At 36.7% G+C, this 118340-nt stretch overlaps 2 protein-coding genes across 3 annotated transcripts; one reads left to right on the top strand and one right to left on the bottom strand.

The window, feature by feature from the left end:
* Positions 1–11561: 11561 nt before the first annotated feature.
* On the top strand, positions 11562–28307 carry mRpL13 (mitochondrial ribosomal protein L13). Its single transcript, XM_081754694.1, has 4 exons — positions 11562–11833; positions 15185–15308; positions 20974–21128; positions 27927–28307. Exons 1-4 carry the CDS (start codon positions 11810–11812, stop codon positions 28161–28163), a joined length of 540 nt encoding a protein of 179 aa, XP_081610820.1. The 5' UTR covers positions 11562–11809; the 3' UTR covers positions 28164–28307.
* Positions 28308–32830: 4523 nt separating this feature from the next.
* Positions 32831–89684, bottom strand: LOC145683339 (leukotriene A-4 hydrolase). Of its 2 annotated transcripts, none has more exons than XM_081754689.1 (13): positions 89512–89684; positions 83790–83905; positions 82502–82641; positions 77685–77796; positions 71067–71135; positions 63441–63671; positions 60486–60626; positions 47866–48072; positions 46194–46338; positions 44158–44329; positions 37945–38178; positions 34642–34746; positions 32831–33131 (listed from the first exon to the last, which is right to left on the bottom strand). In XM_081754689.1, the coding sequence occupies exons 1-13, from the start codon at positions 89561–89563 to the stop codon at positions 33011–33013; spliced, it is 1845 nt and encodes a 614-aa protein (XP_081610815.1). In that variant the 5' UTR covers positions 89564–89684; the 3' UTR covers positions 32831–33010. The 2 variants fall into 2 exon arrangements, with proteins under 2 accessions (XP_081610815.1, XP_081610811.1); XM_081754685.1 differs by lacking the exon at positions 77685–77796 and adding an exon at positions 77523–77634.
* Positions 89685–118340: the final 28656 nt, after the last annotated feature.

Raw genomic sequence — 118340 nt, 5'->3', positions numbered from 1 at the left:
ATTTCTCATCATCAGTCTCGTTTAGCCTAGCCGGCGTAACGTGGGACGTAAAACTGAAAGATTTCATTTTATTTTTACATGAACAATTTATTCATTATTCTCTTTTGTTTTATCATCTGAGTAACGACGCGTGTTCTGTTATGAGTAGTAGTGTCTCTGAAGTTGTAGGCGGTTGAATGCCGTGAAACGGTGTCTGAATTAAACAGTTACTAGGATGGGTATATAAATATCTTTTCCATGCTTCTTTTTTTTTCATTCATGCATATTGTAATGTTTTGGTAGAGTCAAATGATAGACCGGGTGTGTTTTCCCCTTCACCAAGTTTTATTACAAAATATAATATAATAAATACAAGTGTCTCTAATTCAACGTCTCTTCCTCAGTGACCAAGTGAAGAAATACTAAATGTTTTGCCGGGTGCTCTTCCACTCATGGCAGTTTCCAGAATACTTTGGCAGGTTGTAGGTTAGAATCGGATTATAAGTTTAAAATGGGATCCCTAGTCCAGTGCGACATAGGGTAAGGAAGAGGTGCTCCTAGTCCACAGCGACATAGGAAGGTAAGGTTAGGCGATCAGTTGGTCTTCTGATCCTGGGTCCCTCGGTGGTCCTCCTTTTATTTGTCCTCGGGTCCTTCCGTGAGGTCCGTCTGCTTTCGGTGTTCCTCGGTGTCTTCCGTGTCTACTTGTCTGCTAAGTTGTTTATAATCATTAGCATGTGTTGAGCTGACACGTGCGCCTGTTGTGATGTGGGATCCTTGCAATATATCCTAGTGAAATAGTGTCCGCAGATATTTTGGAGTGACTACTGCGAAAACTATAATGGTCCATTACTCAAACCAGGAGTCCATGACGAAACAGTCAGCACGCAAAGCATCAGCAGAGGATCCACCGACGCAACGGGCTAGTCATCAATTTAGCACCTTCAACTATAAACACAGAAGCAGCACCAGCTCCTGCTTCATATTGCAGAACGAGAAACGAATTGCATAATGGTAAAAGTTTGATGCCTACTCGTCTCTGTTTGGAAACAAGTCGTATACCTATATATAACGGTATTGGGTCTTCTTAAAAGAGTTTTATTAGGTTTATGGTCCAGGTGATAGAGGGCTGAACATAACGAAACTGTAACCACTGGTTGGCTGCAGGAACATCTTTTTTCTATATTATAAAACTGAAAGTAAGTATGTTTGTGATTCTTAATCTTTTGAACCGACCGACCGATCTCGATCAAATTTTTAACGTAAATGCGGTTCTGGCCTGGGAGTGTTTCTAGCTATTCACTTTGACGGTAGAACTTAGGGGAGGGGGATATAGGAAAAAAAAAAAAAAAAATAAAACATAACTCTTGAACCATCCAACCGATCTTGATCAAATTTTCAACATAGATGAGGTTCGGGACTAGGATGATTTTTATCATTTCACCTTGACGGAGCAACGTAGGGGAGGGGGAGGAAGGGAAGATATACAAAAATCAATAAATATAAAAATAAAAGTGACTGTGTTCGTGAATTCTTGAACCACTCGACCGATCTCGATCAAATTTTCGACATAGATGAGGTTCGGGTCTGGGATGGTATTTATTTATTTTATTTATTTATTCACTTTGACTATAGAACTTAGGGGAGGGGGAGGAAGGAATTGAAAAATAAGTAAAACTTAATAACTCTTTAACCAAATGATCAATCTCGATCAAATTTTTAACGCAGATGAGGTTCGGGCCCGAGATGTTTTCTATCATATCACTTTGACGATGTAACTTAAAGGGGGGGAGAAAGACATTTACAAATGATCGAAAATTACCGATATTAGTGTTAAATCTATAGTTTTTGAGGTCGTTGAGATGAATAGTGATACTTTCGATGTCTTTTAAATCCAAATTCATTCCCACAAATTGTGGGAGGGGAGAGGGATATATAAAAATTATCAATATCAAGGAGCGCTTAATAGTAAAAAGTGACTGACTAACGAAACATATTACTATTTTTTCTTAATTTAACCCAGCGAAGCGAGGAATTGATGCTAGTACAAACTAATAGCTGGAGCTAGTACCTTATACCTGCACAATGCTGAATATAAATATCAGAAAACGAATTGTAAAGGAATACTTAGAACAAGAGAATAATGATAATAATAACGGAAGCGTTGAAATATAGAAACATTGAAATGTATTATTAGAAATAAGAAACAGTTTAAAATACAGTACACCACACAATCACTAAATATAACAACATTAATGCATTCGGAATATGTTGATAATTTCATACTTTAACTGCACATCAACATTTTTATTATTTATTTATTATTATTTAACGTATAGCATGTTAATTATCAAGTTTGCGTCTCGGGCGCGCGACTCAAGTTCTGTCACTTTTACGGACGCAAAATAACAACATAATTCCAAGTGATACAATTCTTCTGCTATTTCTCAGCTGTGATAATTATAAATTGGAATATATCCTAGATATGATAGTTGAAGATGGCCGTAATTACACATCATGATTAGGTATAGGTATGCAGTGCAACATGTTTACTTTCGTACTGTTGCCACGTGAATATATCGGATTGTCGTAGTTCCAAACTGCAAACAAATTATATTTTAAACATTAAATGATCAGTATGTTTCCTGTAGCACAACTATTACATAATGGGCATGAAAACTAATTTTGTAAGCTGAAAGCCATCACCCAGTCCTTTTGTTCTGTTGAACCAGCACATTGTTCGTTTCCTGCGAACTTCACAAAACGTAACTTAAGGAGGAAAGAGTGAGGTACCGTGTCATTAAGAAACAAAAGTCCCTCTTCATTCCCTGTTCTAGAAATATTGATTATTTGGAATACGATTCATTGCAAGCTTCCGTATATCCAGATTTTTTTTTTTTTTTTTTTTTAATTACAATTTTATAGAAAAATCCACTTCTAATCACTGTTCATTTTGAACCACTCGGGGAAGTCCCGAAATTCGCTCTGACGAGAATAGGGAAGATAGAAGTTATTTTTAGAAATGATCTAATTATGTTACTATTGTAATTATGTGCAGTCACACGAGAGATATTCAGAATATGTATTGATGCCCTGTCTATGACACCTCCAGAGTGTCATAATTGCAGGAAACTACAAAAAAAAAAAAAAAAAAAAAAAAAAAAAAAAAAAAAAAAAAAAAAAAAAAACGTGGCGGGATCCAGATACAGACAGTCGTCATACTGGACGAAGGAACATCCATCTCATTGCTGGTTGTGACATACTGTGACGTCGTTACCAAAGATTGTTGTCACTGCCGGTAATGTTTCTCGTTTGGGTTTATGGTTTGTACAGATTCAGTTATGAATGCAAGTTGTTGATACGCAAGGTTGATAGGAATGTGAAAGTGAATGCAAGATCCTTCCAAGAATTCATAGGCGCCATGCCAGCCAGTTTAGGATCAATATGGATAAGGCTGCAAATCATACCGCTAGAACATCTGCGCGTTTTTTGACAAAAAATAGAATGGGAATAAAGAGTTTCATTCCGTTTCAAGATATTCGTATGAAAAGCCCTGTTTCCGGTCCAATGGTATTTTACAGCTTTAAAGAATCGAGAATACGCCTCCATCGGCGTCCGCGGACCCTCCCTGATCTCTGGAAAGTTTGCAGGAAGGAATGAAACAAATTCATTTCCCCGTGCTTCTCCGGAGTTCGCTCCAATGGAAACTTCAATACAGTGGAGTCTCGTTAATTCGAACTTGGATAATTCGAACAGAAGTTCATTCCCCTTGAAAACTATTGAAACAATAGTAAAAAATCGTGGATAAATCGAACTTTTGAACCTATGTTTTGGATAAATCGAAGTAAATACAGTTGAAAATTTTTAACATTGGACATATGTAAACAGGGAAATACAGTTTTAACGTGTTTTCAGTTATTCAGATGCAGCCATAGGGAAGAGTTATACAAAAGATAAATAAAAAAAATCTATGTAATGATAAAGATGAAGGTAAGTTGAGGAAGAAGTAAAGATAAAGAACGTGTGCCAATCTCATTTTGTTTCACAATTGGTTGAAAATTTAAGATGAATTATTGATAAAGTCAACCAAATGTTATTAGTATTGTATTCCACGCAATACATGAAATTCAAGATTTATTGACCGTACAAAAACAATCAAATTTAAGCAAATGAGGTTTACGACTTCTTAAAAGTGAGAACAGAATATTCAAATTGTTACTGGTGTTTAATTGTTTGGGTTATTCAATGTATGTTGTATTGTTGTACGTTAATATACTTTCCATTGTACACGTAGTATTAATTATGTGGAGTCAATATCGTTTGTTAGTTTGCGGTATTCGATCACGCAAATAATAAGCTGCCTTAAAGGTAAAGTCGACACCATATGAATGTTTTTGATGCACAGTACTTTGGTTTGTTTGTTGTTATATATGTGAAAATGAATGTTGTTGGATAATTCAAAGTTTTTTCGTGTCCCCTTGGATTTCGAATTAAAAAGAGTCCACTGTATAAGGCGATAGTCCATAGTGCTAGGGGTCCGATAGAACATCGATGGTAGCGGCGAGGTTTTTCGTAAAGTAATTACTTTTCAAAATCGATTTCATATAAATAAAACATAAAAACAGACTGGACAATAGAGTAGACGGCGGCAGTAGCGCGGGGCCCGATCGGGAGTAATAGGTCCAATCGGCTTAACGTCGGCCCTCATACCATTTGCTTAACTATATTTAGTGTATAGTGTTTCTTCAATACGGTAACAGTGATTCAAATTTCGCGTTGTGCATTTATCTATCATCTGCATTGTCTTCTGCAGACTCATCACCGAAAGATCTTAAGGCATATTGAGTATTTCGTTACTATCCACAAATTTAGGGAGAACTAAAAGATGCATTACACTAGTCACAGGAAAATGTTGCTTACACCAAGCTACGCAAAAATGAAAAAGTCAAAATGATTATCGCATACGAAATCGGCAGTGGTGTAACTAACGGGTCCGCAGGGCCCGCAATGCGGGGAGGCCCAGAACAAAAGGTGGCCCAATTAAATTTCGAAGATTATGGCGAGCTATACACTACGAGATAAATCCTAGGAAATATCTTAGGATTTATCTTTGGAAAAATGTTATGACATATCTCGTAGGAAATCCTACAGTTTTGTACCATACACTTGAGGAGTTTTCCTGTTTAACCGAATGACGTTTTTCAATATTATGAAAAAGTTCTATTTAAAAAAAAAAGTACAAGATTGATGAATTCCTATGCTAACTACACACTGCACATCCTACTAATATTAATACCAGGCACTATATTGTTAAATTGGATACCTCTAAAAAAGCATAAAAATCACAAAGATGCTGATGCACTTTTGGCGCACCACATTTTTGAAGATTTATAAGTAAAATTTAGCCTGGCATGAAAAGACATACAGATGATTCATGATACTGCCTTCATTACATTGATGACCGGATCGTCTTCCAGGGGAAAACTGCTCGAGATGTGTAGAGCAGAGTGACGACATGCCGGCGGTGGCTCCATCATGATTTGAGGAGCCTTCACATGGTCACTCTTGGATCCAGTATTGCGTGTGGAGGGCACCGTGCTATCTGCAGGTCAGGATAATCACGTACACCCATTCATGTCGACCATATTTCCAGTTGGGAATGGGATCTTTCCGTAGGACAACGCTCCTCGTTATAAGGGCTTTGTTGTGCAGTAGTTTGAGAGCACTGGGATGAATTTCAATTGCTCCATTGGCCATCAAACTCGCCAGATAACCCAATTGAACGCCTTTAGACGTTATTGAATGAAAGATCCGAGCTCATCTATCTCCTGCTCGGAATTTACAGTAACTAAGTTACTTGTGTGTACAGATGTGATGTGCCATGCCTCCAGCCACTCACCAAAATCTCATTGTTTCCATGCCAAACTGCATTATTGCTGTCCTGCAAGCCAAAGGTGGACAAACCAGATAAGGTTGTCATATTGCACTGGCTGGTTACTGTATATTCGTAGCATAATACTGCAGTACTGCATTTTCTCAATCATGAGCATTGAAAGCCAAGAAAATTAACATGTTAATATTGACAAAGTAGACAACAGATTTTAAATCCAAACGATTCACCGCTTTTGAAACATTGTGAACAGCATCATGAAGTTTTGGTGAGCTATCATCTATTAGTAGTAAATATTTTGTGTTAATTTAGTAAAGTAGTGACCGCCTAGATGCAATTTCCAAAGTCAGTATGTTCTTTATGAATTTTACATGCCTTCGTGAAGACAGTGGCGCCCGGTGGATTGTGGTTTCGGGTGTTGCAGTACGAACAATAAGAGACAGAAGATATAAAGTTGAATCATTGACTAATCAGCATAATTTTAGATGCAAATGCTATGTGACATGTTAAGTTAAATAAAATTCTGTTTTTAAAAAAATTAAAAAATGCTGAACATTTTATCCTATTAATCACCTTAATCAATTAGTAAGTTCATTCTCCTCTGTTTGATTGGAGCAAATCTGTCTAATACATGCTGGTTGAACTCTAGTATTCTTATTGTCAGGTCTTTTTCGATGGAAAGCATAACCAATGGTGATAACCTTTCTTGGGACATTTAATTTTTTGAAAGTGTCGATTCTTCCTTATGTGAAAAAAAAAAAAAAAAACTTTTCGTCTTTTGCTGACGCCATAGGTACCAGTTAATATTAAATTCAGAAGCTTTGTAGATTCACTAAACATTTTTTCTAGATTATTGCGAACGATTCATTCTAGCAAACTCAGTCCCTGACAGTGATCCGTTTTCCTCTTCAGCGTTGACTGAAGAGAGTTCGTAGCAGAGATTAGTGTTATAAAAAAATCTACATTGAACACAGTTTATCCAGGAAAATTTAAAATAAATTGAGGAAATGTATCTGGTGCAAACAACACTACTGTCATCCTGTAAATTTAAACTGGATTTTTTTGAAAATCTCCTGAATTGACCTTTGCTTGTTTTGTCTAAGCCTTAATTGCAAATTTTTCCTCAGTTGAAAGCTGGTCAATGTTTTTCGTAAGTTATTTACAGAAGTCATGGTATACAATTCATTCAGAATTTGTAGGTTATTTACAGAATTAAAACACACCCAATAAAAATAAACCTAATAATTAAAAACAAAACAGCTGATACAAAAGAGGTTCTGGTATATGAATTCCGAATGTCACGTAATCATACATCAACACACACACATGTGCGTAAAAGAAAAAAAAACTACATTCCAAATCATCCGTCTTGGTTGTTACGCAATGCACGATGAATACAATATACTTCCACATGAGGCGAAACAATGCTTACCAACGTGATATCTTCTGGAAAGGAAACCTCGAAACCCGCCAGATGAAGGATCAGCATTAGGGTGGGCCGAAAAATTTTTTTTCAGATATTCAGGATTGAGTAGTTATCAAAAGTTGTGCACTGGTACGAAATGAAGCCATGTCAAATATGATGATTTTCAAACAATATTTAACCTGGCCCCCGTGGCCCTAAAGTGTCTAATTTTTTGTTCAAATAAAATGACTTTAGGTAATAAGAACATTTTACCAGACAATACTATTAATACATAAAACATGAAATACATGCTTTTAATATACGCAAATAACTATTGAGACCTTAACTAACTTTCATAACTACCATATTAACACACGAAAAACCTTCGTATTGAGCCCAGCTCAGAACTCTCAAACTTTAAGAGTTATCACTTTTTCGCATCTGGATGCAAAATGTACAACACTGGCACAACATTGCTGAATTCAAATAAATTAGAAACGATATTGCCGCGATCCTCTCTTACTGTATTATCTTGCCTTCGAATTAAGGATATGATTTTGAATTACAACTCAAAATGCAAAACGATCATTAACCCCATTAAGAAATAAGATACCTCCATTAAGAGCCAAACTAAAGAAATTTAAGAACGGTGCTCAGAAGTTATTTGATAATTTCTCTTGCAAATGCTGCGATAGATTAACCTGTAAGTGTGATAAATCAAATTAAAACCGACGTGGGAGCTCATATTAGATCAGAGAAATCAGAGACAAATGATGAGTTGCAATGTAGATAAAGCAGGAACCCATAGGCTCAAAAGAAAGCATGACACACAGATCGATTATGATGCTGCGGTACCAAATACAAGAGGGTTACAATCGTTAGCCTCAATCCCGCACTTGGAACATACATTAAGTGCTTCCACCCTGAATTTAGACGATGAAGAGTTCGCATGGATCTATCGTTTAGAGAATAAAATCTAAAATAAACCTAAATAAACAATAGTGATCCCTAAACAAATGAGTACCGCAAAATATTTAACAGGTGTCTCGAATAGGTCGGCTGCTAAAATTGTATCCTCTGTTTTAGAAGATATTAATTTACTGAACAAAACTAACCAAGACAAGGTAGTAGATAAAAACGAAATCCGTAGGAAACTAGCAAGAAAAAAAAAAAGAGAAAGAGAAAAAAAGAAACCGTCTACAGTGTAAAGCTACTAATTTTAAGGCTCTATTTTGAAGGCCGAAAATACCAAACTATAGTTCTAATTGACAATTGCAGTAGGCAAAGCACCGAAGAATATGCGGATTATATAGATTTGACCGATTGGTTAGAAGTAATAGTAACGAAACCTCCAATTTTGGTTAACGTATCAAAGAAGAACTAACCGAAATGATTGTGGAAAAGAGAAGGTTTCACAGTTTGTCACGTTCCCCTTCCATACACAGGCTTTGGAGAGGTGTGTAAAGGTAGTAACAGAATCTTCTTCACAAGTATGCGGTAGTGTTGCACGAGACGGTTATATTTGCGTAAAACTGGAAGCACGAAAGTATGTACCAAGCTTCGAACATAAATCTCAATATTTTGTTCCAAGATTCAACTAAGGAGCTTTAAGTAAGAGGAGGGTGGGTGGGAGGAACTCGCTGTGTAGCCACTTTCACGTGGTGAGTTCTGGGCTGGTTTGGTGTTTGTTGGTCAATTTTTCAATCTTACCTTATGTGTGTGTGTCTGTACTATTATATCTACTAAACACCAATCAGACGAAGAGCTGCACATCAGATCAGAACATCTCAAATCCTGGGGTCAAATTAAAGTATTAGGAATCTTAACCAATTTTCTATACATACTTAAAATAATGGTATATATATATTTTTTAAAAACAAAATAATACTTTTTGGACCCGCAGGGCCTGGTGAAATATTTTTATCTGCCTCTGTTTTGGTGAAGAAACATAGCATTATACAACTTTTGCATGGTACTCGAACTTAATTTTCTGAAAACAAATATTTCAATAATATTTTCACTACTCACAACCATATTTTTTCAGCATTAACGTTCTTTTGGGGCTCTCGGGGCCCGGTTAAATACCTTTTTTCCCGACTCTGTTTTGGCAAGGAAACATGACATTATAAATTTTGCACGGTACTCAAACTTAACTTTCTAAAAAATATATCTCAATAATATGTTTACTATTTACAACTATGTTTTTTTAAAAAAATAAACGTTCTTTAGGGCTCCCGGGGCCCGGTTAAATTACTTTTATTCCGGCTTTGTTTCTGTGAAGAAACATAACATTATACAACTTTTGCACGGTAGTGAAACTTAACTTTCTAATTTTAATAATATTTTCAGTGGTCGCTACTTCTTTTCTCAAAATTAGCGTTCTTTCGGACCCCCGGGGCCCGGTTAAATATCTTTTTATCTGGCTCTATTTTGGTGAGGAAACATAATATAACATTTTACAACTTTTGCACGGTACTCAATCTTAATTTTCTAAAATAAATTTTTTTCGGCCGTTTTCGGCCCACCCTAATCAGCATGTAACAGAAGTCAAAAATCAAAGAATATCAAAACAAACAGCACTGCCAGTTCTACACCCAGAAATGTTAACTGGGAAGGGTCCAAAGTATTTGAGGGAGGTCCAATACGTCTACATAATATGGAACCTGTCTTATACTGCACCCGAAAAGGCGATAAGTAATCCTTACTTACTGTCACCTATATTTTTAGAAAAAAAAATGATAGAACGATTATATTTATAAGAAAGGAAAGAGTACATGATGAGGCGTAAAATAAAATATTTAGCCTACATCAATCATTTCTCTGTTAAACAAGTATAGTTTGTTAGGAAAGTCTACAAATGTTAATCAAGTTTCGAAATTTTTGGGAGGTCCGGACCCGTTGGACCCTCCTCGTGGCTACGCCCCTGAGCATTCCTAACTAGTCCCAAATTCAAAGTGGCGTTCCCCATCATACAGTTTTATGTGGAAATTATCAAGAGTATAAAATATACTTATTTTATAAAAGAAATATGTTTATACTAAAATACTATCCACAGACGGGAGGGGGGAAGGATTCTACATACTAACTTATTAATATTTGATTCACAAATTACTGTAGAAGAAGCCTTCATTATAAGCTATGAATTAACTTGTAAATGCGGGTCTACTTTCATTTGTTTTCTCCTCTACTAGATATTTTCTTTCTTATTTTGTAATTCTGCAATCACTTTTTTTTTTAATTGTCATTATATTGATTTGCTTAAGTATGGTCCCGTAATTTAAAAATATGAATGCATAAAAACAAATTCCATTAGTTAATTGCTAGAAAAGAAAATTCAGAAATCTTATTTAGCGCGAAAAACCTTCTCGTTTACTGGAAACCGTGCTGTGTTGCAGATGCACTGCAACGACCAATCCATTTAACTTCTGAGATAGGGGAAAGGAGACATAACATTTGGTCCAATTGCCGCGCTGAAGGAATCTGGTCGTTGTATGCTCGCTGCAACACAATATAAATCAGAGAATCTCTGACGTATTATTTTTCGCTTTTTAAAACGGATTAACGGAACGGACAGTTAGAGAAGTAAAAAAATATGTTATTTAAAGTGTATATATGCGAGTATTAAAAAGTATTTTTTCTGTTCTTTATTACTGTTGATAATAATATTTTTTCTTGAAATACTTTGGTCGTTGCGCAACGCTGCAACACTAACATTAGCCGCCACTGCGTGAAGATAGAAAGTGAGGGCCATTTTGACATTTTTGCAGGGAGGTCCATGCATTCTTAGTTACGCTACTGGAAGTCGGAAATTTTGTGTGTTGAAGTAAATCCTTAAGCAATGTGTTCGTGAAAGGGAATGAGAGCCTTCCTCCCACATTATACCGACATTTATTTTCTATATTTTGTATTATTTAATTTGTTATTTTACTAATTATACTGATTATCGCACGCTAATTCGCACCATTTGCATTGCGTTGATACAAAGCGTAACGGAATGCGCTAGTAGGTAAAGAATGAATTAAAAGTTCTCATATGTATTAAACAATTAACAAAATATGATTGTATATACTGTGAATCAAGCTTACCAACTATACAAAAATTTGCCATGATATACGATAATTTTAGAACGCACTCTATGTTGAAGTTTTTGAGGTCATTAAATCATTATCATTATAAAACACACATACATACTGAGATTTTTAACAGTCATTCGTACTAAAAAAAATAACAATTTGAGAATTGGCAAATGACAAACCTGCATCTTATTTAAATTTAATTACGAATTTACGATAAAGAGACTGTGAAAATCTTGTTCGGAGTAGTGTTAATATAGATAAAATAAAATGGCGAGAACAGTGACGTCGATTTGGAATTCGAAACTGAAGATTACTAGATAAGTTTATTATATATTATTGCCATTATTAATTGTATTATGCTTGTTTCTAGAATTATCACGTGGATACCAAATACTTTCTTTGTAATGTACGTTGATTTTAGTCAAAAGTACTGTAATTGGCAACTCTGTTGGGAATAAAATGTCGGCTGCTAAGAGAGTACAGGTTTGTATGAGTGGTATTTTTGACTTTATTGGAATATTCATTACCTTTGTGATTTGAAGTTAGTTTAAAATTACGAAAAAAATGTAATTTTAAAATTAAAAATGGATTGATTTGCAGACATTGGATTTGAGTGAATAAATTTTGAGGGTAGTTTATCTTTGCACCACTAAAAACAAGGAACGATGTACACCACCACCTTTGTATCAGAAGAGTTCTCCGCAGAATTATCATAACCGTCAAATCAAATTATAACTTCATAGATACAGATTACGAAAAGAATCACCAACTGAAAATTACCACAAATTTAAGCAAAAATCCAGGAGAGCCCCTCCAGTTTTATGAACAAAATGCAGGCATTAGTCGAGCAGTCGGTTCTACCAAATTTTGACACATTTGTTACATTTTCAGGTTAGGTTTGAGCTTTGTCTTTCTTTTAGCAGAGCATGCACTAAATGAGGAGCGCAAGGTTCTAGAACACAGATCCCCCCTTCCCATATAGCTGTAATATAGAAAGAAAACAACGTGCCTTGCGGGACTCTAACCCGCCTTCACTCGCTCACGCTCGCTCGGCAATATTATGTGAATTAAATATTAAACTTTAGTACAGAAAGGAACCAACCTAGTTACTAATCTATTTGGAAGAGGACCTGCGTTGTAGAACCTTCCCAATGAGGACCTCCATTACTACTTGCAGTGCGTCTGTAGGAAGCAGGCGTGTCAGCGACGGGGAAATGAGCATAGTGGAACAGCACACTTACATATACAGTATTTTCTCTGCCACTCAAAATTCATTTCTATATGCTCTGTACTGACAGTAAGTACTTATATTCACATTGTCATTCCTTCAGGAAAAATGGGGAAGATTCTAGATTACTGGTCTCCCTATATTTTTCATAAATAGAAGTATTTGCTTACCTGATACATGGTCCTTCCTTATGCTTGCGATGATGTTTCTTTAGTTGCTTTGAACACTATTTATTATGAATTATATTAACCGTTCTGACAAGTCATAATTTCATGATGTTCTTCCATCATATTTGTTTATAGAACAATAGCTTTTTTAATATTTTATTATTGTTGGGGATTAGCGGGGCTTGGCTCCCTGTACTTTTGAAGAATATTTTAACCTCCTCTTTGGAGAATATATTACGTTTTTAAAAGAAGAATGTTAGTTTTTTGGGGTTAGAAAATTTTGCGCCATACGTGTGTAATGTTTATTGTTGTCGGGGGGATTAGGGGGAGCTTGCCCCCTTATGCATTGAAGAAGTATTTGACTTTTTGTAAAATAATAATGCTTTAGCTTATTATTTTTTTTTTTTAAATAGTTAAAGGTTGTCCTGCTATACTTTTATAGAAAATTGTGTTGTTGTGGAGGAGGGGGAGGGGTAGGGAGATGCGAGTAAGTGGTGGCCCGGAAGATCCGAATTTTCTGGTCTTCTAATAATACAGTTTTTCGGCTCTTCTGGATCATCTATATCACTGATCCGCATCCAGAGAAGGAAGACCAGTAATCTAGAACCTACCCGGAAAACTGTTTCACATCGAATTTTATCTGTAAATTTTCTGTTTGGTATCACCGTCTGCTCCAGTGAACCCGAAATGCATTTATCATAACATAGAACCCTCCTAAAAAGTTTTAAGGTAGGAATTGCATTAATAGATGCAGATTCACTTTAAGAAGATTGGATGTAACTACGGTGTTTGCACATATAGACCTAAGAAAAAACTGCAGTGTTTAAAACGCATTAATTTAAAAACCCATACCAGTTTGGGGTTACGTGCTGTATCGCCGGACCAATTTTAGGAAATTTACCTAATCAATTGGAGAATTTATTTTGGATTGGGAGGAAGAGTCTGTGTAAGTCAGGTGAGGGGAATAGTTCAAATTAAGAAATTGTATTTCTTGTTGATTGTTTTTGATGTAAGCAGCACTGTATGTGGAGGCGGAAAGGACTTGTTTGGCGGAGAGGAGGTTTTTGATGATGTAAGCAGCAGTGTATGTGGAGGCGGAGGGGACTATTTGGCGAAGAGGTACACTTGTTTTGATTTAGTCACGGGAATGGCACTTATTTTTCTACACGATTTTCTGCTGGAAAAGGTTACACGGTTTTGTTTGAAATATCTAATCTAACCTAACCAAATTACTACTTAAAAAAAATTGTGAATAGCATTTAATATTTCCCCCAGATCCACACATGGCCACTTAGCACAAGTTGGTTAGTGTCTTCTGCACAATAGTTCTTATCGCGTACATAACCTGAAAACCTACAGTGAATCTGCATAGAAAGATGCAAGTCTACACGCTCGTCCACTGCTTCCGAGCCGGTTCTTGAGCTAGAGTCACTATCAAATGCTTTGGGGGAAAAACTAAATAATACACCTTTTTCGATTTCGTGGGAAAGTTTACACGCCTCTGTTTTGAAGATCTAACCAAATATAATCTAATTTGTATATTTTGGAACATTTTTCGATTTTTCGTGTGTTCTGGTAATATAGCACTAATCCCTCAATTTGTGCTACGTAATCACGAATGCTAGCCGAGCAGAAGCGTAGTAGGGAGCAGACATGTTAGTGATGGTGTGTATACGCATAAACGAAGCTAGTGGAAGGACATTTTATATGGCATAAGTACACGTGCCTTGCCAACCCGACTCCGTTTCGGAGGAAGTGGTTCTTCGGAACATTTAAGAAACTGATCCGAGAAATCAGTTTTCTTTTGGAATCGGAATCATTGGACGAATCAAAAATGAATGAATTGCCTAAAAGAAAAATTTGCCAAGGCATCAATCTCCATCGTTTGATCACCGTTCCGCTCTCTAGGACGCCTAGTCTGAGAGTCCGTTTTGCTAGGACTCTTTACCTCTGCAAACACCTCACCACTCCCTAGAACACCTGGTCTCTGAGAGGTATCTACAACTCACCTTGGTCACAAGAGTCTTGGTTATTGCCCTAATACGCTTGGTCATTGGGTTCCAATAGACTCGCCGAGAAACTACCGAACATCAAAGAGGAAGTTATATTATACCCGTAACATTATCCGTATATGAGAAGGAACTTTTATAATGAAAAGATGAGCTTCATCTCCATCTTCTAGCTCTACCCTAAAAGACAAAATTTTATCATATAACTTTATATAGAGTGAAGGATTCAAGGAGCACCCAGACTTACTGCAACGTTGTACTTTCATGAAAGAAATAAGATATTAGGTTAAATTAGAAATTTATGATCATCCTTTCAGTTCTTATGCTTTTATCATCACCAGGCTGTTTTTAATAATATTTATGTGTATATACTGATATGAGTTATAGTTTGGCGACCATAAAGTAATCCATGTTTTTATTTATTTTCCAGCAATGGGCGGCGTTTGCACGAGTATGGTACTTGTATGACGCAACGTGGCAAAATCCTTTTGACTCCGCTGTCAAAATAGCTAAATATCTCAGTGGTAGGCACAAGCCAATATATCATCCTTTGAGTAAGTAATTTATTTTGAAAGTTAAGCGTGTTCCTACCAATTGATCGCTACCATATACAATAGAATCAATCACTGCACTACCTTATATAAAATACATTGGCAATGGATATTCGTAACTTTACCCAACTAATGTAATGAAAATAACTAACCTTCCGTTTTCACAATTTTTGAATTCTTCCTACTATTTCAATTGTTCATGCAACTTTTTTTAGGGGATCGGGGTAACTTTTTTCAGGGGATCGGGGTAAGAACTAGTTACAGAGATCTACGGATTGCAATATTCTTTCTACGAAAAAGGGTACGATTTAAACAATAACAATTATATACCTTTCAATTTTTTCATTTCTTCTTGAATGCTTCAGTGTTAGGCACAGACTATCACATTATTTTGTAACTAATATACTTGTAAAATTGTGGCCCTGCGTAGCGTAGTCCCGAACGCTCTCCTTCAGTGCGAGCGGTCCTGGGTTCGATTTGAAACTTTTTTTTTTATAGCGACTAAACATGTTTTTAAGAGACCCATATCTTTTGTTTTGTCGAAAAAAATTTTCCTGCCAAGTAATGGGCCATCAAAGACGGGGAGTACAATTTATCAATTGTACAATGTACAAGACATGGAAAATGATCAACTTCGGAGCCCCACCATTCAGCTATGGAGACAGGTAGAGTTATAATTCTTGTGTGGTAAGTACATAGGGATATAAATAAACTATACTTTATTATAGTTTGGTTTGCACATGCGTATCTTTTTGCACATAAATTAACAAATGAACGTTAGTTTATATGAAAAGTCGAAGTTTGTGAATTTTTTCGAGCACTTCCGGTTTGAGTTTTAAAATTCTATTTTCACGGTTGATAAGACCTAGTTACCCGCTTCCCGAAAATAAAAATGGTATCGCTTCTGTGTGCAACCGTTTCGTCGCAAAAATTTCGAGAAATTGTCAAATTTTCAAAAAATCGCCATTTTCTCGAAAATACCATTCTTTAAAATTCTGAAATTTTGTCAGATGGTTCAACTTTACATGAATAATAAACACACCAAATACCGTTCTCGACCAATGCTTCATGAATTAACTACAGCCTTTAGAAGTTAGCGAAGTTTCGTTAACTCTGATGTCACAGTTGGCAACACTGGAAACAATCAAAGTGGAACAAAAATTTGATGATGATTGTGATTCGCATTCATTAAATAACGAACAAAAGTTGTTTCCTGACTGTTTTTTATTATTTTGATCAAAAATGTTCTATGAAATAGTAAAATGAGCCTCTCCCTACTCATCCGTTTTCTTAAACCGCAGTAATCTGAGGTGGAACTTACGATTACGAAACACACAAAACACACATTTTAAGTTTACTTACTTAAAATGGTCTTCGGAAACAAAATTTCACTTTTTTTTTTTTTTTTTTTTTTTGTGTGTGTGTGTGTGTGTGTGTATTCTTCGGTAACAGCATGTAACCGTGCAGATGCTCCAATAGGTGTTGGTGCACTCACAACTCGTACGTAGCACATTGCCGATAGTCACAAAACACTTATTTTCAGTTCTCTTGTGCTCTTTTGGGAAACCTGTACTCTGGTGATGGTCCATGTGGAAGCATAAACAGCACTTCACGTAATTCGTGATTTATTCATAATATTTCTGCTGCCCACCACTGGTTATCATATATGCATGTAACAAAAGTTCCTTTTTGCAGACTTCTTAAATCTACTCTTTGAATTGCAGAAGCTCGATTTGGGGGGAAGCATGAAGTAGTTCATGGTGACCCATTACTGCCATAAAAACTTCGCCATTTTCCGAAAGCCAAAGGTGACTTCGTTGAATACCAGTTACCGGTCTCGCACATTTTTTCATTATTTTATATTTTTTTCCCGGAAATTGTCGAATTTAGTTCCAGGCAACAAGACGAGATTAATACCCGGAGTTTGTACTTACACTATACTCACGAATTCTACAGTTTTAATAATGTGTGTTTGTTTTTGCCTAAGATTATGCCGCGTTGCCACATTCTTTACAATCTCCCGAATATCGTCGCAGAGACTCTTGCATGGCCAGTTTCACTGAAAACCACTGCTTTATTGGACCTGTCTGCATCTCGAACATCTGAAAGTGATTTTTAAAGTGGGATTCAGCACTATCAGAAATCACGGACACGGTTTGGGAAATTGTAGACACTTATTTTCGCGTATTCGAACCTTTTTCTATAACTTATATTTTCGCTTTTTTTCGCGTATTTTTAGTATATCGTCTATGACTATGAGTAGAGCCGAATCATGTGTACATACCACAAGAATTATAACTCTACCTGTCTCCATAGCTGAATGGTGGCGCTTCGAAGTTGACCATTTTCTATGTCTTCTACAATTCATAAATTGTACTCCCCGTCTTTGATGGTCCAGTACTTGGCGGGAAAATTTTTTTTTCGACAAAACAAAAAAATATGGATCTCTTAAAAACATGTCTAGTTGCTATAAAATAAGTTTCAACAATATCTAAGATGATGATGGTACATGCTCAGCCTGAATTGAAATGGAAGGCACCAGAAAGCTTTTTCAGGCCAGCAATCCTGAATGAGGTTTTCCTCTTTCACACCAGGCAAATGCTGTATGGTATCTAAATTATAGGTCCTAGGCCGCTTTCCTTCTTTCTCCAGTCCTTTCTTCTTTCCCTTAGCCCGGATCGTGTGCTCGCCGACTTCCCTCATACGTAACGGGCTATATGACTATAGATACCGAAAGCTCAGATCAACCTAAATCTTAAATACTTGTTAAATTAAATATTGTTATTTTTACTGCTTGTCAATTTAAAGTTTTCAGTGTTGGGAAAATCGTTCAAGTTAGCTATCTGGCATCATCTACAAAGTTGTATGTAGCTCTTTTAGTGATAAAGCCTTGTTAGCAGATAAACACAAAATAAGTACGGTACAGTAAATATTTGACCTAAGTCTAAAACTCAGATCGAGAGAGTATTTTTTTTTTTTCTTTTTCTTGAGCGAGAGTAGTGTTTTCACAAAACTTATGTTAGAAACCTTCACCTTAAACAATATTTAATTACCCTACTTTAACGCGTGTAGCTGTAATAAATAATTTTGAAGCAGGTGCATTTTATTATAATTTTACGTAACGTTTGATATTTCACCTCTAATTTTTGTTCTCAGAATTCTCAAACCGTATTTCCCAACTCTTTCTATAATACTTGTTGTATTGATGGATGCAACGCTTGATCGAAATTTAGTAAAACACTACTACACTACACTACATGAAAGTTGCTTTGTATTTTGCCATATATTTGGTCTAGGAATTAATTCGTGCGGGTGGACAAGAGATGGCGCAACGAACGGAGCGTCCCACAGTTCCGTGTATCCACACATGTGTTGCAAACCCCTGTCATCGCGTATCGTTCGTAGTATAGGGCAGTGGATTAAAGCGTCAACAACACCAGTTTGTAGTTAAGTGAACATGGCGCAATTTGTGCCTGATAAAGTGTTTTTGCGGGGTGTCCTGCTGCATTACTTTAACATGCAGAAAAGTGCGACTGAAAGTCATCGTATTTTGGTGGAAGTGTATGGTGACCATGCTCTAGCTGAGCGAATGTGTCAGAAGTGGTTTGCACGGTTTAGAAGTGGTGATTTCGGCTTGGCAGACCAAGAGCGAGCTGGACAGCCAAAAAAATTTCAAGACGAAGAATTGACAGCATTGCTCGAGCAGGATTCGTGTCAAACGCAGGAACAACTTGCAGCAGCATTAGGCGTTGATCAAACAACAGTCTCCAAACGCTTGAAAGCCATGGGAATGATTCAAAAGATGTCACATTGGGTTCCACATGAATTGAAAGACAGAGACGTTGAAAGACGAAAAACCATTTGCGAATTGCTGCTTCAACGACAGAGCAGAAAGGGGTTTCTGCATCGAATTATTACGGGTGATGAGAAGTGGATCCATTACGAGAACCCTAAACGAAAAAAGGCCTGGGTGAAACCAGGTGAACCAGGTCCATCACAACCAAAACGAGATATTCACTGTGCAAAGGTTATGCTGTGCATATGGTGGGATATGAAAGGTGTGGTGTACTATGAGCTGCTGCAACCGGGTGAAACTATGAATGGAGAACGTTATCGACGACAATTAATGCGTTTGAAGCAAGCTCTGGCCAGAACACGACCAGAATGGGAGAACAGACATGATAAACTTATTGTTCAACATGATAACGCTCGCCCACATGTCGCAAAACCGGTCAAAACCTATTTAGAAAATGTCGGATGGGAAGTTTTACCCCACCCGCCGTATTCACCAGACGTTGCTCCTTCGGACTACTACTTGTTCGATTGCATGAACAACGATTTGATTGGACAGCGGTTTACTTCTTCAGAAGATATGGAAACATGGGTCTCTGACTGGATCGCTTCCAAGGATGAGGACTTCTTTCGCCACGGAATCCGTACATTGCCTGACAGATGGGCGAAAGTGGTGGCTAGCGATGGACAATATTTTTCTTAAGGTATTTATGTATTTTGTGTTTGTACTACAGCTTCAATGTGTGCGTACCAACCGCACGAATTAATTCCTAGACCAAATATAACGCGCAGTTAAGTTTTTGGCTCACTTGAAACAGCGAATTTATAGTTCCTGCCTAAATTGTGTCACTGTTCATGCTAGGGTAATAGAAAGTTGTCGACACCTATACACAATTTCTTACTCAGTTGTTGTTGCATTGCTTTTCATTCGATTATACGATCGATATATTAAGTTCAATGAATCCGATTATCATGTCCCTGGATATTATTGTTTTGCATACAGGTGTTGTTATAAGTAAAAAACAGTAAACACATTTACCAGTATTACAGAGAAAAGAAATTAGTACATGATTTAATGTTAGAATGCTCACCTCTGGTTTGCCAGATGCGTGGTTCGATCTCAGCTCGACAGAAGTGGGTTTTGGTGGACAAACACTGTGTGCGTAGATTTTCTCGGGTTCTTCTTTTTCCTCACATTTCCTTTATTACCATCATCATCGTCTGCCTTAGTCTCAGTATATAATCTTGGAATGTTAAACTTTAAAAAAACCTATCCACGTAAAATGTGTATCATCTTTATATTTTCTTTAAAAATGTTAGCAAAAACTTTGCATTACATAGGACAAAATACAATATATTTTAATATAGTGAAAGTGAAATGAAATCTTTCAGTTTAACGTCCCATGATTAGGCCCATTAAGCTAAGGAAGACAATGATTAAGGCAAATGAATAAGGATGGAAGAATTGGTGGAATGAGAATGTGGAAGGAAACGGGAGTTCCCTGAAAAAAAGAAGTATCGGACACATATATTAAGATAGTAAGGAAACACATTGACTTAGCAATAGAGAGAGTTATCCTCTCATCAGATAATCCCTAGTTCTAAGCCAGGTTATGTGGCCTTGTGGTGAGAGCATCCTGAGTTTAAAGTTTTTTTTTTTTTTTTTTTTTTTTTCGTTTTCCCTTACTGCTACCATTGCATCGCCATTAACATCTGCAGCCTACTACAGGGCAAGATATTAAATGAATGATTTCCTTTCATTTTTTTAAATGATTTTAATTTATGTTATTTCTGTTAGCTTTTTTGTATTACTAAAGTTTGTTTACAGATGGATTATAGTACATAAAACTTCACATAACGTTGATTTTGTTTTCAGACGAGTGCGGAGACCATGTAGTTGTGATTAACAGCCGGGATATTGCATTACCTGGGGATGAGTGGAAGAAACGGGTGTATTTCCATCACACGGGCTACCCTGGTGGAGCTTCTTGGACTCTGGCATGGGAGTTACACCAGAAGGATCCAACTTTGGTACTTTTCTTTTCTTTCTTTTTTTTTTCTTCACTTCTCTTTAGCTTCTGAATATATGACTTCTCTTTATAGGTACACTCATGTCCAAAATTATTGTCGCATGTCTATAAATGTGTTGTTCTAGGAATATAATTTGATAACGAATTCGCCCGGTATTTCTTATAATGTTAGTATGTGTATAATCGGCAAAGACATATGTGTGGAAAATTTCATGTCAAAAGAGTAAGAACAATAAAATGAAAATAAAACTTTCTTGTCCATTTAGCAACATTTTATTTTACTTATTATAATTTTCGTATTCATAATTCTTTTCCTATGAAATTTGCTACAAATATACATTTCCCGATTATACACATAGTATCAATATTAAAAATGCCCTGCAAAATCATTATCAAATTGTATTCTTACAAGAAGACAGCTATAGATATGCGACAATAATTTTGGACATGAGTGTACCTTTCCATACCTCATATCTCAAAAATGAAAATAAAATTGACTCTTTAAGAAGTGTTCTTGCTTTTTTTTTTTTTTTTTTTTTTGGTAAGAAATTATCTGGGTATTGATTAAATGCGCAAACCCAAAAATAATACTGAAATTTTTGTTAAGTACAAAATGTACTCAATAAACTCGTACAGTAAAATGCCGCTGTAGGGAACACTAGTATAACGAAACGCTTAGAATTTCGAAATTATTTTTACACTTCTTCCCATTTCTCCCTTTAATGTGTGATAAAATATTTCATTTTAACGAATCTCGAACCTTCAGTATAATGAATGAGAATTTCTTCCTTTTCCTATATTTTTTTCAAAATGGAATTGAAATCCATCCTGTTTTATAATACAGATATTTTTTTTTTTTTTGTATTGCATTATCTTTATATTCAAATAATATGCTTATGTTAGCGTAATACATACATGTACGGAATCGTTCAAGCAAGGTGGCGATTTGAAAATATGTCCTCCCGCGTGGATTAATAATTAAAAATAAGTACGGCAGCGGGAGAGGACTTCCTGATGAAAACCCTCTCAGAGAGAATTAAAATTTATTTAATACAATACAATATTCTTTTGGGATAGAAAGTTAGTACTTAATTTTAATTTAGTAATATATACATCCTATAGCGTTTATTAGCAAAGCAATGAATATTGCGATTGCATATCGGGTATCTTACCATTTCGTTCATTCACATCAAATCTTGCGTTCATTCTTATATTTCGTCGCTGCGCCTCGAAGAGCCGCTATGTGTTAAAACCACAACGTTTTAGGAGAAGCAAAAAACATTCCGAACTCTTAAAATTTTGCCAAATACACGGAAACACTTGAAAAATACAATAAAATTGGTTCTGCGTATATTATGCACTGGACATTGTTGTAGCTTGCCTCAACAGTATTATAGTACTATTTTTGTATTTACGTAGCACCTTTTGCGCCTTTATTAACACATAGAGGATTTGTATACACTAATCAATGGGTACGTGATGAGAATCAGAAGCTTTTTTAATTTCAGTCTATGATTTTTCATTGTTGTGGCGAAACAATTGAATGTTAACTTATGACATTATAAGGGACGCAGCCTGACAGCTTTCTGGTTTATTTGCACGACATAACTCATTTTCAACAAAAATGTCACATAGCGGTTCTTCGAGGCGCAGCGACGATTTGTAAAGCAGCGCGTATATTAGTGTGCCTGTTAAGTTTATAACGGCAATGTAGGTAAAAAAAGAAGCAACAGCAATTATTAAAATAAAAGAAAAATAATAATAATAAACCTTCTAGAATTGGAGAAAGTGAGAAATGAAGTAGAACAAAAGTAATTTCGGAGGTTCCCAAACTTTCGTTATTAGTGACATTTTATTGTAAATGTGTATAAAGAGATGTTTGTTATTGCTTAATTCATTGTCTATGCCTACGACGTTCTATTTAGTGTTAAAATGTGTTCTTTCTTTGACAGTGAGAAAAGTATTGATATACATATAAATTATTTCACTAAGCAGTACTTTCAAAGTACTAAATAATTGTGCAGAGAAAGTGTAGTAACTTATAAGGTTTCCATTCTTGTATAAAACATAAATATATAAATAATAAGAAAATTACAGAACTATACCTTAGCGTATTAGGGTCTTATTTATGTGTCAATCATTTCAATGTTTTACCATCTTCTGACATCTTGATCCGAGCCACAGTACCTTCAAGTTTCTCATCGAGTTAAAAAAAGGGATATAGTTTTACACACTTCATCTTTTAATTTCCCAACTAATACAGTAGTTAACTCTTTCTTTAAAATAATAATAATAATAATAAAATCAGTGGTAGAAGGCACTGAGAAAAATGAATAACAAATATAGTTCGAAATCATTATGGCAACTAGGGTTTTTAGAATAGTAATCTTTTATAAATTTGCATATGTGTTATGTGTTTTTCTCAGAAAACGTCAATTATTGAATCACTAATTCTGTATGATTAATAAAGAAAATTCTAACGAGTTATTGTATTCAAAGAAGACATATTATTTTTTTTTTTAGAAATAGAACTAACCTTAGTCCAAACTATTGCAACAGAGACGATAGTTTTAAAATAGTCGACGAAATTACAGGGGGATTATAATTAAAATCCTACCTTCAAAATGATTAAAAAACTAACTAACTTTGTGGCCTATGGAACCCGGAGGTTCAGTACCGCGTTCACAAAAGCTCTCCACTGACTTCTATCCTTAGCTAATTGCATCCAGTTTCTACTTTGTATTCCTATCTCTGCGAGATCCATCTTAATATTGTCCTCCCATCTGCGCCTAGGTCTTCCTAATGGTCGTTTTCCTATGGGTCTACCAGCCAAGACTTTGAAAGCGTTTCTACTTTCTTCCATTCTAGCTACATGACCTGCCCACCTAAGCCTCCTAGACTTGACGACCCTAACAATGTTGGGTAAACCGTATAAACTATGTAGTTCCTCGTTATGAAGCTTCCGCCATTCCCCATTCTCGTTCCTCTTGGGTCCGAATATTCTTCTCAGGATCCTGTTCTCAAATACTTTCAGTCTATGTTCTTCCCTCAGAGTAAGCGACCATGTTTCACAACCATACAGAACAACAGGCATGATTATCATTTTATATATTTTAAGCTTCAAATTCCTCGCGACGACAAGAGATTTTGAACCGAATAGTAACACGAATTCCCTGCTTTTAGTCGACATTTAATTTCTTCGTGAATATGATTTTCGCCTGTTAATATTGATCCTAAATATTTGAAAGTATCCACTTTATCAAAAGTATTATTTAATATTTTAACGCCTCCACAATTTGCCGTATTACGGTCCCGACGCACTTCCATGTATTTAGTTTTCTCTGCATTTACTTCTAAACCCATGTCCCTGCAAGCGTTTAATAAGATCTCTGCATTTATTTCTACTGTTCTCCTATCATCCCCTATTAAATTTACATCATCAGCATATGCCATAACCTGGTGAATGCCGTTCAACTCTAGGCCCTGGTTGCTATCTTTGATTTTCCTTATGGCGTATTCCAGCACAAAGTTAAATAATAATGGCTACAACGCATCTCCTTGTTTCAGGCCATTTTCGACGTGTAAGCTCGTGGACAAAAATTTTCCTAGCCGGACTTTACTTTGGGATTCATTTAAACATATCTTAATTAATCTAATTAGCTTTCTCGGTATTCCAAGTTCTGTAAGAACGTTGTATAATGTTTCTCTCCTAACCGAGTCGTAAGCCTTTCTAAAATCAATAAATAGTTGATGTACCGGGGTATTGTATTCCCACTTCTTTTCGAGTATTTGGCGAATGGTAAATATTTGGTCGATAGTTGATCGATTTCGTCTAAATCCGCACTGATAATCTCCAATAATTTCGAATGCGTATGGGGTCAATCTTGCTAACAATATTTGAAAGGATTTTATAGGATGTTGACAGAAGAGAAATGCCTCGATAATTATTACAGTCAGTTTTGTCGCCTTTCTTGTGAATTGGAACAATGATTGATTCTTTCCACTCTTGTGGCAATTCTTCCTTGTTCCAGATAAGGAGAATGAGTTTGTGTATATTGTTCCACAATTTTTCGCCTCCAGCTAAAATTAACTCAGCCGGAATTTCATCTACACCCGGAGATTTGTGTTTCTTCAATTTCTTTATAGCGGCTTCCACTTCTATTCGATTGGGTTCTGGAATATACGGTTCTGCGGTGTGTATCTCCTTTTCTCCATGCACATTAGTTTTTGGCTGCGTGTTCAGCAAATCGTCAAAGAAATCTTTCCATCTATTTAAGAGGCTATCCGTATCAGTGAGAACTGTTCCGTCAGATTTCTTTAATATATAAGCACGAGTTTGATAGCCTTTCTTAAATTCGCTGATCCCCTTATACATGTCTCAAATATTTTTATTTTTACTATTATCTTCAAGTTCCTTAATTTTAGCTTTCAAAAAATCCCGTTTCTTTGTTCTAAAAGTTTTGGAAGTTTCCCGCCTGATATCTGCAAAATTTTGTGTAGTTGTTTTATTCGGATTTTGTAGCCACCGTAATTTTGCCTGTTTTCTCTTCTCTGCTAGTTTAATGCATTCTTGGTCGAACCATGGTTTGTTCCTACGTATTTTCGCGTGTCCCAATTTTTCTATTGCTGAACTTTTAATGCTATCTCTAATTTCAATCCAAGTATCCTCAACACTAGTGCACTCCGAGTCTTCTAAAACCGCGAATCTATTCGAAACTTCAATCTGGTATTCCTCTCTTACCTGGCTCTCTTCTAATTTCTTTAGATTAAATCTCTCCGTTTTCGGACATTGAATATTACCTTTATTCAACGATAATCTCTCCCGTATTATCGCTACAACCAGGTAGTGATCAGTGTCACAATCAGCCCCTCTAAACGACCGGACGTCAATTATGCTAGATTGTCTTCTTCTATCTACTAAAACGTGATCAATTTGATTATGTGTTTTTCCGTCTGGTGATGCCCAAGTGTATTTATGAACGTCGCGATGTGGGAATTTTGTACTCTTCACGATTAGGTTTTTGGATGTTGCAAAGTTCACGAGTCTAACACCGTTGTCATTACTTTCCTTATGCAAACTTTCGTTCCCTATAATCGGTTTGAAAATATCCTCTCGTCCTACCTTCGCATTGAAATCCCCTAATAGAATCTTCATATGGTATCGCGGGAGTTGGTCAAATATCCGTTCCACTTCTTCGTAAAAACTATTTTTTATATCGTCACCCTTATCTTCAGTTGGAGCATGTATATTTAAAACAATAATATCACACCACCGTCCCTTAAGAGTAATAAAAGAAAGTCTGTCAGTAACAAATTCAACCCGTTTAATTGCTGGTAATATTCGTTTGTGAACGAAAAACCCTGCTCCTAACTGGTGATTTTTATTTCCTTCCCCGTAAAAGAACGTAAAATTTCCGGAATTCTCAGATCCATTTCCTTCCCACCTAACTTCCTGAACTCCTACTAAGTCCATCCTGTATTTCTCTAACTCACTCGTTACAGATTTTAACGCGCCTGCCCTATAAAGACTCCTACTATTCCATGTTCCAAATCTCATGTCCATTTTCTTTTGCTGATGTGCCAAGTTATCAGTCCTTGTCCGAGGCTTTTGTGAATGTTTCTGAACAAGTACCTTTTTTTACAGGATGAGGGTGTTAGCCTTACCCAAACCCCCAAGCTGGAGGACCACTCCTAGTCGTCTGTCCGCGACTGCTTATTCAGTATATTCGCAGCTAACCTCTATATCTAGAGACCTTCTCCTCGATCCTCAACCTGAGGACGCGCCATGCCGTGGTGACAGGAACCCACGTTACACGGGTGATTTTTTTTATATATATATATATATATATATATATATATATAAACTGGTCTGAATGACTTCAAATTTGAACTGAATATACTTGAAGAAGGGGGAAACGATATAACATAAGAAAAAGAAATTTCAAAATATCAATAGATAGCGCTGTAAGCGGCATAATGAAAGGGAATTCGGCTACAAGTAACATTTTGAATCGAAATACAACGGTTTGACATGATTTGGTTTTGTGACGGAAAAAATGACTTCCAAGTCATTCAACAGTTGTGGCACTGTTAATGGAAATTCCATCCGTAACGGCAAGAGCTTCGTAAGCAGAGCGCCATTCTTCATTGGGAAACTCATGACAAGCTGCTCTGGTGTAATATAAGAAGAACGCCACGTACTCCACATAACAAATCAAATATGTTTTTCGCATGAGTGTCTTTTAAGTTGCATAGTATGCCGCTTACAGCGCCATCTAATGATTAGTGGTGGGCACAAAAACCGGTTTTTCGGTTTTCACCGAAAACTGCTATCGGTTTTCTACAAAACCGGTTCGGTTTTTCACCGGATCCGGTTTTTTCCAAAATTTGTTGTTTCTGATCAGAATAATCTTTCATTGTTCTCCGGAAACCGTTTCCGTTCCCACCGTGAAAACCGAAATCGGTTTCGATTAAAAAAACTGTTTTGGAGAAAATCGAAATGTCGGTTTTTCGGGTTCCGGTTTTGCCCATCCCTACTAATGATACACTTTGGAACTTTATATTTCTTATGCCACACCGTTTTCCTCTTTAATGTATTCAGTTCAAATTTGAAGTTATTCTCACCAGTGGTTCTATTTTTACAGCATTTTGAAAGTGGGACTTCAATTATAATCACCCTATATTAACAGTTAATTTTCGATTTTGAATACTGTTAAGGTTAATTATATTTGGGATGAAAATTTGTTGTTTTCATAGGTAATTTTTACAAGTTGTGCATAAAGGAACTCCATTTCTTTAGGTTCTATGGAAGGCTGTGTATCATACTATCCCGGGTAATCTACTTCGAAGGGGTATGATGCAGCGGCTACATATATTCCCAGATGATAAAGTTCCTCCGGATATCTTACGGAATGTAAGTGGCCAAATCAGGCAGCTACGTCCTGTGCCACGCAGATTGGACACTTACACAGAAGAAGAAATTCAGAAATTCCCAAAAATAATGGATTGGCCGAAAGATCATATCTTGAAAAAGTGATGTAGATTTTGTTTACGTGTGTAGAATTATTTGTGTGCGTCTGGATGTGAGAAGAACGAATGAGTGGAGTACGAAGTATGCTAATGCAGTAAATATTTGTAGTGAAAATACTGTATAATAAATACCTTTATAGCGAAAGTGTAATTTTATGCTTTTAATATCACTGTATATGAAAACCGATTTGAGTTGGGTGAATGAAGCCCTTCTCTCTCTCTCCCTTCCTCTCTTTTTAATAACTCATCAGGTTTTCTGAATAATTTTCAGACTCTTCCCTGAAAAATTATCACAAGGACTCTATAGTATACCTAGTCTTACCATACTATAGTAAGTCTAGTCTATTTCAAAGTTTTAAGTACATTGACACAAAATTGGTTACAGATATTTCAATATCCTAATAACATAAGTTACCTGGATGCATTATGAACCAAAATCACAAATAATTATTCAAAATGGCCACCATTGAATGAACACAGTCCTTAAGTCTTTGTGGTCTACTCATCACATCAACTGGAAAATCTGCAGTTGCCTTCCGAAGAGAGCGCTTTTAAACTTTCAATATTCGGATGTCTCTTCTTGCAAGCCACCTTCTGAAGCTTGGATCACAGTTTGTAGCTCAAAGGTTTTGGTCCGGACTTGCAGAAGGCCAATCTGAAATGGAAATAAAGTTCGGAACATTTGCCTCCAGACACTGCTGTGTTGTCTGTGCCTGAGTCTTGCTGGAAGCTCCAGTTCTGTCCATGCGAAAGGATATTGGTGAGAATCTTGACTAGTTTCTCAAGCACTGTCTCCTGGTACACTTTGGCTGACGTTTTGACTCCCCTTTTCACAGAAATGGAGCTACGTTGTACCCTCGTAGCTCACACTTCATCATACCATGACTGAGGCAGAATGCTGACTTCTCTAGATATTTGAAACCTTTTCACCAACTTCTCTAGAGGATGTGGCATATAATATCCCTTCATTTTGGGCGTTGAAAGTCTCCAACGCAGAAAATCTTTTCGTCAGTGAAAAGAATTCAACAGTGCCCATTTGCTGCGTAACGCTTAAGTAAGCGCTTTGCTTTTAGGAGCTTCTGGCGCATGAGTTCATTTGTCAGGAGATGTCCTTTGGGTTGTTTGTAAGCATGGAGTCCTACGTCACTGCTTAACATGCAAAACATAGATATTTTCGATACGAGCCATAGCTGACTGTTTCCTAAATTTATTTCGTCGGACGCGCACCACCACTGCTTTTACAAGTTCCGGTGTTCGTACTGTGCGTGGTCTTCCTTGCCGTGGGCAATCTTTTACAGTTCTAGTCTCAACAAAGCGCTGGATAGTGTGGTAAACGATTTTATTTTTTACTAATTTGCAGCTTCCAGAGAGTTTTGAAAATCTCCCCTAGTGATTTGCCTACCTTGTGTAATGCTATCATGGTCACACGACTTTCATACTCGCCCCATTCCATCTTGAACACATACAACTGACGTCTTTACATTTCTTCAGCTCATTCAGCAATCACTCACGCTTCACGATACCGCTTGCTTGTACAGTTGGAAGTACACCCACCCTCAAAAGTTGAGACAGTATTTATGGCAAGACTAGATATATTGTACGAATTTTACCAGTCATCTGATTTAGATGGAACTTGGCATGATTAGTATACCTTGAATTGCATTGCTATACAATATTATGGTATATAGACCTTTGGTTCCTACGTTATACTTAAAATAAAAATCAAATGAAGAAAGATTACTTATAACTATACGTAAGTTTTTGCTAGTACTTGGGTGTTTTGCACGTCTTCGGGGTATCAAAGATTCACCACATCGCTGAAAAAAAATCTCATATTTTCAACATTCGAATGCATATATATTGTAATTCTTCTCACCAGTTTGCTTTGAGGATACAGTATTTGGGAGTACTCTTCGCTGCCTTGCAACTAAATTATGGATTTTATTTATAAGACTTCTTATTCCATATACACTGACCAACCAAAATATTATGACAAGTCGCTAATTTTTGAACGAAGTCGTTGGGCTGACATAGAAGTCTCGGGACATAACGAAGCCAGTCGCTAGAAGTTAGAAGATATTTAACTCGATCAGTCAGTGCGATTATACGTAGAATAGAGAAGGCCGACGATGTACTAGAATTTGATAGGGACCAGAAAGCTGGGAACGAGCATTTCGACGACAGCGCAACTTCTCGGGTGTTCCGAGCTAGTATATCGTTCAATAGGCATAATTATTGATTGTAAATTTTAAGCTTCAAATTATTTCACAAAATTCGCGAAGGGAAGAGAGTTGGAACTGAACAATAACATAATTCCCTGCTTTCAGTCGACATTTAATTCTTCCTCGATATATTTTTGGTCTGTTAATGTTGATTCAAGATACATAAAGGTATCTACTTTGTCAAAAGTACTTTCTATATTAACATATCCACAATTTACAATATTACGCTCACGGCGAGTATCCATGTATTTAGTTTTTCATGCATTCTATACCCTGTAACAGCCCATAAATTATGGGCGCACAAAACGTATTTTACAATGTTTGACTGTGTGTTCTTTTGTTTCATTCGCTTGTATTATCTTATTTCAGTAATGCGCTTTATGGTGTAATCCCAGGTTTGATTCACGGAGGAAGCTTTCTTCTTTTTTACTTTTTTAAAGTTTAATCAGGCCCGTATTTATATATTGGTGCTCCCCTGTGCTCTAAATAATTTGCCGCCCCCGCACAAAATCCCCCTCCCCCGAAAACAACTAATATTAGAGTTGAATTCACAGTTTTTAGAGTCGCTGAGATGAATAGTGACAGTTTTAATCCAATTCAACTTCAGTCAGTCTCCACTCCTCAAGGAAGGTCGATTTTAAAAGTAATCGAAAACGACAGATATTAGTGTTGAATTCATAGTTTTCGAGGTCGCTGAGTTTAACGGTATCAGTTTTCATGATGTTCAAGTTCATCCTCAACCCTTGGTGTGGGGGTGGGAGAGGATGACTTTTTAAAAATAATCAGATAAAGCTAGCCAATCAAAACTACTGTAATTATAGCGAATTAAACACATTAACATATTTTCTCGCGCTTGCGCGGGACTCTGCTGGTTACTAGTTTTAAATATTACTTTATTGGAATTTTTAAAAAATCCAAAATTTTGCTGCCTCCTAAATTCTGCCGCCCTGTGCTTGAGCACAGAATAGCACTTATCTAAGTACGGGCCTGGGTTTAATGTAACTTTTCTGCACCGAAGTTATATGAGAAATGAACCTGCAGTTAAATATTGGACATGAAACATATTTTGCCGCGAATCGAACCGAGGTCTTCCGAACACTAACCATTTACTTCTGAGGGAGCCTTTTGAACAAATATGAACATTTTAAATGCAAACCCAAATGTTTCACGTGGTTTAGGTGCTATCTAAAGTAACAAACAAACCAACAATATACACTGAAAGGAGTACATCATATTAGATATACGAAATATGGCAACTCACTCCTGAAATAGTGCGGTGGAACACTGATGGTGTATCACACAGCCATTTTCATTCATACGTATTCGAACGCATACTTAACTGAATCCAGTTCATTTAGTCTTGAAACGAAATAGGAAAAAACTGAAATCTTGAAGTTTTACATCGCACTTTTGTGCCGGCTAGGCTCAAGGCGACGGTAGTGATGATAAATGAATGAAATGGGGAATGAAGAAAGTGCAAACGGGAAAACCCATGCACACGGTGTTTGTCCACCACAAAGTTCACTTGGCGCGAGGTGGGATCGAAACATGAACCCCATGCACCAGAGGTGAACGCTCTACCACTGAGCCAGCACGGTTCCAACCTACCAACCGGACTTTGGAGTGAGTATTCTTGGGATCTTGTGTAAGAACAGTATTGTGAGTCAACTGAACAGTATCCTGATCAGATATCACTCAAATGACTATTGCCTAGATCAGCATTTCCCAACCGGTGTGCCGTGAATAGGCCGCGAGGAATAGAAACAAAATTATTAATTTTATAGCAATCAAAATGCAAAACGTAGGGGAAAATGTATATTTGTATTTCACATTACTATGAATCTAGAATTTTAAGTTTCATACCAGGTTACTGTTCTGTACATTTCTAATGTTGAAAAAAAAAAATTGTTATCATTGTTATGACCATTATTGCTTCTTCATTGTTGCAGACTATTTCGTAACTTGAAAATTTAAAAATCATTCAATCCTTTCGACAAATTAACATTTGTGTTTTAAATGTAAAAAAGATTTGTTTGCTCGTTCGTTATTTACTGATCTTCCTTCTTAGTAAAAGGTTAGATACAGTTTTTAAAAAGAAAGCGTATTTTTAAAAACTTGAGTCCAATATTTCATTGTAATTGTTTTCTATTTTTAAATTAGAATGAAAAATATGCATAATGATTTACCACGGGAAAAAAACAGTGATTGAGCTTTCTTCTCTGTGAGAAGAAGATCAATAATCGCAGAAAAAATACCACTGTGTTTTATATTTACAAATAATAATATCTATAAGTGTGCCGCGAGAATCCAAGTAACACCCGTAGTGTGCCGCAAGTTGAAAAAGGTTGGGAAACGCTGGCCTAGATCATGTTTTCGTTTAGTGTATTATAGCAGGCTTGTTTATTTATTTATTTATTTATTTTTTTTTTACCTACGTAAAAACAAAAATAAGTACTATTGTTTTGATAAAACTTTATTTTGATTTGTAAAAATACTGTTTATATATTAGTCTTCTAACAATGACCACGTTACAAAAAGCATCCTTTGAAGCCACCTTTGCTATCATTGCAAGTGTCACTGGTTTGTGTGTGATGTCTACCACCAATGGGAAAGTGCGTCACAAATGTTGGTGTTATGGGTCCAAGTGCAGGTCCTTGGCTACCGTGTAAGCAGACACCCACATCATTCGAGGTTTATGCTCCAAATAAACTTGAATGGCTTTTTCTCGTGCTTCTTCCCAAGCATACAAATCCCTGAGAAAGAGAAGATAACAGCATTATTTATATTAACAATAATGATACAAAATGACACAAATAGTAATGTTCTCATATACATTTTCTAGCTTCTGCATTCAAAATATCCATGAACAAAATCATTTTATTGAAACGAAAAAGCAATTGGTTTTTCCATTCATTCCTACTTAATTGGTTCAATATGTACATTTTTTTTTTCAAAAACAATTACTAGATATTTGTTGCAAATAAAAGAAAAATATTATTAGCAAAATGTTGCCATAATAAAAAGGCTTGAAGCTTAAAGAAAATTCAATCAGTCGAAGAGAAAAAGAATACTGCTTCAGATAGGAAAAAGAAATGGTTGCAAGGAAGGCATGTTGCACACACAGTTTAAAAACGTCGAAACGTCGATTTACAACAATGCAAAAACAAAGAAAGAGAGAAACAACAAAATTTGGACAGGCATTTCCCTACTACGAAATTAAAGAATTACTTACAAAGATTTTTTTTTTTTTTAATTCATATACTGCTAATGCAGCCTTCAAATGTGGGAGAAATATAGAGAATCATAAACCAACTATGAAAAGCTATAATGAAATTAAACGCAGGAATGACTCTAATATCTAACTTTATATACGAGGGTCACTACGAAAGTTTTGAGATACGCATTGTTGTGGCACAGTATTTGAATTCCAACAATTTCGTTCGGTAGTGGTATCCAGAGCGAAGAAGCGAAGCAAGTTTCAACTCAAATAATAATTTCATGATGTTTGAAAACTAATCGGGCTCTATCATCAGGATAAGGTTCATAGCACGGTGATTTAATATTCTATATACAAAACTGATCGGCATTTACGTATGTACTTTGTCCAACTCTTGCTTGAGCTTCTGAATGGAGAATATTTACTTTATTTTACTGAGACTACAGAGGAAATCAAGAGTTTACAAGGCTACTTGTAACAGTAATACAATTCCCATTGGTGTCCCAAAAAGAAATTAAACCATTAGATAGGGAAAAAAATATCAGAGACTCATGAATACCCATTATTAAGGTCTATACTATTAGAACAAAAAGATCACAGTTAAATCTGGACAGTAGAATTTCAAGTCATAGATGAGAAAATTTAATAGTAATAATAATATAATAATAAATGTTTCAAGTGCTGTCAATGTAATCCACGAGGGCTTTTTATGATCACTAGCAGTCATTTTTTGTCTACACGGCACTACAGCAAAATTATGCTTTTACGAGTTTCTATTTTCAATTTTTTCGATTCTTGATCACGATTATAAACGGTTTTGGACTCATAACTCTACCTCACATGTTACATTGGATTCTACTTTAACAGTAATTATAACAGAAAACGAGTTGCGATGGAAGATTTAAAGAAAGAGAGAAAAAAAAAAAAAAAACGCTAAATATATGCAATTATAAATATTTTATGACAGTCGTGAATATGTACCACAAAAACAATAGGGCAGAAATATGATGGCTAACTCCTTTTTTCTTAAATTATAAATATCATACCTGAAAATTGGACGAACAAATTTCATTCGGCCTTGTTCAGTGGCAAAAGCTAAAGCTCGAGGAATCTGCTCAGACCACCTTGCTTTGATACAGAGTCGAAGCCACCTGTAAAAAACATTACAACATATTATCAACCCAAATAATGTTGATACCTTTGTGTTTTCAACATTATATATATAACAAATATATCACAAGAGAAGCAGAAATGTTGAGTTTTTGGCCTGTCACTCCACAGGAGAGGAGGGAAGAAATGATTCAAGATGGTAGACTGGAATATTTTCGTTATATTCAACATATAACATTTGAATTATTGGTCACATCGAAGTGTTGGATATCATTGGAATTAAAATGTTTTAGAAATACAGTTGCATTTACACCGAAAAAAACAAAAAAACACACAAAAGTACTAACTTCAACTTTTTGTTATACAAGGGAGGATAAGAAACTAAATCCGATATTTTCGGAGTTCCGTCTGTTATAGAGGAATGAGGAGTGTGTGGTAATTTTAATACATTGAGTAGGCAGCTGTGCAGAGTTTCAGCCATCCACCACCTACAGCGCTAGTTGTAGGGAAACACAAATAGCGGTTCGTTTGGAAAATTGTCCTCGCGAAGAAATTATAATCGCCTGGTATCAGGTCGCTGTTCGGGTACCATTTATTTATATAACTGTTTTCCGGGGTCGGTCCTCCGTGGTCCTGCCAATGAGTATGTTCCGGATACCTGGACTTACCTGGGTAAGGCGTGTAAGGACATCTCCTAAAAGGGATTACAAAATTATCTCTAAATTGCCTACCGGTCTCAATAATGAGATGAGCATTAGGCACCGAGAGGTTCGGATGTCTCGTCTCGAAAACCTCACGGACGATCAGACGGTCATTCAGATTACAACGCACAAAAACATCACTCATACACACAACAAAAACACACTGGATTAAACGACACTATGCTTATTTATTAAAATACTATTTAAAGAAAAAAACACTCAACACTGCATATGTATAATTATTTCCTTTAATAAAATCGCACTTTACTTTCTCACTATACTTTAGCCTTTGTCACTTTATATATTAGGATTGAAGATTAAAATAATGATTCCATTAGATATACTTTCTCACACCATTAATACACTTGGCGCATTAGTACTGGGGAAAAGTCGCCGGGATAATCCCACGAAGTAATATAGTTGCTGCTCCAAACAATCCTCTGTAAAAATAGGCAGTTTCCAAAGTGGAATGATAATGTTGGAGGGCGTGTTTATAACTTATACGCACGAGGTGTGTGAACCTGGGTTTCACTGATTGGGGCTAGCTAATAACGTATACCCCTTAGCACAACATTATACTTGATGCTCGACGCGACGTGCGTGGTTGCTGCCTCGAAACGTGGAGTAACACTCCTCGAACTCAGGGCTTCGAGATATGAGCTGCATTGATCAACTGATCAATGTTGGCAGTTCATTCTCAAAAGCACTCACGTTAAATCACCTGTATGTACATGTAAATAGAATATAAAAAAGAGTTGACGTTAATTTTAGTCCACTAGCCACGACGCACAAGACATTGCGATAACTTGGCTGTGGGAACATTTAGATAACGAACTGCTAAAGCGTTATGGCTGGCGTCTCCTTGGTGCTCAGACACCTGGTTTGCTTTAGATCGCAGTATTTCCATAAATGATTGGAAGATACACTTAATTCAGTTCCAAATAACCATAGAACATAGTTTTTGTATATGAATATGTCAGGGAGAAACACTGAGAAGCTTCGTTGCTCACTGAAATGTTCTCATCACAAAGCAACGTTTTAAATATATATATATATATATATATATATATATATATATATATATATATATATATATATATATATATATATGAATAGGCGATAAAGACTTCTTTGTTCAATTGTGTCGGAAAGAAGCAATTCCAACTAAAAAGAGAACTCATTTGCGTCGCAGAATAAGGTATAAATCGAAAAATATGTTTCCAAAATATACAGAGCGTCCACAAAAAATACTTCTATAACCTGGTGACGGTTATAAAATCCGCTTAGTTATTCGATTTCTGTGGGCGAAACATGTAACCACGGCTGAAATTCACTGGCAGCTGACAGAGGTTTACGAAGAGATTGTAATGTCTCGTCAGCATATCGCAGAATGGTGTCGAAAGTTTGCGGCTGGTAGAGAAAACGTCACCGACGAGGAGCGCAGTGGACGATCCAGCACGGCATCAACAGATTTGAACACAGCTCGCGTGGAGGAGCTGATTCAGGACAAACAGTTGGACCACGTTATGGCTTCTGATGGCAGACTTGGGAATGTCGTTTGGAAGCGATCGTCACATTCAAATGAGGAGATGATACTCTTCGTGACAATGCGGCTGAACACGCAAGGACAGGATTTTTCCAGTAGGGAATCTTCAAACTCATCCTATGATACGGCACGTACTATCTGTTGGCTGTATTGGTTGTATGAAATAATATATATACACACGTTTCACTGTAGGCTTTGTAACCTTACTTTCTGATCAACCCTCGTATGAGAACAAAGGTACAATGTATTCATAATCTACGCAAGTCACACTTATTATGTATTTACTAGATATATTAATTGGAAAGTGTTCCCTCCTTTCGAACACGAAATATAACAGCACAAATACTGAAAAACCATGCAGGTTGACAACATGTATTTCACGTTTGAAGTCAGTACCAAAGATGAAACAATATCCAAAAGTTATTTCAATATTTCCTTGGTTCAGCGCAAAAGGAATCGACTTTTACAAATACCAGCCTACACAAATATATATACAGATCTGAAAGTTGGCCATTAAGGAAACAGGTCGAACTTTTCGAAATGTGACTGCGGAGAAGAGCTAAAGCTGATTCGAATGAATAACCAACGAGCATATGTTTGGAATATTAGAGGAAAAGAAAACAAAGGTGGAGTAATTAAAAAGAGAAAATAAACAGGTTAGGAAATTGTTTACGAAGAAGTTGGGTTTTAAGGGATTTCGTAAAGTATGGCGGAAGGAAAATGAGGAAGGGGAAGGAAATATAATTGATGAATAGTAATAAAGCATGGATAGTTCCGAAGCCACGATGAAAAGTTAAGAGCCATAGTGCAAAGAACTTCTCAATTTGTAACATGTAACTTACCAATAAATAAAACAAAATAATTATAATAAAAAAATAGGGAGATTACATAGGATAACAATAGTTCATTTTATTTGGTGGAAGCAATCAACTTTCAAAGCGATTCCAAATTAATGTATTATTAACTAGAATTAAAAACGTAGATATACTTACAGACATTTAATCTCACTATTTGTGCAAGCACTAAAGTTGTAGATTCTATCTAGCGTTTGAATCTTCGTCAGTGAGAGTGGCTGCTCTTCGAACAATTGTGCCAGAAACATCTTAATTTGTTGAGACTTAAGACTTGAAATATCTTCTGCTTTAAATGGACAGCTCTCTGTTTCTGGCCAACTGATCCACTTTGAGCATAAGTCAGTGCATGCATCCACCAGGGATGTATCATACCTAAGACAAAGGAGAAGGAAAACAGTGTTATAAATAAATAAATAAATAAATAAATAAATAAAATGAAAAAATAAAAAGCAGAAACAAAAGATGATGGGTAGTGGCCCCGTGTAGCGTAGTTGCTAACCTCTCGCCTTTGGTGCGAGCGGTTCCGGGTTCAATACACGGTGGGGACACTCGGTCGAAAAAGTATAAATGCTTTTTCAGGCCAACTATCCTGCACGAGGTTTTCCTCATTCACAGCAGGCAAATGTCGGGATGGTACCACACATAATGCTCCCAGGTCGCTTCCTTCCTTTCCCAATTCCCCGGGCAGTGTGATCTCCCAGAGACGTCATCCTTTATCCGTGATGGGCTAACATGGCCATAGATGCCGAGAGTCCAGAAATCTAATTGCTATACAAGACGATGGGTTCTTCTGGATATTCTGATTAGGTTTGAAACTTTTCTAACGAAATGTTCCATTATTGCCCACCATAAATAACTGACCTCTGACTCCTTCTGTTTCTGAAAATCAGATTTTCGAAAAACTGAAACTAGGGTGACTGGGCCGGTAGTGGTCACCCTTTCAGTAGTGGTCACCTAGGACAATAAATTTGAAGTGCAGACTCGTATAGCCAATAGGCTTTAGCTTTTCATTTTTACTGTAATGACCATTCAGGGTGTCTACTAAAATTCCAAAATGAAATTTCGTGACCTTTTCTTTACCATATCTCACAATTTCCTAACATTCTTAAGAGCGAATTTGGGTGCAAATTAGGCCGAATTTTCATCCATGCGATAGAAACGTACTTTGCTAGCGATTTGGTAGCATCTAAAGCCGATCATAGACATTTTTGGTGGGGAATTTTGACGTTTTATAAAACAAAATTTTCCAATCTGTACTTACATTTATACAGTTAAAAAAATCGTGACCAAAAAGCTAAATTTCGTGACTTTCGTGATCGTTTTCTGGTTTCGTGATTTTTTCGTGACCGATAGACACCCTGCCATTACCCTTTCTGTACACTGCACCCCTAATGGATAGCTCTTTTAGTTGGAGTACGAGTCTAGAAGAGGTTTTTATGTGTATGTGGAGAATTTTTCCAATTTCTAAATTTTGAAGGTAAGCAAACCGTTCGATTTATTCCACTATGTCTAGTTTATTTTATAAATATTGTGAATCTTTTTTCATATGTAAGAATTCAGTAATGATCAGTTATTTCAAAAATATTTTACTTTTTACTATTACATGTTGCAGACGTGAATTGTAGGGGTGACCACTACCAAAATATAAAAATGACTACTTTTTTAGTAACGGTCACACTGGGTGACCACAACTTAAAGCACAATTTCAGTAGTGGGTATAGAAATAACCAGAATAAAACTTAGTGGTGGGCACAAAAACAGATTTTTCGGTTTTCGCTTTTGAAAATTTTCAAAAAACTGGTTTCGGTTTCTTGCAAAATCGGTTCGGTTTTTCACCGGATCCGGTTTCCTTCAAAACCGGAAGTTTTCGGTTTTTGAAAATTTTCCAAAAACTATTTTTCCAAAACCGGTTCGGTTTTTTCACCAGATGCGGTTTCGGTTTCCTTCAAAACCGGTTCCGGTTTATTCCAAACTTGGTTGTATTTCTGACCAGAATAGTGTTTCCTTATTCTCTGAAAACCGATTTCGTTTCCACAGAAATAGTTTTATTTGTTTTCCAAAAGTTTTCACCGAAACCAGTTTCGGCAAAAACCGAATAGGTTTTTGGAGAAAACTAAAACCGGTTTTGGAGAAAACCGAACTGTCTGTTTTCGGTGTTTTAGAAACCGGTTTCCGGTTTTTATAAAAACCGCTTTTGCCCACCCATAATAAAAATACTTATTTAGTAACGGTTCTTCTAACGTACTTCTAATCAATATGTTCTTTTTAAATATTTTTCAAGAAATGCAGTGTAAAAAGTAATTATTATGTACAACGATGACTGAATCTGTTGATACGGTTTGCTCCTAAAATCATTTAGATTACCTAGAATCCAAAATTGACGAGCAAACGTCAACGAAGTTTCAAGGAAGTAGGTGACACTTAGCATGGGGATGGAAGATTTCATGATTGATTTTATGTGTGGGAGAAATTCCGTTCAGAGCAAATAATAGAGGATATGCACACGATGTCTACGGAGCCTGTGTAACTGCTCCGCGATCCTACTCAAGATACACAACCTACCCACAACGATTTATCTCGTAAGTTTGATGAAGGATATCAATCAAAAAGCCATGTGTCTCCTTCAACAATCACTGCCTCTCACCCTGTCATAAGCAATGCAGGTCCACAGTAAATTCAAAATGGGAAAACTGTGTGTCTAGTCTACTCAAAAGAAATTTGTTATGGCCAAAAAACTCCAGAGAAGACACAAAATTCCAAAAAGAGGAAACTTCGAGTCCCTGCTGTAGTAAGTTCAAACCAGCACAGTGACTTCTTATGTAAAAAACAAGATGAAGCAAAATCGAAGTCTAAGAATTGAAACAGTTCACGTGAGGCACAAACAACTTGTGAAATTGATACGAAAATAAATATCAAGGACGTGAATGTCATAAAAGTAATGTAATATCTCAGCACGTCCACGCCGGAAATACGCCGAGATGGGTGCAGTGTGCTAAATGTAAAAGGTGTTTTCATGTTAGTTGTGTATCCAGGAAACGTGAAGATTTTGGATTTTTCTATCTTCATAAAATGACTGAATCCGATTCTGACAACGAAAGAAACATTTTGTGTGAGATAAAATAACCAAAATGAAAACTGAAGTGATCTCTGTTCAGACAATGTAGAATAAGGTTGCTTCCTATCGTACATTTGGCATAAAGAGTCTTCCAAAGAGTGAAAATAAACTAGATTCTACAGCGAATTTTACAGTTTTTCGGTAATAACTCCAAATAATCGAAAAGCAAAACCGCAGTACACTAGACATTACTATTTTACATGCCATACCGTTATCATGACTTACCTATCTGATATTGCTGTACAGATATTTATACAGCCGGGAATTAAATGCCAAATCTATAAAGAGCTTCAGAGCGATAGCGCAGATAGGGAGATAAGACAACAATATCACATACAAAATAATATTCTATACCGCACCGCGTTTCCACTCGTACAATTATTTTGTTTGTTTCAAAGATATTACAGAAAAACTCTAAAATTAGTGATAGTTTAATTTCGTTGTATGGAAGACCCTTAATTTTTTTTTTTTTTTTTTTTTTTTTTTTTTTTTTTTTTTGCCAGATTGGACCTTTATGTATGAATGGCAAGGACATAAGCACAGCTTCACTATAGGTTTACATATTTTTCTTTTATAAATGTAATACTTTACTTAAAATGTAATCATATTACAGTTTCCTTTCATATGTTTATGCAATTCGTTATTTTTATTGAATATTGTAGCTAATTAAATATTACTTAAGTTACAATATTACTTTGATAACACTAGAGTAGTGATCATTTCAATATAAATTTAATTTTACCAAGAAAATGTAATATGAATAAACACAGTAACCTATAAGTGTCACCTAAAATGTGTGACCACTACTGAATATAAAAGTGACCACAACTAGAATAAAGTGACCACTACTAGCAAAACTGCTCTTACCAATGAAAAATGTTCATATTTTCTTACTACTTCCCTTAATGAATGAAAGCTGTGCTTGCATTGAAACAGAACAAAAAAGCTGAATAAAAACTACCACTGTAACGTTAAAACGCAAGCGAAAAAAAAAAAAAAATCAAAATTTCCTTAAGGGCTACCGGCTTAATCACCCTAGTTTAGCTTGTTGTTGTTTCTGAACGACATACGCAATTTTAGTCGTTTAATAGGCGTCTCGCTCAACGATGTTAGATGTTCGTCCTTTTAAGAGCTCTCTGTAATTTTGGAAACAGCTAGAAATTAGAGGAAGATAAGTCGGGTGAGTAAGCGGATTATCTAATTCGAGTTTTTGGCCAGCAATAATTATCTTACGAGTGCACTAAGGTAATCGACCAGTTATTTTTACGCCAACGTTTATACACACACACAATTCTATTGATTTTGCAATAATCAATTAACAAATGGTTCTATTGACTTTGGGTTCACGAAACTTAATTAAAACTAAAACATGTAGGAATATTAGTACTCTAGTACTCATGTTATCTTTAAAAAATTTTTGGAAATCATATTGCAACTTAATCAGTCTAACAATTATTGCACCAAAATTCATACGGTGAATGTTACACAAAAGTATGAGAAAATGTGAATATACAATCAAGTTTAGTTTAAATTAAATTAATTAATTTGATCACTTTTAAAAGCTTACATAAAGGCTTTAGCGTTTATCAGGACTTTTAAAACTGAAGAATTTTAAAGAGAAACAACAGATAAAAGAGTTGAGGACGAGTGCAATTCAATTAACATACCAGAGTGCATTAAAATTTCGAGAAGAACAAAAAATCAAAAATAAGGGAACGTGGAAAAGCAGTTTATGCTTATTTAAGAAGTGTTCATTTTATGCTTTTTTAAGGATATTAGTTGTACAGTAGCAAACTTATATACTTCAGTTACTAAAACTGTGTTCATTAATTACATATTGTTGACATATCATCATCTAATAACGTACATTCGTTAAGTGTCGCTCGGGACTCATGCAAAATTGATTTAAATACAAAGTTTCCCGCGGCCCAATGTGTACTGTACTAATTTTAGCGGCCCATACCGGTACTTTGCATATTTATGGGCTTTCGTATATCCGGAATTCAATCATAAACAATTATAACGCTCAGGCACAAAATTGCGTTTAATTTATTTAGATGTAACTGGACATGAATGCGGGCGCATGCAAAACAATTTGGCTCAAGTACTGCTTCTCTGACACACGTTACATATCCCGTCCGCCATCCTAGATCTGGCATATTGGATTTAACTTTCGGTTTTTCAAATGACAATAGGTGCAAGTTATACATCAAATATATGTCCAATATTCTCAGAAATTCACTGGTGTAGTGAGTTTTACGATATCTTGTACCGTTTGCAAGGTATTACATGTTAAATATCAAGCACTTCATGAATATTAAACCAAATAGAAAGTTGTGCAGGGCAGGGCAGAAAGTTGCGTTGTGCAGTGTATCCCGTGTGTATACGTAACCTTCTACGTGATTTATCGTTGACGAAATATTCTCTGGATGTACATACATACAGACAAAGTCAATACGAAAATGGTTGGTTTGCACCAAAATCTGGTTGTATCTGGATTTACGTTAGACATTTTAGATATTCATCCAGTGTGCTTACTGTCGTGCATATTTATGCTTACAGGATTGGTTCATGAAATTTCATAAACATGTATATTCCCCTGTATGGGTTGCAGCAATTTGCACAATACCAACTGGGGCCTGCACAACTTTCTATTTGATTCACTATCCGAGAAGTGAATTAATACCTACATTTAAGACTTAATACCTTGCAAACGGTACAAGATACGTTTGCACAGATACACACACGACATAAAACTCATACATAGTGAATTTCCGAGAAAATTATACATGAATTTGATGTATCACCTGCACTTATACCCATTTGATAAACCGGAAGTTGAATCCAATATGGCGGACAGGGTGTGTGACATATGCCAGAGAAGCAGTATCTGATCTTCTTCTTTTTTTTTTTTTTTTTTTTTTTTTTTTTTTTTTTGCATATGCCCACATTCATGTCCAGTTACATCTAAAGAAATGAAAATAAATTTTGTGTCCAAGCGTTATATTAGTTTATGATTGAATTCGAGATATATGAAGGCTTATGAATATGCAAATTACCGGTATGGGCTGCTGAAATTAGTACAATACATATTGGGTCGCAGAGAATTTTGCATTTAAGTCTGTTTTACACGAATTCCAAAGGGGAGACTTTACGAATGTACCTTGTAAGACGAATTATGTTCTTTGTTAAGTCATGTGATGAAGCAAAACTTTGTCCCTTACTTACTTACTTACTTGGGTATTTCTGGGGGCATTCCAGGCGTAAGCAACCACTTATCCCAATCCAAAGACTTTAATCCTGAGTGATCAGGAAAATAATTGAGCAAGTAGGTTTTGAAGTCGTTTGTATCCAAAGATTTGTATTTGAATTTGTCAAGGTACGACTTCAAGAAGCCCTCAAACACATCTACGACGGAAAAAAAAAAAGAAAAGAATTAGTAACATTTTAAACACTATATAGCCAACAAACACATTTGTTAATGGAAGATGACTTGACTATGAATTTAGACATTTCAATATTTATTTATACACAGAAGGTTGAGATGTTTCTTCAGTCGTACACATTCCACCCTCAACCGAGCAAGAGCAAATGACCAGTTAACTTTTTTTTTTTTCCATTGGGTTGAATCAAGCTCGGGCCTCCCGCGCCAAATTCGCCTATGCTAAGCGGTTTCCATACAAGAAGAGGCAATTTGTATATAAACAGTTTCTTAATGAATTCTTACTGTAATGTGCACCTCTTCTTATGAAATAAAAATGAAATCTTTCAGTTTCACGTCCCACGATTATGCCTATTAGACTAAGAATGACGGTGACTAAGGCAAGTGAATGATGATAGAAGAATTGGTGGAATGGGAATGTGGAAAGAAACTGAAGTACCCCGGGATAACTCATGAACACAATATTGTCCACCACAAACTTACTTGGCAGGGGTGGAACTAGGGACCCCACGCACCAGAAGTAAGCACTCTACCTCATCTTATGATTAATTTTTCCATGATGTCGAACATATACGTCGGTGAAAAACTGAAAAATGAGATTTGTATAAATTGATGCACGGTTAAAGAGAAAAAAGACAAGAAAAAAAAAAAAAAAGCAACTGAAGTGAAGTGAAAGATTGCAAATCGTATGGGGCACTCGTAAAAACTAAGATCTCAGATTGTTTACATAATGGTACCGCTAATTTGCAAGTGTGTGTGTGTAGTAGTAAAAGTGGTGGGCACAAAGACCGGTTTTCTCCGAAACCGGTTCGATTTTTCATCGGATACGGTTTCGGTTTTCTTCAAAACAGGTTCCGCTTTTTTCCAACATTTGATCTATTTCTGACCAGAATAGTGTTTCGTTGTTCTCCGGAAACCGAATCCGTTTCCACAGAAATAGTTTTATGTGTTTTCCAAAAGTTTTTTCCCGAAACTAGTTTCGGTGAAAACCGAACCGATTTTGAAGAAAACCGAAACCGGTTCGGTGAAAAGCCGAATCTGTTTTTGGAGAAAACCGAAACCGGTTTCGGTGAAAAGCCGAACTGGTTTTGGAGAAAACCGAACTGTCGTTTTTTCGGGTTTTGGTTTTTCTAGAAACTGGTTTTTATAAAAACCGGTTTTGTCCATCCCTAGTGTGTACTGATCTCTAACATCTAAATAACTTACTGCCGATTTTAGTGTTTTCTCTCAATAAAGGACTACGTTAAAATATTCGTGAAACCGAAGGTCTTCATTAATGTAGAAATACATTTTTTAAAAAATTCGAGGGCACATTATTGGCGACTGCTACCTAAAACTGAAAAATAAGTAATTTGTTTAATCTGATTCTACAGGGTTAATCAGGTACAGTAATACTTTCATTTGTATGGTCCTAAGCAAAGGACATCATTGGGGAAGGCAGGAGAGGAAATTGCTCTACCTGAGTTTGAGAAGCTAATGGTTTTTAATCAATTGTATATTAATGTAATTGTAAAAAAACCGCGAAATTCTTTAAGTCGGTGAGGCATCATGCCCCCATCCCCAGCAAAATATGAAATACTGAACTGTGCTAACCACGTGCTCGCTGCTGAGCTAGACGTAGTTCATCCAGTTGCTAGCAGATGACGCTGGAGAAGGCTTAGGCTCACAGACGCCACGTGGTTTGGTTTTTCAGTCCTAACCTTTTTAACATCTTTAAAATATGCAGCCCAGCAGCTCACAAAGTCAATGGATGAAATTATTGAGTGAAATTATTTGTTAAAACTGAGATTTAAATGTTTAAGAGAAGCAGAGATGGGAAATAGTATATACCTTCTCCACCTACTAATTCTTCTAAATAAAATAAGAACGTATGACCCTTTTCGTATGGCGCTACAGAGAAAGCATCATCTGGATCCACTCCAGTAAGGTTCGGAGTCAGACAAGTCAAAGGATCATCCGCGCCTCTACTTCGTATCTGAAAGAAATAGTAGTAATGAACTATTTTATTATACACATATAAAAGACGTGATGCACTATGAATACAAGATCTGCTATGTTCTTATTTATTTATTTATTTATTTATTTATTTATTGCAATCTTTCAATATAGTTGAAACAATTTAACACTGAATGCATTAACAACGAAAAGATGGAAATCAACCGGGATCTGTATTAACATTATCATCCTAACACTGTTACCTAACTGTCCTAACACTGTAACACTAACCTACTGATATGAAGAAAAATCCTGGGCAGGACCACGGATGACTCAGTGATAAACCGTTCGCTTCTGCTACATGTGATCCCTGGTCAGCGGCGCAAATATGTATTCAACATTGGGGCGGGTAGATTTGAGGCTTATGCTGGGGGAGGATAAGACTCATATTACGGTAGATCAATCTGATTTCTGAAGTGAACTTGTATATTATATATCAGGCGATGTAAATGAAGAGGCAGTGGGACAAAAATCATCATTTTTCTCCCTAAAAACACATTTCAAATCGGATTATTGACAGAGACATGTCCCACTCATTCCCCTGGGATTTGCGCCAGGGTCCTTGGTTCGTTTCTAGCTAATGCCACGTAGACTTTGTGTTGTAAGTTTAGGCTTTAAAAAAACCAAGAAAAAAATACAGAAACCAGTACTCAACGATGTCCTTCGTCTGACTGAACTAAGTGTTCAAATGAACGACGCTCGATAGAACAGACAGAGCAAGCATCTGCTGATCGTCCGGTTATTAAAGCACAGAAAGAAGAAAATGGAACGAGGATGCGAATGACGGTACCATGCGATCAAGAAATGCTTGTTCTGCCTACTCCCACTCCAACGCCTACATCATTAACAGTTTTATTTGTTTATTTATTATGCGTTTTTATGCAGCACCGTATTTATGAAGGACGAACAACATCGGGGTTGAATCTGGAGCATCTGGTGGGTGAACAGATCATTATCCAAAATCAACTCGCACAGCCACCGTTTTCTATTCTATCACACCTATACTGAACCACGCTACGGGCCATTAAAAAAAAAAAGCATAACAGACTGATTTGTGGACCTAAGCCGCTCCACGCCATCTGTTAGCGACTGGTGGAACTACATCCAGCCAAGCACCAAACACGCGGTTAGAGCGTCGCGTCGCCCTATTGCTAACCAGCGTATCTGGAGCTTTCTAGACCTACCGGCCGTCACGTCTTTTATTTACGTGACTTCCCAGTTTGCCTCACGACGCTGGGTGGACGCCGAAAATTGGGGAAGCACCGACCGGGAATCGAACCCGGGACCACGCGGACACGAATCCAACGCTAACCACTATCGTGTCCCCATACTACTGGCCATAGTACGAAAGAAATTGAGAGACAAAGAATCAATCTTTTACCCTTTATTTAAGATAAACAACTCATTATTTATAGTTATACAAGTTATTCATTAAAGAAGAAAGAAAGAAAAAAAAAAAAAAACGAATATTGTGCTTTCGTAAGTGAATGGTAAAGTGAAAACTTACCGTGTCAGCCAATGATTTGATGCCTTCAATGGCCGAAAAATGGCGATAAGCTCGTCCATACATTTTGCCTAAAATCTTCCGCTCGACATACATTGTGAAGCCTTCGTTCAGCCAGAAATGCTCGAAATTTCTGTTCGTAACTAAGTTCCCAGTCCAGCTATGCGATATTTCATGAGCTACCACATCAGCTAAAGAACGGTCACCTGCCTTGAAACATGAACGTAAAAAAAATTAGATTAAACCAACAGAACTGTCAAGATTACCTGAGTCATTTTTTATGCTTCCTTTTTACACCCGTTGAAAATGTTCCCCACACCACATTTACTATGCTACAAAAACTACTAATAATAACTATTCGGAACAGTTTGATATTTCATGTCATTCAAATAAAGAGTTTTTGAAGTGTCCAAACCTTTGCTCATAATTAGCAATGGACAAGCTGAATTCTCACCTCAGAGCAAATGGATAATATGCAAACAGTGTAACCGTAGTAGCATAAGTAGGAAAGGGTAGCTTAAGTTACATTCACCCTCTTGACAGACGACTCTGTTCATAAACAAATGTACTTATAATGAAACTGCAGATTGCGTTGTACACTGGTTCTAGTCACTTGCTCTCCAAAAGCATAGCAAAATTGTTACATACATCATCATAGCTGGAAGAACCCCATTTCACAAGGTTTCGTAATGATTTACAAAGTATGCTGAGTCTTCAGAATAACGTGCATTAATTATAATGTGGCCTGTGTAATACAAGTATGTTTGTGTAGAAAATTTCATGCTGCTTTGTTCATATCATTTTGTTATGAATCCACACTACCAAAGATGAAATAGTGAATGAAATTAGTATTAAATAAGTGGCACGTTGACTTAGTGATAGAGCGCGCTCAACTCTGGTGCAAAGAATCTGTATTTTGATTCCAGACCATATCCGTTTGTGGTGGACAACACCGTGTCCGTGGCTTTTCCCATTTCCTCCAACATTCTCGCTCCACCAACTCCTTCATAGTTATTCACTTGCATTAAGGTTGGTTTAAAGAGACAAGTTTTGCCGATAGATGTCACTACAATCTTCGTATCTTTCCCATGTATTTTTTACCTGTCACGAAAATTCACCATTTCTTTTACAAATTTCAACCTAGACACTTCAAATTTTTAGAGAGGGAATTTCATAACCTATCGAAGGCAACAATCCGTGCCGATTTTTTATTTAGAATTTTCTTCATTGTTGAAATGGTTTTATTGTTGAAATGGATATCCAAACCTTTAACAATATAACTGTTTCAAAAATGAAGAAATGTGCAAATAAAAAATCGACACGGATTGTTACCTTCGATAGGTTATGAAGTTCCTTCTCTAAAAATTTGAAGTGTCTAGGTTGAAATTTGTAAAAGAAATGGTAAATTTTCGTGAAAGGTAAAAAATACATGGGAAAGATACGAAGATTGTAGTGACATCTACCGGCAAAGATAGTCCCTTTACACCAACCTTAAATTATCCGTCTCCTCTATCTTAAGGATATAACCGAGCGACGTCAAATTGGAGATTTAACTTTCATTTATATCATTTAACTACCAGAATACCCGTTCTTCGCCCGGGGAGAATACGTTTCATTTAGGAGATAAAGGGCTGAATTTGATTGATTGATTTTAGTTTAGCGTCCCTTTCAGCAGCGAGGCTATATGAGACGTGGACCTACTGATTAACGTGGAATCCGAACCACATGAGCTCCCGCCGGGAATAGGGCTGAATTTGACTCCGTGGCACTATTATAGGCCATTTACGGTCACTATATATATATATATATATATATATATATATATATTTATATATATATACCGAGTGCACCATTTATAATGTCCCACCATTATAACAGAGGAACTAAGAGAGAGAGAGAAGCGAAAGTTTGCACAAAGAAACTACAGGAAGGGGGACATCTATCCATATATTGGGTAACATCACCAGGTGAACAGTGTTGCCAACCCAATATAAAGTTATGATTTTTTAAATGGAATGACCTAAATTTAATTTCATAATTCGAATCAGCAATGAAAACAAAGACGAAAGAGATGACACTCGCAAATCAGTGTTGCATACTTTTTGAGAAATAACGTTAAACATGTGTCAAATTTAAACGCCTTTAACACACGCAAGGAATGAAGTAGTAACTATTTGTCCACATTAAATTAAATACCGGGAAGAACTCTTTAAGATGACTTCAAGTTTAGAAGGATCAGCTAAACAGTGTTGCCACAACAGAAGAGAGAAAAGTGGAGTTTGGAAATAGTGCAATAACTTGGAAAAGGCTCCTATTACAGTATGGTTTAAAATTCACGGAGCAAATAAGTATGTCAAAAGGAGCATTGTCACGTTTATTTGAGATCGATAAGTGAAGTACTTAACGAGATATTCGGTACTTTGTAAAAGCTGAGAATTTTGTGCTGTACAAGATGGTAACGCTGTTTCAAAATTCCCTTTTTTCCCTCTGCGTTGGAAAAATTTTAGTAGTAATCTGTGAAATAAGTTATATTCTGTGACATGCCGATTTAAAGCAAACAATATTTTTTCTGTTTCATTAATTCTGTAATGTATGCTACGAATTATTGTTTCTTGATCATCGTAAAGATATATTACTTTAATTTAATGTCTTTCTCCTGAATATAAGTTAGAAAAGACAATAAAACGTAGATATTAATAGTTGACATAAATTAAAGTTTAAATTTTATTGAAAATACCTAGGCTAAGTTCTGTTAAATTCTTGCAAATTTATTCAAATCATCCAATATTTACACGTACTGTTCAATTTTAGGGGAATATACACAACTCATTTTGTATTTCATTCAGCACGAAATTGTCTACAAATAATTTACAAATTGTTTTTAAGAACTGAGCTGCATTTATGGATTCATAGGTGCCGATTCCCGGCATCACTGCTGTATCGCCGGACTAATTTGAATATCGAAAAAAGTACCAAAATGTACTGCATTCGATTATATTTGGTTGGATTACATTACGTTACGTGTTATTACGTTATTAGGCGTGTAGTTTTACTATACGGATCCATAATATAAGTAGTTGTAGAAATAGGAGTAGAAGTAGTAGTAGGAGGAGGAGGAACGGGTTAGAAGCCCCGCAGGGGTTCGTTGAGTTCTGTTCTCGACATAAAACGGGCAAATTAGAGACTTGCCCAAATTTTTCTGTGCATTTTACAGTCTATGGATCCGTATAATAAAACAAGTGTACCTCTCCGCGAAATAGTCCATCCGCATCCACATACAGTGCCGCTTACAACATCAAAAACAGTCAGCAAATACAACCACTTTCTTAACTTTTACTATTCCCCTTACCTGACTTTCATTCATTCTTCCTCACAAACTTACATAAATTCTGCAATTTACCCGATAAATTTCCTAAAACTAGTGCGGCGATACAACAGTAACCCCGATTCCCTTATGAGGACTCAAACGTTATGGGTAAAAATACAGCACGTAGAAATATGCAATAAAAGCTATAGTGGAACAAACACCAAACAACCTGTGTTATGTGGCCATTAAAATCAAGAAATGTATCTGATCGGTCAAGAAACTAAGAACCTGATGGGTGCATGAACGTTTGGATCCGTATTGAGCTAGCGGGGGCCGCGGTGACTCAGTGGTAGAGCGTTCACCTCTGGTGCATGGAGTCCCGGGTTCAAACCCTGCTCCCGCCAAGTGAACCTTGTGGTGGACAAACACCGTGTGCATGGGTTTTCTCGAGGTTCTCCCGTTTCCTCCCACTTCCTTCATTCCACCATTTCATTCATTTCTCATAATCACCGTCTCCTTTAGCCTAACCGGCATAACTGTGGGACGTAAAACTCAAAGATTTCATTTTTTTCCGTATTGAGCTAGCGAGTAAACGAGTACAGTGTAAAAAAATGATCAGACCTGTATTGGATGGCCACAAAAAGTAAGGAAATATTTAACCAAGTCAGAGCAGGGCGAAACTAGTAGAACTCAAGGTGTCTATAGGGACCAGGCGCGTTAGCAAAGGTGGGTATCCTTGTAAACAAAATAGTGTAAACATACTGTATAAAGAATATTCCATAGTTCTTCTGCAAATTATACGTGGCATCCTTATTCCTTAGCGCAGGTTAACTTTCTATATAACGTACCACGTTTATGCCATTTAGGCTAAGGAGGACAATGGTTAAGGCAAGTGACTGATGATGGAAGAATTGGTGGGATAAAAATGTGAAAGAAAGCGAGAGTACCCACCAACCCCATGGACATGATGTTAGGACCGGAAATCGTACCAGGGATCCCACACACCAGAGGTAAGTGCTCTCCGCTGAGCCACCGTGCCCTCCCAGCTTAACATTAAGAAGAAATACTTACACAATTTTCCTATTATAATTCAATCAAAATCTTTTTTTTTTTTTTTTTTTTGTACAATGCTTCACAATAATTGAATACAGATTTCTGATATACTCAAAATGATATGTCTGGAAAGCGATTCTTCTCGGAAAAGTACGTACAAACCTCTGCATGGTGGTGACTGGAAACTATCATTTCATCTATTTGAACAGAACGAAGTTGAAACTCACACGGGCTTGTGTCCATATGGAGGACGCATGTCAGCGACAGTGTATATGTGCGTAAAAGAAGACAAGGGCGAGAAACGAGCACAACCTGTGCTACGTAGCCATTGTGATATGACACATTCTTGGAGTTCAGGAAAAGCAAACATGGGACTGAGTTCTTAGAAAATAAACACGTCAGTACGGAAAGTAAAACGGAGAGGCTTATTTTCGCTTTGTGTTGACGCAAATCATTACAAAATGAGATAATCCAGGTATAAGTACGAGGTTCATTTCAAAAATATTGCACACAGCCCATGCACGACCGTTTCAGTGGTTTGATTAAGTTCACTTTTAGGTTAGTTTGGGTCAGAGTTTGGGCTTCACGGTTGTTTCTGTGTTTTCTCGTTTGCGTTGCTGTGTTGTGAGAAATTCAGTGGTGAATCCGACTGAGGTTGGGTTATACATGATGACAAGCGTTCCTATATCAAAATCAAAACTCTATGTGGAAAGATACCAACTAAAATTTACAATGCTTTGCGAGACGTTTGTGGAAATAGTATAGTGGATGATAGCACTGTATTACGATGCTCTGCTCGTTTCCGTGAAGGTCGTGTAAGCACTGCGGACGCCCTTGCAATAGGCTACACCTTTGAGATTATTGTGAATGACATTTTGAGAGAGGATCGACGAAAACATGAAAGAAAATTGCATATGAGGCCAAAATGACTGTCACTTCAGTTTACAGAATCATTACTGAGAAGCTGAAGATGAAGATGAGATGGATTCCGCATGATCTGAGTAAAGAGCAGAAAGCATGTCGCAAAAGAATCGCTAAAGAATTCCTTCAACGTTATCAAACAGAAGAAGATCAGTTTTTACGAAGGACTGTTGCAATTCTTCATCACACAGTCTGAATTAGAACTGAAATCTCAGTCGTTACAATAAAACAGTTCAGACTCTCACGCCCGAAGAAATTCCACCGGCAACAATCAAAGGTTAAACTCACGATGATCCCGTATGATACGAATGGAGAGATGGCTAGAATAGAGTGTCACAGGGGACGTCTGTACCAAGCGTATACTACAAGCTGTTTCTGCAAAATGTTCTGCGAACGAAAATTCGTGAAAGATATCCTGATTTGCTTGCAGCTGGCATCCTCATTTTGAACGATAATGCAAGACCGCATACTGCTCTACAAGTAAGGGTGACACTTGACAAGTATGAATGGAAAATACTTCCCTTCTCAATATAGTCCTGATTTGAGCCCACCAGACTTTGATTTGTTTTCCAAATTGAAAGAACCACTCTATGGAAAACGTTTTGATTCAATTGACAAAGCTTTCAGTGAGGTGACCCGAGTGATCAAACACCTCAACAATGGAAAAAATTAAATCATTAAGTTTTACGTCCCACGGTTATGCCGGTTAGGCTAAAGGAGACGGTGATGAGAGATGAGTGAAATGGTAGAATGAAGAAAGTGGGAGGAAACAGGAGAACCCCGAGAAAACCCACGAGCACGGTGTTTGTCCACCACAAAGTCCACACGGCGCGAGCTGGGATCGAACCAGGGACCCCAAGCACCGGAGGTGAACGCTCTACCACTGACCCACCGCGCCCCCTCTCAAATGTGAAGGTGCCTTATCCAGAATACAGAATTTACCAAATGTTGGGAAACTGTCATAAACAACTATGGAGATTATATTGAAGGCCTGTAAAGATATTTTTACAATAAATTATTTACTTCCAAAACTTTACTTTCAGTGTGCGGAAGTTCGAAATGACTGTCGTACAATACATTGCATAAAATATTCCGAACAGTTGCTAGGACATAACATTGTACGTAAGGGTACATGTAAACACTAAGTGCAAACATTAGAATCTATTGGTACCATAACAAATAACGGTCTTATGTGCCACACTAAATAACAGTATGTCAGTCTAATTTCGTAATAATGTTCATAAAATATGCAGATCGCAAACGAACGCAAGTAATGAAATAATAATTATAATTGCATACCAAGTATCGCAAAAAAAAAAAAAAAAAAAAAAAAAAAAAACTTTGGATTTCGCTAACACAATCCACTGCAGAATAAAGCCGTATAAAACATTTTAAGACATTCATTAATTACTACCCAGCTGCTGCGTATGTAAGAGATGACTTTTGTGATATTAATGCACAATTCACATATTTTTTACGTTTGCTGAAGTATCATAGAAGGAGTTTACCAGTTGTATACTTTGCTAAGCTAACCAAAGCCAACCTACCTATCCTAACTCATATTTTATGTTCAAGAACAACAGGAAAGAAAAAAAAAAACTAATTTTATTGAACCCCGTCAGCACTATATTCCATAAGTTAAACATATCACGAATTGTTGTGCGTGAGCCCGTGTATAATACATTACGTCAGTCTTACTACTTGTATTTTGGTTGACTTATTTACCTTTGAATTTATAATAAATATGGAGCTGGTTTACTTTTGGTAAACCAAATTCTGAAAGATTTACAAGTAAAATTCAATACTTCGCATGAAAAGACATATATTTATAAAGAACAAATTTCTGCAAGCGATAGAATTAAATACAAAGTAATAACACATCTGTATTTTATGTTTACAAGTGCAGGGTTACTAGTGTAAAATCCTTACAAGTACGGATAAAATAAGTGAGTGCATATGAAAGATGGTTCTATTAGAAACTATTTTCGGTCCATGTTCCGTTAAGGGTGTCCAAAACTACACTGGACCCCTTTAACCTAACCTAATAGAACCTAATGTAACGTTATATTATGTAATCAAACGAAAATCAATAGAAAGAAGTGGTGTCAAAGACACTGGACCTCCTTAACGGAACATTGACCCAATTTTCCACCGGTGTTGTGCAAAGTGTACAGAAGATGTATTTTATGTTTACAAGTGGAACGCTACAAGTATGAAACTCTGATAAGTATTATTGAAACTCATATCAGACAGTAGCGCGTTTCAAACTAATTCGATGAATTGTAACTACATATTAAATAAATGAACTGACAACTGCGGAAGATAACGTGCAGTTTCACAAGCTGGCGGCAAAGTAGAAATGTTAAAAAAAAAAAAAAAAAAAAAAAAAAAAAAAAAAAAACCTTTATGGTAAATATAATTATCTATTTCCAGAATAAGACCAATTTCACTGCATATAGGTTACAACTCATACATCTAACCTTTGCAGAGATTTATAATATGGTAACAAAATAATAAATAAAAAAAGTACTAGTTAAGGCCAATGACTTTAAAATTTTAAGTTTCTAAGTGAGAGTTCATCTGTACTAACTATACCATACAAAGGAATTTGATTTGTGAAGGAATGGGTATTGCGAGAGACTTGGGGGACCATTCCGTTATGGAATGCGTCAGCGCAAAGCAATATTTACCATTTTGTTAGTGATCATCGGAATAGCAGTTATAACGACTTCTTGCATTTCTTGAATGTAGAATTTTTTGAGCATTGCTTCCGAATGATCCTCGTAGACGTGCGTTAGCAAACGAAGGAAGTGAGGGTTATCTTGGTTACACCCAGGGCCGTGCCGTGAAAAATCAGCGCCCGGGGCGAGAGTATACGACGGCGACCCCACACATACATTCCAAACAATTTTTCGTATCTTTTCTCCTTTTTCTCCCGAATTTTACGCCCCCTTACTTCGGCTTCCGGAGTCGTCGACCCGCTCCCCCTGCGGCACGGCCCTGGTTACACCCACTAGCTACCACACGGCCAAACAAATTGTCCTTGCAAACCATCTTTTGTATTGCTTCAATTGCAACAAACTCTTATTTATTTCATTCATTCGTGTTTAAAAAAGAAATGGTAGTAAGTCGGTAATATTTAGAGATAATATTGAATTGTTTCGATATTACTCCCCTAAAGTTGCACAGAATAAGTGTATTCACCGCACGAAAGTAGCTATTAGGTAACTCTCGTAAACGTATTTGTACCATATTGTTGAAATATGAATTCGTATTACTAACTCAAAAACAATTTATATCCACAACATTACGTTTGATTAGTCCCTTCAAGAACTCAAATGGGTTTCATTTCATTGTATGTTCATTCATTAATGTTTTATTTCATTTTAATCATTTCTTCACGATTTCTCCAACGCTGAGGGAAAAAAGGGAATTTTGAAACAGCGTTACCATCTTGTACAGCACAAAATTCTCAGCTTTTACAAAGTACCGAATATCTCAGTAAGTACTTTACTTATCGATCTCAAATAAACGTGACAATGTTCCTTATGACATACTTATTTGCTCCATGAATTTTACACCATACTGTACTAGGAGCCTTTTCCAAGTTATTGCACTATTTCCAAACTCCACTTTTCTCTCTTCTGTTGTGGCAACACTGTTTAACTCATCCTTCTAAACTTGAAGTCATCTTAAAGAGTTCTTCCCGGTATTTAATTTAATGTGCACAAATAGTTACTACTTCATTCCTTGTGTGTGTTAAAGGCGTTTAAATTTGACACATGTTTAACGTTATTTCTCAAAAAGTATGCAACACTGATTTGCGAGTGTCATCTCTTTCGTCTTTGTTTTCATTGCTGATTCGAATTATGAAATTAAATTTAGGTCATTCCATTTAAAAAATTATAACTTTATATTGGGTTGGCAACACTGTTCACCTGGTGATGTTACCCAATATATGGATAGATGTCCCCCTTCCTATAGTTGCTTTTTGCAAACTTTCGCTTCTCTCCCTCTCTTGGTTCCTCTGTTATAATGGTGGGACATTATAAATGGTGCACCCGGTATATATATATATATATATATATATATATATATACAAAGGGAGATTCAAAGTTTCAAAACAACACCGACAACGTTTGGGAGGTGATTCCTGACACAAAGGTAAGACAAAAAGTATAGACCAACCTAAGTGCACAAATGCTTCCTTTCGGAGTTACAGGCTGGCTGCCGAAAACATGAAAAAATGAAATTTAGAGGTCCATAGCTCCAATACTATGGGACCTACCGTGGTCGGGTCAAGACTTTATTAAGGAACTATTATGTGCCCTATCCAAATATCCATGTTTCAGAATCCTACAATATTTCAGCAAGAATTTTTATAGAGATAGTTCATGAGTACTGCGAATTATATGCCCGTAGCCAAACTGCCTCTTTAAAAATGTTGCGTAGGTACCTTAGGATTCTGAAACATGTATTTTTGGATAGGGCACATACTAGTTCCTAAGTGAAGTCTTGACCCGACTACGGTAGGTCCCATAGTTTTGGAGCTTTAAAGTTCATGTTTTCATGTTTTAGGCACCCTATAACTCCGAAAGGAAGCATTTGTGCACCCAGGTTGGTCCATACTTTTCGTCTTATTTTGGTGTCAGGAATCACCTCCCAAACGTTGTAGGTGTTGTTTCGAAACATCCTGTATATATCTCCCATCCCCTACGTTGTACCGTCAAAGTAAAATGATACAATCACTTCCAGGCCCGAACCTCATGTGTGTTTAAAATTTTATCGAGATCGGTCGGGTGGTTCAAGAGTTATTAAATTTTTATATATATATAATCCCTTCCCCTATGTTGTACTGTCAAAGTGAAATGATAAAAACACTTCCAGGCCCGAATCTCATCTGTGTTCAAAATTTGATCGAGAGCGATCAGGTAGTTCAAGCAGTGCAAAATCACAAACATACTAGATAAGTACTTTCATTTTTGTATACATACTAGATAAATAATACTTCAATAAAAAAAATGGAAGGATACTAAGTGTTAAGTCATTATCAGATTATCTTCAATGGTTCACCAATTTGCACTATGCGCAAGAATACTATATGTTGTCTCATATTTAAAGGAATTAATTCTGCACATATTCACAAAAGCAAATTACACGAGTATATATATATATATATATTAATTACCCGAATTTATAGTAAATATGTATGTTCATAAAAACGGAACTCTTTCCAGTGGAAAAGTTATCTTGACAGACAATTATCTGCGGAAATTCACTTTCTTACTTCCATAAATCTATGGCAACCGTAAATCAATTTTAAGTTATTAGATAACTACAGTTTAAGGCAATGGTTCCTAACCAGGGTATCACGCAATCCCATCGAGTGTGTCGCGAAAGTTTAGAATTTAAAAATCATGAAGGATGTAATTGTTTTCTTCTATTCGAGTTATGGATTGCTTGTTGAGATGGAGATATAATCTCCGGAAAACGCTGTACAAATAACTCAATCAAATCTTGGTAATTGTGATCAGGTGACTATCGCTTTTGAAATGCAAACACACTTTCTATTCATTGCAAAGTTACCTAATTACAAATCTTTTATAAATTCACTTCTTACAACGTATTATTCACAAACTACACCATAACGTATTGTTCACGTCAATCAGGTCCTTCTACTTTAGTCAACTGATAACTGAATAACTTCTAGTGCCAAGCGATAAATAGCTAACACTGCTTATCAATAGACACATAAATACCGCAGTTTTGCACCCTGACCCATAAAAGATGTAATGGAAAATTGGTTGATTCCTCCATTTTTCATCTGTCATAGATGTTCATTGATATAAGACACTGGGTTGCACTATAGTCTATTGTGATGCGAAAGTATGAGAACAATTCTTAAGACTCTAAGGTGTGTAGAAGCAGACAGCGTAGAATAATGAATGGCGCGCCAGCACGGAAGGTTAGAATTTTGAATTCGAAATGTTTCAGTTTTACGTCAGACAGTTATGCCGGCTAGGGTAAAGGAGACAGTGATGATGATAAATGAGTGCAATGGTAGAATGAATAAAATGGAAGGAAACGGGAGAACCCCGAGAAAAACCCACGAACACGGTGTTTGTCCACCACAAAGCCCACTTGGCGCGAGGTGGGGTCGAACCACACCTCACCCACCAGAGGCGAACGCTCTACCACTGAGCCACCGTGCCCCTCTTAGATTCGGATTCGATTGCTAATACAGTCCTGCACTTTTCCACTCATTGAATTTTCATAGCATATAGAGTGTGGGCCATAAATCGCCTGATACTAGCAGTTATTCAGTTCTTCATGGACTAAAAATAACAATGACTGATTCCCATAAACAACACGTTATGGTGTGATTCATTACACTACGTGGTTCATGAATACGTTGCAAAAGCAATTTTATACAGGGTTTAAACGTTGTTACATTTGTAATTAATAAGTTTACAATTAGTATGAAATTATCAAAGGGTGAAAGTATGTTCGTACTTCAAAAGTGATGGTTACATGACTATAATTACCAAGACATGATTAGTTTAATTGTACAGCATTTTGTACGGGAAAATCGAAGATAAAGTTCGTTTTTTCTTTTTCCCCTGAAAGTACTTAAAAATCTAGAGCATTTAAAAGAGTGTATCCTGTCGCTCGTATCCAACAACATTACTAATGTAATATGTCCTTCTGTGCATTCAAAACGACGGATGAATATTTGATTTAGGTAACCTAACAATGATATGATACAATTTGTGATAATTTGATAGTTTCATACTTGATAAATAATTAATTTAAATGCAATTATTAATTAGCTGGGTCGAGCGGGAAAAGAATAAGAGGGTCTTAGAAGTGGTGGAGGAGAAAAGAACAATTTTAGATATTATTAAGAAGAGGAAGAGAAACTGATTGGGACATTGGCTAAGAAGGATCAGGAGGGACGTGCTAGAGAGTATGGTGGCAAAAAAGAGAGGGAGGGGGCGAAAGAGGCTAAAACTGATGGCCGATATCAAAACAGAAAAATCGTACGTGAAGACAAAGAGATTAGCGGAAGATCGTGCAGCATGGAAGCTTCTCGGTGGTAAGCAACCTGTTAATAATGACAGAATACCGATGATGATGATAAGTGGAATTTTCTCAAGTGACTTATGGGTCACCCTGTACTTCGTCTTTTCTACGTCCAACTCTAGATTTTTTTTTCCACGCTATCAGAAAGCTTTAGTTTTGTCAACTGTATCTAAACAAAATGTAAAATGATTTTATTGCAGAAGCAGACTTAACATCAACAATATCAATAAACGATCAGCCCAAGTTGAATCCCACTTACCAATAGCGTAGGTGTGACGAAAGTCAGACATGGATTCTCCATTCCCCCGAATGGAAATGACGGTGGCAACACAAGTAAATCGTAGATACCCCATACGTACTCGCCACAAATCTGTTCAGCTGTTTGCAACATTTTTTCTGTCTAAAATAAAAAGAACATTTTTGTATTACAATGTTATATAATCTTTTGGGGTGTATCTGCCAACAAGCAATCAACAGTTTAGAAGATAAAAGGTAACGGAAAAGAGTTTCTCTCAACTTCAAACATTGTACAGTCAGCGACAACAGTTCTTTTCGTTTGGAAAAATTTATTTTGGAAATAACAGTGTAAATATGGTCGGAGCGTACAACGGTGGTATTACTAAAAAGCACAGAAAATTACATTCTTTTTAATTTACTGAAATCTGTATTCACATTGTCCTTCTATTCTGCAGTTACTTACGAAACTAATTTCATCAAACGGAAACAACTTCTGTCGCTGGCTGTACACATACACACAAAATGCACCAAATCAAATACTGAACAGAACAGTTTTGTTTCTTAATTTGAGCTAATGTGTTCCCTTCCCGACTTTAACTTTTCTGAGAACGCAAATGCATGACAAGACAAAGCTATTTGTTATCAAATCTTGTATTCTATCATTAAAGAGGTTAATGATAAAAAAAAAAAAAAATCCTTTTTGCTCAAGTTAAGTTCAATAATGTTAAATGATTCGACACGAGGTACACAGAAAACACGGATCTCAGTTCGTTGTTTTATAGAGATAAATTAGCCTACATTACTACAACGAAGATTTACAGATGCGGATCCAAAGGGGGGGGGGGGCTATAGGCGTTATAGTACCCCCCCTGAAGCTCAAATATACACTGGATAAAATGGGTTCCAATTGTGCTTTACACTGGATAAAGTGGCAAGCTATGTTTTAGCCCCTCCCTTGATCATATCCTGGGTCCCCCACTATATATATATATATATATGTCCCGCGTTTATGCCCTTTCGACTAAAGGAGACGATAAGTAAAGCAAGTGAATGATAATGGAAGAATTGGTGGAATGAAAAGAGGGAGGAAAGGCAAGGACAAGATGTTGTCCACCACAAACTTATTTGAACGGGGATCGATCCAGCGACCTCGCACACCAGAGGTAGACGCTGTACTACTGAGCCTTATACCTAGTCTTACCATAAATACTGTCCCAACTTTTGAGGGTGGCCGTACTTCTACCTGTGCAAGTACGCGATATCGTGAAGCGTGAGTCATTGCTGGATAAGCAGTAATAATTGGTTCCTCGGATTTCGGAGCACTCATTACAGATGCCAGTTATAAGTGTTCAAAATGGAGTGGGGCGAGTATAAAAATCGTGTGGTTATGATAAGGTTGCACAAGGTAGGCAAATCACTAGGAGAGATTTTCAAAATCCTTCAGAAGCTGAAGTAAAAAATTCGTTTACCGCACTATTCAGCACTTTCTTGGAACTGGAACTGTGAAAGATCGCCCGTGGCAAGGAAGACCACGTACAGTCTGCCGGATCTTGTGAAACCAGTGGTGGTGCATGTTCGATGAAATCCAGTAAGGAAACAGTCAGTTATGCTCGTGAGCTAAAAATATCGAAAATGTCTATATCTCGCACGTTAAGCACTGACCTGGGACACCATGCTTACAAACAACACAAATTCCTGACAACTGAACTGCAGCGCCAGAAGCTGCTAAAAGCAAAGCACTTATTTAAGCGTTACGTAGCAAATGAGCACCGTCGAATCCTTTTTCAGTGATGAAAAGATTTTCAGTGTTGAGGAGACTTTCAATGCTCAAAATGACAGGATATATGACACATCCTCTAGAGAAGCTGCTGAAAATGCTCCTCAGATCCAGAGGAGTCAGCACCCTGCCTCAGTCATGGTGTGATGGAGTGTGAGCTACGAGGGCACAACGGAGCTTCATTTCTGTGAGAAAAAAAAAAAAGGGGGGGGGGGGCAAAACGTCAGCCAAAGTATACCAGGAGACAGTGCTTGAGGGACTAGTCAAGAATCTCACCAACACCCTCTTCCATGGACAGAACTGGAGCTTCCAGCAGGACTCAGACCAGCACACAAAGCACGGTCAACCCAGCAGTGGCTGGAGGCAAATGTTTCGGACTTGAGGAAATGTTTTTACTTCAAATTAGCCTTCTGCAAGTCCGAACCTCAACCTTTTGGACTACAAATTATGATCCAAGCTTCAGGAGATGGTTTGCAAGTAGAGACATCAAAACATTGAAAGTTTAAAGCGGTTTCTTCGAAAGGCAGTTGCACATTTTCCAGTTGATGTATTGCATAATGCACATAACGAGTGGTCACAAAGTCTTAAGGACTGTGTGCATGCTAATGATGGCCATTTTGAATAATTACTTGTGATTTTGATTAATATACCCGTGTAACTCATTTACTAGGATATTAAAATATCTCTAACCTTTTTGTGTCAATGTACTGAAAACATTGGGACAGTATTTATGGTACGACTAGGTAGTTTATAACATACGATGTTTTCTTTTTCTGCCATTCTGTCACTTAAATAATAGATATCCCGCTGTCGGTGAGATTGCTCATTTTACAATGAACCTATGGATTGCACTGGCTAACAAAACACTACAAAATTTAAATGTCCTTAAGGGCATGTGCATATATAAATCTGTGAGAAGTATCTTAGGAAAAAGAAAGTATACGCCAATTTTTGTACAGCTACAGAAAAAAAAAAAAAAAAAAAAAAAAAAAAAACGTGTTACATTTTTTGATTAGTCAGATTCAGATTCAGTTCCCAAGTACTTCAAACAGTCAAATGAATACACCTATTTGAAGAGTAAATAGAACAAGCTATCTAGATGCATACCTTGTACTACAATCGTAACGCTCTCTAACCCCACAGTAATAAGCTCATGTAGTTAGCTGAAGGTGCTCTTATGTAAGAATCGAACACAATTACCTCTTCAAATTCATACGCTGCTTTGTCTACGTATTCCTTTTCCGACCACACGTATGTGCGAGGTCCAATCTTTCGTGACTCTAAGCATCCAACAACAATGGCTATCAAATACGAGGGAATTGGCACTTTTTGGCTAAACTTGAAGAGTTTCTTTGTGTTTCCAGCAGTAAGAATCGGTTCCTCGGATTTCGGAGCACTCATTAACACAACCAAATCTGAAGGAGCTGTGATCTATAAGAAGAAGAAAAAGTACTGTCAATAGAACACATACTTAATTTAAATACAGAAACTGAATTGCATTAGTTAAATGAATAACATTTTCATTAGATTAATATTTATAACAAACGTTTTACGCGTTAAAATAGTGGAGAAAAACCGGATAAATTTCATTCGGGTACAGTAGTAACGAACTAAGAACAAAGCAGAATATTTTTTTTTTCTGAAAAACAGTAATTCTTGTTGAAAAACAAATAGATAAAAAAATAAATCTTTCACGTTTTAACTTTTACGACCTACGGTTATGCCTTGCAGGCAAAATGAGGCAGATTATTAATAAAAATGAATGATTACAAAATAATTAGTGAAATCAGAATATTGGAAAACCGTGAGAAAATACATGGGCACGATGATGTACTCCACGAACTCATATGGCCTGGGGTCGAATCAGGAAGTAAGCATCCTACCACTGAGTCGCTGAGCACCCGAAAGAGTGCTCTGGTGAAATGAGAATGGAGAAGAAATAGAAGAATCTCGAGGGAAAAAAAAAACACGGACACGATGCTGTCCATTACAAACTCCCACACGTCCCAGGATCAAATCAGGGACCCTGACACCAGAGCACTCTTTATTCCTGAACCACAAAGCTACTGTTCTTCTTCGGTGAAAACTAAAAGCACAGCGGTTATATTCTCTTTTCAACGAATGAATGAATGAATGAATGAAAAAAAAAAAAAAAAAAAAAAAGCGGAGCGATTAAGATCTAATTCTCGTGGCAATACTCCAATAATATAACATTATGATATATTAGTGGAGAAGGCTCAATCTAAAGAGAGTTATGGCGAAAGTAGGGATAATTTTTATTTTCTCTCCTAGATTAATGTAACAAGTTCTTCACGCTAATATTTAATACGATCTTCTTTAACTGATTAAACCAATAAAATCAATTAAGATTTAAATTATAATTACTGCTATCCAAAAGCTATATGAACACTACGTTCGTGCCAAACTTGAAGACGCAGCCACTACATGAAACCCTCACACAAAAACAAACATAAATAATATAAAAAAAGTTCAGAATAAATATTAGGTACTTGGCATATAGGGAGACACAAGTATAACATAAGAAATACAATTAATTAATCTTTAAACTTTAATATATTAAGTCTAGAACAGCGACAAATAATGTAAGATACGTTGTTTCTATATAAGTTATTTAATAATAAAATCGACTGCGCCGATTTACTTCAAGAGTTTAAACTACGCTCTCCTACAAATGTAACTCCTCTTGAAAATTTCAATTGTTTTTACTGTGAAAGAGTACACACAAATGCAAACAAGAAGTCACCAGTATGGAGACTGAGTACAACTTACAATAGGTTAAGAAAATACACAATAGATTTGGATATTAATATTAACAGCGTAAGTCAATTCAAGGCAATTCTTTGTAATGAAATAAGAAATAATTATAGATGAAAGAATGTGAATGATATTGCAACTCCACTATAAGTGCATTACAATATGAATATGTTATAAATGCTTAATGCATGCAACAGACAGCGTAATTGGGTTATGTTGCCTGTTCTGTCTATATATATATAAAACAGAACCTGGCAACAATGGCTCACTTGGGAAAGAACTAAGAACAAGGGAACACACGAGAAAGTACTTCTCCTATGCAAAAGTATCTAGGAAGTACTTTGAAACTGAGCAGAAAACAAGGATGAAATCTGAAAATGCTATAAGTGCAACAATTAAGGTTGCCAAATTTTGTAAACGAAAAACCGGCACACCAATCTCAGGATATATATATATATATATAAGGTCAGGGTTCCTACTCATTTGGTCAGAGTAAACTAATTCCTTGTTTTTGTCAGGTTTCTACTCATAATATTCCAGTTCATTCTATACACAGTTAACATAGATGAAGCCCCAGAAGGGATGTACCAAGAATGTGAAACTGTAACATAAAAAAAGAGCTGCCTGGCGTCCCTTATTCCGAATTTCGATTTGTAGTCTTTAGCAGGTAGTAAATATTGCGCCAAGTACGACATATCATATTTATGATTGAAGAGATACTTTTTTCTTTGTTCCGTCATCACCTTAATCAGAAACGCTACCCTAAAAGAAATACAAATTTAGCATTTACCAAGAAAAAGTACGTACGATAAACAACAAGTAAATATCTTTAAAGCCCGTCACCGAAAAAAAAAAAAAAAATTCTTTTCTATTGAAAGTGATATTAAAGAAAAATTTTGCCATAATATATGTCCCATCTTGAATATTTTCTTTAAAAATCCTTTTCTTCCCCTCTGGAAGCTCAAACAACCTATAGGACGAAAGAGTGATTTGCAAACTCCTTGTTTGTTTAGTGAAACTAATTGGCTACATAAAAAACTAAAACTAACTAACTCTATGGCTTATGGAACCCGGAGGTTCAGTGCCGCGTTCACAAAAGCTCTCCACTGACTTCTATTCTTAGCCAATTGGATCCAGTTTCTACTTTGTATTCCTATCTCTGCGAGATCCATCTTAATATTATCCTCCCATCTGCGCCTAGGTCTTCCTAATGGTCGTTTTCCTATGGGTCTACCAGTCAAGACTTTGAAAGCGTTTCTACTTTCTTCCATTCTAGCTACATGACCTGCCCACCTAAGCCTCCTAGACTTGACGACCCTCACAATGTTGGGTAAACCGTATAAACTATGTAGTTCCTCGTTATGAAGCTTCCGCCATTCCCCATTCTCGTTCCTCTTGGGTCCGAATATTCTTCTCAGGATCCTGTTCTCAAATACTTTCAGTCTATGTTCTTCCCTCAGAGTAAGCGACCATGTTTCGCAACCATACAGAACAACAGGCATGATTATCGTTTTATATATTTTAAGCTTCAAATTCCTCGACAGAATTCGCGACGACAAGAGATTTTGAACCGAATAGTAACACGAATTCCCTGCTTTTAGTCGACATTTAATTTCTTCGTGAATATGATTTTCGTCTGTTAATATTGATCCTAAATATTTGAAAGTATTCACTTTATCAAAAGTATTATTTAATATTTTAACGCCTCCACAATTTGCCGTATTACGGTCCCGACGCACTTCCATGTATTTAGTTTTCTCTGCATTTACTTCTAAACCCATGTCCCTGCAAGCGTTTAATAATATCTCTGCATTAATTTCTACTGTTCTCCTATCATCCCCTATTAAATTTACATCATCAGCATATGCCATAACCTGGTGAATGCCGTTCAGCTCTAGGCCCTGGTTGCTATCTTTGATTTTCCTTATGGCGTATTCCAGCACAAAGTTAAATAATAATGGCGACAACGCATCTCCTTGTTTCAGGCCATTTTCGACGTGGAAGCTCGTGGACAAAAATTTTCCTACCCAAACTTTACTTTGGGATTCACTTAAACATATCTTAATTAATCTAATTAGTTTTCTCGGTATTCCAAGTTCTGTAAGAACGTTGTATAATGTTTCTCTCCTAACCGAGTCGTAAGCCTTTCTAAAATCAATAAATAGTTGATGTACCGGGGTATTGTATTCCCACTTCTTTTCGAGTATTTGGCGAATGGTAAATATTTGGTCGATAGTTGATCGATTTCGTCTAAATCCGCACTGATAATCTCCAATAATTTCATCTGCGTATGGGGTCAATCTTGCTAACAGAATATTTGAAAGGATTTTATAGGATGTTGACAGAAGAGAAATGCCTCGATAATTATTACAGTCAGTTTTGTCGCCTTTCTTGTGAATTGGAACAATGATTGACTCTTTCCACTCTTGTGGCAATTCTTCCTTGTTCCAGATAAGGAGAATGAGTTTGTGTATCTTGTTCCACAATTTTTCGCCTCCAGCTAAAATTAACTCAGCCGGAATTTCATCTACACCCGGAGATTTGTGTTTCTTTAATTTCTTTATAGCGGCTTCCACTTCTATTCGATTGGGTTCTGGAATATACGGTTCTGCGGTGTGTATCTCCTTTTCTCCACGCACATTAGTTTTTGGCTGCGTGTTCACCAAATCGTCAAAGAAATCTTTCCATCTATTTAAGAGGCTATCCGTATCAGTGAGAACTGTTCCGTCAGGTTTCTTTAATATATAAGCACGAGGTTGATAGCCTTTCTTAAATTCGCTGATCCCCTTATACATGTCCCGAACATTTTTATTTTTACTATTATCTTCAAGTTCCTTAATTTTAGCTTTCAAAAAATCCCGTTTCTTTGTTCTAAAAGTTTTGGAAGTTTCCCGCCTGATATCTGCGAAATTTTGTGTAGTTATTTCATTCGGATTTTGTAGCCAGCGTAATTTTGCCTGTTTTCTCTTCTCTACTAGTTTAATGCATTCTTGGTCGAACCATGGTTTGTTCCTACGTATTTCCGCGTGTCCCAATTTTTCTATTGCTGAACTTTTAATGCTATCTCTAATTTCAATCCAAGTATCCTCAACACTAGTGCACTCTGAGTCTTCTAAAACCGAGAATCTATTCGAAACTTCAATCTGGTATTCCTCTCTTACCTGGCTCTCTTCTAATTTCTTTAAATTAAATCTCTCCGTTTTCGGGGATTGAGTATTACATTTATTCAACGATAATCTCTCCCGTATTATCGCTGCTACCAGGTAGTGATCAGTGTCACAATCAGCCCCTCTAAACGACCGGACGTCAATTATGCTAGATTGTCTTCTTCTATCTACTAAAACGTGATCAATTTGATTATGTGTTTTTCCGTCTGGTGATGTCCAAGTGTATTTATGAACGTCGCGATGTGGGAATTTTGTACTCTTCACGATTAGGTTTTTGGATGTTGCAAAGTTCACGAGTCTAACACCGTTGTCATTACTTTCCTTATGCAAACTTTCGTTCCCTATAATCGGTTTGAAAATATCCTCTCGTCCTACCTTCGCATTGAAATCCCCTAATAGAATCTTCATATGGTATCGCGGGAGTTGGTCAAATATCCGTTCCACTTCTTCGTAAAAACTATCTTTTATATCGTCACCTTTATCTTCAGTTGGAGCATGTACATTTAAAACAATAATATCACACCACCGTCCCTTAAGAGTAATAAAAGAAAGTCTGTCAGTAACAAATTCAACCCGTTTAATTGCTGGTAATATTCGTTTGTGAACGAAAAACCCTGTTCCTAACTGGTGATTTTTATTTCCTTCCCCGTAAAAGAACGTAAAATTTCCGGAATTCTCAGATCCATTTCCTTCCCACCTAACTTCCTGAACTCCTACTAAGTCCATCCTGTATTTCTCTAACTCACTCGTTACAGATTTTAACGCGCCTGCCCTATAAAGACTTCTAATATTCCATGTTCCAAATCTCATGTCCATTTTCTTTTGCTGATGTCGTGCCAAGTTATCAGTCCTTGTCCGAGGCTTTTGTGAAAATCTTCTGTTGTTAAGTGAGACATGCTAGTTCATGCAGGTTTTTTTTTTTTTTCGGTCTGAGAACGAAAACCGGGACAAACAGGCGTCCCGAAAGCTTTCTTCGGGACAGTTAATTCTTTCATTGAAAACCGGGAACGTCTGGCAACCCTAGGACAATTATCTTACAAGACTACTTTTATACAAGACTCATAGTCTCAAAACGAACTTCGAAGGTGTTCTGTCATTACTGACAGGTCACGTGCTGCAAAATAAGAAACTCCCGTGTTCAAATAATATCCTTGTCTTGACATCAAAATTATTTGTTTTAATGTCATCCATTACTGTAGTCTTCTCCAACCTTTTAAGAGGATGTGCTAAAGCTTTAACGATAAATTCTTAAGAAGGTGTGGTAGTTCTACAAGCAATACAGAAGTTGTAGATTTTCGTAATTTTATAGGGCAGCAACTTCAATAGCGTAACTAAACCAGGTTGACAACAGTAGCAGGTGTTGAAAAAGGACCCAGCGAGCACAATACATACATTAAAATATCAGATAGTTACATTTTGAAGAAAGAAAAAAAAAAGCGCAAATTTAAAATAATCGGCAATAAACAAACTATTAAAATTGTTGAATCAGAGAAAGGCAAGGGAATTGTATTTGGTCTAGGAATTAATTCGTGCGGTTGGTACGCACACATTGAAGCTGTAGTACAAACACAAAATACATAAATACCTTAAGAAAAATATTGTCCATCGCTAGCCACCACTTTCGCCCATCTGTCAGGCAATGTACGGATTCCGTGGCGAAAGAAGTCCTCATCCTTGGAAGCGATCCAGTCAGAGACCCATGTTTCGATATCTTCTGAAGAAGTAAACCGCTGTCCAATCAAATCGTTGTTCATGCAATCGAACAAGTAGTAGTCCGAAGGAGCAACGTCTGGTGAATACGGCGTGTGGGGTAAAACTTCCCATCCGACATTTTCTAAATAGGTTTTGACCGGTTTTGCGACATGTGGGCGAGCGTTATCATGTTGAACAATAAGTTTATCATGTCTGTTCTCCCATTCTGGTCGTGTTCTGGCCAGAGCTTGCTTCAAACGCATTAATTGTCCTCGATAACGTTCTCCATTCATAGTTTCACCCGGTTGCAGCAGCTCATAGTACACCACACCTTTCATATCCCACCATATGCACAGGATAACCTTTGCACAGTGAATATCTCGTTTTGGTTGTGATGGACCTGGCTCACCTGGTTTCACCCAGGCCTTTTTTCGTTTAGGGTTCTCGTAATGGATCCACTTCTCATCACCCGTAATAATTCGATGCAGAAACCCCTTTCTGCTCTGTCGTTGAAGCAGCAATTCGCAAATGGTTTTTCGTCTTTCAACGTCTCTGTCTTTCAATTCATGTGGAACCCAATGTGACATCTTTTGAATCATTCCCATGGCTTTCAAGCGTTTGAAGACTGTTGTTTGATCAACGCCTAATGCTGCTGCAAGTTGTTCCTGCGTTTGACACGAATCCTGCTCGAGCAATGCTGTCAATTCTTCGTCTTGAAATTTTTTTGGCTGTCCAGCTCGCTCTTGGTCTGCCAAGCCGAAATCACCACTTCTAAACCGTGCAAACCACTTCTGACACGTTCGCTCAGCTAGAGCATGGTCACCATACACTTCCACCAAAATACGATGACTTTCAGTCGCACTTTTCTGCATGTTAAAGTAATGCAGCAGGACACCCCGCAAAAACACTTTATCAGGCACAAATTGCGCCATGTTCACTTAACTACAAACTGGTGTTGTTGACGCTTTAATCCACTGCCCTATACTACGAACGATACGCGATGACAGGGGTTTGCAACACATGTGTGGATACACGGAACTGTGGGACGCTCCGTTCGTTGCGCCATCTCTTGTCCAACCGCACGAATTAATTCCTAGACCAAATATTTTGAAAAAAAGTATATGTTACTTGAACTAATAACTGTATATTCAGCTTGTATGTTGTACGTATGATAGCAAAGAAAATTACGTACCTCAGCGTCATAAGTAGCTTTCACTGAAGGTGTGTCTTGACACGGAAGCATCGACCGGCAATGAATGGCCTGAAACAGAAAAAATACCATGCTTGTAAATTAATTATTGAAACCACGAAATTCTATTAAAAAAAAAGCACAGTTACATTAAGTAATTTTTTCGTTTCTCTTTCACAAAGACGGATAACTATTACAGCTACAGATTATTTCTAATTTAACACATAAAATCTGAAGTTACTTTTAAACTAATAATAATAATAATAATAATAATAATAATAATAATAATAATAATAATAATAATAATAATAATAATACAGTTTTAACAGCTTAATAATGAAGTACACAATTTACAACATAGATTACCTGTGATACCATTCATGAATTGTAAATCAATACGTGTTATGTAGTCTGAAAAGTTCAAAATTGTTAGTACCAAAACTGTATTATAGGCAAATAATGATTTTCACTCAAACAGCTGATGCTGCTCCCCCCTCCTCCCCCCCGAGATGTGATAAATCAGATGTGGGTGAGTTAAACATGACTGAATACAAATACACGAGTTTACAAGTGATATATCAAAACATTTGATCTTACCTAATACCGTATGGTCTCGTTCTTCCCCTAGTATATCTCAACCTGACAGGAGTTTATGATGTATGATTCTGCTTTACCTTTATACAACGCCCAGGGGCCACGGTGGCTCAGTGGTAGAGCGCTCACCTCCGGTGTATGGGGTCCTTGGTTCGATCCCAACTCGCGCTAAATGAGCTTTGTGGTGGACAAACACCGTATGCGTGGGTTTTCTCGCGGTTCTCCCGTTTCCTCCTACTTTTTATCATTCCACCATTTCATTCATTTCTCACCATCATCGTTTCCTTTAGCTTAGCTGGCATAAGCGTGGAACGTAGGACTTAAATGTTTCATTTCATTTATGCAATACCCAAGATTTCGAGGACTGGACGTCAATCGGATTCAAACCACTTGGGTTTTTATTCGAGACTGTACTTTCAGAAAGGCTCAAGCTTGCGAATATGCTTACGGATAGCGCTGCCAATATACAGGAGTCCTGCAGTTCTCGAAAAATGAAATGAAATCTGTAAGTTTTACGTCCCACGGTTATGCCGGTTAGGCTAAAGAAGACGGTGATAATGAGAAATGAGTGAAATGAAGAAAGTGGGAGGAAACGAGAGAACCCCGAGAAAACCCATGAGCACGGTGTTTGTCCACTACAAAATCCACACGGCGCGAGCTGGAATTGAACCAGGGACCCCAAGCACCGGAGGTGAACGCTCTACCAGTGAGCCACCGCGCCCCCCTGCAGTTCTCGAGTTGTTGTAAGAAAGAATATCTAAGTACATTAAACGGCCGTCTAGATGCAATGTTCCAAGCGTTCAGTGCATCTTAATTCAACAGAGCGAAGGACAACTGTGTATCGAAAGTCTACAATTGCAGTTTGCTGAACCAATTCTATGAACCTTATCTGTCATGATTGATTCTGGTTTCACTAGCAACTCTTACGATCATATTTTACATTGTTATTGAGCTACTACTAGATGACCTCACGCAAAGGAGTTTATTATCTACGAAACAAAACAAGCGAATCCCTGATTCATCCATCTTAGCTCACTACTTGGCGTCAACACTGTTAACAACACAATAAAATGAAATTAAATGAGATGTTTTGAGTTTAACGTCCTACGTGGCTAATGGAGATGATGATTAAAGGACGTGAATGATAATGGAAGAGCTGGTGAAATGAGAAAGTGCGAGGAAACTGGAGTACTCAGATCAAACCCACGAACATGATGTTGTCCACAACAAACTTATTTGGGTGAGGATCGAACCAGGGACCCCACGCACCAGAGGTAAGCGATCTATAACAAAACAATAATAGAAAACAAATAAATCACGATTCAAGATTTCAGATTAGTGGAGCACTTATAGGGTGTTTCAAAACAACACCCTACAATGTTTGGGAAGTGATTTCTGACACCAAGGTAAGACGAAAAGTATTGACCAACCTGGGTGCACAAATGCTTCCTTTCGAAGTTATAGGCTGCTGAAAATATGAACTTTAAAGGTCCACAGCTCCAATACTATGGGACCTACCGTAGTCGGGTCAAGACTTGATTTAGAAACTAGTACGTGCCCTATCCAAATATCCATGTTTTAGAATCCTGTGGTACTTCCGGAACAATTTTTATAAAAGTAGTTAGTGAGTACTTCAAATTATGTGCCCGTAGCCAAATTGGCTCTATAAAAATTGTAGCGTGAGTACCTTACAATTCTGAAACATGTATTTTTGGATAGCGCACATATTTGTTCCTAAGTTAAGTTTTGACCCGACTAGGGTAGGTCCCATAGTTTAGGAGGTATGGACCTTTAAACTTCATTTTTTTTTCATATTTTCGGCAGCCTATAACTCCGATACAAAGCATATGTGCATCCAGGTTAGTCTATACTTTTCGTCTTATCTTGGTGTCAGGAATCACCTCCAAACGTTGTCAGTGTTGTTTTGAAACACCCTGTATTAAAAATGTAAACTGAAGTATAAGGAATAAATAAGGAACACATTAAATAGATAATGTCGTTGCTACCTGAAGTGGTCAAGCATTTGAATGGAGGCGAAGATCGGAATTCGAATCCCTGCCAATCGAGCGATTTGATTTACTTGTCTTTTTCTTCTCTTTTTAAATAGTGCACATTTGGTCGACAACTACTAGGCCTTACAGAATACTGAGTACATTATATAAATTCGGAGATGATATAATGAAGTGTCCAGCATGAGTGCGTACTTATCTCCCTGGTGTACCCACAAAAATCCGAAAAACAACCCACACTTGGGAAAATAACCTGTTCCTTACTTCCGTGGTTACATATTGATAAATGTTGTCCTCAAGCATGATTACTTGGTACTACTGCCAAAACGAGCAAAACTGTTATCACTTATAAAACAAATGAACAATCGCTTGAGTCTAGTGCGGAAATATCTTTGAGGACGCTATATCTTTACTTATTTTCGAATGATATTTTAGATTATCGAAACGTTGGAAATTATACCTACGGAAAATATTTAGTGACTACCACCGACAATTGTAAATCTATATAAACTAGTTGTTCTCCTAAGCCTTCGGCTCGCTTTACGCTATAGGTTAAAACTATAATTAAGTAAAAGTTCTAGTGGTAGTCGCTAACGCTCTCGTTTTTAGTACGAGTGGTCCCGGGTTCGATTCCCGGTGGGGACATTCGGTCGAAAAAGTCAGCTATTGTGGGTGATTCCTCATTCGCACCAGGCAAATGCCAAGGTCCAAAGCCACTTCCTTCCTTCTCTTTCCTCGGATAGTGTAATTGCCGAGGGACGTCATACCTCATACGTCACACGCCAACAATGCCCATAGATGCTGAAAGCCAAGAAATCTAATTCCTAATCTTAATCATAAGTTTTTTTTTTTTTTTAATTTGTCCACCAACTAACTTGCAAATATTAATGTATTAATGTTCAAAACTAAACTTAGTTATGGTCTAGTAATAGAAGTATGCGTCATGTGGGTTGGCGTAAAGCTTATTAAATATTGCGTTATTCGATACCGGTAACAATTGTCAGTAATTTGTCCCCTGTGTTCATGTTCCATAGCTACTAAATTATATTGCGCTTGATATTGAATAAATATTCGTGAATTTTATATAAATAATTACAGCTTTATTTACACTTAATACGAGACTTGTCTTCACAAGTAACAGAAAATAAGCTTTATGTTCAGCTTTATCAGTATGAATTTTCAAATGAGGGCAGGCAGCGAACGTAGCGGAGCGGCAATTGTTAACTATTAGGAATTACCATTAACACAGATGGAGATGTTCCCCTTTTAGAATATGGATAAAATTGATGAAATCACGAATTTTTGACAGCGTTACAAAAAAACTACTAAATAAATGCTCATATCATACTTTAGCCCAAAAGCGTTTTTTTTATATCAATTTACTTTTGTGATCGAATTATTATTACATGATGTAATTAACTACGAGGGTCGTTCAACTCAATCCGGGACTTTTTTTCTTCCCAGGATTAAATGGACGCCTAAGCCTGAAGTTTTGTATGCAGTAGAAACTGGCACCTGTGTCTTGTTACTGATAGACGGCGCTCATTCCCCCCGCTTCTGAATAGACTGTTATTCAAGATGGCGGACAACAGTGTGAACGTCTACGTGCAACAGCGTGTTGTGATGAAGATTTTAGTCAACGAGGGCATAAAACCTGCTGAAATTTACAGAAGATTTCAGGCTCAGTACGGTGATGAGACACTCAGTCGTAGTAAGATATTTGGGGCCCTGAAGGAATTCCTTGGAGGAAAACATTTCAACACTGATGATTAGAGCAACCCACATTATGCTTTATTTTTTGTTTAATTATGCTTTATTTTTTTTTTCAAATTATGCTTTATTGTTAATTTGAATCATTGTTTTACATTAATCGTGTATAATGTAGAATATTTACTAGATCGACCAAAAAATGCAACCGCCATTTGTAAAATTAGTTACAATGTCAATACAAGTAATTGAATTTAAACATTTTTAGCATACTTGGCTTAAAGCTGATGCTCCATTAAATAAAACCGATAACGATGAAGAAGACAAGACAAGAATATTTACTATACATTAAATAATCTAAATATCTTGATCTATTTATTAATATTTTATGAAGCAATTTCTTTCACATTTAATGAACTTTCTACTTAATGCACTGTAAAGAGATATGCTTTGCTCAAATCAGTTTTTTCTATCACTTGCGTGCACCTTAGAGGTGCATATATACAGAAAGGGAAAGTATACAGAAAGGTGCACAAAAAGTACAGAAAGTGCTCAAGTTCAAGTGGTACACATAACAATATAGTGTGGAGTTCTTGTGTACTATTCATTGTTGGCGGAAAGTTTTCTTCTCTTTTTTTTTTTTCTTTTTTCCACATCAAAGGATTACACCGAAAAATTTACAGAAATAAAAAGAAGCTTTTCATTGTTGCATTGTTATGTTCTCAATGATTTTGCATTGTAAATATTTAAAAAAAAAAAAAATATTAATATAGTATATGTTAAACTTGCAGTTAAACAGAATTTTTCAAGAATTATGCTATATATTTTAAATTATGCTTTATGCTTTATTTTCTAAAGTTGTGCTTTTAAAATTAGTTTCTTCTGGACCTTTAGACAACCACAGCCATGTTCAAGGTACTAACCATATGTATAAATTGCTTTTGAGTTGCTTTACTGATGATTAAGTGAAGAATGATGGAATGATGTCCTACAATGGTTCCGTGGTAATACTAAATCTTTCTATGCCGAAGCATTACAGGCGTTAGTTAAACGCTAGGATAAGTGTATAACTGTAGTCAGAGGTTATGTGGAAAAATAAATCCATTTTCCACACTTTGAAATTTGTTTTATTTGTTTTTAAGAAAGTCCCGGATTGACTCGTATTACAGGTGTCTACCAAATTTCAAGGGAAAGTCGCGCGCGAGCTTCCAGACGATGAAACAATTGAAATGTTAACCTTCATTGCTTCCATTTCACGTTTTTGGCTTCAAATTTGGCTTCGGCGACAAATGATTCACAAACATTATTAAAACAACTACTATATAAGGACATTTTCAAGACGATAAAGTCTACTGCTCTTTTCAAGAGACTACAGTTTTCGGTTAGGTTTCTTTGCAATAAAAATTTACTAACTAACTCTATGGCCTATGGAACCCGGAGGTTCAATACTGCGTTCACGAAAGCTCTCCTCTGACTTCTATCCTTAAGACAACTGGATCCAGTTTCTACTTTGTATTCCTATTTCTGCGAGATCCATCTTAATATGGTCCTCCCATCTCCGCTTGGGTTCTTCCTAATGATCGTTTCCCGATTGGACTTGCAGTCAAAACTTTGAAAGTGCTCCTATTTTTTTTATCTTCCATTCTACGTGACCTGCCCACCTGAGCCTCTTAGACTTAATGTCCCTAACAATGTTTGATAAACGGTATGAATTATGTAGTTCCTCGTTATGAAGTTGCCGCCATTCCCTATTCCCGTTCCTCTTGAGTGCGAATATTCGTCTCAGGGTCTTATTTGCAAATACTTTCAGTTTACTTCTTTCCTCAAAGTAAGCGCCCATGTTCCGCAACCATACAGTACAACAGGCATGATTATTGTTTTATATATTTTAAGCTTCAAATTCCTGGATAGATTTCGCGATGACAAAAGATTTTGAACTGAATAATAACACGAATTCCCTGCTTTTAGCCGACGTTTAATTTCGTTATGGGTATGATTTTGGTCTGTTAATATTGATCCTAATAACAATTAACAAGGACAAAATATAAAATTAAATGTATAAACAAACTTTATTTTTTTCCTAGCGAAACGAGCGGTGTCATGTAGTCAATTTACAAATAAAAAAATTTACACAACTTGCAATAATCACCTGACATTGACTGAAGACGTATGGATGCTTCCCTCCGGCTGTCAATTGTGGCTCTAGCCACTGTAAAGCACTAGCCTTAGGAGACGTTTCATAGAACACGCTAATTCCACACCTAAAAATAAAAGGAAACCCTCGTGATAGTTAATGAAAAGAAATATTCACCTCACAGTGACTAAATACGTAAGGATGGGTTTTCCCTGCCGTTTGATCAGGTGACAACCACTGCAACGCCGTGGATTTCTTGGATGTTTCATATTCTATGCTTAATACAAATCTGAAATAAAACAAAGGTGCTGTAAGACGCTTCAAGTGCCCAACGTCAGTATTTGTTCAAGCATGCAGGATTCCATGCAGGGGACACAATGACAAAACAACAACAAGCGATATGAGAGGATTAACATTTGCTGTAATTTAAATATGAAAGAAAAGTAATTATTCTATTATCTACCTTAACATGTAGAAACACAATTTTCAACCTGTTTACAGATAACAGGTTAGATTTTTATTGCTATTCATATTTAATTACTTATTACAATTAGGCTTTAATTGAACTTCTTCACAGGGTAAAATGCCGAATCACTTTTTAGTAAAATTGTGCATCATTTCTGCTAAAATTATACGAAACTTACAAAAATTATAAGTGAGGACTCGATTATGTACTAAAGAAAACATGATCTAAACAACAAGAATATAACGAAATACAATCTTGTTTTCTCGTCTAATTTTTGTCCCTCGTCCAAGGTAACAGCCAATGGTTAACGAAATATTGGGTAAAAAAAAAATAAATAAATAAAAATAAAAAAAATAAAAAAATAAAAAAAAATAAAAAAAAAATAAATTAATAAAATAAAGACGTACCATGGTAAACATATTTCGTTTCATTATTATTATACAAGCGCGATTAGAAGTTATTGGTGTGATTTACATGGGGATACAGGCAAGTTCGACAAGTATTTTGACAACAATCAGGCACTTACTATTTACTTGGAATGACAATTCTTAGATGATGAATATTTAACAACATTGATATTGCCTCATGATTTTTTTCTTTATTTTGACAAACCTATTTAGCTGTTGCCTCACGGAAGTAGATAGTCCACTGGTATTTTTCAAAGAGGACTTGTTTCACAATTTTAATGGCAATAGTTATACATTTGTAATCGTAGATACACAACAGAGCTATCTGCAAATCACGAGTCTTTTCAGGAGTAGTTGTTGATGTGCCTTAGAAAATTCACCTGTGTCATTTGGATCCAGATAAAGCACATATTGCTTGATGTTATTTAATTTCTCGCACAAAAAGTACACTCAATTCACGATGATCCATACTAGTTTGAGAAGGCAAGCAAGCTGGCAAAAAAGGACATATTAAGGGAACAGAGAGAAAGGGTTAAAATTCATGTTAGAAGACTGAAAATAACATTAAACACCTCAAGTACTTTCGGAAACCTAATTTTTATTCTAATAGAAAATAGAAATCTAACCATAAAAATCATAACCCCTGAGTAACAACTGTATGTCTAGCACATAAGAAAACCAAATAACAACAGATGGCAGAACTGCTACTCATCTAACTGTTGCCAGACAATTCATAGCCTTACAAAACTACTTTCGTGACCTTTTACAGAAAACATAGCACGTTACTCGTTACTTGGCATAAATGTTAAATATACTGCGTAAAGGTATGCTTATAGCAAACAATAAAATACAATTCAAATTCTCACTGACAATTACTTGTTAATTCTGATATGCTCGGAAGGAGATGTCCTTGGTGTTAAATTAACACAAAAATAACACCCTAAAGTGGTAATCAGTTTGTGTTGTTTTAACACCTCATTTTTTGCTGTGTACACATTTTAAGCAAATAACTGTTCTATAAATTACATAAAAGATCGTAAATATGCCAAGTTTAACTAACTTCGGAGGAATTGGGCTGTAGATGGTTGAAGAACATTCAATCGAAATTATCGCCAAAGATAAATTAAATCTACTGAACACAGTTAAATTAGTCTCAACAATATACGATAATATTACGCACATGACAACGATACAAAATAACAAAATAATACAATACTACGAATAATAATAATCTGTATCTAAAGAAACTTATATTTTCTGCCTTTGGGAATTGTAACGTTATTTCAATATGTATAGTATTAATTATTGTAAAGAAAAACTTGCTTAAATGCACATAAATTACGATCATTACACATTAAAAATTGACCAACAAGTAAGTGTTAGAATAGATGAGGAAATTACAGAGGAGAGTGCAATCGGAAGAGAAGTTCGACAGGAATGCTGTTTCTTGCCAACATTATTTAAAATCTATCAGTTTACAAAATGAAAACGGCATTTCAGTAGGAGGTAGAATGATTAGGTGTATATGGTTTGCAGATGATATGGAACCTGTTGCAGAATCTAAAGAGAAAATCATTAACACGTTAGAAAACTAGAGGAAGGGCTGTGAAGAATATGGGATGAAAATAAATGTAGAAAGACAAAAGCTATAGTGATTGGAACGAAGCAGGCGGTATCAAATATGTAAGCAGAAGTGGAGAAAGTGGAGCAGATGACTAGTTTTCGATACTTGGGTAGTATTATTAGTAATGATATGAAGTGTGAACGTGAAATAAAAGCAAGAATAGGAATGGCGAAAGAAGCCTTTAGGAGGAAGAAAATACTATTTTGTGGGACTTTGAATAAAGAATTGAAAAAAAGAAGTGTAGAATATTGTAGTATATTGGTCAGAAAATGGACATTACGCAAAAGTGATGTAAAATGACGGGAAGCTTTGGGTCGAGCGAAAAACGAATGAGAGGGTGTTAGAATGACGAGGGAGAGAATAACAATTTAAGATACTACTAACAAAAGGAAGAGAAACTGGTTGGGATACTGACTAAGTAGAAACTGTATCTTGAGGGACATGCTAGAGGGTATGGTGGCAGGAAAGATACGGAGTGGGCGACAGAGACCAAAATTAAGGGACAATATCAAGTCGTATGTGAAGACGAAGAGGTTAGCGGAGGTTACCGTGGAGCATGGAAGCTTTTCAGTTGCAGCAAGTGACCTACCAATAATGGCAGAATACCTATGATGATAATGTAACTATATGGTTAATGTACAGCAGATTTGAGTTCGATTCGCAGTTGGAGCTCTCGAATCATACGTTATGCTGTATTACTGTACGTCCACGTCTCACACAGTCTCGGTGCTGAAACGAGTTGAGTTGAGTTGATTTTGAGTTTTACGTCCCGTTCAGTTACGAGGCTATATGAGACGTGGACTTACTGATTAACGTGGAATCCGAACCACATGAGCTCCCACTGGGAATCGAACCCGGTCTCCCACGCCAAAGGCGCGTACGCTAACCACCTAGCCACGAGGGAGCTCCGGTGCTGAAACGAATGCTAAACTCTAATCCAACAACCAAACACTAAACAATTGCACAGGTAATTCTTTACATTATATTTTGATTTCCGCAAGCTTTTGAAAACGTGACATGCATAAATATGCTTACCATCTCTTTTGAGCACCGAGCATTCGTTCTTCTGTTTGGTGGCACCCTCCACCACCCACGGTGTCAGCATCGGACCGCAACTGTACATGAGGATAGCGAACAAAGTACACCCGGTTATAGAAATTGTAACCCAGAACCGAAGTTCGGGTACCCGGATCCGGAGCCAACAATCGGGTACCAAGTTCCAAAACTGAGAATCGGATACTCTGACCTATTATTACCCGAGACCCGAGTATTTCAGGAACCGGTTCTGGTGTTCCTTACATCTTCATGCTTCGTTCTCAATCTGCAAACGGTGAACGTATTATTTTTTTTAGATCATTCTTGCTCGTTTAATGAAATCTAGCATCTCCTTTCGGGACCAAGGCGATATGAGATCTGTACCTACAGCTTAAAATGGAATTCGAACTACCGTAATGGGTTCTAATTTCAATGCTCCCACCGGGAATAGAACCTAGAACTACGTACACCAAAAGCAAGCATGCTAGCCACTAGTCCAGTGGGGAAGGTTATGCTTAAAAATAGCCACTAGGGCTTTTATTCAAGACAAAGTTCCACTGGCAAGGAACTTTGGGCTATGGCCATCAGAAACCTACCAACGAGGGGCTCTCTAGAAACCGAAGTCCACAATTCTCAAGCTTGCTTTCTTCTTGGTTTCCCCTATATACTTACGTGAGTGATTCAGAAAGTAATGCCTCCAAACCCACTACTTGACCAACAGTAACGCAAACTCTGAACTGTTCATCATTAATGCACTGATGTTCAAGCTATAGAATGTCACGTGTTTCATCTTCCTATCTCTTCTCGTTCTAGAGTTATGGAGCAATTCATAGCATCCAGCGGTGACGTCCGGTTGAAATAGCGGACTGTCATTGAATTCCTGACTGCGGAAGGTTGTGCGTCCAGGAACATTCATTGTCGGCGACAAATCGTGGATACACCATTACGACCCGGAAACGACGCATCAGTCGATGAAGTATCGCCACACGTCCTCTCCTCCGCCAAAAACTTCAAAGTTGTCCATCTGCTGGGAAAGTGTTGTTGACATTCTGCCTCACCCTGTCTATAGTCCGGATCTTGCGCCCTGCAACTTTTCTCTCTTCCCCAACGGTGTCGCCTGCCGCAGTCAAAATTCTTCGCCGTTGGCGAAAAACCTTGTTTCGTGTTGACTCAAGTGTGTTGCCCGTAATGGGGACTATATTGAAAAATGATGCCACCATTTGCTGCTGACACTGTAACCTTCACTGATACCTGTATTGGTGCTATCTGTCAAACACAAATAAAGCTATCACCTTGGAGGCATTACTTCCTGAATAACCCTCGTACATTCCCTTCCTTCTTCTACAGCAAAGGGGGTGAGAAATTGTAAGTACGTTCTTAAGGGCATGATTTACTTGGAAAGTTTTCAAACAACGAAAGTCTAAATACAGATGATATTAAACATATATAAACACTAACGCACCTGTCTCCCATTGTTGCTGGTAATTTGATTTCCATCTTGGAACCAAACGTACCGACTGGATCACTTATGCTGTACTCCAAAGGTGCCCCAGTAGCCAAACTCTGAACACGACTGATTGTTAAATCCTTGGCATCTAAAATCTATGGAGATAAACAAGAAACAACATACATGAAACAAATTAGAACGAAGTAAACATTAGATATATAAATTTGAATTTCTACAGAATAATGTTGCTAACCAATGTTGATTTATGAAATACTCAGACAGCAGAAACATTTACCTTTTTCGAACAAAAATAGTCAGGCCGGGAACTTGTTTCAGAAACCAGAGCAGAAGAAATTACAACCATTCTTTTGTTTTCATATTTAATTCTGTTGCTAACTATTAGCCATACACTGTAAGACTATAATTTCGAGCATTCCTTACACAAATCAATCTTTATACTTCAGTGAACATTTCTGTTTACGTGTAGTTAATGTTTTGTGAAGGACTGTTGAAGCAGTTGACAGTAAAGTTAGAAACACCCTGTAGATATCATCTAGACCACGAAACACACTTATTTTTTTCAGACTTAAGAAAGCTGAAGATAAGGACCGTGTTTATCGGAAACGTTACTTAGTTTTCATAATTTATGAATACGAGGCAGTTTCTTCTACTTGTTATAGTGACTATCACTGCCTGCAAAATGTACTTCTATAGTGTAAACAAAGTGTTGACGTCATTCTTGCCTTGCTTCAGTTAAAATATGTAGAAATCACAGCGACAGAAGAAGTAAATATTATGATATTTACACTGTGGAAATGCGCATTATGTGTCAGTATTGTCAGATCCAACTATGAGCATGCAGAGTTTGACAAGTTACTAGGATTGGCACTAAAAAATTGAATATTCTATGTAAAATTGTGTGAATAATTTCTATTACTGTAAAAATACTACTTCTATGCGTCAAATATGTTCTCTGACTAAAGATATAACTTTATATGCCTTTAGTCAAGAGAGCTTATTTGATGTATATAAAGGAATATTGTATACTACAAGTGGGTCTGCAAAGTTCTCGTCAAATATGTAGAAATAATTCGAAAAACCTACTCGACTAGTTGCCCTGAAGAACAAATGCGGCACAGTTTCTGGTAAACCCCCATTATTCAGTGAGAATTATGAATAAATTACCATAATTCTTGGATCACTAAAAGATGAATTAGAATCTTATCTTAAATAAAGTGTCTGAAAAGTAGGCTACCTGATAGATTTGTTTTTGAAAGCTTTTAAAGGAGTATTACATACTTACTACATGATCAACTGCCTTATCTTTCCTTCCTACAGTTAAATTAGCACATCCTTTCAACACCTGCCTGTCGAAATCAACATCCAATACCAAGTATATGTGCTCTACAGCAACTTGATCTGGAAAACAAGTTGTATGTGGTTAGAAGGAAGTGGGGTACATGTAAATAAAATAGAGATAATTTACACTTTAATAGAAATATAGTAAACTTTAACATTGCACACAAAAACATATAGTGTACAAATCAGGGTGGAGTGATTTAAATCACGATTTAAATCAAGACTTATATCACGTGATTTTTATAATAAAAATCGTTGATTTAAATCAAATTTCGAAATAAATTAATTTGAAGTGAAAATAACAGTCAGATTGTATCAAATTTTAGAACAGTCGAATCATACTGGACCGAAGTCTAGGTCAACCTATATGCTAGGCTTCTAAAATATTATCTGACCTAAATCTCTAAGTTTTGAACCGGTAACGGGACAATCCTGCTTTCTTCTCTTCGTAACATACAGTTTGTAAACCGTTAACTACTACACCGGGGAAACCACCATTCGACATTAAAGACGAAAATTCTTTTGTGTGCGCATCTGTCTGTTCTCAGATAATAGGGTTGCAAAAACAATGTTTTTTATTGAAAAACCAAAAAATCAGTTTTTTTTTTTGTTTAAACCAGTTTTTTTGGTTTAAATAATTTGCTCTATGTATTTATATCACATATAGACAGAAACAAGCTTGCTTCGCCTTTGTGTTATTATGCAACAACCAGGTTATGCTGGAAGGGGTCACATAAGCTTAAAGCGGAATCCAAACCACTTGTCGCCTTACATCCGAGAGAAATTGTCCTTCATTTGAACTCGAAACCGGGACTATTTGGCAACAAATGCGATACATCTGCCGACTCACTCAAGAACAACTCCTGATAAAAATACGTTGTACTAATGTTTACATACTTGTTAGTATAATTGTCAAGAGTCATTTCAGAAGGACAAAAAGATAAACAGTTGCACAAGTGAAACCATTATACAGAATTACATATGGGCAATTTCAAAATACTGCAGAGTACGGACGAACTAATTTAGTCACTACGACTTTTCCTTAACGTTGCTGTACTTTCCCCTTAATGCTTAAGAAACATTGTTTGGGATTGAAATAGGTTAACGATTGGGAATTAATTCAAAATTCAATCCTAATACTTTCACTGAAAAGTTACGGGAAAGAAGAGACCAAGATCCAATATGACGCATGAAATCACATAAGATCTTGTTGACAACACAAACTTTATCTTTTCTTTATGGGGGCCGCGGTGGTTCACTGGTAGAGTGTTCACTTCTAGTCAGTGATGAAAAAAAAAAAAAAAAAAAAAAAAAACTCCGTTTGTTCCAGAACCGGTTCAGGAACCGAGAACCCATGATAAAGTTAGAAGCAGTTCCAAAACAGGTTTCATTATTTTGTCGAATATAAAAACCGCTCTCAGAACAGGTTCTATTGCTTTGTTAACTTTAGAAACCGCCCCCTAAACCGGTTCGACATATTTCCTACATTTAAGAACAGCTCTCAAAACCGGTTTTGCGTTTTGACCATGGTTCAGGAACTGGTTTAAGAACAAAACTATATGAAATGGAAATCAACATCGAAAAATCGAAAGTCATGAGAATATTACGTGGAAATTCGCCCTTGCGAATCAGAGTAGAACAAAGAAAACTTGGAGAGGTCGACCATTTCAAATATCTGAGAAGTATTTTAAAGAAAGACGCGTATTGCACCAGAGAGATCAGATCGAGAATTGCCATAGCCAAAGAAGCATTCAACATGAAAAGGTCGCTCTTAACTAGAAGCCTTAATATTGGAGTAAGGAAGAAATTGGTCAAGTGCTATATATGGAGCACTGGACTTCATGGTTCCGAGAATGGGCATTACGGAAGTTAGAGAAGGAATATTTAGACAGCTTCGAAATGTGGCGTTGGAGGAAGATGGAAAAGATAAAATATACAGATAGAGTAACAAACGAAGACGTTTTAAAACAAATACGAGAGAAGAGGACGTTTCTAGCCATCATCCTTCGTAGAAAGGCCAATTGGATTAGACACATCTTAAGAAGAAATTGTCTTCTTCACACCCCGATAGAAGGAAAGATGGAAGGAAAGCGAGGAGTAAGAAGAACAACTGATAGATGACTTGAAAATTACAAGAAAATATTGTGAGTTGAAAGAGGAAGCTGAAAATCGAGAAACGTGGAAGAAACATTTCCAGGTTCAAACTGAAAATTAAGAAGAAGAAGAAGAAAAACTCATTAGCCCCAGGACCTGCCAATAGGCAGAATACTTAATAATAATTTTGTTTACAATTGGAGCGCTACAAGTATGAAACCATGACAAGTGCTATTGAAACTTGTATCATTGCGAAAACCTACTCGTTTTCACTATCCTCGCTTATGCGTATACCCACCTTCGCTGATGCGCCTCATCGGACGCACGTCCCCCCCTTCCGCTAACGCTAGGGTCTAAGGTTGCCAACTGGCCAGTTTTTCACCGGCCTGGCGTGAAATTTTGCTGTTATTTTGGTTAAAGCCGGTGACCGGTACAAACTTCTTACCAGCCTCTTTATGATCGGATTTTTTAAAATGAAATGAAATGAAATTTTGAGTTTTACGTCCCACAGTTATGCCGGTTAGGCTAAAGGAGACGGTGATAATGAGTAATGAATGAAATGGTGGAATGAAGAAAGTGGGAGGAAACGGGAGAACCCCGAGAAAACCCACGCACACGGTGTTTGTCTACCACAAAGTTCACTTGGTGGGAGCAGGGTTTGAACCCGAGACCGCTAGCACCAGAGGTGAACGCTCTACCACTGAGCCACCGCGGCCCCCGGATTTTTTTTTTTTTAATTTGTATCCAGTTCGAAGTATAGATTTAAAAAGTAATTTTCATTCCGTAAACCCACAACTGTCACATTTTACCATCTATCAACGATTAATATATTTTGCTCATCTGTTTAGATAATTTTAAAGAGATAACAGAGACTGTATCAGAGAAAAATTGAAATTTACTTGTAAGGAATTTTATACATCTATTGAGAGTGAAAAAGGACTTCTTAAAGCAATTTCCTGTAGTTGAAGTACGAGGATCATTCAATAAGTAAAGAGACAAAGTCTATATTTTTAACACTAATCAATTTTTTTTTTTTTTTTTTTTTGTTCAGGGGTGTTAGCTGGCAATCTTGGGATATGCTTTGATCTGCTGTTTCGTAATGTTATGTCAACATAACTTCAAAAATATCAATTCATCATGGCAAGTCCTCTAGAAGATAGCACCTTAGAAGAACAGCGCTCAGTCATTAGGTTTTTAGTCGCAGAAGGTGTAAAACCAAGCGAAATTTTTTCTCGAATGTTGAGACAGTACGGTAACAGTTGTATGAACCGTGCGAATGTGTACAAGTGGGTTGATCGGTTTAAAAGTGGCCGAACAAGTGTAGGTGATGAACCCCGATGTGGACGTCCAGTGGAAGTTTCTGGTTCTTCGTTGGAATCGAGGATTGACGGACTTATTCGTGATAACAGAAGAATTACTGTTGAAATGATAGCTGAGGAAGTTCAAGTAAGTGTTGGAACTATTCGCAATGTCATTAGGAACATTTTGAAGTACAGAAAAACGTGTGCCAGATGGGTTCCCAGACAGCTTACTGACGCTCATAAAGAATCAAGGCTTTCCATTTGTCAAGCCTTAACGCAACGAAGTTTGATTGAAGAAGACGCTTTTTTTGAAAGAATAGTGACTTGCGACGAGGCCTGGATCCATCACTACGACCCTGAGACCAAAAGGCAGAGTATGGAGTGGAAAGACACTAGCTCTCCAGTTCGCAAAAAATTCAAGGTTCAACCTTCCGCTGGTAAAAGTGCTGCTGACCATCTTTTGCGACTCACAGGGTCCAATCTATTGCGATTTCCTTGAAGATCAGCGAATTATCAATAGCCTATACTATTCTGAGATGCTAGAACACAAAGTTAAACCAGCTATCAGAAGCAAATGCCGTGGACTCTTGTCAAAAGGAGTCATTCTTCAGCACGATAACGCCCGCCCTCATACTGCCCAGCTGACCCGAGATAAGCTTCAAGAATTGGGTTGGGAGGTCTTACCTCATCCTGCCTACAGCCCAGACCTCGCCCCATCTGATTTTTACCTGTTTGGACCACTCACAGACGCCCTACGTGGAAAAAGATTTGCTAACAATGAGGAAGTTAAGGCAGCGGTGCAAAGGTGGCTTCGGGGTAAATCGAAAGATTTCTTCGCCAAGGGAATTAGGAAGCTGCAAGAAAGATGGGACAAACGCATAACTGTAAAGGGTGATTATATTGAAAAATAGCCTTAGTTTTGAAAGATTGAAATAAATCTTTATTGAGCTATAGCAATTTGTCTCTTTACTTATTGAATGCCCCTCGTATAAGTTTACAGAATAGGTTTCATGTTCCAGATCCAGAATTGTCACGTAAAGATAATTATACCTACTTCTGTTCATCTGTTCCGATAATTTTAAAGAAGCTGAAGTTTAATGAGGGCACCAAGGATATGCAGAATACATATGTTAATGCACTTTCGTTCACGATAGTACATTTTCTTCCCACGGATGGGAACGAACAGAGATACTTCACACTTAGACCTGTATCATTTGGAATTTTGAGGGAAACCGTTCTTTTTTATTTTCCAGAGTTGGCAACTCTACTTGGGCTACACAGCTTCACCCTGTCCTGAGTCGGTTCAAAAGTATTCGTGCTTTATAGTGACCACTAAGCAGTTTTTTTTTTATTATAGTTTTATGCACACACCTGAACGTCATATTTATAAGCAAATTTGTAAAAGAATTATAACTTTTCAACAATTGCTTAAGGACCCCCTTGAATTTTAACTATGCCATGTGAGTGTCATGTCGTCCAGCGCAAATCATTTAGTAAACAACAAGAAGGAAATTACTGAAATAATCCTTATTTTTCAATAATTCGTTCTAGTGGTGCGCCAAAAATAAGCCTGCACACTATTTTTCATCAGCGATGTATTTCTTCACAGTGTATGAAGTTGCATTTTATGTTTTCAAGTGGAGAGTTAATAATATGAAACCATAACGAATGTATCATTGGCAAAATCGACTTCTTTTCACTACCCTTACTCATGTGTATATACACCGTCGCTGACGCACCTGCTCCCTTCGGACACCATTGTAAGGGCTAACCAGCTTCGCTATGCCCTAACTCAGATAGCATTCCTGCTTTTTAGTGGTCACCTGGCATAGGCTGGTTTGTTTTTTGCACTGTAGTATTTATGCTACACTCGAAATCCGTATTTATACACAAATCGCAAAAGAATTGCAATTTTTAAATAATTACTTCGTGGCCACCTTGAATTTCATCTATGCGAAGTGAGATATTTTGATGTCCAATGGAAACCTTTTAGGAGACATTAAGAAGGAAATCTGTGAAAGAATGATAATTTTTCAAGAATTCTTTCTAATGGTACACCACCAAAGGTAAACCTGTACGGAATAATCAGCCTTGTACATATGAACCCAACTACAAGAGTACTTCTTAATAATTTTCAGTTCTACAAATTACATATTAAGAAAATTATAAGAATGTTGAAGTTAGGTGTGTTCAAATTTACTAAACCCTACTAAGAATATGAGGAGTAGAAAATAATATAATTAGTATTCCGGCTACATTATTTTTTAATACCTGGTCTTGAGAAAGAATTCGGATCTCCCGGGCTCAATGCAGTCTTTTCCATTATTACTAGCTTTATGGCACTAATATATTATTATATTTCAAACACGATTGTTTTCTATTATTAGTACAGCAAATGACATTTGCACTGTGACTTCTGAAGATGTGCTCCACGAGTGATTAGAATGCCACATCAAACTACCTTTCCAAATTTGTGCTTGCATCGCTCTGCGTCTTTCAGTACACTTCACTGCTTCTGAGCCGGTGTAACGGGTCAATTTTACCTTCCTTAATTTTTATCCCCCAGTAAAATTGTCCTGGAAAATTTTTACCCCCTGCCATATTATTCATACTAGCGTACATAGGTAAAATTTACTACATATATGACACCTACATCCCTCACTTAAACCAACAACAAAATTTCACCTTTCCCAATAATTCCAAGAATGAGAAACACAAAGGGGGTAAACAATGGTTAGGGAAAATTTACCCCCTGCCATATTATTAACACTAGCGTACATAGGTAAAAGTTTACTACATATATGACACCTACATCCCTCACTAAAACCCACAACAAAATTTCATCTTACAACAATTCCAGCAATGAGAAACGCAAGGGGGGTAGGCATATAAGAAATGAGCAGGCAAATTTTTACCCCCTACCATATTATTCATACTAGCGTACATAGGTAAAAGTTTACTATATATAAGTAGTAGGGACCCGTGTTGGCGCGAATGACTCACCCTCACTCTCTTTTATGACCGGGATTTTTCAAAATTCGTTCCCTTTTACGGGTAAGATGAGTGCTTTGGTACCTCGCTGTTGATTGGCTGATAGAGGTCACGTGACTTTAAGCCCCGCCCACGCGAGAAATTCAAATTTCAGGTCATGTGGTATGACGTCATGAGTCACCCTGTAGTGCCCGTAGTAATTGTGTTATTTTATAATGGTAATATTTTAAAATAGTATTGTTAACTCTCTTTTGTAAGATCTGGCAACATTGATACTTCCGCTTCTGTGGAGAGAAGACGAGCGGGTGACTTCCGGAGTACTACGAAAAAAGAGATTGTGTACTGCATGGCTTCTCGATATCCGTAAAAAATGAAGCCTAAAATTAAGGTTAATTTAGGTCTCTCGTAGCCATCCTCCCTTTATTAGTAATCAACAGTTTTGACAGAGCAACATTGAGTGTAAATGAAGTTTTACGGTTACTTTTTCATCATAATTTTGGTGTGCAATTTCCAAGAGAAATTTATAAAGAAGAGCAAGTGGTCTCCCACGTGTTTTGTTACAGCTACAAGTTTTTGTCTGTCAGTGTGTGCCTCTCCATTAATTATATTTTAAGTTTCTGTGTTCGTCCTAGTGACATTCTCCATTTTATACGATAATGGCTATTTTCGTGAAGTTTTTCTTAGTTGTGATAATGTATGAAATCATAATGAAGCACTAAAAATTTCTGTGGGAACCCGCCCCATGCACGCTCTGTCCGGTATCATATCAGTGAAGGAAGCAATGTATTCAACCTCTAGCACAGAATCATCAAGAGTCCAGATCTTTACAAGGATTGTAACGAATCAGCAATGTGCCTTCCCAGGAAGTAACTTGGTTTTCACATACAAACGACTTAAATGCTGATTCCCATTCATATATTTGCTACAACACTACTTCCTTGAACTTAAACATGTACTTCAACAAAATATGGCTTCTTTACATTCTAGTGTACTTGTTACTGTACCAAGTATTGGATTCTATAGCTACTTATGGCATTTTAGTAGCAAGCAGCATGTTTATTCCAAACCAATATCCTTTCATATGTGTTGTTATGAACCAGTGCAGTCTCTTAAGTGAGCAATATTAGTCCATTAACAAGCAGCTTGTAGAGTGGTGCAGGATTTATGCCAAACGCATATTCAGTTGGAATAATTTAGAGGCATTGTAGTGGCCCATAGCCCAGGTGAATGAGCAGCATGAAGAATCTACCCGTTATTTTCGCCGCCGCTCGCTCAGTGTTTAGTCGAGCGACAATGCAGTTCTGGGACATGTTATCTTACACCACATTTCTCTGGAGTTTTTCATACTTTTTTCCATTATTAAGGAGTTACCTTGGAGCCCCCTTTGGTTTAGCTCCGCCCAGCCTTGGCTCAGGATCAACTGATGGTGAGATGAGATGCTGTTGTGTTAGTGTTTCGTATATGAAGATGGGCAGTTTAAAGGTGTTTTCCTGATAAAGGTTGCCTTCGTAGCAACCACATTCGTCATTTTTGATGAGTATGTTATTTTTAGTTATGTTCAATTATGTTTGAGCATGTTTGTGCATATTAAAGCTCATCTTTAATATAGCCTGTTAATTTATCAGGCCCAGTTAAGCTCTTCGAAAGCTTTTTTCTAAGCCCTCTTTAGTGTTTATTATGTTCAGTGCTCTGTGAGTTGAGTGAAAGTGGCATATTAGCCGGTGCTTTCTCATAATAATAGTGAATCCTCCAGCTATCTCTCCAAGCTCATTTCAATGGTGTTCTTTGAAGAACTGTGTTTACAAGTGTGGTGCATTACTTAATTATCTTGTTTTTATGTTGCTTCATAGCTGCAGTAAGCTGTATCCTCTACTATTTGTCAGTGCTACTTCACGAATAGCTGTTTTGTGTTCTCACCGGAGCTAGGTGTCCCTTATAATCTCCATATAATGTTGGCCACTCGCATTTTAGTGCAGTTGTGTTGTTTACACAAAAGTGTCTTTATCTTATCTTATCTTATTGAGCATCAATCCTGAATACACGCATCATTCATTAGTAAGTATGCTTTGTGCATATTCTCAGGTAAGAATCACAATGTTGAATAAACAAGCTTAACGCTATATGTGTTCATGGCAGCTTCACTCTCACCGGGGTGGAGCATAATGTTGCCAGTTCAATCAAGAAAAGGGCACAGAATGCCCGTATGTGGGATGTAAATCTCATAGTAATAGGTAATCAGTCTCAATGGGTTATTAGATGAATGTGTATAATTTTATTGCATACCTTTTCTTAGTGGTAACAATTTTAATACTGAGTTTTGCACTTATGTTTGGATAGTGCACATGTAGGCGCGCACCCGATGGTGGGTATACGCTGGCTAGTACTTTATAGCTATATTATTATCCTTGAAGACTAGTTGCAGTGTACAACAATTAACAATTATGATACGTTATTATCTTTTGCATAATAAATTTAAACTATTTCTTTCATCATCTTCAGAAGTGACAACTCTTCTGGAATTTGGTAAGAATCTAACTTGCATATTATTATGAAGTGTGTTAATGTTTCAATCATTATACAAGGGAGGTGAAGATGGTTGTCCCTCCTCAATTGCTTATAGCTGCAAGAATTTTGATGTAATCATGCATCAGTAACTGAATATTTTCACGCATGATTTTTTTTATTGTTTTTTATAAATATACGAATATAGGTTCTTGTGCATGATAGTATATGTACCTGTTATGAAGTACCTGTTCTATATCAAGCTTCCATGGCCCTAATACCAACTTTTGATCAAATAATAAATAATCTTTTCCATTTTAAGTGTTGTTGTTCAAGTGCAAGTCCCTAGTAGCTATATAAGTTTAATTTAAGGTTAGCTAGTTCTAAATTATAGTATATGCAGGAGCAAGGAGAGGAAGGGCGGTTTGTTCATGCCTTCTCGTAGAGCTGGTGTGGGCAAGCCTCGTGTTGTCGGACGTTGTCTGTGCGCCCTATACTTCATTGCCATATCATCTTTCACAGACTGGCGACCCCTTGATACTCAGTTTTCTGGATTTTCTTTAGTCTGCGTAATAAGTACGTTAGACGCCTTCTGCTCTGTAGCACTCAGAAGTTCCGGGCCATCCTCTGGGGCGCTACAGGGTGTGTAAGTTTTTGGCGACCTTCACCCAGGATTTCAGCTGAAATCTTCTGATCCCTTTCTCTTACCATTGCTCTGGCTCCCATTAGCTAGGTTCTTTGCTGGATCGTTCTTTTTCATTGGTATTGACTATTTCGTGTTAGTCATAACTTACGTTAAGGTCCCTGGAAGTCTTGATTCTTTTCTTGTGTTTATGAGTCAATTATCACGTGTTATTAGTTGGTTTATTTAGTTGTGTTGGCCATGGAAAGCAGGTAAACATTCTCTACGTCAGCGCGTCATACTTTATAGTTAAATATTCTTTGAGATTCTTGTGAATATCATTTCTGGTTTGATATAGTAATGTGGTTCCTAAAAAAAAAAAAGCAAGGCTGCTAAACCGCTGTTGAGACGGAACAGGAGTGCAAGGGTTACGGGTTCCCCATCTTCATGAATTGGTGTTCATATATATGTATATATATAAATAAAAAAAACAGTATTGTGTAGTGCTAATATAGTGAACTTTATTTCTTTCTTTGATTGTGTTGAACTATTAGTGTCACAATGAACAAGAATAAAAAGAAAACGCGACAATGTGGCCATGCCGGCACATTGTTAGAGTGTACCTCCTGTAACACTTGGTACTGTAGATATTGCACCGAGTTAACAGAAGAGGAATTTAGTGAGAGAAGTAAACCTGAAGTCCTCTGGGATTGTAATAAATGTGTAGCACAACCCAGTAGGTCAATAAATGATTCCACTGAGAATGGAGATTCAAATGTTATAGTCGTAGTTACTAGGAATCAGGATGATACCATTAGTGAAAAAGGTAGTGATACCTCCAGCTTCGCTGAATTGATGTCTCAGCTTTCTAGTCAAATAGACTCAATAAAGGTGGCCGTAACTGAAGAAGTCTCAGTGATGAAAGCCACCGTGACTGAAGAAGTCTCAGTGATGAAAGCCGCCGTAACTGAAGAAGTCTCAGTGATGAAAGCCACCGTGACTGAAGAAGTCTCAGTGATGAAAGCCGCCGTAACTGAAGAAGTCTCGCAGGTAAAAACAGTGGTCATTGGTGAAATGTCTGAGGTGGTAAATAAAGAGGTTTCCCAAGTAAAGGTAGCTATAAATAAAGAAGTGTCTAGTTTAAAAGAAACTGTTGATCGTCATCTCAAGGAACAGGATGACAGAATTACTTCTCTAAGTAATCGTTTGGAGAATAATACTGTAGAACTTACCCATCAAATTGAAATTGTAAATGAATATCTAGGCTCTCAAGAAGAAGCATTACTAAATGTCTTGAAGGACAACAGTGTTAGTAAGCGTCAATTAAATAGTTTGGCTGATCAGATGCAGGAAATTCAGCGTAATACTAATTCATGTCTTAATATGAGGGAAGACCTTGAGGTGTTGAAACAGAAATTGGATAGTTTATTTGAACAAGGTGAAGATGAAGAAGAAGAAAGTGGTGAACAGACTGGTTCAGTTATAAATGTGGAACCTAGGCATTTTGAAGATGTGGACCGTTTTTTGGAAATTTCTCATACTAGAAGTAACTCTTATGACACCATTCCGAAGGTCCCGGTGGTTGTTTCCACTCCATTAATGGGAACCACTTCATTTGTTACTACATCTTGTTTTCCATCCTCTTGTTTAGATGTTGTTACGGATACGTACAGGATTAATAGTGGTAATAATACTCACACTTCATTCTCTCATGCTCCAAGCCACGCTTGTTGTACTCATTCATGCTTTTCGCAGAATAGAGGTCAGTTAGACAGAGGGGATAGAAACTTCTCTGAAGTTAGCAGTCGCATTTCTATAAATCCTGTAGTCTCCTCGTGCACAGTAGGTGTGAATAAAGTTCCTGGTGTGTCACTTGCTAATGCGAATAATGTTAATCCTGGTTGTTGTGGAATGTTGAGAGAGAACATGCCCAGTTCCTCTCTAGGGACTGATAATTGTCCCATACTGGCTGTTTCCGCTTCGTCCAATAAATGTCAAAAGTCATTAAAATTATCCGATCTTAGTCACTTTCCCGAATTTACCGGAAATGTGTTAGAAATTTCGCCTTTAGATTTCCTTCAGCAATTAGAGCAAAACTTTAAGTTAGCCAATTTGTCCCCTGAGTACCAGATTTTGGTTGCAGTTAGGTCTATGAAAGAGTCAGCTGCTTGCTGGATTTCTCAGGTTAAAGATCAAATCTTTTCATACGATGATTTCAAACGTTTGTTACTTGCACAGTACCTTAATCCTAAGGTGTGTAGGGCCCAGTTGCGATATCTATTGTCTACAAAGTACAATCCTAATGTTCACGGTAAGGCTTCAGAGTTCGTGTGGAAGCTGTCCAAAGGTATTAGAATGCTTAAAGGGAATATTCCTCAAGAAGAGTTGGTAGACTACCTTATTGATACCTTACCTCAGGAATATCAGTTTACTCTGAGTCAAGTGGATATTTCCTCTGTGTCAGAACTAGCTGCACGGTTAATGAGACTTGAAATTCCTGACAAGTCCAAGTTATTGAATTGTCCATTGATTTCACTAGAATCTGTAGGTACCAAGCGTAAGGTTGGATTAGACTCAGATAATTATAGGCAAAAATAAGAAATGTAATGTTCATTTTGACGTAAACTTGGCTACAGTCAAGACAAGGAACCGGTTGATGATCAGGTTAGTTCAGTTCAAGTTAATGATAAGCAAGGCAAGGCGCAAACCAAGGACAAATGGGTTCAAACTGGTTACCCTAGTGTTAAAGAATATATTGATAATAAGCAACCTAATGCCAATTACAATAGTAATAAGAAAAAGTTTTGGTTTAACAAACGAAGCAATAATAGTAATTTTAGGCCAAATACCAATAATTTTGCTAATAATAATAACAATCGCCCTAGGGGCAGGTCAAATAATGGTAATGTAAGACGAGCAAATGTAAGAAATCAGAATCAGAACAATGTTCACTCTGACTATACTGATAGCTCTGTGGCTCAATGTTTAGTTAATTCGTGTGAGCAATTTGAATCCAGAGTAGCACCTTGTGCTTGCGCTCATTGTCCTAACCGTAGAAGCAGCTATACTGAGGTTGGTGCAACCACTTCCACCTCTTCCGAGCCTTATGCTCAAAGCAGCACTGCGTTAAACCAGTGAGGCAGGCTCCCGAATGGTCGCCTGGAGTCCGCCAAACTGAAACTCAGCGGCCAGAAGGTAATTTTTCCAATAGACGTAATGGCACTTGGTATACCCAAAAGCCCATGAATGTGTTTTTCATTTTGAAAGAGAGTGAATCTGTGAATAATGATGATGTTGGTTCTTTTATCAAATCCCCATTCTTATCAGGTAAAATAGCCGGTATCTTTCTTTCATGTATAATAGATAGTGGTTGTGAAGCTAATTTATTAAACTTTGGTGTTTGGAAAAGAATTGTAGAAACGTTGCCTAATGCTAAGTTATCTCCGGCTAGAAATGTAACATTGCAATCTTTTGTAGGTGATGAAAAGTATAATGTCAAAGGACAGAAAATACTGTATTTAGAATTTTCAGATCATGTTTTAGAAATTCCTTTCTTTATTGTAGAAGGAATGAAGTCGGACGTCTTGTTAGGTACTCCTTTCCTAACCAAATATAATTGTGTAGTTGATTTTCCAAAGCAAATCTTAACGTTGGATGATTTGGATGGTAAACCTGTTAAATTAAATTTAAATTCTCTCTGGGTTAGTTCGGTAGAATCTGAACCTCTGATACAGGAAGTTGGTAAAGAGGAAGACTACTTAGTATCTGAAAGTGAAATTCGAAATACAATTTTCCAAAGAACAGATTTAACATCTGAAGTTAAGAGTAAATTAGTGGAACTACTTCTTCGCTATAGATCATTGTTTTCTGAACGCTCTAGGCCTGCTAAGGTTAAGCCTTTAAAGATAGAGTTAACAGACAACGAACCTGTTGTATGTAAACCGTACCCCATACCATATGCTATGCGGAAACCTTTCAGAAAGCTCGTTCAAAAATGGCTTGAGTGGGGAGTAATCGAAGAAAGGTTATCTCCTTATCTCAATCCAATTCATTGTGTTTATAAAGCTGACAAACAATCAGTAAGACCCACCTTAGATTTACGACATCTAAATACTAAAGTGGTATCTTTTAATGTTAAGGTAGAGTCAATTCAAGACATATTAGCACGTCTCAAAGGTTCAGTAGTTTTCTCTTCTTTTGATTGCCGAGACGGTTATTACTGTTTGCCTTTAGAGGAAGATTCATATGAAAAAACAGCATTTTTATTCGAAGGTAGGCAATATTGTTTCAAATATTTAGTCATGGGACTTAAATCTGCCACTAGTCTATTTCAATTTGTAATGAATAGCATATTCGATTTAAGCACTAAGCATTTTGTTTCTTGTTATCTAGATGACTTACTTTGTTTTTCTGATTCTATCAGTAAGCATTTTGAGCATTTGGAATTCGTGTTGTATACCTTGAATAACTTAAACTTTTCCTTAAATTTTCAGAAATGTAAGTTCATGTTTTCCGAATTGTTGTTCTTAGGTCACATTATATCAGGTAAAGAAGTTAAAGTTAATCCTAAACTTAATGAAACCATACAGAGATTTCCAATTCCCAAGAATCGTAAGCAATTGCGACAATTTTTAGGTCTAGCGAATTGGAGAAGGAAATTTATTCACAATTACGCAGACCTCACCGAAAGTTTGGTAACTTTATTGCGTAAGGGCGTAAAGTTTCACTTTGGTCCTGAACAGATGCATTCATTTGAACTGTTAAAGAAAGCGTTGGTTTCTCCGCCAGCTTTAGTGCTCCCAGACATGAATAAGGCATTTCATTTGTTCTCAGATTCCTCTATAATTGCCATTGGAGGCTATATAGGGCAGTATGAAGGAGATGATTTTCAGGTTATCTCGTATGCCAGCAGGCGCATTAAACCTACGGAAAGATCCCTGTCCATTTTTCAAACTGAACTATTAGCAGTAGTGTTTTTATGCGAGCGTTTTGCTGATTACATTCTAGGAAAAGAGGTAATTGTTCACACAGATAACAAAGCTATTACTCATCTGAAAACTATTAGAAATTTGGATGTTAGAACAACCAGACTATTATTAAAGCTGCAAGATTTTAACCTTAAGTTTGAACATCTCTCCTCAGCAGAGAACCGTATTGCAGACATTATTTCACGTAATTCTCCTGACGAGGAGAATACGATTAATTCTACTTTCATGGTAAATGCTGTATTTCGAAATTTAAGTCAATCTTCTTTTGTTAAGCTGTTATTGGAAGAACAAACCTCTGATGAGTTTGTAGCTAGATGTTCTGCTAAACTGGAAAAGGGTAATCCTAACTTTTGTAAGCATTTAGATTTAGTGTATATTAAGCAAGATGATACTTGGAAATTAATAATTCCTAAGAGTCTAGTAAACATTGTTATAGATGAAATTCACAAGGAAGCTCATTTCGGCTCACGCAAATGTTATCTACATTGTAAAAAGTTATTTCACTGGCCGAACATGAAACGAGATATAGTTAGGTTTAAACCATAAGTAAGTTTTTTGTTAAATATCTTGGACCTTTTTTGGTAATTGGTGTGGAAAGCAATACCGTAGATTTAGTAAATTTAAATAATGAATGGGTTGGTACTCAAAACTTAGATAATGTAAAATTATTTAACTGTTCTTTACAGAAAAGACAGGAATTGCTGGTAAACACTTACTTGTAAAAAAAAAAACTTTGACAGCAAAGTTTCTTTTTTTTTATTCAACTATGGCGAGGATGTAGTGCCCGTAGTAATTGTGTTATTTTATAATGGTAATATTTTTAAATAGTATTGTTAACTCTCTTTTGTAAGATCTGGCAACATTGATACTTCCGCTTCTGTGGAGAGAAGACGAGCGGGTGACTTCCGGAGTACTACGAAAAAAGAGATTGTGTACTGCATGGCTTCTCGATATCCGTAAAAAATGAAGCCTAAAATTAAGGTTAATTTAGGTCTCTCGTAGCCATCCTCCCTTTATTAGTAATCAACAGTTTTGACAGAGCAACATTGAGTGTAAATGAAGTTTTACGGTTACTTTTTCATCATAATTTTGGTGTGCAATTTCCAAGAGAAATTTATAAAGAAGAGCAAGTGGTCTCCCACGTGTTTTGTTACAGCTACAAGTTTTTGTCTGTCAGTGTGTGCCTCTCCATTAATTATATTTTAAGTTTCTGTGTTCGTCCTAGTGACATTCTCCATTTTATACGATAATGGCAATTTTCGTGAAGTTTTTCTTAGTTGTGATAATGTATGAAATCATAATGAAGCACTAAAAACTTCTGTGGGAACCCGCCCCATGCACGCTCTGTCCGGTATCATATCAGTGAAGGAAGCAATGTATTCAACCTCTAGCACAGAATCATCAAGAGTCCAGATCTTTACAAGGATTGTAACGAATCAGCAATGTGCCTTCCCAGGAAGTAACTTGGTTTTCACGTACAAACGACTTAAATGCTGATTCCCATTCATATATTTGCTACAACACTACTTCCTTGAACTTAAACATGTACTTCAACAAAATATGGCTTCTTTACATTCTAGTGTACTTGTTACTGTACCAAGTATTGGATTCTATAGCTACTTATGGCATTTTAGTAGCAAGCAGCATGTTTATTCCAAACCAATATCCTTTCATATATGTTGTTATGAACCAGTGCAGTCTCTTAAGTGAGCAATATTAGTCCATTAACAAGCAGCTTGTAGAGTGGTGCAGGATTTATGCCAAACGCATATTCAGTTGGAATAATTTAGAGGCATTGTAGTGGCCCATAGCCCAGGTGAATGAGCAGCATGAAGAATCTACCCGTTATTTTCGCCGCCGCTCGCTCAGTGTTTAGTCGAGCGACAATGCAGTTCTGGGACATGTTATCTTACACCACATTTCTCTGGAGTTTTTCATACTTTTTTCCATTATTAAGGAGTTACCTTGGAGCCCCCTTTGGTTTAGCTCCGCCCAGCCTTGGCTCAGGATCAACTGGTGGTGAGATGAGATGCTGTTGTGTTAGTGTTTCGTATATGAAGATGGGCAGTTTAAAGGTGTTTTCCTGATAAAGGTTGCCTTCGTAGCAACCACATTCGTCATTTTTGATGAGTATGTTATTTTTAGTTATGTTCAATTATGTTTGAGCATGTTTGTGCATATTAAAGCTCATCTTTAATATAGCCTGTTAATTTATCCGGCCCAGTTAAGCTCTTCGAAAGCTTCTTTTTTCTAAGCCCTCTTTAGTGTTTATTATGTTCAGTGCTCTGTGAGTTGAGTGAAAGTGGCATATTAGCCGGTGCTTTCTCATAATAATAGTGAATCCTCCAGCTATCTCTCCAAGCTCATTTCAATGGTGTTCTTTGAAGAACTGTGTTTACAAGTGTGGTGCATTACTTAATTATCTTGTTTTTATGTTGTTTCATAGCTGCAGTAAGCTGTATCCTCTACTATTTGTCAGTGCTACTTCACGAATAGCTGTTTTGTGTTCTCACCGGAGCTAGGTGTCCCTTATAATCTCCATATAATGTTGGCCACTCGCATTTTAGTGCAGTTGTGTTGTTTACACAAAAGTGTCTTTATCTTATCTTATCTTATTGAGCATCAATCCTGAATACACGCATCATTCATTAGTAAGTATGCTTTGTGCATATTCTCAGGTAAGAATCACAATGTTGAATAAACAAGCTTAACGCTATATGTGTTCATGGCAGCTTCACTCTCACCGGGGTGGAGCATAATGTTGCCAGTTCAATCAAGAAAAGGGCACAGAATGCCCGTATGTGGGATGTAAATCTCATAGTAATAGGTAATCAGTCTCAATGGGTTATTAGATGAATGTGTATAATTTTATTGCATACCTTTTCTTAGTGGTAACAATTTTAATACTGAGTTTTGCACTTATGTTTGGATAGTGCACATGTAGGCGCGCACCCGATGGTGGGTATACGCTGGCTAGTACTTTATAGCTATATTATTATCCTTGAAGACTAGTTGCAGTGTACAACAATTAACAATTATGATACGTTATTATCTTTTGCATAATAAATTTAAACTATTTCTTTCATCATCTTCAGAAGTGACAACTCTTCTGGAATTTGGTAAGAATCTAACTTGCATATTATTATGAAGTGTGTTAATGTTTCAATCATTATACAAGGGAGGTGAAGATGGTTGTCCCTCCTCAATTGCTTATAGCTGCAAGAATTTTGATGTAATCATGCATCAGTAACTGAATATTTTCACGCATGATTTTTTTTATTGTTTTTTATAAATATACGAATATAGGTTCTTGTGCATGATAGTATATGTACCTGTTATGAAGTACCTGTTCTATATCAAGCTTCCATGGCCCTAATACCAACTTTTGATCAAATAATAAATAATCTTTTCCATTTTAAGTGTTGTTGTTCAAGTGCAAGTCCCTAGTAGCTATATAAGTTTAATTTAAGGTTAGCTAGTTCTAAATTATAGTATATGCAGGAGCAAGGAGAGGAAGGGCGGTTTGTTCATGCCTTCTCGTAGAGCTGGTGTGGGCAAGCCTCGTGTTGTCGGACGTTGTCTGTGCGCCCTATACTTCATTGCCATATCATCTTTCACAGACTGGCGACCCCTTGATACTCAGTTTTCTGGATTTTCTTTAGTCTGCGTTCTAAGTACGTTAGTCGCCTTCCGCTCTGTAGCACTCAGAAGTTCCGGGCCATCCTCTGGGGCGCTACAACCCCGCGGGGAAATCCCTCACCCGGGTTTTTGAAATTCGTTCCCTTTTACGGGTAAGATGAGTGTTTTGATACCTGATTCTGATTGGTTAACAGATGTCACGTGATGTTAGACCCTGGGATATTTGAAATTCGTTCCCTTTTATGGGTAACATGAATGCTTTGGTACCACGATGCTGATTGGTTGATAGAGGTCACGTGATCTTAGGCTCTGGGATATTTGAAATTCGTTCCATTTTACGGGTAAGATGAATACTTTGGTACCACGATGCTGATTGGTTGATAGAGGTCATGTGATCTTAGGCTCTGGGATTTTTTAAAGTTCGTTTCCTTTTACGGTTAAGATGAGTGGTTTGGTACCTTGCTTTTGATTGGTTGATAGAGGTCACATGATCTTAGACCCTGGGATTTTTGAAATTTGGGTATCCTCTTTGATGAGTACTTTGGTAGCTCGATTCTGATTGGCTGATAGAGGTTACATGATCTTAGACCCGCTACACATTGAACAGGTCACACGGTATGACGTCATGTTTTACCCTTGCGGGGAAATCCATCACTCGAGATTTTTGAAATTCGTTTCCTTTTACGGGTAAGGTGAGTGCTTTGGTACCTTGTTTCTGATTGGCTGATAGAGGTCACGTGATCTTAGACCTTGGGATTTTTGAAATTCGGGTATCAGCCTTGATGTGTATTTTGGTACTACGATACTGATTGGCTGATAGAAGTCACATGAAGAAGACCCGCCACACAGTGAACAGGTTACATGGTATAAGGTGGGGGAAATCCCTCACTCATTTGTTTCATTTTTTATGGGTAAGATGAATGTTTTGGCACCTCGATTTTGATTGAGGGATAGAAGTCACGTGATCTTAGCTCCAGCTCATGCTAGAAATTCATTTTTTTTAGGTTACGTGATATGGCGGCGATCCACCCTTGACCGGGATTTTAGAATTTGTTCCCTTTTTATGGTTATCCTTTTTGGTACCTTAAATTTCCCATGGAGAATTCTACCCCCTCCTTAAATAACCCTTTTTTTGTATCATGATATTGTATTGAAGTTTACCTTAAATATTATCGTTCTCTTTGACAGATAAGACGATTACCAGCTTTCCTACCTTGATGGAGAGACAGCCCGTCTTATATGTTTACGTGTGGAGATCCTGTGTTGTTATTATTAGCCTATGTCTCTGGAAGGAACAATGGTGAAAGAGGGGTCCATCCTTGTCGCTTGTAGATTTTTTATAACACATTGTTCTGAGTTTAAGAGATTTTTTTAAACGCTCAGTAAGCACTTCATTAATGGAAACAGTGTTGCCAGATTTTTCTTACCTAAACTGCTCCGATTCTTTTCGAAACGGTTCCGCAGAGTGTAAGAATTTTCAAACTAAAAAGTTTTCGAACTAAAAAATTTCAAAACTAAATTTTTTTTTCGAACTAAAAAATGAAACAAAAATTTTCAAACTAAAAAAAATTCAAACGAAAAAAATTTCAAACCAAAGTTTCAAACAAAAAATTTTGAAATTAAAAGATTTCAAAACTAAAAATTTTTCGAACTAAAAAATTAAACAAAAATTTTTCGAACCGAAAAATTGAAACAAAAATATTTCGAACTAAATTTTGAACTAAAAAAATTTACGAACTAAACTTTTAAAATTTTCGAACTAGAAATTGAAACCAAGTTTTAGAAAACTAAAAGAAAAATCCCAAGAAATGTTTCTCCAGGAATCGAACTCAGGTCTTTCAAACCAGAGACATGTATCCTAACCGCTTTTAGCTATGAATGAATTCGGTTTTAATATCGTGCTTGGTGGGTTTCGAATCATGGTCCTTGAAAAGGATACACTTATACTTTAAGAAAATAAATCTGGCAGTGTAACGCTTCCGTTCGTGGATTAAAATAAAATGCTGATAGACTTCTTTGTGTATTGACATAGAAGCACATATGATTGAAAATGCAAACGTCAGCGGATGTTGTATCGTATTACTTTTGTTTTATTACGAACGTTTCAGCATGATTCATGAAAAAAGGAAACATTGACATTTTCTTACGGAATATGAGGAAAATGGAATGTCGTCACAGTTACGAAAGGTGGTCCATGTAGAAAGCATTCGGGATGATGTCGTGATCGTGAATGACGTCACGATCGACTGTTACACATCGTTTTGGTTCGTGATCATGACAAAAGCAGCGTTTTGATTGGATCGTTGTGATGTCATTTTATGAGTTTCTCCTCGTTTCTGATTGGTTGATGATGACGTCGTTTTCACAGCGACCTAAATAAAAATCTAAATTTCATTTTTCAAATCCTACACCGCTCTCAACTGTCAAGTGAAGAAGGTGTGCTTTTTAGAAGTGTCTTCATTTAAACTTTACTGCACCGACTTTTTGTTCATTGAATTTGAGGTAAGTTCAGTGAGATTTTATTTTTCACACAAGATTCAAAAATCGTTTTTATTTAATATTTGTGGGAATTACGCATGCGGATCACTCATACATTGTTTTACTTTTAGCACGAAATATTTAGGCTATGAAAGAATTAGTGGAATGGGAAAGTGGGAGTACCCCGAATAAACTCACGAGATCGAATCTGGAACCCACACATTAGAAGTAAACACGAGAAATGATATATGGTTTGTTTATTCTGGTTTAACGTCCCTTCAGCTTAATGTTGAATGTGAACTCCCGTCGGGAATTGAACCATGGCCAGAGATGTGTGCGCTTTGGTTTTGAAAAGAATGCATTACAAAATTTCGAAAACTACGCCTGAGAATAATATGGTTCGATTCCCTTTGAAAGCATTATTTTAGCGTCCTTTCAGCTTAACGTGATATTCGAGCAACCACCCGGGATTGAACCAGGGCCAGAGGTGTTTACGTCAACGATATAGCTTAGTTTTGAAAAGAATGTATGATAACGCATGAGAATAATAAATTTCAGAAAAGGTTTGACAGCGATCCGACGTGGAAAGCAAACCCACCGAGGATTGAACCAGAGCCTTCCACGTTAGAATTATGTACGCTAACCACATAGCCATAATAAAAAAAAGAGTGCATGAATATTTGGTTAAAAGTTTTACGCTATACAGATCTTGTTTTGACAATTACATATGCGTAACGTTAATGTTTGATGAATCTCTTCAATTTGCAAACGCATCATTTTAAAGGTCGTTATGAGTGGAAAAATGCTTACGCGTACTTTGTCACATCTCAGCACTGTTGAAACATTCATTCATTTCATTGCATTCTTTTTATCACTACAGAACGGTAGGTCAGTTACATGCTGATATAATAGTCTCGAGTTTGATTTCCAGTATAACAGCAATAAAACCCTCATTTCAGTAATATAATTATTTTTAGAAAAACTTTGATTTCTAGTACGCGTGTTTTAGTAATGGGGCAGTGAGCGCACCGTCGGGAATCAAACTCAGGACCTTTACATGAATTGCTTAGTTAAGAATTTATCATGAATGTTATGATTTCCTGTTTATTAGGTGATTAAGATTTTTCTTTCTTCTTTCTTTTGTAGTAAATTCACACTGCTCAATTCCTTTTTTCCCCATTACATATTTGTTTTATCGTAATTATACCTGTTTGTTTGTTTTCTCCTTTTTTAATCATGGCCGAATCGGGTTTTATCGTTCGTAACGAAATCACTCGTCATTATAGACGATTTAACATTGAGGGCAGAATGCTCGAAATTCAATTTAACGCACCACCCGCAGGAACCGATATTATCCAATACGTACATAATAGTTTCCAAGCGATGCTGGACCATTTATTAGCCAATGTCGACGATGAGGTGATGGTTGGTTTATCGGTAATATCGCCACGCAATACCAATAAGTCATTTTGGGTGACTTTTCGCCAAGCACGAAACCTGACACTGGAAACGATGTGGGCCTCCTTTGAAAGAGTTTTACAAAGTAACAATTCATTTCTCCTACATGAACCATTCATCGTTCATTTTCATCGTGTGGATATTCCAAGAGGATACGGATATGGAGATCGTTTAGCCCAAGGAATACTACAAAACGAAGAATTGTTACGTATCAAGCGAGGGATTGTACGCGTTAGAAACAAGATTCAAGGTGTCTGGCGTACGCCCTTGTCATTGCTATTGGCCTGAGAAAATTGGCAATATCAACGCCAATCTAAATGTGATGTGGACGATGAAGTGGATGCGTTATATACAAATGCAGGAGTCAGTTTGGATCATGGTGCCAGTGTAAATGAAATTCCAGTCATACCTCAAAGAATATAAAATTACAGTGTATACCTGTTTCTCAGGCAGTGACATCATGTACGAGGGGCCCAACGACGAAAATCGCACTCCCATAAATTTGATTTGTTTGGCTGGCCATTTTGACATCATCCAATCCTTAACTGCTTGTTTTGCAACCAAGTTCTACTGTGAGGGAAGCGTGCCATAAAAAGTATAGTAAACGTAATGAACATGTGAAAAATTGTCCTGTAACGTGCTCCAAATGTTTACAGAGACCTCTATGCGACAAGAATCAAACGCTGGTGCTGTGTAACGACTGCAATCGTCAATTTTACGGCGAAAAATGTTTTAACAATCATCGTAATATTGTATATCATCAAGGGAAACCTGTATGTAAAATGGTGAAGCAATGTACTAGATGTTACAGAGTATATTCCTTTGTACGAAGTGGACAACGCATTCATGACTGTAATGAGATCTTTTGTAATGTTTGTAAGAAGATTGTTCCAGGATCGCATCAATGTTTTATGCTTCCCGATCGACAATGCTTGAAATCTGGTGTTGCTTCACTCATGCACTCAAAGAAAGCCTTATTGATTTTCTACGATATAGAATCTATGCAGGACACGAATATTGGCGATAATATGTATGTACACGTTCCAAATTTATTGGTTGCACAACAAGTATGTTACGCATGTGTTGAAAACGATAATATCCAGCAGTCTTGCAGTACGTGTGGTCAGCGCCAACATATTTTCCAAGGAGACGATCCAGTTTATAATTTTCTCCAGTACTTGCGGGAACGTCGTCCCAATATAAATAGGATTTTCTGTCTCGCTCACAACTCGAAGGGCTACGATGGACATTTTATTCTAAAAACCATGGTAGAACAATGTCAATGGAGACCTGACGTCATATTAAATGGGACAAAGATATTTTGCCTTATGCAGAGTCGTTTTGACTTATGACTAGAGTCATACTAAACGCTTGATTACTTCAGGAATCTTATGTTAGTCGAACTCTTTAATATAGCACTAATCACACTTCAAAACGACTCTGCATAAGGCGCACTGAGTTTAACCTTGAATAATCTAACGTTCATTGACTCTTTGAACTTCCTGCCTATGGCATTAAGCAAATTGTCAAAAGCGTTCAATTTACCCGCAACCAAAGGATACTTCCCACATTTCTTCAACACCAAAGAAAATCAATCGTATATTGGACCACTTCCAGAAACGATTATGGTGCAAATGAAATGTCCGTAGAAGACAGGAACAAGTTCATGCAGTGGTACAACGACCATCGTAATGACACGTTTGATTTCCAAAAGGAAATTATCAACTATTGTATTCAAGATGTCAATGTACTGCGACAAGCATGCGTTTCGTTTATGACGTCATCTGAAGCAGAAACCAAAGTGAATCCCTTCTTGGAGACGATCACAATTGCAAGTGCTTCCAATTTAGTATTCCGCCGGAATTTCTTCAAACCCAATGCCATTGGAATTCTACCGGCACATGGCTATCGGTGAAGAAGTACGGAATCGATCGCTGCAATGCAATGGCTGGCCTACATTGAAAAAACTGAAGGAAAACAAATCTTACATGCGGCCCGACAAAAAGAAATGTTTATTGCGGGATTCCATGTTGATGGCTACTACCAAGATTGTGAGACGTCAGAGGTGCACATCTGCAAGCATGCCGGCTGTTTTTATCACGGCTGTAAAGTGTGTATTACTACAGCCCGTAATCAGCCCATCTACGGCAATCCAGAAGACACCATGGAATTCCGTTATGAACGAACGCAACGAAAAAATGCAAGACTGCGTGAATTGGGGTACATTGTACATGAAATGTGGGAGTGCGAATTTAAACAGTTCTTGAAACAAAATCCAGCAATGGCGACGTATCTCAAGAACCATCCGTACATGAACCGCAGACCCTTAAATCCAAGAGATAGCTTTTTTGGAGGAAGGACCAATTGTGTGAAATTGTACCATCAAGTCGACGAAAAAAAAGGAGAAAAAATAAAATATTTCGATAATGTTTCGCTTTATCCTTACATAAATAAGTGTGCTAAATACCCTGTAGGACATCCTAGAATTTATCTACAGGGTGACGAAAATATACCACCAATAAATAAAGTCAATGGTCTGATCAAAATGACGATATTGAAAAGTCGCCGTCTTTATCATAGTCTCCTTACCTTATCGATGTAACAAGAAACTACTGTTTCCACTGTGTGCTGCTTGTGTCGAAGAAATGAACCCAGACCCTACAGAAACGTGTACGCACAACGATCAGGAGCGATGCCTCACTGGAACATGGGTATCATATGAAATACAGAAGGCAATAGAATTGGGATATCAACCGGTGGAGATCTTTGAAATTTGGGATTATGACATTGAACAATATGATCCCATCACGAAAACAGGTGGTTTGTTCACGGAAAACATCAATACGTTTTTGAAATCGAAAATGGAAGCTTCTGGCTGACCCAGTTCATGTGTCACCGATGAAGACAAATCAAAATTTATACAAACCGTCCTGGAGCGTGAAGGTATTGCATTGGATCCGACCAAAATTGAAAATAATCCTGCACGAAGAAGTTTATCTAAGCTTTGTGTTAATTCTCTATGGGGAAAGCTTTCTCAGTGTTCAAACTTTAGCCAGACCACAATTATTGATCGGCCGGAAAAATTTTATGAAAAACTCACTTCCCCCGACATTAAACTCCATCAAATTTTACCCATCAATGATACGATGTTATATGCGTTCTGGGAGTACAATGAACATGTGCCTGTTCAAAACAAAAACACCAATGTCGTGTTAGGTGCATTTACAACATGTCAGGCACGTCTGGAATTGTACAAGTACCTGGAAATGTTGCAGGAACGTGTTTTATATTTCGACACGGATTCTGTGATTTTTACAGAAAAGCCCGGGGAGCCAACCATTGAACCTTCCACGTAGTTGGGATGCTTATCGGATGAGATGGAGTCTTATGGAGAACGAGCGTACATCAAGACATTTGTTAGTGGAGGGCCGAAAAATTACAGCTTAGAAATATACAATCCAGACACCAACGTCACCAGCTACATATGTAAAATTAGAGGATTTACATTAAACTATGATGCAGGGCAGCAATTAGATTTCAGCACGCTGAAAGAAATGATTACGAATCAATGCCGTGGACAAGTCACCATTACCATCCCCCATAAAATATGCAGGACCAAAGAACATACCATCGTCACTCGCAAAGAAGAAAAATGTACAGCATCCAGTACACAAAACGTCGATTTAAAGAACTCAATTCCTATGATACGGTTCCGTACGGGTACGTTAAGAAACAGAAGTTGGAACTGGAAAAAGAAGAAGATAAAGAAAAAAACTGTAACTACCCAATGAGGCCACCATTTCTTTTTGACTTTTCCTTTTTTCCTCCTTGACCATAAAACAGTAACACCAAGAAGAAAAAATACGCAGTACTCAGAGGCGTTCATAAACCACCAACACCATCAGTGGAAGAAATGTAGTCATCTCGTACGGAAGGAGGAACCTTGACCATAAGCAGCAACACCAAGAAAATGCAGTACCCAGAAGAGTTCATAAACCACCATCAGTGGAAGAAATGGTGTCATCTCGTACCCGAGGAGGAAGATGGAACTAAACACATCCATCTTTTACGAGTAAGTTTTATTTCTCTCTTATCAATATTGACTCGTTTCTATTGTTTCAGAAAAAAAGAAATTAATAAAGTAATCCATTGTTTCTTCTTTTTTCTTTACAGGATACGTCTGCAAGATTCGAAGATGACACGTCCAAAATATTCATTAAATTAGATTCTGTATTTATTGTGTTAATAAAATTGTATGAGAAGAGCACATACCTTTCGTTAAAATACAACAAGCTGAAAAAAAGTTTTATTATTTCTTGAAACCCTGAACACATGTTTTCAAATAATGGTAATCTTGAAAATTTACGGTGGAAAATATATCCAAGATTTGGTTTAAATGATTTCGTTCGAAAAATTGATTTGAAAATTTAGTTTTTGAATTTTGATTCTTAATTTTTAGTTCGAAAAAAATTGATTTGAAAATTTTTAGATGTGGTTTACGTCTTTAGTTCGAAACTTGTTTTTAAAAATTGGTTCGAAAATTTTTTTGAATTTTTTTTGGGTTCGAAAAATTTGTTTCAAATTTGTTTAGTTCGAAATTTTTTTGATTTGAAAATTTAGCTCGAAAAAATTTTGTTTCAATTTTTTGGTCCGAAAATTTTTGGATTGAGACATTTTAAATTTTTTTCGTTTCAAAATTTTTTTAGTTCGAAAAATTTTTTAGTTGTGACATTTTTTTAGTTCGAAAACTTTTTAGTTTGAAAATTCTTGCACTCTGTGGAACCGTTTCGAAAAGAATCGGAGCAGTTTAGGTAAGAAAAATCTGGCAACACTGTTCCCATTAATGAAGCACTTACTGAGAGTTTAAAAGAATCGCTTAAACTCGACAACAATGTGTTACAAGAAATCTAGAAGCGACAAGGATGGACCCCTCTTTCACCATTGTTCCTTCCAGAGACATAGGTTACTAATTCAAGGACATGATCTCCATACGTAAACATATAAGACGGACTGTCCCTCTATCAAAGTAAGAAAGCTAGTAATCATCTTATCTGTCAAATAGAACGATAATATTTAATGTAAACTTCAGTACAATATCATGATACCAAAAAGGGTTATTTAAGGAGGAGGTTGAACCCTCCATGAGAACTTTAAGGTACCAAAAAGAATAACCATAAAAAAGGGAACAAAATTCTAAAATCCCGGTCTAGGGTGGATCGCCGTCATAGCACTCTGAATTTCTCGCATGGGCTGTAGCTAAGATTATGTGACTTCTATCAACCAATCAAAATTGAGGTACCAAAAATGAATCTTACCCGTAAAAGGAAACAAATGAGTGAGGGATTTCCCCATGTAATCTGTTCATCGTGTGGTGGGTCTAAAATCATGTGACTTCTATCAACCAATCAGAATCGAGGTACCAAAGTACTCATCAACGAGGATACCCGAATTTAAAAAATCCCAGTGCTTAAAATCACATGACCTCTATCAACCAATCAGAATCAGGTATCAAAGTACTCATCTTACCCGTAAAAGGGAACGAATTTTTTAAAAAATCCCAGAGCCTAAGATCACGTGACCTCTATCAACCAATCAGCATCGTGGTACCAAAGCATTCATGTAACCCATAAAAGGGAACGAATTTCAAATATGCCAGGGTCTAAGATCACGTGACATCTGTTAACCAATCAGAATCAGGTATCAAAACACTCATCTTACCCGTAAAAGGGAACGAATTTCAAAAATCTGGTGAGGGATTTCCCCGCGGGGTGACTAATGACGTCATACCACGTGACCTGAAATTTGAATTTCCCGCGTGGGCGGTGCCTAAAGTCACGTGACCTCTATCAGCCAATCAACAGCGAGGTACCAAAGCACTCATCTTAACCGTAAAAGGGAACGAATTTCAAAAATCCCGGTCATAAAAGAGAGTGAGGGTGAGTCATTCGCGCCAACGCGGGTCTCTACTACTATATACATGACACCTACATCTTTCACTAAATCCAACAACAAAATTTCAACTCCCCCAACAATTCCAACAATGAGCAACACAAGGGGGTAAAAAATGACCAGACAAATTTTTACCCCTGCCATATTATTCATACTAGCGTACACAGGTAAAAGTTTACTACACATCGATTATTTTTAGTGCGACATCGAACTAAGAAGCTTAGAATTTTGTCCATCTAAACAAGCTTAGATTTTGTCCAACTTTTGTACATTTTTGTACCACCAATTAAACATTTTGTACCATTCAATTAAACCAGGGACGGTCATGTTTAAATTTGGTAACTTCGATCACCTGTAGTGAGACATCTTCAAATTCGAATTGTAACTAGATTGGTGGGAACAATCTACAAAAAATGGGAAAAATTCTAACTTAATTAAAATTCGAACTTCAAGGTGTCTCACTGCTGTTTATTGAAGTGGCCAAAATTTTGAAATAGTGCTCCCTCGTTTATTTGCATGGTTCAAATTTTTCTTGCTGGTTCAAATATGTACGAAGTTGTAAGCTAGCTACATTGGACAAAAGTATACAAAAATTTGAAAAATCTAAGCTTGTTAAAATTTGATTTTGGAGATGTCGTACTACAGGTAATCGAGTTGGCTACATTCTCAAATAACCCTCACTCGTTTATTTAAATGATACAAAATGTATTTTCTGGTGCAAAAAAAAAAAAAAAAAAAATGTACGTAGTTCTGAGCTACCTAGGTAGTTAAAACACAAATATGAAAATGTAGCACTATAGGTGATCGAAGTGGATCAAATTTGAGAGGGTCAAATAAAATATATTTAAATCTTAACATGTGTTTTTTGTCATAAATCTGCATGCTTCTAGTCTTGATTTAAATGCCATATCTTGAGGTTTTACTTTTATTGGTAATGTTTCAGGTCTTTCTATAAATAGTTTTTGGTTTTTCAAATACAGCCTCTTTAAAAGGATATATTTCTTTAGGTTTTGGATCTTTTGTCTAAGATTATATTCTTAAAGTCTTAGGATTAGTTCAGCCTTTCCTAATCAGAACGTTCCTAATCAAAGGAACGTTTTGTTCCTTTTCTCTTTACATAGATTTTTAAATGCTATTACAGTATGTTTGTTTAAGTTTCTCATCATCTTCTTTTTTTTTTTTTTTTTTTTTTTTTACTTTGATCGTTTCAAATGATTTCAGTTTTTCATACATTTCTTAGCAGTATTAAGACCATTACCTCAGCTCTTATTTCTTATATAGAAAATCTTTAACTTCAATTTTCGTAAGCTCACTCCACAGAGGTTTTATGGCTTTTAACCATAGAAGTGTATATATATCTAAGATTTTATTTTATTCAGGCACGTAGCCAGGATTTCGTGAAGGAGGAAGGGTCCGTGACATGAAATACTGTGATCATCACGCCAGGGTCTCGATCATTCTAAACTATTTTACTGGAACATATATTGGTTCGTTTAGCCAGGTTTACATAACTGGTGGGGGGGGGGGGCGTGATATGAAATTCTGAAGGTTCAGGAGCTTGATCAATGTAAACTACTTTACTATCAACATATAGTGGTTTGTTAGGACAATAAAATGAGGATATGTTGGTAAGTATTTTAATAACAAACTATGAAGAAATCTCGAGTAATAAAAGAATAAAAAAAGTATTGAAAAAGATTTTACAATATTTACGTTCCTTTCCTTGTTCATTCAAATATAACAATTTTCCTTTCATTATGATCTCAACTATAATGAAAAGTACATATTCACTATTATAAAAAGTACATACTCAATAATGTCTTGTAAAATATTTTACAATATCTGCGTTCCTTTTTCTGTTGAATCAAATGCTATTAGAACTCCTTTTCCATATAAATTTTTGTTTTTGTTATTCTGTTAACTACTGACGGTTCCAAATGACAGGTTAAAGGAGCAGTAGAAAATTGTTTTTGAAATTACATGTTTGATTCTGCAAGGATGCGATGACGGAAAATTATGATGAAAAATGTCCACGCTATTACTCAACTGCACTATGCTTTCGGAAGCTTGAAATCTCCCTGACTAGTAGTAGAAATTCTGATAATTCCGTAACTTTTCTAGAAATTTCAAATTCCCTGACTCTTCCAGGATATCTCGCTCACCTCGCCACCATATATTGCAAGTAATACAAATTTCCTCATAAGAAAGAGTAAACAAAAGCCTCCTGTAGTTTTTTTTTTTTTTACGCTGATCCTTCTCTTTCTCATTTCATTTTGTTTCATCCTTCCTTAATTTTTCTCATTTCTGGTCTCGAAGAGGGGTCCAAACTCCCTTGGCTACGTGCCTACTTTATCACAGTGTTCATATTAATCTTCGAGACGAGAGAGGGGATGCTTCTATTATGTCGGTATACATATATATATATATATATATATATATATATATATATATATATATATATATATATAAGGGAAATATTTATCCCAGGGAAGGATGTTATTTTATTTCTGTGATACAAACTGGGGATGATGTTTTACGAGAGGGTGATTTCCCCGCCAGCGCCCCATTAATTAGAACACTGCTTCATCATAACCATTATAATCTTATTATCATTGTCAGACATAGCTTCACTTTCACTATCCTATTTGATTCCTGTTTATAGTTTTCATTCAACTATATTTCTTTCGACATTATTTCATTTTCTTTCAACAGTATTTGTTCCTCTGTTGTTGCTGCTAATAGTTTAAGATTTTCATGAATAAATTTAGGTCGATCATGTATTAAATCACATTACCTTTCATATTTATTAATATTTATAAAAATCACTTATATTTATAAAAACCTTTCATATTTATAAAAATCTTTAAAACACATAAAAGAGTGTTTTCATTTTTCTTCTACGACCACCAGCCCTTGCAGTTCTTCTTCTGTTACTATGTTGATTGCTATTTGACACTTCCACATTTTCATTTTCATTATCATTACTACTTTCACAAATACCACTTTTATTATCATAGTAATCGCTTTCGCTATTGTAACTTGAAACCCATTCAAAATCTTTCAAACTTATACAAATTTTATTACTTTCCTGCACGTTTCATAATTGTTATTTTTCCTTAGCCATATCTTTAAATATCGCTTACAAAATACAGGATTGCATATTGTCTTTATCTTTTGCTTACTCTTCCTATAACAAATAACACATATCGAATTATTCTCTGACTCCTCATAAAACGTTTAACAAATTTACATTTAAATTCCAAAGGCAAATTTTGAAACATATAATACCAATTCACTTTATCATAAAACTCAACAATAAATTTCTCTGAAAGCTCTTGGTGTGACGATATACTGAACCAATAAACTATTTTCTTTACTGTAATAAAAGGTTCTGACAACGATTGCACACATGATATAGAGAACCAATTAACATTAAATTCGAATTCCTTAATGAAGTCCTCAGAAAGTGTTTGACGTCGTGATATATTGTACCAATATTAGGAGTGTTCCGGATTCCAGAATCTCGGAAACCTTCCGAACAAATATCTGCATTCCGGAATCGGAATTTAAAATTTTGCTCATTCCAAAATTTCGGAATTCGAAACTTCAAAATTACAGATTTTCGAAATTTCAAAACTACGCATTTTCGGAATCCACATATTACAGAATTTCACAATCTCGGAATTGCGGAATTTCAGAATCTAGAAAACTCGGAATTCCAGAATTTGGAAACGTTAGACAGGTGTCAATTTTTTTTTATCCCTTGCAATCTTTACCCCTTTGTTGGTTTTTGGTTATTTCAAAAAAGAGGCAGAAGTCACATTAAAAATTCACATTAATGAATGTTATCTCTCAGGGTATGCACTCACTTCGGGAAGATGGCTTTATATCCGATAATTTGATAGGGGGTACAATTTTCATAGAAAAATAATTATACCTCTGTTGGTTCATGGTTACTTCAAAGACGAAGTAAAATGTTACATTATAAATTGGTACCAATCCGTATTATCTCTTAATAGGCGCACTCACTTTGGGAAAAACTGTATTACATAAGAAAATTTGATTGGGGATATAATATTCCTAGAAAATGAATATCCCTTCTCGGTATCTGGTTACTTGGAAGAGAAAGTCAAATGTTACATTATAAATTGATACCATTCCGTGTTATCAAGAGTCAATATACAATACAGAGGGGCCTAAGAAATGACTAAAACACGAGGTTCCCTCGCCTCCATTTTAGGGGGAGGGGGTGTACTTGAAATTTTCAAATGGGAACATAGGTTGAGTGATATCTCGTTCGAAAGAGCTTGGAAAATTGAACAATTTTTGGAGGAAACAATTTTTGATATGGGGCACCGTTTTCAAGATGGCTCCCTAAAAGGGTCCTGTATCAGATAAAATTTCGAGTACTTATAAATCAGAAACGGCTGGGTAGAAAACGGTGAAACAAAAAAGGAAAAAGGAAAAACCATAGGCAACGTGGAATGGTATTGTTGCGGTGTCCCCAAGGCCACCATCATAAGCCCCAGGACCAACTTAAAAAATTCAAATGGGAATATAGGTTGAGTGATACCTTGTTTGATAGATCGTGGAAAGCCAAATAGCTTAGTACAAAATTTGTTTTGACTTCAGGCAAGCCTGTTTCAAAATGGCCGCCGAAAATGGTTCCACATTCGGATGCAAAGCGTAGTGTTTAAATTGAGTGTTACACGCCAATATCCCGCGAACTATGCATCAAATAAGAAATATGTTAAGAGTCAATTGCAGACGCCCTAAAATATGGGTTAAACATGAGGTTCCCCCGCCCCCATTTTGGAGAGAGGGGTTTACGTGGAATTTTCAAATGGCAACATAGGGCAAGTGATATCTTCTTTGATATATCATGAAATACCAAACAGCTTAGTACGAAATTAGGACCTTGGGTTTGACCCATTTTTTAAGCTTGTCTGTATTGTACATTGACTCTTAACATATTTCTTATTTGATGCATAGTTCGCTGGATGATACAAGGGATGAGCTTTGGGTCCAGTGTTCATCATGTTTAATGTGAGAACACAATGACTGTACTGGTCCTGAAGCAGAGTATTACATTTGTGACTTTTGCAAGTAATCACGTTCAGTTATGGCTTGGCATTCAAAAGTTTCATATATTGTCACTGCACTCATTATATTTACAATAGAAAACTCTTTTCTTTTCTATATAACATTTGTATTTCATATTGCCCGACTATTTCATATTACCCTCCAAAGTAGTTGTCTTTACAAATTATCAATTTTGCCCACCCCTGTAACGAAACTTCTTTATCAAGTAAGCATAAATAAAGCCAAATATATAAGGCGTATACTTGTTTTCCTTTTTGTTTCAATGAACATTTATTAACTGAGTTACAAGCGAAACAAAAATGGTGTTCCATAATACCCGAATTTCCTCTAATAGTTTGTGTTTCCGTGGAAAAGTGAAGACTTCTTTCTGGCATTGTGAGTAGTAAACAACAGTAATCCAGCTTATTCATGCTTTCCGAACAACTGGTAAACTAAGATTGAATTAATCATAAGTAACATCTTTAGTATGGACTTAAGAGTCTGTGGGCCTTATGCAGAGTCCTTTTGACGTCTGATTAACGCCATACTACGGGATAGACTAATGAATGAGTATCAAAATTGTATTCAGAGACTCTGATTAGAACGTAGTATTTGACGAAGTTAATCACATGCGACTAATTAATCTAGAGCAAAGGCTAATCATTTACCCACAATTTAGCGTGACACACAACAGTTCGTATTTTGTATTTCATATATTTTCATTTTTACAGACTACGCATGCGCTCGTCTAATTTTCCTTAGTTGGCACATTTATTTTTCTCAGTTAATCATACCCAAATCAACGTTTTAGTTGTACTCAAATTAGACTCTAAATACCAAAATGTGCACCTTACTTAGTAAAGATCTAGTATGTCACTAACTACTCTGTGACTAACCACCGATTAATGAATTCTCTCTGAATACCGCCCTGTGTCTTTAATATAGTTACAACATTGTTTTCATCCCCATTTTATCTATCTATAGTTTTCTGATATGTATAAATTAATCTCTCTGACACAAAATCCGTTAGGAAATAGGGTCTACCAGCGACTTCAGCACACATGTCCTCATGACTTGGGTGAAGGCTGTATCGAAACTTACCATATAATTTTCACACATTTGTACTCAACTATACTCGGTTTGTTGGTTCGCTATCTCCACTGTATAACAGTGATTACTTTCGTTTCTTCATTCACACATCCTATTCTCTTTCAAGTTTGGTCTCATATGCCACTCAATTTACTTTAATATATTCCATTCGATGAGATAAAAACTTCTCAATCTCTCATACTATATTCAAAGCACCAGACAGCTCTCTTGCAACATTTCTATTAAGGATGAGTAAGATTTCAGGACAATTCACTTTATTTATTTATTTATTTATTTATTTG

Source organism: Thermobia domestica, chromosome 1 (assembly GCF_964235325.1).
Source record: "Thermobia domestica chromosome 1, izTheDome1.hap1.1, whole genome shotgun sequence".
Taxonomy (NCBI): Eukaryota; Metazoa; Arthropoda; class Insecta; order Zygentoma; family Lepismatidae; genus Thermobia; species Thermobia domestica.
The sequence above is the reverse complement of the archived record's forward strand: the minus strand, read 5'-3'. Positions and strand labels throughout refer to the sequence as shown.

What these genes read in the sequence shown, in the direction of transcription:
- mRpL13 (XM_081754694.1), top strand. Translation starts at nt 11,810, where the DNA reads ATGTCGGCTGCTAAGAGAGTACAG. An exon ending in CGGCTGCTAAGAGAGTACAG is followed by an intron (nt 11,834 to 15,184) that starts GTTTGTATGAGT and finishes TTTATTTTCCAG; the next exon opens with CAATGGGCGGCGTTTGCACG. An exon ending in ACCAGAAGGATCCAACTTTG is followed by an intron (nt 21,129 to 27,926) that starts GTACTTTTCTTT and finishes CCATTTCTTTAG; the next exon opens with GTTCTATGGAAGGCTGTGTA.
- LOC145683339 (XM_081754689.1), bottom strand. Translation starts at nt 89,563, where the DNA reads ATGGAAAAGACTGCATTGAGCCCGGGAGATCCGAATTCTTTCTCAAGA. An exon ending in CCAGCAACAATGGGAGACAG is followed by an intron (nt 77,797 to 82,501) that starts GTGCGTTAGTGT and finishes GTTTTATTTCAG; the next exon opens with ATTTGTATTAAGCATAGAAT. An exon ending in TTTGTTCGTCCAATTTTCAG is followed by an intron (nt 33,132 to 34,641) that starts GTATGATATTTA and finishes TCTCTTTCTCAG; the next exon opens with GGATTTGTATGCTTGGGAAG.